The sequence below is a fragment of the Choloepus didactylus genome, chromosome 10 (genome assembly GCF_015220235.1).
Source record: "Choloepus didactylus isolate mChoDid1 chromosome 10, mChoDid1.pri, whole genome shotgun sequence".
NCBI classification, from domain to species: Eukaryota; Metazoa; Chordata; class Mammalia; order Pilosa; family Megalonychidae; genus Choloepus; species Choloepus didactylus.
The window spans coordinates 113,614,263-113,739,075 of NC_051316.1; the positions used below are offsets into that span (position 1 = coordinate 113,614,263).

Sequence of the window (124,813 nt, forward strand, 5' to 3'; positions counted from 1 at the left end):
CATTCTACTGATCCAAACTCCAACCATAGATAGACTGAGACCAGACACCAGAGAATCTGAGAGCAGCCAGCCCAGCAAGGAGACACACATAGAAAAAAACAGCATGAAAAAGTCCAAAATAAAAGCAGAGGATTTTTGGAGTTCTGGTGAAAATAGAAAGGGGAAGGGCAGAGCTCAGGCCCTCAGGCTCATATGCAAATCCCAAAGAAAAGCTGATCTCTCTGCCCTGTGGACCTTTCCTTAATGGCCCTAATTGCTTTGTCTCTTAGCATTTCAATAACCCATTAGATCTGTGAGGAGGGCCCTTTTTTTTTTTTTTTTAAATCCTTTTTTCTTTTTCTAAAACAATTACTCTAAGCCCAATACAGAAAGCTTCAAAGACTTGCAATTTGGGCAGGTCAAGACAAGAGCAGAACTAAGAGAGCTCTGAGACAAAAGGCAATAATCCAGTGGCTGAGAAATTTCACTAAACACCACAACATCCCAAGAAAAGGGGGGCGTCCGCCCACAGCCATCATCCTGGTGGACAGAAAACACTCCTGCCCATCGCCAGCCCCATAGCCGAGAGCTGCCCCACACAACCCAGTGTGACAGAAGTGCTTCAAATAACAGGCACACTCCACAAAACTGGTCGTGGACATTAGCCTTCCCTGCAACCTCAGCTGATTGTCCCAGAGTTGGGAAGGTGGAGCATTGTGAATTAACAAAGCCCCATTCAGCCATCATTTCAGCAGACTGGGAGCCTCCCTACACAGCCCAGCAGCCCAGAACCGCCCTGGGGGGACGGCACTCACCTATGACATAGCACAGTCATCCCTCAACAGAGGACCAGGGGGTGCACAGCCTGCAAGAGGGACCCACTTGCAAGTCTCAGGAGCCATACGCCAATACCAAGGACTTCTGGGTCAGTGGCAGAGACAAACTGTGGCAGGACTGAACTGAAGGATTACGCTAGTGCAGCAGCTTTAAAACTCCAGGATCACCAGGGAGATTTGATTGTTAGAGCCACCCCCACTCCATGACTGCCCAGAAACACGCTCCATATACAGGGCGGGCAACATCAACTACACACGCAAGCTTGGTACACCAATTGGACCCCACAAGACTCACTCCCCCACTCACCACAAAGGCAAAGCAGGGGAGAACTGGCTTGTGGAGAACAGGTGGCTCGTGGACGCCACCTGCCGGTTAGTTAGAGAAAGTATACTCCACGAAGCTATAGATCTGATAAATTAGAGATAAGGACTTCAATTGGTCTACAAATCCTAAAAGAACCCTATCAAGTTCAGCAAATGCCAAGAGGCCAAAGACAACAGAAAATTATAAAGCGTAAGAAAAAAACAGACGATATGGATAACCCAAGCCCAAGCATCCAAATCAAAAGATCAGAAGAGACACAGCACCTAGAGCAGCTACTCAAAGAACTAAAGATGAACAATGAGACCACAGTACGGGATACAAAGGATATCAAGAAGACCCTAGAAGAGCATAAAAAAGACATTGCAAAACTAAATAAAAAAAATAGATGATCTTATGGAAATTAAAGAAACTGTTGACGAAATTAAAAAGATTCTGGACACTCATAGTACAAGACTAGAGGAAGTTGAACAACGGATCAGTGACCTGGAAGATGACAGAATGGAAAATGAAAGCATAAAAGAAAGTATGGGGAAAAAAATTGCAAAAATCAAAACGGACCTCAGGGATATGATAGATAATATATACGTCCGAATATAAGACTCATTGGTGTTCCAGAAGGGGAAGAAAAGGGTAAAGGTCTAGGAAGAGTATTCAAAGAAATTGTTGGGGAAAACTTCCCAAATCTTCTAAACAACATAAATACACAAATCATAAATGCTCAGCAAACCCCAAATAGAATAAATCCAAATAAACCCACTCCAAGACACATTCTGATCACACTGTCAAACACGGAAGAGAAGGAGCAAGTTCTGAAAGCAGCAAGAGAAAAGCAATTCACCACATACAAAGGAAACAGCATAAGACTAAGTAGTGACTACTCAGCAGCCACCATGGAGGCAAGAAGGCAGTGGCACGATATATGTAAAATTCTGAGTGAGAAAAATTTCCAACCAAGAGTACTTTATCCAGCAAAGCTCTCCTTCAAATTTGAGGGAGAGCTTAAAATTTTCACAGACAAACAAATGCTGAGAGAATTTGCTAACAAGAGACCTGCCCTACTGGAGATACTGAAGGGAGCCCTGCAGACAGAGAAACAAAGAAAGGGCAGAGAGACTTCGAGAAAGGTTCAGTACTAAACAGATTCGGTATGGGTACAATAAAGGATATTAATAGAGAGAGGGGAAAAATATATATGACAAACATAAACCAAAGGATAAGATGGCTGATTCAAGAAATGCCTTCACGGTTATAACGTTGAATGTAAATGGATTAAACTCCCCAATTAAAAGATATAGATTCGCAGAATGGATCAAAAAAATTGAACCATCAATATGTTGCATACAAGAGACTCATCTTAGACACAGGGACACAAAGAAATTGAAAGTGAAAGGATGGAAAAAATATTTCATGCAAGCTACAGCCAAAAGAAAGCAGGTGTAGCAATGTTAATCTCAGATAAAATAGACTTTAAATGCAGGGATGTTTTGAGAGACAAAGAAGGCCGCTACATACTAATAAAAGGGGCAATTCAACAAGAAGAAATAACAATCGTAAATGTCTATGCACCCAATCAAGGTGCCACAAAATACATGAGAGAAACACTGGCAAAACTAAAGGAAGCAATTGATGTTTCCACAATAATTGTGGGAGACTTCAACACATCACTCTCTCCTATAGATAGATCAACCAGACAGAAGACCAATAAGGAAATTGAAAACCTAAACAATCTGATAAATGAATTAGATTTAACAGGCATACACAGAACATTACATCCCAAATCACCAGGATACACATACTTCTCTAGTGCTTACGGAACTTTCTCCAGAATAGACCATATGCTGGGACATAAAACAAGCCTCAGTAAATTTAAAAAGACTGAAATTATTCAAAGCACATTCTCTGACCACAATGGAATACAATTAGAAGCCAATAACCATCAGAGACTTAGAAAATTCACAAATACCTGGAGGTTAAACAACACACTCCTAAACAATCAGTCGGTTAAAGAAGAAATAGCAAGAGAAACTGCTAAATATATAGACGAATGAAAATGAGAACACAACATACCAAAAACCTATGGGATGCAGCAGAAGCAGTACTGAGGGGGAAATTTATAGCACTAAACGCATATATTAAAAAGGAAGAAAGAGCCAAAATCAAAGAACTAATGGATCAACTGAAGAAGCTAGAAAATGAACAGCAAACCAATCCTAAACCAAGTACAAGAAAAGAAATAACAAAGATTAAAGCAGAAATAAATGACATAGAGAACAAAAAAACAATAGAGAGGATAAATATCACCAAAAGTTGGTTCTTTGAGAAGATCAACAAGATTGACAAGCCCCTAGCTAGACTGACAAAATCAAAAAGAGAGAAGACCCATATAAACAAAATAATGAATGAAAAAGGTGACATAAGTAAAGATCCTGAAGAAATTAAAAAAATTATAAGAGGATACTATGAACAACTGTATGGCAACAAACTGGATAATGTAGAGGAAATGGACAATTTCCTGGAAACATATGAACAACCTAGACTGACCAGAGAAGAAACAGAAGACCTCAATCAACCCATCAGAAGCAAAGAGATCCAATCAGTCATCAAAAATCTTCCCACAAATAAATGCCCAGGGCCAGACAGCTTCACAGGGGAATTCTACCAAACTTTCCAGAAAGAACCGACACCAGTCTTACTCAAACTCTTTCAAAACATTGAAGAAAATGGAATACTACCTAACTCATTTTATGAAGCTAACATCAATCTAATACCAAAACCAGGCAAAGATGCTACAAAAAAGGAAAACTACCAGCCAATCTCCCTAATGAATATAGATGCAAAAATCCTCAACAAAATACTTGCAACTCCAAAGACACATTAAAAAAATCATACACCATGACCAAGTGGGGTTCATTCCAGGCATGCAAGGATGGTTCAACATAAGAAAATCAATCAATGTATTACAACACATTAACAAGTCAAAAGGGAAAAATCAATTGATCATCTCAATAGATGCTGAAAAAGCATTTGACAAAATCCAACATCCCTTTTTGATGAAAACACTTCAAAAGGTAGGAATTGAGGGAAACTTCCTCAATATGATAAAGAGCATATATGAAAAACCCACAGCCAGCATAGTACTCAATGGTGAGAGACTGAAAGCCTTCCCTCTAAGATCAGGAACAAGACAAGGATGCCCGCTGTCACCACTGTTATTCAACATTGTGCTGGAAGTGCTAGCCAGGGCAATCCGGCAAGACAGAGAAATAAAAGGTATCCAAACTGGAAAAGAAGAAGTAAAACTGTCATTGTTTGCAGATGATATGATCTTATATCTGGAAAACCCTGAGAAATCGACGATACAGCTACTAGAGCTAATGAACAAATTTAGCAAAGTAGCGGGATACAAGATTAATGCACATAAGTCAGTAATGTTTCTATATGCTAGAAATGAACAAACTGAAAAGACACTCAAGAAAAAGATACCATTTTCAATAGCAACTAAAAAAATCAAGTACCTAGGAATAAACTTAACCAAAGATGTAAAAGACCTATACAAAAAAAACTACATAACTCTACTAAAAAAATAGAAGAGGACCTTAAAAGATGGAAAAATATTCCATGTTCATGGATAGGAAGGCTAAATGTCATTAAGATGTCAATTCTACCCAAACTCATCTACAGATTCAATGCAATCCCAATCAAAATTCCAACAACCTACTTTGCAGACTTGGAAAAGCTAGTTATCAAATTTATTTGGAAAGGGAAGCTGCCTCAAATTGCTAAAGACAATCTAAAAAAGAAAAACGAAGTGGGAAGACTTACTCTCCCTGACTTTGAAGCTTATTATAAAGCCACAGTTGTCAAAACAGCATGGTACTGGCACAAAGATAGACATACAGATCAATGGAATCAAACTGAGAATTCAGAGATAGACCCTCAGATCTATGGCCGACTGATCTTTGATAAGGCCCCCAAAGTCACTGAACTGAGTCATAATGGTCTTTTCAACAAATGGGGCTGGGAGAGTTGGATATCCATATCCAAAAGAATGAAAGAGGACCCCTACCTCACACCCTACACAAAAATTGACTCAAAATGGATGAAAGATCTCAATATAAAAGAAAGTACCATAAAACGCCTAGAAGATAATGTAGGAAAACATCTTCAAGACCTTGTATTAGGCGGCCACTTCCTAGACTTTACACCCAAAGCACAAGCAACAAAAGAAAAAACAGATAAATGGGAACTCCTCAAGCTTAGAAGTTTCTGCACCTCAAAGGAATTTCTCAAAAAGGTAAAGAGGCAGCCAACTCAATGGGAAAAAATTTTTGGAAACCATGTATCTGACAAAAGACTGATACCTTGCATATACAAAGAAATCCTACAACTCAATGACAATAGTACAGACAGCCCAATTATAAAATGGGCAAAAGATATGAAAAGACAGTTCTCTGAAGAGGAAATACAAATGGCCAAGAAACACATGAAAAAATGTTCAGCTTCACTAGCTATAAGAGAGATGCAAATTAAGACCACAATGAGATACCATCTAACACCGATTAGAGTGGCTGCCGTTAATCAAACAGGAAACTACAAATGCTGGAGGGGATGTGGGGAAATTGGAACTCTTATTCATTGTTGGTGGGACTGTATAATGGTTCAGCCACTGTGGAAGTCAGTCTGGCAGTTCCTTAGAAAACTAGATATAGAGTTTCCGTTCGATCCAGCGATTGCACTTCTCGGTATATACCCGGAAGATCGGAAAGCAGTGACACGAACAGATATCTGCACGCCAATGTTCATAGCAGCATTATTCACAATTGCCAAGAGATGGAAACAACCCAAATGTCCTTCAACAGATGAGTGGAGAAATAAAATGTGGCATATACACACAGTGGAATACTACACAGCAGTAAGAAGGAACAATCTCGTGAAACATATGACAACATGGATGAACCCTGAAGACATAATGCTGAGCGAAATAAGCCAGGCACAAAAAGAGATATATTATATGCTACCACTAATGTGAACTTTGAAAAATGTAAAACAAATGGTTTATAATGTAGAATGTAGGGGAACTAGGAATAGAGAGCAATTAAGGAAGGGGGAACAATAATCCAAGAAGAACAGATAAGCTATTTAACATTCTGGGGATGCCCAGGAATGACTATGGTCTGTTAATTTCTGATGGATATAGTAGGAACAAGTTCACAGAAATGTTGCTATATTAGGTAACTTTCTTGGGGTAAAGTAGGAACAGGTTGGAAGTAAAGCAGTTATCTTAGGTTAGTTGTCTTTTTCTTACTCCCTTGTTATGGTCTCTTTGAAATGTTCTTTTATTGTATGTTTTTTGTCATTTTTTTTTTTATTTTTTTTCTCATACAGTTTGATTTAAAAAAGAAAAAAAGTTAAAAAAAAAAAAAAAAAAACCAAGGAAAAAATATGTAGTGCCCCCTTGAGGAGCCTGTGGAGAATGCAGGGGTATTGGCCTACCCCACCTTGATGGTTGCTAACATGACCACAGACATAGGGGACTGGTGGTTTGATGAGTTGAGCCCTCTACTATAGGTTTTACCCTTGGGAAGATGGTTGCTGTAAAGGAGAGGCTATGCTTCCTTATAATTGTGCCTAGGAGCCTCCTCCTGAATGCCTCTTTGTTGCTCAGATGTGGCCCTCTCTCTCTAGCTAAGCCAACTTGAAAGGTGAAATCACTGCCCTCCCCCCTACGTGGGATCAGACACCCAGGGGAGTGAATCTCCCTGGAATGTGGAATATGACTCCCGGGGAGGAATGTAGACCCGGCATCGTGGGACGGAGAACATCTTCTTGACCAAAAGGGGGATGTGAAAATAAATGAAATAAGCTTCAGTGGCAGAGAGATTCCAAAAGGATCCGAGAGGTCACTCTGGTGGGCACTCTTACACACAATTTAGACAACCCTTTTTAGGTTCTAAAGAATTGGGGTAGCTGGTGGTGGATACGTGAAACTATCAAACTACAACCCAGAACCCATGAATCTCGAAGACAATTGTATAAAAATGTAGCTTATGAGGGGTGACAATGGGATTGGGAAAGCCATAAGGACCACACTCCACTTTGTCTAGTTTATTGATGGATGAGTAGAAAAATAGGGGAAGGAAACAAACAAACAAACAGACAAAGGTACCCAGTGTTCTTTTTTACTTCAATTGCTCTTTTCCACTTTAATTATTATTCTTGTTATTTTTGTGTGTGTGCTAATGAAGGTGTCAGGGATTGATTTAGGTGATGAATGTACAACTATGTAATGGTACTGTGAACAATCGAAAGTACGATTTGTTTTGTATGACTGCGTGGTATGTGAATATATCTCAATAAAATGAAGATTAAAAAAAATGAATTGAGGATCTATACTGTATGCCAAGCACTGACATGAATAAACACAGTCTCCATCTTTGGAAACCTAAAGTTGTATTTCCAATATAACAGGAGTCCTGTATGACTCCTGTTTGTGTCTAGAACTGATTAAAATAAATTACAGTTTAATAACAAAAGTAATTTAAAACAATTTAAGCTCTTATCTGTCAAAGGTAGAAGACCACATTTTTAGTACCCAGGAAACACCTTAACAGATCTTTGGACACCTCTCTCACTCTCAGTCTCTCTCAGCTCCTGTCAACTCTCCTGGGTACTTCACCATGACAACCGGACCTGTCATGGAAGGACTTCTCTATCTCACTTTAGCTACAAGCATGTAGAAATCCAGGACAGAATGCTCAAGCCCCAAAATAAGGGTGGCTGTTTTTTAACCAGAAACAGCACAAAATCCAGAAAAACCTTTATTTTTCATTAATTAACTGCTTGATATACATCTATAATTCTGTTTCTTGTACATTTTGGTTGCATGTTGTTGACCAGATGATAAGAATTTTGTTATATCATTTCCTAAAGAAAGAGACTGATAACTCAACGGTTCCTCTAATATGGGTAAAGGAGATTTGTTTCCTTTTGGCTTCTCAACTTACTCAAAATTGTAAGTACATTTTCAGGATTGCTGTCACGTACAGGAAAATGCCAGTCAAGTTTCTTTCCTACTGTTTATAGAGCTGTATTGCAACTTTTCTTGAGTATGAATAACTTTAGTCTTTCAACTGATGATACTCATTAGCCAGTTTGCCATTGGTGTCTTTGTTGTAATGGCATATTGTGTGTTTTACTGTATTTCTCTCCATATCAGCATTGTGTGTCAAATTTGAAAGAAATTTAAATATTTTTCCAATCAGTTCATGTGATTCGCTCCTCTTCATTAATTGAATTATCAAAGAATTAAGAGCCTATTCAGTACTTCCAGTCAAAACTTCTTTCCTCTTAAGGATTTATTGCCCATTGTGTTACCTGAAAATTGCTTTTTGTTACAATTTACTTCTTGATGCCAGAATAATTTCTATTTATTTTATCACTCACTTTTTTCCCCAAAATATCCCATTACTTTTCATCTGGATTTTCTCTCAGTTCTTTAATAAATTAACTCACGGATGACATAAGAAGGTGTTCTCCACAGGCATCAAAACAGGAGTCAGTGATATCTCAGTTTCTTTAAATTTAAAATTTCCAAAACACCTTTCTCAATCGCAGTTAAATGAAGTATCTATGCCTTACCAACTTTTTAAATCACCTTTTCCCATCTTGTTTGTGTTTGGTTTCTTTTTCATGATTTTGAAAGTATCTTTTAGATTATTAAATCACCCTGTACCATGTTGTAAGACTTGAACAGCGTTAGAATGGGCAGACCATGTCATCACCCTTATTGGTATAACTACCATTCATTGAAATGCACAGATTGTAGTGTTCAGCTCAATGCATTTTGGAATACCCATGTAGCCACCCCCTATATCAAGATAGAGAACCTTCCACCAGAAGTCTTTCCTTGTCTCTCTCCTATCTGCCACTACTTCCTCATCCATAACCACACCCAGAAGAGGAGGCCAAACTGCAGTAGATTGTGGAATAAATGGGAAGAGAGGGGAAAAAAGCAAACTGGGGGATGTTTAATTCAAAAAGTTTGGTGCTAAGGAGCCAACTAGGGCAAATTAAGGTACTATCCTAAAGAGTAGATGAGGTTGAAAAATGTAATGCTGATTTCACTTTTATTTTTATTAGTTCAAGAAAGACAATTGGGCCAATTTTCAAATCAAAGGCCCAGAGTTATTGGAGAGAAGATATTGTTTTGGAAAATAACATAAAAGACAAGGTTAGTTTGTGTAACGTTTTTGTTGAGGTTTCACCTCATTATGTTGTGATTTGGGTTTTTCCTTTTCTATTCTCAGTGACTAACGACTGCCTGACACCATATTTTCATTTCCAGGCATTGACTAGGATTAGAGAAAATATTTATTTAGGTGGCTCAAAGCAAAAGTCCTTAACTGTAATGAGTAGAACTGAGTGAAGTCTGTATGGGCCAGCAGGAACTTCAAGTGTGGGCTCTCCTTTTTGTATTAGAAATCCAACAGCACTAAGACAAACCAGTTCCCAATGGAGTCTAGACAATGACATTTTGGAGCAGAGAAGCCATCTTGTCCAGCATCTCCCAGACTTTATTTCTTGGTCAGGGCACAGTTTAGACATCACCTCTTCTGGGGACCCTTCTCACCTCTTCCCAAATTGTTTGTGTTTGCTTTCTTTTTCATGATTTTGAAAGTATCTTTTAGATTGTTAAATCACCCTGTAACATGTTGTAAGACTTGAACAGCATAAGAATGGGCAGACCATGTCATCACCCTTATTGGTATAATTACCATTCACTGAAATGCACAGATTGTAGTGTTCACACCCGTGCACCTGTGGGTTAGACAGGGCACGGCTGCTTGAGGCTTCTAGGCTTTGCACCAAGGCAAGGTTCACACAGGTCTGCTCCCAGTGTCTCTGGTCTTCTATGAAGAAAGGCCGATGGCCGCTGGGTTCCTCTGTCACTTGGGAAGGTATGTGGCTGGAGTCTGCTGGTCCTCTCCCGGATTTAGCTTCTGGTTTCCACAGCTTTGTCAAAAATGTCTGTGGGCTTGTGTGTTAGCTTCTCTCTTAGCTTCTCTCTCAGATTCTCCTGGGGGAAAACTCTGGATTACATATCTTAGCCTCTCTCAAAATATGGAGTTTTTAAATAGGGAGATGGATTAGAAAGCAAGAAATAAAATCCACAGATAGCAGTAATAAAGAATGCAAAGCCTGTCTGAGGTGCAAACACTAAAGCCAAATGGCTCGCAGAAGGATAAGAACTAGATCTGGACTTTAGCAGTGGGGAGGCCTACGGACAAATGACAAAGCCTTGGGTTCTTACAAAAAGGGAAAACAGACTGGAACTCAACATGCATGCCATGAGCTGTGAAAGGTTGCCTGGAGCCTCAGATGGTGGCCAGAAAAACTTCATGCACTGACCTGAAGGCAATGAAGTAGAAGTCAGTACCATGATGCCTGCTGTTCTGCTCTCTGGTATATCCCCGTATCTTAGCACAGTGCCTGGGACACAGTAGGTTCTCAATAAATATTTGCCAAATAAATGAATGAATGAGTAATGGGGAGGGAGGCCACACAAAAAAGAAAAAGGAAAGATGACCTAATGTGACACAGTCTTTAATGTATTCATACAAAATATATATGTGAATATATTATAAGAAATTAATCAATTTTTAAAGGTTTAATGGATATACATATATAATATACATATATAATATAAGCATATATGTTTTCGTGTGTGTGTATATATATATAAACACACACATATAAACATATTTGTACATGCAGAGAAAATTGATGGAAAGATATGCAAAATCTTGGAGAAAGGGACTAGGGATCCAAGCTGAAAGGGTTTCCTTTTATTATATATTCTTCTGTATCATTTGATTTTTTTCCATGTGTAGCTATAGCTTTTCACACTAAAAAATACAGTTTAAAAATAGATATCTACCTGGATACACAAAATGAAAAATGTTAGCTCTCACTCCAATTTTGTGACAATTTTGAATAAGGCAAAATATATGAAACGTACGTTCTAAACAGTGAGCTCTATGCATATGTGAATTGTTAGTGTAATAATCCTTTATGTTAAAATAACATGTGTGGTCCCTGTCTCCTGGCTAGACTCTGACTAATCCATATTAGCAATCACATTAAAAGTAACCATGGGCTTCCCCTTGGGTGAGGCCTTCTGGCTGGTTTCATGCAGGCTGCATTTCCCCCTAGACTGAGAAATCTACAGATCTGGACAACCTCCATCTTCTTGGGTAATCTTTCTTTGTAACAAATAATGATTAGCTGAGTCAGAGGTCAGAAATGGTTTTTCACACCAGGATAAAATCTCATCCACAGTAGCTCTCAAGCTCCCCTCAAAAAATATATGAGTTCCTGTTGGGTGGATTCTTTTACTATGATTTTGACTCTGTCAGTCTAAGCTACTGCTTCTCCTGCTGGAGTCACTTAGACACAGGCCTGTCTGCTCATTCTAGAGCCCTCTTCCCAGTGAACCGGAGAAATGCAATGGGTGTTTCTGCTCTGAGAACATAATTAACTAGACATATTTGGCCTTGCAATTTTTTGGATAAATATTTACTAAGAAGCCACAAAGCGACAGGTATCAATAAGTTTGCATGTCAGAAGGGCTCAAGTAACAGTTTTTTCTTTATGCCAGAATAAGCAAATACCCAGTATATTATCTCTCTTAAGATGAGAGGAGCAGACACCCTGATGGAGACAGCTTTACAAAGGAGCCATCACCCTCTGTCACCTCAGTCCATTCTATCCCTACGGTTACAGGACTCCACAGCCAGGGCTCCAGGCCCACCTTGAACATGTCACCAGCCTGTTATCTGTGTACTGGCACTGGTTTGGTGCCTTCAGTCAGCTTGTAGCTGAATCAGCCCAGGCCATACTTTCTTTATAGGTTAAACCTAAACTAAAAATTAGACCAGAGAACCCTCATTCATTGCTGTGAGAATGCAAAAGAGTATAGCCACATTGGAAGACAGTCTGGCAGTTCTTACAAAGCTATACATAGTCTTACCATAATATCCAGCAATCATGTCCCTTGGTATTTACACAAATGAGTTGGAAAATTATATTCACATAAAAACTTGCACACAAATGTTTGTAACAGTTTCATTATAATTGCCAAAACTTGAAAGCAACCAAGATGTCCTTCAATAGGTGAATGGATAAAAATACAGTGACATATAATTCAGCAATCAAAACAAATGAGCTATCAAGACATGGCAAAACATGGAGAGATTTTAAATGCATACCTCTAAGTGAAAGAAGCCAGTCTGAAAAGGCTACAGAGTGTACAATCCAACTATAAGACATTCTGGAAAAGGTAAAACTCTAGAGACAATAAAAAGATCAGTGGTTACCAGGGCTTTGTGGAAAGGAGGGGGGATAAATAGGTGGAGCACTGGGCATCTTTAGGGCAGAGAAACTATTCTGTATTGAGAGCATCATGGTGGATACAAAACATTACACATTTGTCAAAACCCACAGAACTGCACAACACAATAGTGAACTCTAATGTAAACCACAGACTTTAGTTACTAATAATGCATTAATATTGCTTCATCAATTGCAACAAGCATACAACACTACTACAGGATGTCAATAGTAGGGGAAACTGTGCAAGGGGATGGGGAGAGAGGCAGTATATGGAAACTCTCTGTACTTTTTGACCAATTTTTCTGTAAATCTAAAACTGCTCTAAAAAAGAAAGTCTATTAATTTAAAAAAATAATGAATTGGATCAGAGACAAAGTACAGCACATAGTTCCTCCCCACTTCTGCCAAACACTGCCAGGCAAGAGTGATGCTGACACCAGGGGAGCACTGAGAGCTGGCAGCTATGGCAGTCTTAGGAGACTGACCCCTGCCATGACATCAGTCTCCCACCGTAGGGACTCACAGCTGTGGCAGTGGTGAGGCACCACTTTATCAGGTCTCATGGGCACAAGGATCAGAAGACTACCCGGAAGGTAGGAGAGGGATTCACGGGCAGATCAGAGGTGCAGAAAGCACAGACAATTCAATGAAGGACATGCTCTGGAGCACACAAGGAAAGCTCTATTAACCTCCAACCGAATCCAAGGTGTCAGATCTTTTAGAGACAAGACAGAATTGGGCATTTTTCCCCCTAAGGAGAAGGTGTGCTAAGTCCCAAAGATGGAGTAGGAACTCTGGGTTTCAAGAGAGAACTAAGGCAGAGAAATAGACAGGGAGGTTAGGGGATGAGGTAAGATCATCACAGGGATGCTGTCCTCTCTTGCGCCCAGAGCACTGTAACAAGCAAAGAAGAGAGCAAAACAGGACCATGACTCTCTACTCCTGTCCTACTTCTGTTGCCCTCCCCATTATCCAGCTTTGGTCATTTACTTGAACTCCTTCAGGAAAACAACTGATCAGAACTTCAGAAGAGTCAAATGCATAATCATTGTAGGGTATGTAGGTAATGCAGGGTCATCTGATAGGTAGATATCAATATGCATCAATAAGCAGAGAGGACAACTAAACCAGCAGGCCACTCCTCAATCTCAGAAAAAAAGTTGATTGCCCAGGTTCAAGACTGCTCCCAGCTTCACCATCTACCACGCCTACCCACCCTCCTGGTTCACGACCAACACTTCCAGCACCTCAGAGAACAGAGACTCCTCGCAATACAGAGAATGGCCCCGCCACATGGGTCACTCCTCCTTCAAGCCCTGGATGTGTTCTCTTTGATATTCATATTCTTATAGAAAAATTGTGTAAACCAAGGTTTCACTAAAATAATACGTAAAATGAATCAGTGTCATGGATGAATTTTGAAAACATCATGCTACATGAAATAAGCCAGACACACAAAGACAAATATTGCATGATTCCATTTACATGAAATATCTATAAGGAAAGTCAAAGAGACAGAAAGTAGAGTAGAGGTTACCAGGGGCTGGGGGGAGAGCAGGGTTATTGCTTAAAGGGTACAGAGTTTCAGTTTGGGGTGATAAAAAATGTCAGAAATAGGCAGTGGTCATGGTTGCACAACATTGTGAATTTAATTAATATCACTGAATTGAATATTCAAAATGGTTTAAATGGCAAATTTTATCTTTTATATATATATATATATACACACACACACACACACACACACACACACACACACATAGCCACAATAAAAATTATTTTAAAAATAATAACAAATAAATTATAATCTGTGTTTATTCCAGCATGTGCTGAGGGGAAAGCCAAGATCTCATATCAGTCCAACCACCCTTCCCTGTCATGAAGAGCACACAGAGGCCGCAGAGAAGCCAACCCCACTTGGAAACCTCAGTAATTACTATAGGAATCTGTTGGATGCCATGAGTCTGGGAAGACAGTTTAATTAAGTGCAAGCACTGACAGTTCTGATTGGGAAATTGAGGACACCGTAACTGGGTGTCATCAGGCAACGATCTGCTCCTTTTGTTAAACAATGGTGACGGTCTCTTCTTTTGCCTACAACAAACAGGAGAGCTGTGATTACACAATGTCAAACTGCAGCTGGGTATGCTATTTTGGATTTCATATTTTCCTGTAAAATCTTACAACCAAAAATGCAAAGTGCCTCCCCACTTGAACAGTGGCTATATTTAAAGTACTTGATGTACTGTAACACTCTACAGTCCTCATAACTCCATTTCTTATGATTAAGAGAGGGTGACAACTCCTACAACTCAACAACATGAAGACAAAAAAAACAAAAAAAAAAATGGGCAAAGGACTTGAACAGATATTTTTCCAAAGAAGATATATCAATGACCAATAAGCACATGAAAAGATGTTCAACATCATTAGCCTTTATGAAAATTAAAATCAAAACCACAGTGAGATATCACTTCACATCCACTAGGAGGGCTATTTTTTTTTAAGTAAAATAATAAGTGTTGACAAGGTTGTGGAGAAACTACAACTCTCCTATATTCCTGGGGGGAATGTAATATGATGCAGCCACTTTGGGAAATAGTTTGGGAGTTCATCAAAAACTTAAACATAGAATTACATATGACCTGGCAATTCTATTCCTAGGTGTACACCCAAAAGAACTGAAAGCAGGGACTTAAATAAATACCTATACACCAATGTTCATAGCAGCATTATTCACAATAGCCAAAATGTGAAGACATCCCACTGTCCACTGACAGATGAATGGATAAACAAAAGGTGGTATGTACAAAGGAAAATTATTCAGCCACTAAAAGAAAAGAAGTTTTGATACATGCTACAACATATATGTACCTTGAAGACATCATGTAGAGTGAAATAAGTCATACACAAAAGAGCAAATATTGTATGATTCCACTTATATGAAATATATAGAATTAGTAAATTCATAGAGACAGAAAGAAGATGAGCGGGTACCAGGGGTGGGTGTAGTGGGTAATGGAGAGTTACTGCTTAATGAGTACAAAGTTTCTATTTGGGGTAACGAAATAGTTCTGGTAATGGATGATGGTGACTGTAGCACAACTGTAAATGTAATTAATGCCACTGAACTGTACATTTAAAAATGGTTAAATTTTATGTTACCACACACAATAAAAGAAATTTTTTTAAAAAAGAAAAGAGAAAAGGAAAGGATAGCAAGTCAAAACATGGTGGTTTACACTCTTGGTAGCTGAAGAATGCTTGGTTCCAATGAAATCTTATGTAGAAGCCCCACAAGGGGAAAAAGACAAAAGTGGACAAGAGTAGAGCATCTCTGATTTGATGTGGGGGGTGGGGTGGATGTTCTGGTCCCCCACCTACCCATTCTCCACACATTCACTATTGCCATCTTTCCTGCAAAGCACAGTTCAACTTTCCTTGGGGTTAGAGCAACTATACTGAGAAAGGAGACCTGGATTTATTTTTCCTTTTTTTTTTTTCTCTAAAAGGAGGACCATGTGTCAAAGATTTATTTACCTCACCAATTAATGAGAAAAGCAGTAAGTTATTATAACCAGATCATCAAAAGAGAATTCAAAGAACACACATATCAAGGCAATCAGGAATGCTGAAATGAATTTACAAATAATGCAAAACTAGTCAATATCCACAGTAAAACAATGAATTTCATCTCCACTGAACAAAAATTCATTTGCATTTCTATGAACAAGAATCATTTGCATTAATATCAATTTTCTATAAATTACAGAGTTATAAAAAAGCTCAAAAGCAAAGAAAGTTGCAGATAACCAGGGAGCATGCACAACACAGGCCATCCAGTGACCTTTTTCGCCCATTTCAAAGACTTTCACAATTTTTCTTGACAGAATATATGCCTCCCAGGTGCTAAGACCCCCTGTCCAGATGCCATCATTCTCCACAAGTGTTCACTTCCATGGAGTTAGGGGATGTTACGGATTGAATCAGGCCTCCCACAAAGACATGTTCAAGTCCTAATCTGAGTTCCTGTGAATGTGAACCCATTTATAAATAGGACTTTTGAAAATGTTATTAGTTAAGGTGTGGCCAAACTGAATGAGGTGGGCCTTAATCTAGTATGCCCGAAGTCATTATAAGCAAAGAAAATTGGACATAAAAATAAAAACCAGAAGTAGAAGCAAGAAAAGGAGAGACGCCACCATGTGATGTAGACAGATGCATCTACAAGCCAAGGAACCCCAAGGGTTGCCAGCAAGCCACCACCAGAATGCTACAGACTCCAGAACAAAGCATGGCCTGCCAATCCTCTGCCAATCCCCTGCCAATCCCCTGCCTCCAAACTATGGGCCAATAAATTTCTGTTTCTAAGCTACCAGTATGTGGTATTTGTCATAACCACACTGGCAAACTAAGACAGGGGGCTCTCCAGGTTGAGAGAGGTTATCATCCTTCAAGTCTCAGGAACCATTGAAATGGCTCCTTCTCCCCACCCCGGCCACTGCTGATCGCAAGGCCTCCACAGGGAAACAGGAATTCCTCAGTGGTTACAGGGCTTCTTCCACTCCTCCTGGGAGGCCATGTTTTCCAGAATTCAGCACCAAGCTTTCCCCTCCCACACTTCACCCCTCCTGCCAAAACCTTACTCCCCACACCCCCTCCCCACTTTTCTCTCCCCCTTCAGTCCATACTGCAAGAGTCAACCCAGTCCTGCCCAGGCATCCCTCCCAGGCCACTTTCCTAACCTGGAAGTCCACCAGCTTCAAGGGCTACTTTTTCTGTCCTCTCTGATGTGCCTCTCAACCCCTCTTAGCCTTTGAGCTGAAAGGCTGACACCAGAGACCTGGTTTTTTCTCTCAGCCCCTTAGTGGCTCTATGGCCTTGGATGAGTGATATCACTTCCCTCAGCTTCAGTCTCCATCACCCTAGACCTCAGCACCATTATGAGTATTAAACGAGCATAGCAGATGCTGTGAGCTTCTGTCAAGATTCCCTCCAGCACCTAGGACTGGGGTTCTCACTCCCCCAGCTCCAGCACAGCACAGCCCTTGCCTGGAAACTGCTCTCTGCAAAAGGGAATGCATGCCATGACTGGTCCAGGCGGAGGTCCGAAGGCTCAGCCCTCATGCCTCAGTTCAGGACATCTCTGCAGGACCATCCCAGCTTTGTTACTTCCTGTGGAATAAGCTGAGGTCTCTATGGCAAAACATCACAGTTCCACCTTTCTGACTGCCCAGTGCTGCCTCCTTTGCTCCTTTACAGGTGTGTTCCCAAGAGCACTACCCAATCAATTTCTTGCATGCCAGCCTCAGCATCTCAGAGTCTGTTTCCTGGGGAACCTGCTCCTGCAACAGTGAGGAACTGCTGAGCATTTAGCAAGGACTCAAATATGCCACTAAAAAGTTATGTGATCATCGGATCACTTCTCTGTGGCCTCAGTTTTCTGCTCCCTAAAACGAGCATATCAGCCCAGTCACTTCTGACAGATTCTGAATCTATAAACAGTAGAGGGGTTCTTGTGTGCCTCAGTGACACCAAACACACCACTGCTTGGGCTTCACAAACATGAAGATTCCACACTGATGCACTTATGAGAAAAAGGGACTCAACTCTCCTAACCTGGCTAAGAGCTGGAGGGTGGTGTTGGGCAGGGAGTGGGGGAGGGTGGATTGTGTTTTGCCATGCTCCAACGGAGATACCACATGACAAGGTGGGAGGGGGAAGCCGCCCAGAGCAGGGTAAGATGGCCTGAGATTGTTTTCCTCCCACATCCTGCCAGACTCCTGTAACTGATATGCCTGGGAAAGGCCACCATCTTACAGAGTTACATTCTCCACTAAGTCAGCATCATTTTTGGCCAGGCTACCCCACATCTCAGATAAGAGCTGGGATCCTGTCAGTCAGCAACACAAAGCAGCCACTCTAAGGGAATGGGGTCACTGCTTCTGGCTTGGCAATACCCAGAAGTGGAAGAATATGGTGTAGCCTCAAATCCCTTGAATAGGGTACATGCAGTGTAGTCCCTGAAACTCCCCTTTCTCATTCCCTGCTTGAGGGTGGGAGGGACCTCAGAGGCATCAGAGTCCATAAACACTGGTAGACACTGCAACACACACACACACGCACACACACACGCTGCCCACCACTATCTGACTAAAATTCTCGGCACTTCATTCTCAAGGAAACAAGTAGTTCAAGCTTACATAGAGCTACATATTAAATGCAAGACTTTGGGAAAATTCTGAGGGTTAATTTTTTCACCTATAAAATGAGGGTGGGTATTAGTTTGGGTACCACTAGCTGCTTTAACAGGTAAACACCAAAAATCTCAGTAACTTAACACAATAGAAGCTTATTTCTTGCTCTCATGAAATCCAAAATGAGTACAACTGAGGGGGAGGCTCTCCTCAAGACATCACGTGGAAACCAAACTACTTCCAGCTGCCCTCTTCCAACATCACCACGCCTGTCTGACACAAGATGGAGTTGGAGAAAAGAACCTGGAGGGTCAGGTGTAGGAGCACTGTTTAGGCCACACCTGGAAATAACACACGATACTTCCACTTATATGCCTTTGGCTAAAAGTCAATCATATCGCCATTCTTAACTGCAGAGGTGTCTGGGAAATACAGTTTAGCTGTAAGCCCAGAAAAAGGGAAACAGGCTTGTGAGAAGCCAGTCAGTCCTGCAAAAGGATGATAACCTTATAGGATTAAATAATATAATAAGCATTCCATGTGCACAGTGAGTGTTCAATAGATTTTATTTGTTATGAATATCACCCCACGGGCAATTCAACAGGCTCCTAAGAAGTGGATGGAGATGCTGCATCAGATACGGCTCCCAGGCCAGAGAGGCGGGCTCTCTGTCTTGCTTAGGCCTATATAACACCCTTGATGGGCTCAGGGTGATCAACTCAAGCTCACACTTCTACTGACTCCTCTTGGAGGAAGGAAAGAAGATGAGCTTTTGTTCTCAGGAAGGCAGAGGCAGGGAATAGTGGGTGCTTCATTTTCAATTCAAATTCTCACAACCTATCATGCTGTGATCAGTTTGCTTCCTGAAATACCAAAAGGCTAAATGTGCAACCATGAGAATTAATTTTCCTTCCAAGGACTCCTAGTCAGGCTATAAGAAGGATGTACATTCCTCCTACTAATACGATGTCAGCCCCAATCATTGAGAAATAACTGTGGAATTATTTTCCTAGAGACACATTTGTCTATCTTCTGCCAAATGCCCTTATTTTAAAAGTCCTCCATTTTAACCCCAAATGCCTCTGCCTAAGACATTTGGGTAAAAGGCTTCATTCTCGAATTTCTTCTCTCTGACCTCCAAGTTTCTATCTTAGTAGCAGGGCAGCTCTTGCTGTACAGACAGATGGTGCCCGTCAAGGGGTCATGCAGCACCTCTACCTCAAAGCATGGCCACAAGAAGACCACGGACATATGAAAAACTGGAATACAGACTATAGGCTTTATATCAATGATATGAACTTTATAACAATGCTAAATTTCTACCCTTGTTCTTAGAAAATGTATATGGAAGTATCATGTGTACAGAAGCATGATACATACAACCTACTCTCAAATGTTCAGAAAATAGATTGGACAGATAGATAGACAGATTAGAGGGAGGAAGGGAGAGGGAGAAAGAGATGGATTGCTAGGTGGTTGGATAGAATGATACGGCAAAGATAGTGAAAAAAGTTGGTGGATCAGGGTATCTGGGGGGTGGTGTATGTTGGAGTTCTCTGTTTGGGTTTTGTATTGTTTTTGCAGCTATCCTGTAAGTTTGAAATTATTTCAAAATTAAAGTTTTTTTACAAATTAGGTTAGAGGAAAGGGTTTGTATTAATGCCAACACATGGGAAAAAAACAAAAACAACATTTATGTGATACTCCCTGTTCCGGTTTGCTAATGCTGCTGGGATGCAAAATACCAGAAATGGATTGGCTTTTATAAGGGGGTTTATTTTGTAACACAGTTACAGTCTTAAGGCCATAAAGTGTCCAAGGTAATGCATCAAAAATCGGGTACCTTCACTGGAGGATGGCCAATGGCATCAGGAAAACCTCTCTTAGCTGGGAAGGCAAGTGGCTGGCATCTGCTCCAGAGTTCTGGTTTCAAAATGGCTTTCTCCCAGGACATTCCTCTCTAGGCTGCAGCTCCTCTTCAAAATGTCACTCTCAGTTGCTCTTGGGGCATTTGTCCTCTCTTAGCTTCTCAGGAGCAAAAGACTGCTTTCAAAGGCCGTCTTCAAAATGTCTCTGTAAACTGCAGTTCCTTTCTCAGCTTCTGTGCATTCTTCAAAGCATCCCTCTTAGCTATAGCAAGCTCGCCCCTTCTGTCTGAGCTTATACAGTGCTCTAGTAAAGTAATCAAGGCCCATGATGAATGGGTGGGGCCACACCTCCATGGAAATTATCTAATCAGAGTTATCACCTACAGTTGAGTGGGTCACATCTCCATGGAAACACTCAATGGATTACAATCTAATCAACACTAATATGTCTGCCCCCACAACACTGCATCAAAGAATATGGCTTTTTCTGGGGGATATAATACATTCAAACCAGCACACCCCCCAACTCCTATACTCTGTATATGCACACACACATACAAACACCAGCAACAGCAACAACACTGGGCTACCTCTGTCATATTTGCTCAGAAGAATGGAAAAGAGAGAAATGGGGCGGGGGGGGGGAATGGGAGAAAAGGAAAGTGACGGATAAGATAAAATTGAGAGGAAAAGGTAAGAGAAAGTTCTCTGAAGCTATGTATGATGTTTATCATGTTCCATCTCTAAATGACTTTAACTCCAATAATCTAGGTTCCTTACAGGGATAAGCTCCTTGCAGTAAATAATTTTTTAGAGTTGGAAACCACAGAAAAACAGAGAATAAAATGATTTTGTCACAAAATGCATCAGTCATTTGGAAAATACTGATTTCATGGGTTATGCAGAGCTTCCAAATTTTGACTCATTTTATTATACAATATTTTAAAAATTTGTTAATATTACTCCCAGTCTCATCAGGAAAGTCGTTAAGTATTGAGAAGTTCTCAAGCTCATGGTGGCAGAAACAAGCTTTCCAAAACTCTGATTTTTGCTTGAAAACTTGTATTTTATCATTGGTAACAAATACTGTCAGTTGTTTTCCTTGAAGTAACAAGCTTGTTTTGTTCATTTGCAGGAAAGTATCTGCCAAATGCTTTGAGTAACCACAATTTGCCTATCAGTCATTCCTTTAAATAAAAATGGTGTTCCATGAAAAAAAACAGATTAATGGTACTCTCAAACACACATGTGCTCTCCCTCAAGGCCATCATCATACCTTGGGAGTGCTTTAAGTATACTTCATTACCCAGAATATTTTTTTAAATGTGTACACAAGGGTCCCAATTTAATAAAATAATTTTTACTACTTCCTCAAGGTCATTCTTACGTAAGACTGGCAGATTTATTTTTTCACTTCAAGGGCATAGCTGTGGAGAAAATGATGACTACTGGTAAGGTTGGGCCTGTGTCTCGATCCATGCTAAGGCCCCAATAGCTTTACGCACCATAGGTTTTGAGATGTCAGTGCAAATGTCAATACTGTGAAAAGGGCAAACAACATCTTAATGTTCTTATGAAAACAGTTTTGACTTCGAAGGTCCCCTGAAAGGGTTATGGGTGCTCCTGGGGGTACACAAACCACACTTCAAAACTGAAGTCCTCCTCAACCTCTGCTAGTCCCCATTCCTCCAGCACTATCACTAGCTCCCAGCTAGCAAGGTAACCACGTACTTTCACATATTGACTAGAGCCATAGGAAATCAATAGTTAATTCTTTTTAATATTTAGATATATATCAGGCTGTACATGTCATTTTGCACTATGCTGTTTTCACTCAACAAGATATTTTTGAGCTCAAGCCAAATCAATTCAAAGAGATCTAGTCCACTCTTTTAACTGCCTAGTATCTATTAAATGGATTACCTATTTTATTTATCCACTCCTCTATTAAAAGATATTAGAATTGTCCTCTATTTTTTCTTTTGAAAACACTGGTCTTTCTTTTGTTTACATTTGTAAGTAGGGCATTTTTGTATAATGAAACATTCCATATCTATAAGAGACTATATATAACGTACATGTGATAAAAAGAATAATACACACCCAGACCCCCAAAGACAATTGTGCACTCACAACCCTGAAGGAGCCTCATATTTGGCAGTAACTGGTGCAGGCTTTCCAGTGTGATTTGGGTCTGATTTCTTAACTCACACCTTTTGGCCAGGTTCCAGATACCCTATGAAGCTATGAAAAGACATCATTCTTGAGGGTTAAGACAAAACTTGCTCTTTTACCCAAGGTCAAGGCCCCCCCCCTTTTCTGGAACTAAACGATACATAAAGTTTCCATGTTCTCCTTAAAGCAGGGCACAGGTAGGAAAGACAAGTTATCTTCTACTCTTCAATCTCAGCACAAGAAAGCACAATGTTTTCTTAAAAATGCCTTCGAAGTTTCTGAGGATCCCAAGTGTGTATTGTGATAAACAAGTGATTGCCTTCTTTGACACTTACGTGAACTTTCAGCATTTTTATTTTTTTAAGCGATTACTATGTAGTAGATGTTTTTAAATTTCACTTTCCCATACAGTACTTTAAAAAAAGCACAGTGTTTTGAGGTTGGAGTTGAGGTCCGAGGAACAAACATGGACTTTGGATGGGTGAGAGAGCAACACCACTTTGAACTCTATCCTCAATAGCTGTGTGACACTGAGCAGATCACTCAGAGTCTCTGAAAGACAGTTTCAGAAATATTTCCAATGTTTTGGAATTATGGATTTGACTTGAAGCTACACGATCCTAAAGAAATTTATAAATTTTACTTAATTATTTCCCTTTATCTGCCATTCAAACTAAACCCTCTGCAATTGCTTCCTTCCCCATCATGACTCCACAGAACCTTCTTTCCAAAGAAACAATGACTTTCATATTGTCAGGTCCAACAGCACTGACACTGAGCAACTTGCAGCTTCCTGAAACTCTCTCCTCCTTGGCCTCTGAGGTCCTCATTTCTCCTGGATTTCCCCCAACGTCTCAGGTAACAACATCCTCATAGGCTCCTCACCGGCAGTGTTCCTCAGGGTTTGGTCCTTAGCCCACATCTCTTCTCATTTTTCATTTCTCTCCCTGAGGGATCTCATTTGCTCACACCTACAGATAAGACCCATATCTCCATTTCCAGACCTGACCTGCCCCTGAACTTTAGATTCTATTTTCTGGCTCTTTAATGAACCCCTCCACATTGTAGTCCCTCAGACATCTCAAAATCAATGTGTCCAAAACTCACCATCCCACAAGTCTTCCTACAAATCTGTGTTTCCTTCTGTAGGCCCACCTTGGCAAATTTCCCTGTCACCATCCACATAGTACCCTAAGTCAGAAAAATGGCATAATCTTAGAAGCTTATTAGTTACCAGATGTATCAAGGCTGCTTCTTTTTTAAAAAGAGAGAGGAACAGAGAGAGAGGAGAGAGAGAGAGAGAGGGGAGGAGGGAGGGAGGAGGGGGGAGAGGAGAGAGAGAGAGTAGAAGAGAGAGACGAGAGAGAGAGACGAGAGAGAGAGGATGAGAGAGAGAGAGAGGAGGAGAGAGAGGGAGGAGGGAGGGAGAGAGAGAGAAAGAAAAAGAAAGAGAAAAGAATAGAAAAGGCAGACAGACAACAGTTCTGGACTCTGCAATGAATTCCCTCCTTCCTGGTTCAGGCTCTTCCTAACTGACCTCTCTGATCTTTCCCATGCAAACTTTGGATGTATGATCAACCTAACTATAGGTCAGGCACTGTGCTAAGTGCTTTACAAACACAATAAACCTATCAGGAAGCTCTTAGCATTATCCGCTTACAGATGAGAAAGCTGAGGCTTAGAGAGGTTAAAGGGCCTTCCCATTGGGCACACAGCTAATACATGGCAGAGCCAGGATTCTAACCCAATGGCAATTGATTCCAGAGTTCAAACTCAACTACTTCTCTATACGATAAGGGGTGGCGGGGGGGAGCTTTATCTGACATAACCTCTGTGCTGGTCTGGATCTGCTATGTACCCCAGAAAAGGCTATGTTCTTTTAATCCAGTCTTGTGGGGGCAGACCTATTGAGGTTGAGACCTTTAGATTAGGCTGTTTCCATGAAGATGTAACCCCACCCATTCAAGGTGGGTCTTAATCATCTTTACTGGAGTCCTTTATGAGAAGATGAAAGGCAGAGACATTTTAGAGAGAGCTCAGAGATGCTTAGAGAGAAGACACCCAGAGAAATTTTGGAGACAGCCATTGAAATCAGTACCAGGAGAAAAGCTAAGAGTTGAAATCCATAGTTTGCCCTGGAGAAGCTAAGAGAGGACTCCTAAATGCTTAGAAAGAAATGCCCAAGGAGAAACAAGCAAGGACACACAGGAACTGAGAGAGAGAGCCATTGAACAGCGGACATCACCATGTGCCTTCCCATGTGACAGAAGAACCCCAGTACCATCATCTTTTCCTCAGAGAAGGCATCTACCTCTTTATCCCTTAATTTGGACATTTTCATGGCCTTGCAACCTAATAAATCCCAACTGAAAAAGCCAATCCATTTCTGGCATATTGCATCCCGGCAGCCAGCAACAAACCAAAACAATCTCTCCCAGATTAAATGTACCTGCAGGGGCTCCCTCAGAATCCTGTCTATATGTAAGTCAGATCAAGAATCATAATATATTCTTCTGTATCCCCTGGTATGGCTTGCATTATTGTCTTTTCCTACTTTTTGAGCTGAATGTTGAGTTTATTTTCCTTTAAAATCTCCTGATTTCTGATAAATGTATTTTAAACTAGAATTTTCCCTCTAAATACTGCTGTGGTTGTGTTTCATGAATTTTCACATGATGATCTCTTTAACACAAGGATTTGGAGGGGGATTTCTTTTGGTTTTTTTGTTTGTTAGTCTCCATATAATGGAAAATTTTTAGTTCTTTTTTTCTGTTACTGATTTCTGAGTTTACTGCATTATGTTCACAGAGCACAGCCTGCATGATTTTAACTCATTTGAATATATTGGTACCTTTTTTTTGGCCTAGAACATGGCAAATTATTTAAAAACACACGAGTACTCCAAATGTGTGTGTTCTTTTTGCTGGGTATAAAGTATGATAAGCATCTGTTATTTCAGGCTTTTTAGTCACATTATTTAATTCTTCTATATCTTTGCTTATTTTAAATCTTCTGTGTCAGTTGGTATCCAAGAGAGGTATAATAAAATTTCCAACCATCTATTCAATAGTGCATTCCTAGCACCTAGTACAGGTACTAAGGGAAATCCCCTTTGCAGCTGAAGAAATGAAGGCACTGTCATGACTTTCTTGACATCTAGGGCCCACTTTATCAGACACAAGTCAACTAGAAGCCAACACAATTACCTTTAGCTCTGACCCAACATATTCTTGGCTACTCCTTTGCCACTCAACAAGTGGAAAGAGATCAGGGCCTTGGAAAGGGCCCATGTAAGTAAGAAGCACTAATACTTAAGCCTCATTTACTTCATGGCAGGTCCGTCCCTGCCATTATTCATTTGTGAAAGTGATTTTTCATGCCTTAACTAATTTGTTTTAGCCTCATGGCAGGACCACCAGGAAAGCAAGTCATGTTTTATTATTACAAATCTACAGCTGAGGATATGAAGGGCTAGATCATACTATAGCATCACATGGCTAATTAATGATAGAGAAGACCAGTCCAGTGTTCTTTTCACAGCTGCATGCAGAAGCCCACACATTATTTTTAAAAATTAAAGGGAATCTTATTTTGAAAAGGTGGTAGTTTACCAGGCTGCTAGGGCTATATCATACAATGGAATGGCTTAATAACAGGAATTTATTGGCTCACAATTTAGAAAGTTAGAAGTCCAAAATCAAGGCATCAGCAAAGCCATGCTTTTTCCCCAAAGTCTATAACATTTTGGTGCTGCTGGCTTGCCGTAATCTTTGGGGGTCTGTGGCTGGTATCTCTGCCTCCCATCCCATGAGAATCTCTCTCTCCTTGCACCTTCTAGTTTCTACTGACTTCCAGCTTCTGGCTCCTCCCTGTGACTCTCTGACTTCTGGCTTCCAGTTTCTTCTCATTATAAGGTCTCTAGTAATATGGATTCAAAATGGAGTCAATTGGCCACATATTAACTAAAAATAACAGCTTCAAAAGGTCCTATTTACAAATAAGTTCACACTCACAGGAATGCAGATTAAGGTTAAGAATATGTCTTTCATTGGGGTACATAATTCAACTTACCAAAAAAGCTTTTGAGGATTTAATGATTTCCCTTTTATTAATCTGTTATCCCAAGACTATGGCAAATAAACAAGTGTTGGCAAGGATGTGGAAAAATTGAAGCCCTGAAACATTGCTGGCAGGAATATAAAATAATGCAGCCACCGTGGAATACAGTTTAGCAGTTCCTCAAAAAATTGAACATAGAGAAAACACGGAAAGAGGGATGTTGGTTAGGAGGCAGAATGGTATAGCCTTTTTGGAGGACAGTGGAGTGGTTTCACAAGAAGCTAAGTCTCGTTACTGCAAAGGAGAGGTTAAACCTGCTTATAATTGTGCCTAAGAGTCTCCCACTGAGTACCTATTTGTCGCTCAGATGTGGCCCTCTCTCTCTAGCTAAGCCAATTCAGCGGGTGTACTCAATGCCCTCCCCCTACGTGGGATCTGACACCCATGGGTGTAAATATCCCTGGCAACGTGGGATATGACTCGCAGGGATGACTCTGGACCTGACATCGTGAGATTGAGAACATCTTCTTGACCAAAAAGGGGATGCGAAATGAAACGAAATAAAGTTTCAGTGGCTGAAAGATTCCAAATAGAGTCGAAAGGTCACTCTGGTGGGCATTCTTATGCACTATATAGATAACCCTTTTTAGGTTTTAATGCACTGGAATAGCTAGAAGTAAATACCTGAAACTAACACACCGCCACCTAGTAGCCTTGACTCTTCAAGACGATTATATAACAATATAGCTTACAAGGGGTGACAGTGTGACTGTGAAAGTCTTGTGGATCACACTCCCTTTATCCAGTGCACAGATGGATGAATAGAAAAACGGGGACAAAAAACTAAATGAAAAATAGGGTGGAAGGGAGGGGAAGATTTGGGTGTTCTTTTTTACTTTTATTTTTTTATTCTTATTTTCACTTTTTCTGGTACAAGGAAAATGTTCAAAAAATAGATTGGGGTGATGAATGCACAGCTATATCATGGTACTGTGAACATTTGTACACTTCGGATGACTGTATGGTATATGAATAAATCTCAATAAATTGAATTTAAAAAAAAAATTGAACATATATCCAGCAATTCCATTCCTAGATTGATGCCTGGGAGGATTGAAAACATATGTTCACACAAAAATTTGTACATGAATGTTCTTAGCAGCATTATCCATATTAGAGAAAAAGTGAAAACGGTGCAAATGTTCATCAACTGATGAAAAGATAAACAATACGTACTATACACATAAATGTAGTATACAGCCTAAAAAGGAATTAAATACTCCAACAAATTAGATAACCTAGATGAAATGTACACTGGTGTTTATGGCAGCATTACTCACAATTTGCAATGGATGGAGGGAGCCTAACAGTATACCAATGGGAGAACGGAAGGGTGAACTGGTGTATACATACAATAGAATACCGAGCAGCTGCAAGAAGAAACAAAGTTGTGAGGCATGCAACTAGATGAATGAACCTTGAGGATATTCTATGTTGAATGAAATGAGCCAGAAACAAAAGGACAAATATTGTAATGCCTCACTAATATAAACTACGATTAGCAAATACCAAGAATTGAATTCAAAAGCATAGATTATCAGGGGATAGAATGTAGGCAGAGATTGTGCAATCAACAATGAAGGAGTTCAGAGTGTTCAATAAGGCTTACTGTAAAGGTTCTCACATTGTAAGCTCTTACAGCAGTCACATCTATTCTTGAGCTTTAACTGTTATTTAAGAGATGTTTATTTGGTACAAAATTTATATCTTCTGCAGCACACTATCTAATTTAACCTGTACGGTCAGTTTATTTAAACAACATAATTTCACAGAACCTAGAATACGGAATGAGATCTTTGGTATTCTGTACAGGTTAATGTAATACTCCAATATATCCCAGAGTATTTTGGGCAGAAACTAAAAAAGTACTTGCAAAGTCCCCTTGAGGGACTGGGGGAAAATGTGGAAATATTAAACTTCCCCACCTGGGGAATTCCTGATATTCTCGCAGGCATTAGGGACTCCCAATTTAGTAAGTTAATCCCTCGATCTTGGAGCTTGCCTTTATGAAACTTATTCTTGCACAGGAGAAACTAAGCCTACTTATAATTATGCCTAACAGTCACCCCAGAGAACTCTTTTGTGGCTCAAATGTGGCCTCTCTCAGTCAACTCTGCAAATAAACTCACTACCCTCCCCCCATGCTGGACATGACTCCCAGGGTATAAATCTCCCTGGCAACGAGGGACATGAATCCCAGGGATGAGCCTGTTCCTGGCATCATGGGATTGAGAATGCCTTGTTGATCAAAAGAGGGAAAAGAAATGAAATAAAATTAATTTTCAGTGGCTAAGAGATTTCAAATAGACTCAAGAGGTCATTCTGGAAGTTATGCATTATATAGATATTCCTTTTTAGTTTCCAGTGTATTAGAATAGCTAGAAGGAAATAACCTGAAACTGTTAAGCTGAAATCCAGTAGTCTTGATTCCTGATGATGACTGGAAAACTATATAGCTTTTATCAAGTGACCGTATGGTTATGAAAACCTTGTGACTGACACTCCCTTGATCCAGTGTATGGGCAGATGAGTAATAAAATAAAGACAAAATAAATAAATAAACAATAGAGGTGACAGGGGTATGGAATTTTTTGGGTGCTTTTTTTAATTTTAATTTTTATTGTTCTGAAATAATGAAAATGTTCTAAAATTGATTACGGTGATGACTGCACAACTATATGATGATACTGTGAGCCACTGATTGTATACTTTGGATGGACTATATGGTGTGTAAGTATATCTCAATAAAATTTCATTTAAAAAAACTTATTATAAAGCCACAATAATCAAAAGAGTATGGTACTGACACAAGGATAAACCAATGGAATCAAATTGAGAGTTCAGAAATCAATCCTCGTATTTATGGCCAACTGATTTTTTTTTTAATTCAGTTTTATTGAAATACATTCGCACACCATACAATCATCCATGGTATACAATCCACTGTCCACAGTATGATAACATACTTATGCGTTCATCACCACAATCTATCTCTGAACATTTTCCTTACATCAGAAAAAACCAGAACAAGAATAAAAAATAAAAGTGAAAAAAGAACACCCAAATCATCCCCCCATCCCACCCCATTTGTCCTTTAGTTTTTATCCCCATTTTTCTACTCATCCATACACTAGATAAAGGGGGTGTGATCCACAAGGTCTTCACAATCACACTGTCACCCCTTGTAATCTACATTATTATATAATCGTCTTCAGGAGTCCAGACTACTGGGTTGGAGTTTGGTAGTTTCAGGTATTTACTTCCAGCTATTCCAATACATTAAAACCTAAGAGGTGTTATCTATATAGTGCATAAGAATGTCCACCAGAGTGACCTCTCGACTCCATTTGAAATCTCTCAGCCACTGAAACTATTTTGTCTCATTTTGCATCCCCCTTTTGGTCAAGAAGATACTTTCAGTCCTGCGATGCCGGGTCCACATTCATCCCCGGGAGTCATATTCTGCATTGCCAGGGAGATTTACAATCCTGGGAGTAGGGTCCCATGCAGTGGGGAGGGCAGCGAGTTCACCTGTCGAGATGGCTCAGTTAGAGAGAGAGAGAGGCCAACTGATTTTTGACAAGGGTGACAAGTCCACACAACTGGGAAAGAACTATCTCTTCAATATATGGTGCTGGGAAAACTGAGTGTTCATTTGCAAAAGAATGAAGGTGGATCCCTACCTCATACCACATACAAAAAATTCAATCAAAATGGGTCTAAGACCTAAATGTAAGAACCAAAAATATAAAACTCTTAGAGGGAAACATAGGGAAGCATCTTCAGGACCTTGTATCAGGCAAGTCTTCTTAGACTCTGCACTCAAAGTACAAGCAACAAATGAAAAAAATAAATGAATGGGACTTCATCAAAATTAAAGGCTTTTGTGCCTCAAAGAATTTTATCATGAAAGTAAAAAGTCAACCTACAGAATGGGAGAAAATATTTGGAAACTACATATCTGACAAGGATTTAATATCCAGACTATATAAAAAAATCACACAACAAAAAGACAAACAACCTGGTTTAAAAATGGGCAAAATGCATGAATAGACATTTCTCCAAAAGAGATATACAAATGGCCAAAAAGTACATGAAAAGATGCTCATCATTAGCCATTAAGAAAACGCAAATCAAAACAATGAGATATTTCACACCCACTAAAATGATTAAGATTTTAAAAATGGAAATTGCAAGTATTGAGAGGATGTGGAGAAATAGGAACACACATTCATTGCTTGTGGAATTGTAAAATGGTGCAGCCACTTTGGAAAACAATTTGTTCCTCAGAAAATTAAGTATAGAATTACCATATGATCTGCAATCCCACTTCTAGGTTTATACCCAAAAGAATTGAAAACAGGGACTCAAACAGATATTTGTGCACTGATGCTCATACTGGCATTACTCACAATTGCCAAAAGATGGAAGCAACCCAAGTGTTCATCAACCAATGAATGAATAAATAAAATGCGGGGTGTGTGTGTGTGTGTGTGTGTGTGTGCGTGTGTGTGTGTGTGTGTGTGTGTGTATAAAATGGAATATTCTTCAGCTGTTAAAAGAATGAAGTTCTGATACATGTGATAACATGGAATGACCGTGAAGACACCCTGTTGAGTGAAATTAGCCAGACACAAAAGGACAGTTATTGTATGTTCTCACTGATATAAAATAATTAGAAAAAGCAAATTCATAAAGTCAGAAACTGGAATACAGGTTATCAGGGATGAAGGTGGGGGTGCAGAATGGGGAGTTCATGCTTAAATTGTACTGAGTTTCTGTTTGGAGTGATGGAAACGTTTTGGTAATGGATGGTTGTGATGGTATTACAACATTGTGAGTGTAATTAATAGCACTGAATTATATATTTGAATGTGGCTAAAGGGGGAAATTGAAGATTGTATGTATGTTACCAGAATAAAATTTAAGAAAAAAAAATCATAGGACTGTACAACACAATGAACACTAATGTAAACCACAGACTATGGTTAATAGTACAATTAAAATAATACTCTTTCATCAATTACCACAATAATGAAAGATGTTAATAACAGGAAGTGTATATGGGACCTCTACATTTTCCACATGATTTTTCTGTAAACCTACAATTTCTCTAACTTAAAAAAAAAAAGAATGAAATACTAATGCATGCCACAATGTGGATGAACTTTAAAAACATTATACTCAGTGAAATAAGCCAGACACAAAAGGCCATATATTGTATGCTTCTGTTCATATAAAATGCCCCAGAACAGACATATTCATTGAGATGGTAAAGTAGATCAGTGAACGCCAGGGGCTTGGGAGAGGGAGGAATGGGGAGTTACTGCTAATGGGTACAGTTTTTTTTAAAACCCTGATCTTGATTATTCTAAAAACCATTGAGTTGCACACTTTAAATGGGTGAATTTTATGTTATGTCAATTATATCTTTATTAAAATAAAAAGTATGGCAAATCAAGACTCATAGATAACTGCTCTAAATTACAATAGAAAAAAATTGCAGGAGTAGCCCAGCACACAAAAGAGTGTGACTTTGGAAACTGATGGATCATCTTCAAATTCTACCCTTCTTTTTATGTCCTCCAGACCTTGGACATTTTATTTAAACTTTTCTAAGCCTCAGTTTCCATAACTGTAAATTGAGGGAAACAAACTCGATCTCATAGGGTTGTTGAGAGGATTAAATGAGACATAGGGCAGCTAGCACTGTACTACAATAGGTATCAATAAATGGCTGCTATCATTAATTTTATTATTTTATTTTTATTTTTATTATTATTTTCACCTTTCAGATCTTTTGGAACTGTAATACTTTAGTACTATCCTTTCTTTGCAACTCAAATCATAGATTTGAATGTTTCCAGTTTCTTTGAGCATACTCTTGGCAAATTCTTTAGAAGATACAGTTTAAGGGAAAATCCATTTTCAATATTCTGAGATACATACTATGCCTGCTCCACGAAATCAATAATAATTAGCAAAGCACTTTCTGAAAAGTATGCAGCACGTATTCATTCAAAACAGTAATTTAGAGATAGCAACAGAAATGTTTGCCCATTGCTCCCCCTTGTGAGAACTCAGGGTAACTACCTTTATAGAGAAAAGGTGTCTTGAAGTCTTGCAATTTTAAGTGTGATCTTCATATCAGGAGCACTGCATCACTTAAAAGCTTGTTAGAAATTTAGATCTCGGGTTTTACCCCAATAGGAATCAGCATTTTAACACACTTCTCCAGTTATTTGTGTGCACAGTAAGTATGAGAAATACTGGCTTAGAGCACATGGTAAACACTTACTTCTTTATTCAAACATGTATTGAGTATCTAATGCTATTATTTAGTGTTAAATACTATAGTAGGAACTAGAAATTCTAAGATAAATATAATCTTCCTGTAAAGAAAATTTGGGATTAAAAATCCACAAAACAGAACTTTCAGGGAAGATGGCAGAGTAGGGAGCTCCAGGACTCAGTTCTCCCACCAAAACAACTATTAAACAGGCAGAACTATCTGAAACAACTATTTTGAAACTCCAGAGTCCAGAAGGACACTGTACAGCATCCAGGGAACAGTGGGAGGAAGAGGCTGATAAACCACAGTAAAGAACTATAAATTTCTCTCTCCATGGCAGCTACCAGCACCCACCCCCACTCTCACAGCAGGAGGCTGTAGGGTTCAACCCCTGGCTAGCTGCTGCTGACAGAAAGGGAATAAAAATCCTCTTCCCAAAGAACTGGGGTGTGCATGGCCTATCACTGATCACCGTTTTTTTTTTTTCATTATTTTTATTTTTATTTTGAAATAAATTCAAAGTCATAGGAACAGTTGCAAAAACAATACTAACACCATACACAGAATTCCATCATACCCTGACCACCTCCCCCGATAGCTCAATCCACCAACTTTAACCTGCTGTCACATCGCTATTTCTTTCCCTCCCTCCCTCCCTCCCTATCTATCATCCATCATCTATTGCTCTGTCTTCTGAACATATGAGAGCTAGCTGCACACATCCTTGAACATACACTATAATTCACGTATACACTTCCCATGAACAAGAACATTCTTTTATGCAATCCCATTAAGCGCAGCTAACAAGTACAAGAGATTCAACAATAATATGAAGCTTACATTCTATATTTCCTTTTCCTTATGTCTCAACTGTGTCCCTTTGAGCCACCTGTCCTCTATCTTCCAATCCCATCCAAGTTCATCCTTGGCATTCAATTGTCATCTATTTAGACTGTCTTTTTTTTTTTTTTTTTTTTTTTTTCAGTTGTGGAAACATATATACAGCCTAAATCTTCCCATTCCATCCCCTCCCTAGCCTTCCATTAGTGGGATTAATCACATTTAGAATGTTGTAATGCTCTTTCCCACCATCCATTACTAGAAATTTCCCTTCACCTCAAACAGCAACCCTACACTCATTTCTTAAGTCCCCATTGCCCCTTCCCTCACTTCTCTTAACCCAAACTCTACTTTTCATCTCTGTGGTTATATTCTCTGATAAATTCTTTGTGTTTACTGTGGGGCTTAAAATTAACCTCTTAAATCCATATCAATCTTGTTTTTCTTTGATACCACCTTCACTTCAATAGGACACAAAAACTATGTTCCTATACTCCTCCATTCCCCCACCTTTATATAGTTGTCTAAAATTACATATTTTACATTGAGTTCAAAACCACTGATTTGTCATTAGAGTTTGTGTATTTTATACCATTTAGGAAGTAAACAGTGGAGTTACAGTTCAAAAATTATTGACTTCTATTTGTATTCCATTGTGGTTGGAGAATGTGCTTTGAGTATATTCAATTTTTTTTTTTTAATTTCCTGAGGCTTGTTTTATGTCCCAGCTTATGGTCCCTTCTGGAGAAAGATCTGTGATCACTGGAGAAAAATGAGTGTCCTGGTGATTTGGGATGTAAGGTACTATATATGTCTGTTAAAATTCTCTATATCTCTTTCTCCTTTCTTTGTTTCTCTGTTGGTAGGGCTCCCTTTAGTATCTGAAGTAGGGCAGGTCTTTTATTGGCAAAATCTCTCAGCATTTGTTTGTCTGTGAAAAACTTAAGCTCTCCCTCAAATTTGAAGGAGAGTTTTGCTGGATAAAGTATTCTTGGCTGGAAATTTTTCTCTCTCAGAATTTTAAATATGTCATGCCACTGCCTTCTTGCCTCCATGGTGGCCGCTGAGTAGTCACAATTTAGTCTTATGTCATTTCCTTTGTATGTGGTGAATTGCTTTTCTCTTGCTGCTTTCAGAACTTGCTCCTTCTCTTCAGTATTTGAGAGTCTGATCAGAATATGTTTTGGAGTGGGTTTATTTGGATTTATTCTATTTGGAGTTCGCTGGGCATTTATGCCTTGTGTATTTGTATTGTGTAGAAGGTTGGGGAAGTTTTCCCCAACAATTTCTTTGAATACTCATTCTAGACCTTTACCCTTCTCTTCCCCTTCTGGGACACCAATGAGTCTTAAGTTTGGACATTTTATTTTATCTATCGTATCCCTGAGATCCATTTTGATTTTTTTGATTTTTTTCTCCATTCTTTCTTTTGTTCTTTCATTTTCTGTTCTGTGGACTTCTGGGACACTGAGACATTGTTCAGCTTCCTCTAGTCTTGTATTGTGAATATCCAGAGTCTTTTTAATTTGGCCAACAGTTTCTTTTATTTTCATAAGATCTTCTATTTTTTTTATTTACTCTTGCAATGTCTTCTTTATGCTCTTCTAGGGTCTTCTTTATGTAGCTTATATTCTGGGCCATGGTCTTCTTGATGTCCTTTAAATCCTTTGCCATGTTTTTGTTCCTCGATTGAAGTTCTTTGATTAATTGTGCGAGGTACTGTGTTTTTTCTGATATCGTGATTTGTGTGTTTGGAGTTGGAGTCTCCATATCGTCTGGTTTTATCATATGCATTAAGATTTTCTGTGTTTTTGGCCTCTTGGCATTTGCTTTGCTTGATAGGGTTCTTTCAAGTTGTAAAAAAAATATCTATCTAATTTTCCAGAAACACAGTTTGGTGGCATACACTTTCTCTAACTAACCAGCAGATGGCATCTGTGAGTCACCTATACCCCTCAAGTCAGTTCTCCACCTTGTCCCCATGGTGTGTGGGGAAATGATTCTTGTGGGGTTCAGTTGGAGAACTCAGTTTGGGTGTGCTGCTGGAGCCGTCCGCCCTGAATGTGGGGCGTGTGTACAGGTGGCCAGGGAGGAAGGGCAGCTTTAATATTCAAATCCCCCAGGTTCCCGGAGATTCAAGGCCGCCACAAGAGTCTAAGCCTTCATTTCATTTCAGCCCCAGACCCTCTCTCACTGTCCCACAAACCACCGGACTTGGCGTAGTGTCCCTGGGTTCTCCGAGCGGGTCCCCCCACCCAGCTGCAATCCTCCAGGACCTCTGCCAAGGGAATGCCGTGCTACATCACCAGTGTGCGCCGTCCCTCAAGGGAAGCCCCGGGCCACCGGGCCGTGCAGCGGCGCTCTCAGCCTGATGCAAAGATGGCCAAACGGGGCATCTCCACACACCCCTCCTCGCACAGTTTCTCCTTCCCAGCTCCGGGACAACTGGCGGGGCTCTGGGCTGTGGGCACGGGCCCGGGCAGGAGTTTATCCAGCCCTCCCAGGAGCCAGCTGCTAGTGGCGGGGTTTCTTTCTGTTTCCAGCTCCCCCCTCCATTCCCCCAGCCCCAAGGGTATCTGCAGCAGGCTATCTTCCAGGCCAGACACCGAGAGGCCGGCCCAGCCCCCCCCTTGCTGTGTTTTACTGCATGATTCCCACTATCGCAACTGCAGCCACTCCTGGGTTTTTCCCTTTTTTTTTTTTTTCAAAAGAGCCTGTCGGTCTCCAAACACCAAACCCTGGCTTCCCCAGACCGCCACGCGGCTGCAGGTCTTCCAGCCAGGTTACTCACTCATTTCAGAGTGCAGACTCCCAGTTTCACCAAGTATACGGCCCCTGTGGAACTAACAGACCTCGTCCAGCTGGCACATCACTGTAACCGGTATTCTGGGTCACTTTCTGGTTTTTATCTAGTGTTTTTCATGGAGGTGTTTTTTTGCCCTGTCTCACCTAGCTGCCATCTTAGTTTCTCTGATCACTGCTTTTGATTAGCAAATTCAGATTCCTGGGTCCAGGCTCTAAAAGCAGTTATTGTTTAACCCTCCCAGGACAAAGGCAGCAGCAGCCATTGTTTCAACCCTCCCAGGACAAAAGCAGAAATGGTGGAGATTTAAAGATGCAAGGCTTCCTCGGGGCTGCAAGGGAAAGTTAGCTACAGGGCCGCATTTGCTGAACAGGCCAGTAAAGCTCAGCTTTGAGGAGCAGTCAGAGAAGTGTTGGTGCCTTTCCTGACCCCCTCCACAGGACACTTTGGAGCCAGTCTGCACCCCCTTCATGGATCCTTGGCCGTGTTTTGGATGGGAAAGACCCAATTGGGAAAGTCCTCCCTGGAGTGACCCTCCTCCCAAAATTGCTTCCTCCAGGCAAAAGCGTCATGAGACAATAAAAGGAACATAAAAGCTTTAGAGGCAGGCAGTGTGAACAAAGGCCTGCCAGCTTCAGATACCCAGGTGGAGGAGGTTTGCCCTTGGGAAACAGAGGGGTCAACCAAACTCCTGTAAACAGGGGAACTCCAAAACAACTAACAAGCAAAAGCCCAGGACAAGATCAAGGCCCAGTAAGAGAAGGAAAGCCCTACATTCACCTTGGGCAGACCTGACAGGAGGGCTGAAGCTCAAGAAAATCTCTATCTTATTGACAGCTGGTTACAAAATCAGGAAACAGATATGCCAGTGAGTAAATCCCAGAGTTAACATTTTAAAATGTAAAGTGTGCAAAAGAGAACAAAGCAAACAAACAGGAAAAGATGGCCCATCCAAATAAAGAGGATAAAAACACAGAAAACCAATGAAGAAGAAGAGAATGTGGACATACTGAACAAAACTTAAAAAAAAAATCTTAAAAATTAGAAGATGAAGGAAAGTATAGAGAAAGAGCTACAGGTTATCAGGACAACAATGAATGAACAAAATGAGAGTATAGGTAAAGAAATGGAACTTTAAAAAAAAGAAACAAACAGAACTACTGGAATTGAAGACTGCAATAACTGAAATGAAAAACACCCAGGAGAGTTTCAAGAGCAGAATGGAGCTGGCAGAAGAAAGAATCAGTGAACCTGAAGACAAGACACTTGAAATGATTCAGGCTGAGACACAGAAAGAAAAATAATTATTAAAAGTACAAATAGCCTAAGACAGCTATGGGACACCATCAACTGCACAAATATATCTGTTATGGAGTCCCAGAAGGAGAAGAAAGAGAGAACGGGCCAGAAGCAATAGCCAAAGAAATAATGACAGAGAATTTCCCAAAATTAGCAAAAGACATGAATATGCACATCCAGGAAGCTCAGAGAACACTAAACAGGATAAACATGAAGAAAAATACACCCCATCATATATTGAGTTCACTATCAAATGCAAAAGACAAGAAGAGAGTTCTGAAAGCTGCAAGAGAAAAGCAATGTGTTACATATAAGGGAATCCCAATGAGATTGACTGCCAAGTTCTAATCAAAGACCATGGGGGCAAGAAGACAGTGGATTGAAATACTTAAAATGCTGGAGGAAAACAACTGCCAGCCAAGAACTATATATCTGGTGAGACTCTCTTTCAAAAATGAGGGAGAGATTAAGACATTCTCAAAAAAACAAAAGCTGAAGGAGTTCATCACCACTAGATATGCCCTACAAGCAATGCTAAAGGGAGTTCTTCAGATTGAAATGAAAGGACACTAGACAATGGTTCAAAGCAGCATAAAGAATTAAAGACCTACAGTAAAAGTAACCATCTGGGTAATTATAAATGCGATATTATTGTATTGAATTGTAAGGTATATAGCTCTACTTCTCAGTCTTTCAAGTGCTAAAATGCAAATGCACCAAAAATAATGATAAATCTAGGTTTCTGGACATACAATATACAAAGATATAAGTGGTAACAAGTAAAAAATGATGGAGGGACAGAGATGTATAGGAAAAATATATGTGCATGCTATTGAAGTTAAGTTGGTATCAAACCAAATATAACTGTTATATATTTAAGATGCTAAATTTTAACCCTAATGTAACCACAAGGAAAACAGATGACATATATTCATATAGAAATGAGAAGACATAAATATGGTACAACATAAGAAAGCTGATAAGTATAACAGTAGGCTTTAACAGAAGTGAGGGACAAACAAGGTATAAGATTTACAAAGGCTAAATAACAAAATGGCAGTAGAAAGACCTGTATATCAGCAGTGACTTTAAATGTAAATGGATTAAATTCTCCAGTCAAAAGGCAGAGACTGGCAAGAGATTCACTTTAAAGTCATTAGGTCGACAGTGAAAGGATGGAAAAAAATACACCATGTAAGTAGTAATCAAAAGAGACCTGGGTGGCTAAATTAACATTAGATAAAATAAAATAGACTTTAAGTCAAAAACAGTTACAAGGGGCAAAGATGGTCATTTCATATGGACTAAAGGGAATAATTCAATAGGAAAATGTAACAATTATAAATATATATGCCCCTAACAGCAGAGCGCCAAAATATATGAAGCAAATACTGACAGATTTGAAGGGGAAACTGACAGTTCTACATTAATAGTAGGAGACTTTAACACACTACTCTCAATAATGGATAGAACATCTAGTCGGAAGATCAACAAGGAAGTACAAGACTTCACTGATACACTAAATCAACTTGATCTAACAGACATATATAGAACACTGCACCTAACTAAAACAGGATACACATTCTTCTCAAGTGCACATGGATCATTTTCCAGGACAGACCATATGTTGGGTTACAAAACAAGTCTCAGTAAATCTGAAAATACTGAAATCATACAATGTATATTCTCTGACCACAATGGAATGAAGCTAGAACTCAATAACAGAGGAAGAAAGGGAAAATTAACAAATAGGTGGAAATTAAACAACATACTCTTAACCAATGGGTTAAAGAGGAAATCTGAAGTAAAATTAAGAAATATCTTGAGGCAAATGAAAATGAAAATACAACATACCAAAACTTACGGGATACAGCAAAGGCAGTGCTGAGAGGGGAATACTGCTACAAAATATTGCTAAAAGAAATAAAAGACCTAAATAAATAGAAGGATATTTCATGGATTGAAAGATTAAATATCATTAAGATGGCAATACTATCCAAAGCAATTTATAAATTCAATGCAATTCCAATCAAAATATTAACAACCTTCCTTACAGAAATTAAAAAGCCAATCATCAAATTTATATGGAAGGGTAAAGGGCCCGAAATAGCTAAAGCATCTTGAAAAAGAATAATGAAGTTGGAAGATTCACACTTCCCGATCTTAAGTCATATTATAGTATCAAAACAGCATGGTACTGGCACAAAGACAGACATACGGACCAATGGAATAGAACTGAGAGCTCAGAAATCAACCCTCACATTTATGGCCAACTGATTTTCGAAAAGGTGGCAAAGACTATTCAATTGGGAAAGAATAATCTCTTTAACAAATGGTGCTGGAAAAATTGGAACTCGGTTTGCAAAAAAAGAACACCTCTACCTCACACCATACATAAAAATAAAATTAACATGGATCAAAGCGCTAAATGTAAGATCTAGAACTAGCAAACTCCTAGAAGAAAACATAGGGTAGCATCTTCAGGACCTTTTGTTAGACAATAGTTTCTTAGACTTTACTCCCAAAGCACAAGCCACAAAAGAAAAAAACAGATAAATGGGGCCTCATCAAAATCAAAAACTTCTGTTCCTCACAGGACTTTATCATGAAAGTTAAAAAAAAAAAATTGGAAACCACATATCTAATCTATAACCTGTATATATAAAGAAATCTGTCAACTTTATAACAAAAAGACAAAAAAAACAAATTTTTTAAATGGACTAAAGACTTGAACAGATATCTCTCCAAAAAAGTTATTCAAATGACCAGAAAGCATATGAAAAGATGCTCAACATCATTAGGCATCAGGAAAATGCAAATCAAAACCACAATGAGATTCCACTTCCCACCCATTAGAATGGCTGCTATAAAAAAAATTAAAAAGAAATATTAGAGGACACAGAAAATAGGAATACTCAATTATTGCCGGTGGCAATGTAAAATGGTACAGCTGCTATGGAAGACAATTTTGCAATTCCTCAGGAAGCTAAGTAGAGCTACCATATGACCCAGCAATCACTACTACGTATACCTACAAAAGAATTGAAAGCAGAGGCTCGAACAGATATTTGCACACCAATGTTCATAGCAGCATTATTCACAATTGCCAAAAGACAGAAGCAACCCAAGTGTCCATCAACCAATGAATGGATAAATAAAATGTGGCATATACACCCAATGAAAGAACGGATAAATAAAATGTGGCATATACACAAAATGAAATATTATTCAGCCATAAAAAGGAATGAAGCCCTGATACACAGGACAATATAGATGAACCTTGAAGACATTTTGTTGAGTGAAATAAGCCAGACATAGAAGGACAAACATTCTGTGATCTCACTGATTTGAAACAATTAGAATAAGCCAACTCATAGAGTCAGAATCTAGAATATAGGTTACCAGAGGACAGAGTAGGAATAGGGAATGGAAAGTGAAGGCTTACAGTGTACAGGGGTCCTATTTGGAATGATGGAAATGTTTTGGTAATGGGTGGTGGTGATGGTAGCACAACATTGTGAATGCAATTAACAGCACTGAAATATATATATATGAATATGATTAAAAGGAGAAATGTTAGATTGTGTATATATTACCAGAATAAAAGTTTTTAAAAAAAAATCCTTGGAACTACACTACACAGTGAATCCTAAGTTAAACCATGGACTTTAATTAATCGTACAATTATAAAAACATGCTATCATCAATTGTAACAAATGTTCCACACCAATGCAAGGTATTGGTGGTGAGACGGTATATGGGAATTCTGTATTTTATGTATGATTGTTCTGTAAACCCACAACCTCTAATAATGGAAAAAAAAAAAAAAACCATAAAACACTAAGTAGAATTAACTGTGCACTTAAAAGGGGTGGATTTAATGGTATATGGATTACCTAAATTAAAAAAAAAGATGATGGTAGATCAAGAATCATAGATCACTGCTCTAAATCCCAATAGAAAAACTCTCAGGAAACAGCCCAGTACACAAAAGAGTATGGATACAGAAACAGATGAATCATATTCAAATTCTACCTTCCAATGCACAGAACACTATAGTAGTTATGCACAAAGTCCAACATAGAGAAGAGAACAATTAATGCTGATTGGAAGAACTGAAGGGGCAGTCAAGAAGGAGGTGGCATTTGAGCCAGACCATAATAAATAAGTAGGACTTTGCCAGGTGAGGAAGTCTAGGGTATTCCAGTTTGAAGGAATGCCATGAGCAAGGTACATACCTCAAACATTCAAAAGCACAGGATGTGTTCAAAGAACACCAAGTCGTATATTGTGTCTTTGTCAGGTACAGTGCTGGTTAAAAGACAGATACTTGTGGGGAACTTGATTATGGGAAATCCTTACTTTCCAAGATATGCATTTTTATATGTTTGAAAGCTTAAAATGATGTTTTATTTCTGCAAGAAAAAAATTTTAATTAAAAGAAGTTTTTCCTTAAGAATGTCCTGGAAGCTCTGGAAAGTTTGGAAAATCTTCTCTTTGCAAACTAGAAATAAATTTTATTATACAGATAATGTATTGTTTCTTTTACAAAAACCAAGAAAGAAAAGATTAACATTTTGAAAAAAAAATTAAAGATAAGCTAAACCATAAGAATGGTTATCTTTGGTGATTACAGAATGTTGCACTGTTTTAAGTTATACATTCTTATAAAAATTAATGCTTTCTTCCTACAAGGAATTATTTAGGTCATAGTTTTAAAAAAAAAAAAGAAAAAATATAGAACAAATTTTTAAAGAGGGTGAGGTGTTCACAAAATCTCAAACAGCAAGCATTACTTTTAAATTTTTTTAATTATTTAAAGTTAATCTATGTAAATAGAAATAAGATTTTTGTCTGTCCACTACCACATTACACAGAATCATTGAAAGAATTTTCACCATATGTGGGAAATAGGAATGGAATGGAGGTGAGGAGGAGGAGGGGAGAGAGGAAGTGTCCATAGGCAGGCTATAGTCACTGACGTGACAGCTGGGGCATCCACAAGCAGCTCTGGGTAGCCATGAAGCATGGATGTGTTGGGATTTATTAGCAGGTAATGATTTTTGAGAGTCAACTGTCCAACCACAGGAACCAGAGAAATATTCCAATAACCTCATGCCAAAGGCAAAATCCCAGCTCACCAGCCAGTCAAGAATGACTCAGCAGGGTCGTCTTTGCTAGAGGAACATGCTGCCTCATACACCCCACTCCTTCCCCTGAGGAAGGGAATGAAGACAACTCCCGGCTGGGTGTCAGGGAGAGAGCCTTGGTGGTGGTACCCATACCCCTCTCACCTCTCAGAACTTGGACCATGGCTGTAGTTCAACAGTGACCACCTGTGCGGCCTTACCTGTTATTTAAAGCTAATGACCATACTTACAGGTCATTGCACATGCTGTATTTTGATTGTTAAATAGTTTTAATATCACCCTTCCTATTCCAAAACCTAGAGTTGAGACCAGCCTCTCTTGTCAGTGAACAGAAAAAAAACAAGGGTAGCTTTACCCTGTTATAACCACAAGCATGGCAAATCTTGGGCATGTGACTCACGTAAGGAAGGAATGGGGGGAGGAATAAAAAATATTTGAAGAATATTTAAAGAAATAATGGACATTATCAAGAAAGTGAAAAGACAACCTAAAGAATTGGGAAAGATAGTTATAAATCATACATTTGATAAGGGCTTAATATCCAGAATACATTAAAAAAAAAGAAAACTCCTACAACTCAACAACAAAAAGACTAACAGCTCAATTTAAAAATGGGCAAAGAAGTTGAACAGACATTCTTTCCACAGAGAATATACAAATGGCCAATAAGCATATGAAGAGATTGTTCAACATCCTTAGCCATTAGGGAAATTCAAATCAAAGCCATAATGAGATAGTACTTCACACCAACAGGGATGGAAATTGTTTTTTTAAATGGAAAATAACAAGTATGGGAGAGGATACAGAGAAATTGGAACCCTCATGCATCACTGGTGGGAATATAAAATAGCACAACCACTGCTGAATGCATTGTGGTTCCTCAAAAAGTCAAATATAAAATTACTATATCACCTGGCAATCCCACTTCTAGATATATACCCAAAGAAACTGAAAATGGGAATTTAAACAGATTCTTGTACACTACTATTCATAGTAGAATTATTCAAAAAGCCAAAAATGAGAAACAACCCAAGTGTCCATCAACAGATAAATGGATAAACAAAGGGTGGTACAATGTACTACTATACAGCCATAAGAACAAATGAAGTTTTGAGACATGGATTATGGTGAATTGAAATATGTACCCCAGTTAGAACATGTTTTGGGTCTTGGCCCATAACCTGGTACATGCAGACCTGTTATAGACAAGATCTCTTCAACATGTTACTTCAAGTTAAGGTGTGGCCCAACTGAATCAGGTTGGACTTTAATCCAGATTCCTGAGGTCCTATGCAGGCAGAATGAAAGTTAGACAGAGATAAGCAACGGGAAAAATTCCAAAAATGTTGGAATCAATGGAACTCAGAAGAAAAAGGAGAAGACACCACCATGTGTATTGTTATCTGATAGAAAAGCCAAGGACCAATGATCACCAATAGCCAGCCCCAGAACACCACAGTCTTCTGGGGGAAAGCATCACCTTGCTGATGCACTTATTTTAGGCTTCAAAATAAGCCTCAAAACCATGAGCCAATAAATTCCATTATTTGAGCTAACCCACTGGTACCTGTTTGAGTGGCTAGGAAACTAAACCATGGATGAACTTTGAAAAATTATGCTGAGTGAAATAATCAGGGCACATTAGGATAAATACTGCATGCTTTTACTTATACAGAATATCTCGGAATAGCAAATTCATAGACAGAAATTAGATTAGAGGTTACAAGGAGATGGGAAAAGCTTGTTGTACTTTAAAGTGTATACTCAAGGTACAAGACAATTGCATCTAACAGTGTCATAAATAAAAGAAAAGTTACATCGGTCATTAAGGGCTTCTAAATGAACAGCATCCTCATAACTTCCATGTTTATCATCTTTACTTCTGGGTATAATTTAATAAGATAATCCGAAGAACAGTAATTGCAGCTTCTGTTGCAAACTTCAAACTCTTTAACTATGGTAGATTCAAACACCACTGCTTGTTTGTTGTCTCAAGGTTTACCATTGATCAAATCAAGACCAATCCATTTTAAATTTTTACATTCTGGGTTGACTTGATAATCATTATGAAAAGATCTTAACTTTGCAACCAGATCTGAGGAGTCTGGGCAGCATTAACTTCTAGTGTATTAGGAATAACAAAAAGAGATCTTTCAAATCCTGCAGTAGCAAGCTGTTCTCAAAACGCCAAGCTGGTCGCACAGCTTTCAAAGTACATGGAAAGGGACTTCCACAGCAGCCCCACCTGGAACCACAGATTTTGATTCCAAAACTCTCCTCACCACACAAAGAGCATCATGTAAAGAGTGCTTTCTCATTACACATGAAATCATTTGCCCTGCAGAAGATAACTGATGCACATGTAAGAGCCTTAGTGTTTTTTATTAAAATCATTTCATCATCACAAATCCCCTCCTGCACCACCTCTTCTGCTTGCCCCAGCACTGCAGCTTTAAAAGTTTCTTCACCTTCCAGACTGGCCAGCCCTGAAACAACAGCGGCTCCAGAAGGTTTAGTAACGTGTTTAAGGTCCCTTTTTAAAACTCTTCTATTCTCCATAAAACCAGACTCCACAAAATACTTCAGGCACATATCATCAATTCAATCTGTGGTTAAACAACATTGGCACCAGTTACCAGGATCTTCTGAATTTTCTCCTTGGTGACATCTGATTCCCTCTGTCTAATTTGGTCCAGTTTTTCAGGGTCTGCAATAACAAACTATAACACCAAACTGCATTTTTGTTTACTGCAGGCAGAGGTCAAGGCAAGCAATTTTTGCTTTAACTATTCTCTTGGGCATGCCGTGCGCTCACACCACACAGGTGAGGGCATAGCCATTGATCAGCATTATCTCCCATGGGCTTTCAGAACATTAACAGAATTGACTAGAGAGCAAGGTTGGCCTCTTATATCTGCGTACTTAATGGCAAAAACTGCATCTACTGCCAAATTAGCAAAGAAATCAACATAGATTCTAATGATTTTGGAAGACACAGATGTATAAGCAACATTATTCAAGCAATCTCTTCCAAGTTCATCTTTGTTAATAAATAGGTTTTCACTGATATAATGCACTACTTCCTTGCAAGCAAGTCTACAGCCACTAATAAAAGATGTGGGATGAATTTTCAGTTTGACTAGTTCATCTGCATTTTTCAGAAGTTTTGCTGCAATAATAACCACTGAGGTAGTTCCATCTCCAACTTCTTTGTCTTGCACATCAGCCAGTTCACAAAGAACTTTCACTGCAGGATGTTCTATCTCTAGTAACTTCAGGAGGCTGCACCATCATTAGTAATGGTTACATCACCAATATCATCCACCAACATTTTATCTAAGCCAACTGGACCAAGAGAACTTTTTTTACAATATTGGCAATAGAAGCTGCAGCCATAACCTTCTGGGAGCAGATCGCCTCCCTGAACACTGACAAAGGAAAGGCCCTCCATCTTCACAGCAGAGGACACGTCAAATACACCACAGGCAATCAGCTTCTCTTCCCGTAGACCCGGCAGCAACCAGGGCACCAGCGGAGATGGTGTGGAGCACACGCAAGCAGCGCCCTGGGTGCTGCTGGGTAGCACCATCGCAGCTTCTCTCCCCACTCCCCAGGGCCCCGTAGCAAGGGGCAGGCAGGTGGGGGTGGTGGAATTTTTTGAAAGAAAAAAATATTAAATGAAAGAATTTTAAATTGTAATTAGTGCTGCAAAAAAAAACATAGCAGGACAATGAATTAGAGTGGGTGTTAAACTATGGACTACAAGCTAAGAATCATTTTTATATTTCTAAATGGTTAAAAAAAATCAAAAGAAGAATACCATTTTGTGACCCATGAAAATTATATGAAATTCAACTTTCATTAACCATAAAGAAAATTTTATTATAACAACAAAATAAAAATAATGGAAGCCAGAGATAATGGAGTGACATCCTTAAAATGCTGAAAGAAAAAGGAAAAAAAAAAAAAAACCCTGTCAACCTAGAATTTTATATTCAATAAAACATCTTTCAAAAATGAGGTCAAATTAAAACTTTCTCAGAAAATAAAATCTGAGAGAATTCATAACTAGCAAACCTGCTGTATAAGAAATGTTAAAAGAAGATTTCTGGAGAAAGGAAAATAACACCATGCAGAAACTTAGATCTACACAATGGAATAAACAACACAAGTGATAAATATGTGGGTAAAGTTAAAGATTTTTCTCATTTTTAAATTTTTTAAAGATAATTGTTTAAGTAAATATAACATATTGTAGGATTTGTAACATAAGTACAGTGTATTATGCCAGTAGTACAAAGGATGGAAGGGGAAAAGAAAGAATGCTGTTCTAAGATACATGAGGTAGTAAATATTATTTTAAGGTAGAGTGTAATAAGTTTAAAATGCATATTGTAAATCCTAGAGCAAAACGCTAATACACACACACACACACACACACACACACACACACACATATGTGTATATATATATAATAAGCAAATGAAGATACAGGGAATATTTAATTAATAAAAAAGAAGGCAGAAAAACAAAGAAAATAGCACAATCAATGGGACAATTGGAAAACAAATAGAAGCAAGATGATAAATTAAATCCAACCACATTCATAATTACATTAAATGTAAATGGTCTAAATCAATTACAAAACAGAAATTGTCAGATAGGATTAAAATACAAGACCTAACTATATGCTGTCTATCAGAAATCCACTCTGAATATAAAGGCACAGATAGATTAAAATTAAAAGCACAGAAAATGTTATATCATGTTAACATTGAGGATAAAAAATCTAGGTAGCCGTTACGACGAGATAAAGAGCATTTTAATAATGATAAAAACATAACAATCCTGTGTATGCACCTAGTAACAGTGCTTTAAATTACATGAAGGAAAAGGCCACAAAAAAATAAAGGATAAATAGGCAAATCCACAATTATAATTAGAGATTTCAGCATTCCTCACTTGGTAGTTATTAGAAAAAGAGGCATAAAATCAGTTAGGACATAGAAGATTGAAGAATGTTATCAACCAACTTGACTCAAGTGATAGTTTTAGGACATTCAACCCAACAATAGCAGAACATATATGCTTTCAAGTGCATATGGTACATTTACCAAAACATACCCTCTCTGGGGCCATAAGACAAGTCTCAGTAGATGTCAAAAGACTTAAATACTACAGAGCATGTTCTCTGACAACAATGGAACTAAATTAGAAATCAAAAACAAAGAAATATGGAAAATATTCCCAAATAGTTGGAAATTAAACAACACACTTCTAATGAAACCATGGGTCAAAAGATAAACCACAAGGAAAATAATAAAATATTTTGAAATTAAAACACAAGCTATCAAAATTTATCTGAGTATACATAAGCAGTGATTAGAGGGGAATTTAATGCTTTAAATGTTATAGTAGGAAAAGAAAAGGTCTGAAATTAATTATCTAAACTTGGACCATAAGCTAGAAAAAGGAAAACAAATTAAATACAAAATAACTAGAAGGAAGGAAAAAATAAAAATAAGAGCAGAAATCAGTGAGACAGAATATGGTCAAACAAAAGAAAAAAAATCTATTAAATTGATTAAAACTAAGTTCTTGAAAAAAATCAATAAAATTGATAAAACCTTAGCCAGACTCATCAAATTAAAAAGAGAAAAAACACAAATTATCAGCATCAGAAATAACAGAGGGAACACCACTATTTATTTTATAACCATTAAAAGGATAATAAGGGAATATGTTGAATAAATTCATGCCAATAAATTCAACAATTTAGAAGACTACACACATGCCTTGAAAAATAAATTATCAAGAAGAAATGGCCAGTCTGAGAATCCCTATATCTATTACAGAAACTAAATTTGGGATTAAAAATCTGACAAATAAAACTTCAGTCCCAGATATCTTCATTGATAAATTATATCAAACATCTAAGGAAGAAATAATACCAATTCTACACAAACTTCCAGAAAATAGAGAAGGAAGAAACACTTACCAACTCATTTTACAAGACCAGCATTACCCCAATACCAAAACCAAACAAACATAATACAAGAAACAAAAACCAGAAACAAATATACTTCATAATATAAATGCAAAATATGTAAAATTTTAGCAAATCAAAACTTGGAATGCGTAAAAAGGATAATAAATCATGTACCAGGTATTTGAATATTTAACATTTGTAACTTCAATCATGTATTTCACCTTATCAATAGACCAAAACAGAAAACCCATATGATTTTCTCAATAGATACAGAAAAAAGCATTTTGCAAAACTCCCAGAAAACTAAGCATAAAGGAAATTTCCCCAACCTGATAAAAAGCTTCTACGAAAAACCTACAATTAACATAATACTTAATGGTGAAAAACTGAATGCTTTTCTCCTAAACTTGTGAATAAAGCAAGGATGCCCTTCTCACCACTTCTGTTCAACATTGTTCTAAAGATCCTAGCCAATTCATTAAGTCAAGAAAAAGAAATAAAAGGCAAACCGATTAATAGGAATACGTAAAACTGCTTTTATTTGAAGACCTAATCATGCATTTGCAACTATCATGAAGAATCTATTAAAAAGCTACCAGAACTAATAAGTGACTACACCAAGGTCATAGGATACAAGGTAAATATACAAAAATGCATTATATTTCTATATATGAACAAGAAAAATTGAAAATTGAAATTAAACAAATAATACCATTTAAAATAGCATCCCAAAACATGAAATACCTAGCGATACATTTAACAAAATGTGTGATAGGCCTGCACACCGAAAAGTACCAAATATTGCTGAGAGAAATTAAAGAAACCAAAATAAATTAAGATATATACCATTTTCTGGATCAGAAGACTCAACCATGTTACAATAAAAATCTCTCCCCAAAGGGTCCTAGAAATTCAATAAAATACCAGCAGGCTTCTTTGTAGAAATATTCAAGCTGATTCTAAAATTTACATGAAAATGTAAAAAGCTTATAATAGCCAAAAACTATTTTTAAAAAAAACAAAGTTGAAGGACTTACATTACCTGATTATAAGACTTCCTATTAAGCTGCTACTTAATTGTCTACTGTTGCATAACTAATCATCCCCAATCTTGCTGACTCAAAGCAACAATAATCATTTATTATACCTCACGGTTTATGTGGATCAGGAATTTGCAACCAGCTCAACTAGTCAGCCGAACCTCAGTTGCAGTCAGACAGTTCTGGGGCTGAGGCCATCTCCACGTCTCCTTCACTCACACCTGGGCTAAAAAAGCATACACAATTAGAAGTCTGGAAAAGTCGAGGTTCCTCAAGTATCTCTATCTCGACATGGTTTCTCCACTTGGATCCTGCAGCATGATGGCTGCAGTTGTAACCAGATTTCTTACATGGCAGCTCATGGTTCCAAAGATACCTGTTCTGAGAGAGACAGAGAGAAGGAATATCACCTTTTATGACCTAGCCTCCAGAAGTCACATACTGTCACTTCTGCTTTACTCTATTGAGGCAGTCACAAATTTTGGTCTAAGTTCAAGAAGAGAAGACACTGCCTCCACCTCTTAATGGAGGAGTGGCAAGGTTTTGGAAGAGCAGGTGAGACCAGAGATATTAGGATATATTTTGGAAAACACAGTTTACAATAATCAAGACAGTGTGGTATTGCATATAGAGATACAAAATAGATTGAAGAGTCTAGAAATAGGCCCACGGTTGGTTGGTCTTCAACCTAGATGCCAAGAGAAGGAAATTATTGTGTTTTTTTTCCCAACAAATAGTAATGGAACAACTTGGATATTCCTACAGGGGAAAAAATGTACCTTGACCATTACTTCAGCTCATCACAAAAATTCAGAATAAATTATAGACTTAAGTGTAACTAAAACTATACAACTTCTAGAAGAAAATCTTCACAACCATGGCGTATTTCTTAGGCACAAAGAGCATGAACCATAAAAGAAAAACTTGAGAAATTAGACTTCATGAAATTAAAAACCTATGCTCTTAAGAAGAATATTCACAATAAATACTTCAAAGAATATGTATCCACGATATATATATATACACACACACATAAATATGTACGTGTGTGTGTATGTACACACTTTTTTAGGCTCTTACAACTCAATAATAAAAAGACAACCCAATAAGAAATGGGAAAGAGATTTAAGCAAACACTTCACAAACGAAGATATACAAATGGCCACTGCAAATTAAAACCACTACACACCATTCGGACCTGGAGACCAGGCCGGCGCCTCCTGAAGCCCGGGGTCCCAGGAGCAGTCTGGGCGGTGAAGCTCCCGGAAGGACGGCGGCCATTTTACCCTCGCAGCACCTCAGGGCCAAGGAGGCCCGTTCCCGACGCCTGGAGGTGCAGGAAGAGGCCCGGTACGTTGAGGTTCCGGAAGGTCCGTCCCGCGGCGCCGGCGAGCCCCGGGCCGCCGAGGTTTCCAGTCAGTGTAGGTTCCGGGTGCGCGCGGGCCTCAGGCCTCAGGGCCTGGACATGGCCGCCAGAAGCTGCCTGCGCGGGGTGACGTCGGGCAGGGCCTTAGTTTCTTCGTGCTCCTGCGTCCTGCTCCGTAAAAAGGGAGCAAGGGCGGCGCTTCCTTCACAGAACGGTTGCGAAATGGGCAAGTGCGTCCTGAAATGGGCAAGTGTGTGTGAAGTGTTTGGTGAGTGTGTGTAAAGTGGTCGGCGTGGAGTACGCACTCAAAGCCAACGTCTTCTACAGTTTTATTTTTTAATGATACCCAGTCTTGTCGCTGGCGCCCAACAGTTGTGTAAACTTGGGCAAAAGGCTTCAATATCTGGTTTCAGTTTTCTTGTCGTTAAAAAAGAACAATTTGAACACCCACCATGCAAACTGGTGAAGATTGAACAAGCTGATATTTAATCTTATAATTACTGCTGTTTTATCAGTATTTCTTTTCTACAGAAGGGTTGATTTATGCCCCTGAGAGCGGCAGTCTGGGGATCCAAGACACCACCACCACCCCCACCCACCCCACCCCACACCACCACCCCCCCCCACACCACCACCACCACCACCCACCTTGGTTCAAGAAAAGACTGGAGCCCTAAGCAGCAATTCTCAGGGCACTTTTCCATGCTCACATGTTACAGAGCTGCAAGGTAAGCCTGGATTTTCGTGACTACTTTTACCTGCTCTGGCTTTGCCTTCTCAAGACACTGTCCTTCTCTAAGACAGGAGCCTGGGAGGAGGACTGTGTTGGCTATTGGAATTTGCAAAGTCATATCTCAGGTGACGTTTAGTGGTGTGGCCATTGACTTCTCTCATGAAGACTAGATTCTGCTCTGGATGAGATGGTGCAGAATTATGGGAATCTGGTCTCTCTAGATGGAGAATTAAAATGCAAAAACAAGGAAATATCAACAAAGAAAGATATTTGTGATGAAGATTTATCCCGAGAGTAGTAATAGAAAAAAATATAAAGCAAGGTCTTAAATGTTCTAATTTTGACAAGGACTGGGAATATATAAGGCAGTTGTCTGAGAAGCATGGCAATCAGGAAGAATATTTCTGACTAAGAACCCTAACCTTTACAGAAAGCTTCATGGAGGAAAGTGTTTGTGAATTCGATATGTTTGGAAGCAGCTTTCATTTAAAGACTCTTCTTTTTGAGCCACAGAATTTCTGCTGGATAAGAATCACATAAATATATATATATATATTTTTTTTTACAACAATAAGCATTTATTTATTTTTTTTATCTTCATTTTATTGAGATATATTCACATACCACGCAGTCATACAAAACAAATCGTACATTCGATTGTTCACAGTACCATTACATAGTTGTACATTCATCACCTAAATCAATCCCTGACACCTTCATTAGCACACACACAAGAATAACAAGAATAATAATTAGAGTGAAAAAGAGCAATTGAAGTAAAAAACAACACTGGGTACCTTTGTCTGTTTGTTTCCTTCCCCTATTTTTCTACTCATCCATCCATAAACTAGACAAAGTGGAGTGTGGTCCTTATGGCTCTCCCAATCCCATTGTCACCCCTCATAAGCTACATTTTTATACAACTGTCTTCGAGATTCATGGGTTCTGGGTTGTAGTTTGATAGTTTCAGGTATCCACCACCAGCTACCCCAATTCTTTAGAAGCTAAAAAGGGTTGTCTACAGTGTGCGTAAGAGTGCCCACCAGAGTGACCTCTTGGCTCCTTTTGGAATCTCTCTGCTACTGAAGCTTATTTCATTTCCTTTCACATCCCCCTTTTGGTCAAGAAGATGTTCTCCGTCCCATGATGCCAGGTCTGCATTCCTCCCCAGGAGTCATATTCCACGTTGCCAGGGAGATTCACTCCCCTCGGTGTCTGATCCCACGTAGTGGGGAGGGCAGTGATTTCACCTTTCAAGTTGGCTTAGCCAGAGAGAGAGGGCCACATCTGAGCAACAAAGAGGCATTCGGGAGGAGGCTCCTAGGCACAACCATAGGGAGGCCTAGCCTCTCCTTTGCAGCAACCGTCTTCCCAAGGGTAAAACCTATGGTAGAGGGCTCAACCCATCAAACCACCAGTCCCCTATGACTGTGGTCACGTTAGCAACCATCGAGGTGGGGTAGCCCAATACCCCTGCATTCTCCACAGGCTCCTCAAGGGGGCACTACATCTTTTTTTCCTTGTTTTTCTTTTTTTTTTTTTAACTTTCCCTTCTTTTTTGAATCAACTGTATGAAAAAATAGTTAAAAAGAAAACAAACATACAATAAAAGAACATTTCAAAGAGACCATAACAAGGGAGTAAGAAAAAGACAACTAACCTAACATAACTGCTTAACTTCCAACATGTTCCTTCTTTACCCCAAGAAAGTTACCTAATATAGCAACATTTCTGTGAACTTGTTCCTACTATATCCATCAGAAATTAACAGACCATAGTCATTCCTGGGCATCCCCAGAACGTTAAATAGCTTATCTGTTCTCCTTGGATTATTGTTACCCCTTCCTTAATTGCTCTCTATTGCTAGTTCCCCTATATTCTACATTATAAACCATTTGTTTTACATTTTTTCAAAGTTCACATTAGTGGTAGCATATAATATTTCTCTTTTTGTGCCTGGCTTATTTCGCTCAGCATTATGTCTTCAAGGTTCATCCATGTTGTCATATGTTTCACGAGATCCTTCCTTCTTACTGCCGTGTAGTATTCCATCATGTGTATATACCACACTTTATTTATCCACTCATCTGTTGAAGGACATTTGGGTTGTTTCCATCTCTTGGCAATTGTGAATAATGCTGCTATGAACATTGGCGTGCAGATATCTGTTCGTGTCACTGCTTTCCGATCTTCCGGGTATATACCGAGAAGTACAATCGCTGGATCGAATGGTAACTCTATATCTAGTTTTCTAAGGAACTGCCAGACTGATTTCCAGAGTGGCTGAACCATTATACAGTCCCACCAACAATGAATAAGACTTCCAATTTCTCCACATCCCCTCCAGCATTTGTAGTTTCCTGTTTTTTTAATGGCAGCCATTCTAATCGGTGTTAGATGGTATCTCATTGTGGTCTTAATTTGCATCTCTCTAATAGCTAGTGAAGCTGAACATTTTTTCATGTGTTTCTTGGCCATTTGTATTTCCTCTTCAGAGAACTGTCTTTTCGTATCTTTTGCCCATTTTATAATTGGGCTGTCTGTACTATTGTCATTGAGTTGTAGGATTTCTTTATATATGCAAGATATCAGTCTTTTGTCAGATACATGGTTTCCAAAAATTTTTTCCCATTGAGTTGGCTGCCTCTTTACCTTTTTGAGAAATTCCTTTGAGGTGCAGAAACTTCTAAGCTTGAGGAGTTCCCATTTATCTGTTTTTTCTTCTGTTGCTTGTGCTTTGGGTGTAAAGTCTAGGAAGTGGCCGCCTAATACAAGGTCTTGAAGATGTTTTCCTACATTATCTTCTAGGAGTTTTATGGTACTTTCTTTTATATTGAGATCTTTCGTCCATTTTGAGTTAATTTTTGTGTAGGGTGTGAGGTAGGGGTCCTCTTTCATTCTTTTGGATATGGATATCCAACTCTCCCAGCCCCATTTGTTGAAAAGACCATTATGACTCAGTTCAGTGACTTTGGGGGCCTTATCAAAGATCAGTCGGCCATAGATCTGAGGGTCTATCTCTGAATTCTCAATTCGATTCCATTGGTCTATATGTCTATCTTTGTGCCAGTACCATGCTGTTTTGGCAACTGTGGCTTTATAATAAGCTTCAAAGTCAGGGAGTGTAAGTCCTCCCACTTCGTTTTTCTTTTTTAGAGTGTCTTTAGCAATTCGAGGCATCTTCCCTTTCCAAATAAATTTGATAACTAGCTTTTCCAAGTCTGCAAAGTAGGTTGTTGGAAGTTTGATTGGGATTGCATTGAATCTGTAGATGAGTTTGGGTAGAATTGACATCTTAATGACATTTAGTCTTCCTATCCATGAACATGGAATATTTTTCCATCTTTTAAGGTCCCCTTCTATTTCTTTTAGTAGAGTTATGTAGTTTTCTTTGTATAGGTCTTTTACATCTTTGGTTAAGTTTATTCCTAGGTACTTGATTTTTTTAGTTGCTATTGAAAATGGTATCTTTTTCTTGAGTGTCTCTTCAGTTTGTTCATTTCTAGCATATAGAAACATTACTGACTTATGTGCATTAACCTTGTATCCCGCTACTTTGCTAAATTTGTTTATTAGCTCTAGTAGCTGTATCGTCGATTTCTCAGGGTTTTCTAGATATAAGATCATATCATCTGCAAACAATGACAGTTTTACTTCTTCTTTTCCAATTTGGATGCCTTTTATTTCTTTGTCTTGCCGGATTACCCTGGCTAGCACTTCCAGCACAATGTTGAATGACAGTGGTGACAGCGGGCATCCTTGTCTTGTTCCTGATCTTAGAGGGAAGGCTTTCAGTCTCTCACCATTGAGTACTGTGCTGGCTGTGGGTTTTTCATATATGCTCTTTATTATGTTGAGGAAGTTTCCTTCAATTCCTACCTTTTGAAGTGTTTTTATCAAAAACACATGTTGGATTTTGTCAAATGCTTTTTCAGTATCTATTGAGATGATCAATTGATTTTTCCCTTTTGACTTGTTAATGTGTTGTAATACATTGATTGATTTTCTTATGTTGAACCATCCTTGCATGCCTGGAATGAACCCCACTTGGTCATGGTGTATGATTTTTTTAATGTGTCTTTGGATTCAATTTGCAAGTATTTTGTTGAGGATTTTTGCATCTGTATTCATTAGGGAGATTGGCCGGTAGTTTTCCTTTTTTGTAGCATCTTTGCCTGGTTTTGGTATTAGATTGATGTTAGCTTCATAAAATGAGTTAGGTAGTGTTCCAGTTTCTTCAATGTTTTGAAAGAGTTTGAGTAAGATTGGTGTCAGTTCTTTCTGGAAAGTTTGGTAGAATTCCCCTGTGAAGCCATCTGGCCCTGGGCATTTATTTGTGGGAAGATTTTTGATGACTGATTGGATCTCTTTGCTTGTGATGGGTTGGTTGAGGTCTTCTATTTCTTCTCTGGTCAGTCTAGGTTGTTCATATGTTTCCAGGAAATTGTCCATTTCTTCTACATTATCCAGTTTGTTGCCATACAGTTGTTCATAGTATCCTCTTATAATTTTTTTAATTTCTTCAGGATCTGCAGTTATGTCACCTTTTTCATTCATTATTTTGTTTATATGGGTCTTCTCTCTTTTTGATTTTGTCAGTCTAGCTAGGGGCTTATCAATCTTGTTGATCTTCTCAAAGAACCAACTTTTGGTGATATTTATCCTCTCTATTCTTTTTTTGTTCTCCATGTCATTTATTTCTGCTTTAATCCTTGTTATTTCTTTTCTTCTACTTGGTTTAGGATTGGTTTGCTGTTCATTTTATAGCTTCTTCAGTTGATCAATTAGTTCTTTGATTTTGGCTCTTTCTTCCTTTTTAATATATGCATTTAGTGCTATAAATTTCCCCCTTAGCACTGCTTTTGCTGCATCCCATAGGTTTTGGTATGTTGTGTTCTCATTTTCATTTGTCTCTATATATTTAGCAATTTCTCTTGCTATTTCTTCTTTAACCCACTGATTGTTTAGGAGTGTGTTGTTTAACCTCCAGGTATTTGTGAATTTTCTAAGTCTCTGATGGTTATTGATTTCTAATTATATTCCATTGTGGTCAGAGAATGTGCTCTGAATAATTTCAATCTTTTTAAATTTATTGAGGCTTGTTTTATGTCCCAGCATATGATCTATTCTGGAGAAAGTTCCGTGAGCACTAGAAAAGTATGTGTATCCTGGTGATTTGGGATGTAATGTACTGTATATGTCTGTTAAATCTAATTCATTTATCAGATTGTTTAGGTTTTCAGTTTCCTTATTGGTCTTCTGCCTGGTTGATCTATCTATAGGAGAGAGTGATGTGTTGAAGTCTCCCACAATTATTGTGGAAACATCAATTGTTTCCTTTAGTTTTGCCAGTGTTTCTCTCATGTATTTTGTGGCACCTTGATTGGGTGCATAGACATTTACGATTGTTATTTCTTCTTGTTGAATTGCCCCTTTTATTAGTATGTAGTGGCCTTCTTTGTCTCTCAAAACATCCCTGCATTTAAAGCCTATTTTATCTGAGATTAATATTGCTACACCTGCTTTCTTTTCACTGTAGCTTGCATGAAATATTTTTTTCCATCCTTTCACTTTCAGTTTCTTTGTGTCCCTGTGTCTAAGATGAGTCTCTTGTATGCAACATATTGATGGTTCATTTTTTTTGATCCATTCTGCAAATCTATATCTTTTAATTGGGGAGTTTAATCCATTTACATTCAACGTTATAACCGTGAAAGCATTTCTTGAATCAGCCATCTTATCCTTTGATTTATGTTTGTCATATTTTTCCCCTCTCTCTATTAATATCCTTTATTGTACCCATACCGAATCTCTTTAGTACTGAACCTTTCTCCGAGTCTCTCTGTCCTGTCTTTGTTTCTCTGTCTGTAGGGCTCCCTTTAGTATCTCCAGTAGGGCAGGTCTCTTGTTAGCAAATTCTCTCAGCATTTGTTTGTCTGTGAAAAAATTAAGCTCTCCCTCAAATTTGAAGGAGAGCTTTGCTGGATAAAGTATTCTTGGCTGGAAATTTTTCTCACTCAGAATTTTAAATATATCGTGCCACTGCCTTCTCGCCTCCATGGTGGCTGCTGAGTAGTCACTACTTAGTCTTATGCTGTTTCCTTTGTATGTGGTGAATTGCTTTTCTCTTGCTGCTTTCAGAACTTGCTCCTTCTCTTCTGTGTTTGACAGTGTGGTCAGTATATGTCTCGGAGTGGGTTTATTTGGATTTATTCTATTTGGAGTTCGCTGAGCATTTATGATTTGTGTATTTGTGTTGTTTAGAAGATTTGGAAAGTTTTCCCCAACAATTTCTTTGAATACTCTTCCTAGACCTTTACCCTTTTCTTCCCCTTCTGGAACACCAATGAGTCTTATATTCGGACGTTTCATATTATCTATCATATCCCTGAGGTCCATTTTGATTTTTTCAATTTTTTTCCCCATTCTTTCTTTTATGCTTTCATTTTCCATTCTGTCATCTTCCAGGTCACTGATCCGTTGTTCAACTTCCTCTAGTCTTGTACTATGAGTGTCCAGAATCTTTTTAATTTGGTCAACAGTTTCTTTAATTTCCATAAGATCATCCATTTTTTTATTTAGTCTTGCAATGTCTTCTTTATGCTCTTCTAGGGTCTTCTTGATTTCCTTTGTATCCCGTACTATGGTCTCATTGTTCATCTTTAGTTCTTTGAGTAGCTGCTCTAGGTGCTGTGTCTCTTCTGATATTTTGATTTGGGTGCTTGGGCTTGGGTTATCCATATCGTCTGGTTTTTTCATATGCTTTATAATTTTCTGTTGTTTTTGGCCTTGTGGCATTTGTTGAACTTGATAGGGTTCTTTTAGGATTTGTAGACCAATTGAAGTCCTTGTCTCTAATTTATCAGATCTACAGCTTCGTGGAGTACACTTTCTCTAAGTAACCAGCAGGTGGCGTCCACGAGCCACCTGTTCTCCACAAGCCAGTTCTCCCCTGCTTAGCCTTTTTGGTGAGTGGGGGAGTGAGTCTTGTGGGGTCCAATTGGTGTACCAAGCTTGCGTGTGTAGTTGGTGTTGCCTGCCCTGTATATGGGGCGTGTTTCTGGGCAGTCAGGGAGGGGGGGGGTGGCTCTAACAATCAAATCTCCCTGGTGATCATAGAGTTTTAAAGCTGCTGCAATAGTGTAATCCTTCAGTTCAGTCCTGCCACAGTTTGTCTCTGCCACTGACCCACAAGTCCTTGGTATTGGCGTATGGCTCCTGAGACTTGCAAGTGGGCCCCTCTTCCAGGCTGTGCACCCCGGGTCCTCTGTTGAGGGATGACTGTCACAGGTGATTGCCGTCCCCCCAGGGAAGTTCTGGACTGCTGGGCTGTAGGGAGGCTCCCAGTCTGCTGAAATGATGGCTGAATGGGGCTTTGTTAATTCACACTGCTCCACCTTCCCAACTCTGGGACAATCAGCTGAGGTTGCAGGGAAGGCTAATGTCCACGCCCAGTTTTGTGGTGTGTGCCTGTTATTTGAAGCGCTTCCGTCACACTGGGTTGTCTGGGGCAGCTCTGGGCTATGGGGCTGGCGATGGGCAGGAGTGTTTCCTGTCCACCAGGATGGTGGCTGTGAGCAGACACCCCCCGTTTCTTGGGAAGTTGTGGTGTTTAGTGAATTTTCTCAGCCACTGGATTATTGCCTTTTGTCTCAGAGCTCTCTTAGTTCTGCTCTTGTCTTGACCTGCCCAAATTGCAAGTCTTTGAAGCTTTCTGTATTGGACTTCTTAGAGTAATTGTTTTAGAAAAAGAAAAAAGGATTAAAAAAAAAAAAAAAAAGGGCCCTCCTCAGAGATCTAATGGGTTATTGAAATGCTAAGAGACAAAGCAATTAGGGCCATTAAGGAAAGGTCCACAGGGCAGAGAGATCAGCTTTTCTTCGGGATTTGCATATGAGCCTCAGGGCCTGAGCTCTGCCCTTCCCCTTTCTATGTTGACCAGAACTCCAAAAATCCTCTGCTTTTATTTTGGAGTTTTTCGTGTTGTTTTTTTCTATGCCTGTCTCCTCTCTGCTGGGCTGGCTGCTCTCAGATTCTCTGGTGTCTGGTCTCAGTCTATCTATGGTTGGAGTTTGGATCAGTAGAATGAGTTTCCGATAAGGGCTGCCACTGCAGTTCTCCCTTCTCCTTCCCGGAGCTGACAGCCCCTCCTCCCACGGGACTGAGCCTGGCAGGGACGGGTGTGGGTCCCCTGGCCACAAAAACTTACAGATTTCGCTGATCTCAGCAGTTCAACGTTTTCATGAGTGTTGTATGAAGTATGCCCAAAGTCAGATTGCTCTGTGGTGTCCAGTCCACGCAGTTCCTGGCTTTCTACCTACTTTCCTGGAGGAGTAACTAAAACATACAGCTCACCAGTCCGCCATCTTGCCCCGCCTCACCAGAATCACATAAATATATATTTAAGAAAATTTACCAAAATGTCAATTATAAAAATGAAAAAATCTGTGGTAGAAAGCAATAATAATAACACTAATAAGTGTGGAATCCTTTATCCAGAGCAAATTTCTTTCCCTTCATCAGTCTTGTGATAACAAAGAGAAAATCTATGCATGTTCTAAATGTGGAAATGCCTTTGGCAAATAATCAGTATCTAATCGCCATCAGAGAAATCATACAGGAGAGAAACCCTATAATTTTTGTGTATGTGGAAATACTTTTAGCCATGGCTCATCCCTTACACAAAATCAGAAAAGTCACAGTGGTGAGAAATCTCATAAATGAATTGGATGTGAGAAGACATTTAGCCATGTCTCAACACTTACTAATTATCAAAGTACTTACATCAGGAGCAACCATATGAATGTGTGGAATGTGGAAAGGCTTAATTGCATTTCACATGTCGTTGAATGTCTAAAAATTCATCCACAAGATAAATGAGGTTCATGTGTGGTCATCTCTGATTCACCACTGGAAAAATTCATTCTACAGAGAATCGTTGTAAATGTAGTCAATGTGGGAAAGCCTTTAGGAGTAGCCTTAGGTGTACTCAACATCAAATAATTCACACTATAGAAAAATTATGCATGCAATGAATGTCTGAAAGTTTTTAATAGCATGCCAGTTCTTATTCAGTGTCACAGTATTCATTCTGAAAAAAAAAAAACTCTGAAATTCAAAAATGCAAGAAATCCTTCAGCCAGCCTGAAACATTCAGTCTGCATATTGGAGGTCACACTACCTGCTTGACTGAGATGTCAGAGTGAGATGCTCCAGGGCTCTGTCCCACAAAAGGAGTTTTGAACAATGAACAAGCAGAATGGACAAAAAACAGCTTTCTTAAAGCTCCGGAAAACAAGGGATTGCAGTAACAAGGTGAGTGCTAAATCAAGAAAAAGTCCAGTTAAAAAATGGTAGGAAAACCTCCTTGTGGTACCCTTGATGGCCTCTTTCCCATCCCCTCACCAGCTCAGCACAGAACGGGCATCTGGTCCCTGTGCAAGTCCCTGGTCCTGGTTCTGGAGGGAGCAGAGTAACTTTCATGTATATATTAGGGTGTGTATATGTCTGTGCCCTGTGAACCAGGACACATGCAGCAAGTTCACTGTCCTACAACTTGCCCTGCACCTAGATGTGGCTCACTGAGTTCTTATAGAATGCTGCGGAACAGTCAAATCACAGCTGCCTTGGGCAAAGGAGTGCCATCTGTGGGACATACAGTATAGCACATGGGACCATGAGGAAACATTGTTTACTAGAGGAATGAGGACACTTGTATTTGAGTAAATGGGGATTCTTAAGGCCAGAAGTCCATGCCCAGGACAAGATACATGTGCAAAAAAGACCAGAGAGTTCCTACACTTTTGCCTCAGGCTGTTCTCTAAACTTATTGTATGGCTGAACTCTGAAGGGTCAGTCTGCAAAGACTGGGAAAGATGTTTTCTCTTTTTCCCTTTATGTGAGCTTCTGCCACTTGAGCAAATCTCCATCATACCACTAGCTGGATATAAGCTTAAGAAACAGATGCCTCAGTGACTAAATTCCAATGATAACACATTACAATATCAAAATGTCCAGGTTGCAACAAAAGATAACAAAGCATACAAAGAAAGAAGAAGTGATGGCTCATGAAAAGGAAAAGTTAAAAGCATTAGAAACAATCAACAAGAAAGACCGAACCTGGGACATAACCGTAAAAGAATTTTTTTTAAAAAAGGGTCCTAAATATGCCCAAAGAGCTAAAGAAATCCATGGGCAAAGAACTAAAGAACATTAGGAAAAAAATAGATGAACACCCAGAGAACGCCAATGAAGAGAAATTATGAAATGGAACCAAACAGAGCTGAAGTCCTCAGTAACAGAAATTTAAAATCCCCCAGAATGCTTCAACAGCAGATTAGAGCTGGCAGAAAAAAAGAATCAGTGAATGTGAAGATAGGACAATTGAAATCATTCACTCTGAGGAACAGAAGGGTAAAAGAATGAAAAAAGTGGACAGAGCCTGAAAGACCTGTGGGACACCATCAAGCATATCAATATACATATTATGAGAGGCCCAGAAAGAGAAGAAAGAGAGAAAGAGATAGAGAAAATAGTCAAAGAAATAGTGGCTGAAAACTTCCCAAATTTAATGAAAGACATGAATATGCACATCCAAGATGCTCAGTGAGTTCCAAACAGAATAAACCCAAATAGACCCATACCATGCCACTTTGGAGTCAAACTGGTGAATGCCAAAGATAAAGAGAGAATTCTGGAAGCCACAAGAGGGAAGCAACGGGTCACTTACAAAGGAACCTCAGTAAGATTAAATGCTGATTTCTCATCAGAAACCATGGAGACAAGAAGGCAGTGGGATGATATATTTAAAGTGCTGGGGGGGGAAATGTTAACCAGGAATTCTATACATGGCAAAACTTTTTAAAGTAAGGGAGAGATTAAGACATTCACAGATCAACAAAAGCTGGGGTCTTTGTCACCACTAGAGTGGATCTATAAGAAATGCAAAGGGAGTTCTTCAGGTCAAAAGGAAAGGACACCAGACAACGGATGGAAGCTGCATGAAGAAATTAAGATCTCTGGTAAAGGTAACAACCCTTATAAATGTCAATACCAAATGAAATAAGCTTCAGTGGCAGAGAGATTCCAAAAGGAGCCGAGAGGTCACTCTGGTGGGCACTCTAACGCACACTATAGACAACCCTTTTTAAGTTCTAATGAATTGGGGTAGCTGGCAGTAGATACCTGAAACTATCAAACTACAACCCAGAACCCATGAATCTCAAAGACAATTGTATAAAAATGTAGCTTATGAGGGGTGACAATGGGATTGGGAAAGCCATAAGGACCACACTCCCCTTTGTCTAGTTTATGGATGGATAAGTAGAAAAATGGGGGAAGGAAACAAACAAACAAACAAAGGCACCCAGTGTTCTTTACTTTAATTGCTTTTTTTCACTTTAATTATTATTCTTGTTATTTTTGTATGTGTGGTAATGAAGGTGTCAGGGATTGATTTTGGTGATGAATGCACAACTATGTAATGGTACTGTGAGCAATCGAATGTAAGTTTGTTTTGTATAACTGCATGGTATGTGAATATATCTCAATAAAATGAATATAAAAAAGAAAACTCCCTTTTAACTTAGTACTGTTAAGGTATGGTTAAACAGAATTTCATCAGGAGTTTAAGATATAGGCTAGTGGTTCTTAACTTTTTTAGGTTATACTGACTACTTTTTTAACTGCAGCATAGAAACCATCTGAAATAGACAATCACTGGTTCACAGTATCATCACATAGTTGTGCATACAGCCCCATGATCAAATTTACAACATTTTCATTACTCCAGAAAAGAAATAAAATTTTTTAAAACCCTAAAAAAAAAAAAGTCAGTACCATTATACCTCCAATTTTTACTTCCTTCATGATCTAAAAGGCAAATGTAATGATAAATCAGTGGATTTGAACTCATATAAATATGTAATTTGTAATAAGAACAGCATAAAAGTGAGGAGATGGAGGAGTATAGGAGCATTGTGAGTGCTACTGAAGTTAAGTTTATCAAAGCAAACAAAATTGTTATCGATTTAGGATGTTAAGTTTAAGCCCCATGGTAACCACAAAGAAAATATCAGAGAATATGCAAACTCATAGAAACCAAAAGGAGAGTATAGATTACGAGGTGTGTGGTCGGGGGATGGGGGGGAGGCAAATCGGGAGTTCACGTATAATGAGTGCAGGGTTTCTGTTCAGGGTGATGAAATTTTTAGAAATGGATGGTGCTAAAGGCTTCACAACATTGGGCATGCGATTAATCCCACTGAATGGTGTGCTTGGGAGTGGTCGAGATGAGAAAGTTTATGTTGTAATATGTTCCCAAAATTTAAAAAAAGAATGAAAGAGAAACTAAGGAGATAATGACAGATACAATACATCATACTGGATGGGATCTAATAATAGAGGAGAGAAGGTTCAAAGAGACATATTATTGGGACACATAAAAATATTGGAGGGAGAGAGGAAAAATGGCAAATTTGGCAAAATGCTAATATTGCTCAATCTGGGTATCTGGGGAGATAGGGGTATGTTGGAGTTGCCTGTATATAGTTTATATTATTTTTGCATTTGTCCTGTAAATTTGAAATATTTCAAAATAAAAAGTTTTAAAAAAAAGAAAAGAAAAACTCATCACACACCCAATAGAATGGCTAGAATGAAAAAGACTGACACTACCTAGTGTTGGCAAGGATGTAAATGAAACTTATACATTGCTGGTGGGAACACAAAATCATACAACCCCTTTGGAAAACAGTTTGATAATTTCTTATAGAGTAAACATTCACATACCACATGATTCATCAATTCCACTCCTAGGCATTACTCAAAAGATATGAAAATGTATAGATTTACGAAGACTTGTGTGTGCATGTTTATAGCATAGTTTATACTAACCAAAATCTGTAAACAACCCAAGGGTCCATTAAAAGAGGAATGTTATTAAACAAATTGTGGAATATCCATACAGCTGAATACTACTCAGCAGTAATAAAAAATATCTATGATACATGCAACATGAGATTCATATATGTTGAATGAATCTCAACATCCTTATGCTGAGTGAAAGGAGCCAGTCATAAAAAAGTACATACTGTATGATTTCATGTATATGAAACTATAAAAAAAAGACTGTACTGTAGAAAGCAGATCAGTGGATGCCTGAGACAAAGGAGTGGTGGAAAATTGAGAAAGGGCATAAAGGAAATTGTAGGATGATGAAATGTTCTATATACTGATTGTGATAGCAATTTTACCACTTATAAATTGTTAAAAGTCATTAAACGTACATGAAAAATGGGTGCATTTTAATATGTAAATTATATATCAATGAAGTTGACTTCTTTTTTTTTCAAAAGTGCATCCATGGGGGTTTTCATTGAAAAAAAAAAAAAATGAAGGGGGAGTTGTCCTTGGAGAGCCTTCCTGGGTGGGTAGAGTTTGAGCTGGACCGTGGAATGTTCCAGCATCACCATTGAGGTCAGAAAAGCCCACCGGGCTCTGGTGACAGTGTGAATCCTAACCATCTCACTGGTGCAGTGGGCACAGAGCAGGGCTGCTGATGTGGCCAGTTCAGTGAGAATGGGAAGCTCTCAAGGCATGTGAGGTTTTGCTTTATGCTTTTGTCCTTGGGTCTTTCCCAGAGCATCAAGACGCTCCTAGTTACATGGACAAAGAGATCAAGTCCCCAGACACTTTTCCAGAAATCCCCTGGTGCTGGTGCTGGTCCAGTGGTGAAAATGGGTAAAAGGAGAAGCATCTGGAGGTGAGAAGAACATAGTGGCTCCTCTTTAAGAGCTGAGAGCACAAAGCTAGCTGGGCAGGATTGAGTCTCTTCTAGAAAGGAAGTAGGAGCAAGAACCCAGGGTTCATTGCTAGGAGAAAGAAGAGCAAGGCACTGGGGAGGCCAGTGACATTAATGTCCTTCCTTGGGGACCCAATCCCCACTTTCTGAGAGCTTCCTTCCTAGAGCTGCCTAGGCCAAGTCCCAAACCTCACACGTATCTTTAGCCTTGATTACACTGCCAGGATTTCTCTATTCAGACATAGAAGTGCTGCCTCATCAAGGTGGGATCTTGCCTCTACTTTCCCATTTTACAACAGTTGATTGCCACCTCTTGTTATTGGGGCACAGAAGGATGGCCTCAGAATCTGTTTCACTTCCCCATTTTTACTCAGAAGGAAAGGGGAGCCCTGGAAGATAAAATGCAAAGTATGAATTAGACCAGTGAGAGTTTGAGATCCAAACATACCTGAGTTCAAATTACATTCTCTCGTTTACTAGCTGAATGGAAGTGGACAATTTCCTGAAGCTCTTTGAGCTTCTTTCTCCTTATCTTAACATAGGTAAGTGACCCCCTAGGATTATTATATAAGATAATGTGCAAAATGCACCTGCAGGGTATCTCCTGCACAGTAAGCCATCAGGAGGTTCTTAGGTTGGAGAGGCGGTGTTGTATGCCACCCAACAGATTGCTGCCCAGAATATTTCTCATTGCCTCCTCTGGCCTTTGCTCCTGAATTAAAGGACTGCAATGTTCATTCTGGTCTCTTCTTGCTCCTTACTTTCTTTCTTTCTTTCTCCCTCTTTTCTCTTCTCTTCTCTTCTCTTCTCTTCTCTTCTCTTCTCTTCTCTTCTCTTCTTTGATCTCATTAGAGGAATCTGAGTAATCAGTGGTAGTTTTCCCACCCAACCAATACCCTTTTCCAGCTTTATAACTAATGGGGTGGTGGTGGCAGTAATAACAACAGCCACAATAATAGTACTGCTGACTTCCTATCACACCCTAGGCAGGGAAGCTTCACTGTCTTTAGAAGTGGCAAAGGGCAGGGAATGCAATGAGGCGGCAGCCAGCCACCGTCTGGTAACCTTAGCCCACTCACAGAAGCCAGTAGAGCAGGGCCTGCTGCCACCTCCCAATCCACAGTGTTCCTCTCTGGCATGGACAAGTAGGACAGATAGGGAGTGAGGTTTATTTTCACAGGTCTCAGCCATGCCTGGAGGTGAAATTACAAGAAGGTACATGCCCAAAGAGTCTTTGTTCAAGCTCCAGACCCAAGGCCACCCTTTATCTAGAGCTCACACTGTTTCCCATGACATCTCAGTAACTGATCCTTCCCACCCCCTGCCACCCAACCTCTCCTCCAGGTTTGGTTCAGGAGCCACATGGTGCTGAAGCCCTGATTACTATTTATTGCATCTGTGTATGGCTTTGCTCATCATGATGTCATTATCATAAGGAGGCAACTCAAAACATGGGCAGCCAGAACTTGGGGCATCTGTGCTTAGGCAAGGCCTTGGTTTTCTGGGTCAGATTCCACCTCTGCCCTTAGTTCAGTTCACTTCTGTGGTCATAAGAAAGTCCAAACTTTACAACCTCAACCCCATTTTGACTGCACCTGTCACAAAACTTCTAACCAGGTACACTTCATGTACTTACTACTAAAACCCAGTAATGTTTGTATTCTGATACTATAAATTTATCTTCCAGTTGATAGTACTCTTCAAATAATATCAACAATATGGCTAACTCTTACTGAGCACTTATCACATCCCAGGAAATGTGCTACGTGTTTGAAAATCATGCTTTCACTTAATCCTCACATTCTGTGAGGTAGTTCCCATTATTATCCCTGTTTTACAGATGAGGACACTGAGGCTTAGAGGCAGTGAGTCACTTGCTCACCTAGTTAATAATAGAGGAGGGGTTGAACACAGGTCTGTTATCATAATTATTATTCTCACCACCACCCCATCATCATCAGTCATAAAGCATAAAGGACATTTTTCTTTTATTTCCAGTGCCATCCTACCTCTTATGTGGGTACAGTTTTTGGTGAATGAGACACATGCTCTCCAATTAGTGCGAACAGACAAATGTCCTCTGTGTTGATAACATAGCCCTAACCTTCAGGTCCAGGAATGGTCTCCAGAAACAGCTGAACCTGATATAAGTTACTGCCAGAGAAAAGAGAAAACTAGTCCTTAGGTTAAAACTGAAATTGCCATTTTCGATCCATGTCTTGGGTATCCTGATGTATGATAGGAATGACTCGGTTTGCCAAGTGCTGCAGTTGGCTGGCTTTTATCCTGATGGCACCACCTGGGTCCAGTGCCCTGGAGAGCCACACTGAAGATCTAGTGGAACAGAAGGGGAGCTTTCAGAGTCTCCTGCCCCAAAATTATTCAGTGTTCAGGTGCCCATGCTTCTTGCTATAAACTTTGGGAGCTTCACTGTGGTGCTGTGTGAGCGTGTAGGAGAAAATGTTTCAACTCTTCCCCGAGAAGAGCCTGCACCCAATCTGCAGGCTCCCTAGGCCCCTCCATGAGGTTGAATTTGAGGGGTTAGGGGCCAAGGTGGGCAGTGGAGCAGCAGCATTTTATTACCACAACACTTCATGAGGGCTTCCTTATTCAGGACCAAATGTCCTACTGAACGGTGATGGGTCAAATGTAAGAGTTGATGTCAGAGGAAGAAAGGTAAACTGGGCAGGCCAGTGGGAAAGGCTTCAGGGAAGCGGAGAGACTTAAGGAAAGGGGCAGGGTTCAGACCAGAAGGACATCCCCGGTGGAGAAGGCAGCAGAGGAAAGATTAGGCTGAATGAGGGTGGAGGCGTGATGGAACCCAGATGGGAAGGGGAGTGTCAGAGGAGAGTGGGTCTGGAATGAGGGTGAAAGGGGGTGGTGGTGAGTGTGGCAGCTTGAGGGCAGGGGGGCGCTATGAGGGGAGTGGCCTCTGAGGAAGGCCAAACTTGGAGGGCATGCTGGAAATAGAGGAAATGGAGAGACCGGAAGCAGGAGACGAGTAGGAGACAAGGGACATCATCTGTTACCCAGTCACCAATGCCTAACACAGGATCCAACACAGCTCCCAGCCCCTTTGGGACACACTAAAGGCCTTGCCCTGCAGGCAATGGGTCTGACTTTCCTCTGCAGAATTGAAGAAAACACAAAGCTGTGAAATCCAGTCCTCGCAGTGTGCCTTTTCTTGATAAGCCTGGTTGGGAAGTTGCTTTTGGATCCACAGAGAGAGGCAGATTTTTCCCTTCTCTGTCCCCAATCCCTTTCTACCAGCTCCTGCCCTCCAAGCTCACTTTGCAGGATGGGACTCTGATACCACCATTGGCCATAGGGGGCCTTTGGATCAGAGGCTGTTTGCCTTTGGCTGATCTTTCCTTCCTGCCTGTAGACAACACTGTCCCCAGCTTGTGGTATCACATCCCCTTTCCCTCAAGCAAGACTCATGGGGCATGGGTTCCAATTCTGCCCAGTCCATTTGCCCCCAAGGTCTCATAAGAGTTTGTCAAAGACTCCTGTGCAGCCCACCTCTCTGCCCTGGAGACAACCCTCAGAAAACAAGTCTGCCCAGAACTGAGCATCCTGTTGTTGCCTCCTGGCAAAGCCCCTTGGGATGCTCGTCTCCATCCAGGAACCTTCAAGCATCAGAGACACAGAAATCCATCAACTTATGTCTTCCCAAGCAGAAGCCTGTTTCTTAGAAACAATCGCCTGCCTTCCCACCTCCAACCCCAAGGGCCTCTTTCGTAACCTGGAAAGGGACAAAGTTCCACCTGGCAACTCCACCTTGAAGTCAGTTGCAGGTTCTCAGGGTTGTGACAGAATTAATTAAACAATGTTTGTTTGATTTATATGAATTTGAATAGGCCTCCTCTACAAATAGGAGCCCATCTTTATCGGGCACTTCCACCTACAGGCACGATTCTCTCTACTCACTTTCCATGGGTCATGTCCTTCAATGCTCCCAACAAGACTAAGAGGTGGGTACAATTAGACCCAATTTAGATAAGAGGAAACAGAAGCACAAAGAGGGCAAGTTACCAATCTGAGGTCACAAGGCCAGAAAGTGAGAAAGCCAAGTTTCTGCTTCTTACTCTGGAGCCCAAACTCCTGACCCAGGCAGGAGGCCACTAGCCACATGTAACTATTTATATTTAAGAATAATTAAAATTAAATAAAATTTAAAATCCACTTCCTCAGTCATAGCAGTCACATTTCAGATACTCAGTAGCCACATGGCCATGGTATCAGAGAACACAAAAAATAGAGAACACTGCCACCCAGGCAGTTCTGTTGGAAGGCATTGTCGTCTGCTGTCTCCACTTATACACCTGGGCAAGGAGCAGAGTCACCACCATGCCTCACTTTTCCTTACTCAGACCCAATCCATTCACTGGAATGGCCCCAAATGCTTCTTTCCAGCAGTGTGTCCCTGACTTTTCTTTCTTTTCTTTCTGCCAGCTCTCTTCAGTCTATGGGAGTATGCCTGGGACCCTCGCCACTAAGACACAAGGAAAGAATGAAATTTGAGTACAGTATTAAGAATGAACTGACAGAAAGCCTGGGCCTCCCCACACAACCACTGGCTGCCCAGAAGGAACGCAGTGAGTGTGGTCTCCCACCATGGCCCCTGCTGAGGGGCAGATTCTCTCAGTCTCAGCCCCAGACACAGCGGACATTTCTCAGGAAACCAGAGTGGTCTTCTGGCTCCCAAACTGTGAAATGGCCAATTGTCCTGGAGACAAGGCCTCTACTAGTTTCCTGAGGCTTGGAGACTAAGGGCAGGTCAAGTCTTCATAAGCTCCTCGACTCCTCTCAGCTTCTCTACACTCAGAGCTTACATCTGGAAAAGCAACTTCATTCTCTCTTCAGCTACCATGTGGCTTCTTTCTATAAATAAACTTTGCTGAAGGAATTTGCCCAGCACAGGGCATTTTGGCTTCTCTGTGACATTTATGCTGGAGCCTCCTAGTTCTGAGCCCCCTCTACCTACAGAGCCTGGAGCCACACAACCCAAGGTGTGTCCTGTTCTTTTCTCCTCGTGAATCTCATCTTCCCAGTGGCTGGCAGGGAGGCTGAGCTCTGCAGCCCTTGCCTCCACCTCAGCAGCCTCTGCCCATTTCATGGCCAAGTTTGTTTGTGGTCCAAATGCCTCCACCAAACACCCTGCTGGCTAGGTGGTCCTGCTTGGCTTGTTCTTCCATGACCCCCACACCAGGAGTACAGGGAAAGGGGACCGTCTTTGCCTCCTGGCTGTGGGTCAGCTGACCCATGATAAAGTCGAAGTCAAGGTGGTAAAGTTCTCCCTAACCCTGTGTTGAACATGCATCCCAAACCCCAGGTTACAGGGACCAGCCGGGTGGGGGATCCTGATGATGAAGCCCTCCTCTCCTTGGGTGGTCTCTCTGGCAGAGTATCTGACTGTGTCCTTTCCTCTAGGTTTGCCTCTCCCATATCAGACCCAGTGTCAGGCAGAAGGTTTCCAATGGACACATCCTCCTACAGTAAGTTCCTCAAGAAGGGCCTCTTCCCGTGTGATTCCAGTCCCTCTCTCATCAAATAAGAGGTTGGTGCATGCTTTACCATTTGGACCAGCAAATAGCAGGTTTGATAAGACATAGAAAGCAAAGAACTTGTAGGAAAAATACTATGATGAAGAAAATATTGTGAAAGAAAGATAGATTGGGGGAAAAGTATTTGCAAAACATTTGCTAAGGGGCCACTGTCAGTCTGTATTGATAAGTATTTTATTACCACAAAAAGAGCTCAGACCCAGTTGTTAAACTGTCATTGAAACTTTTTTGAAAAACAGGCAGAACCTATAAAAAAGGCAATTCTCACACACATACACATGCACATGCACACACACAAGAAAATTGAAATGTCTAAAATGAAAATGTGTTTCAGTTCACTGGTGGCCAGAGAAATAAAATTCAAATAACTATGAGAAGCCAATTCTCCCCCATTATACTGGCAAAAATTAAAAATAGTAATCATACCCAATGCTGGAAAAGTGTTTTGTCAAGACCTGTGGCAGGTCTGGGATGTTACCCCACTTGCACAATGATATACTTCATATATATGGATACTGCAAAAATATGAGTCACCTGGGTCACGAAAAGGATTTTACAGATCATGACAACCAAGTAATAGCAAGAGGGGCAGATATCTCACTCCTAGACCCACAGGCAATGCTGTGAGAGCCAATTGAAATTCTCTTGTGAGAACCAGGCTTCACGTAGTGGACCAGGGACAGAGAACAATGGATTTCCTCCATTTGTATACAGGAAAGGGGTAGCATCCTCCTCCCCTCTGGAAAGAAGGGAGCAAAACCTTTGTTCCTTGGAGAAAGGATGACGAGGGTCCTAGGTTCTCACTCTAGCTTTTGGAATTAGAGACATCTCTCCAAGGACCACATAAGCCCCATGTCTCCGGCTTTAATGACCAAGAGATGTCTCCAAGGTCTAGGTTTCCTCCCTTTTGAAGTGTAAATACCTAGGGAGATAGCTCTCCAGTCTTCCTGGCATTTTGGGAGCTTAACCTAGGGGGCTACTCCAGGCTATAAACATGTGATTCTCTCTGTGAGAGAGGTTTGATTATGGCTAAGGATCTAATTCTCATGGTGTGTGAAAAGCAAAATGTACCCAGGGGAAGTGAAGGTAAACATTCTCTGTCTTCATATAATATACCTTTCTGTGTCTCCGGAGGCTAGGGCTTTTTACAGAAGCACAGAGAAATGCAGGGAAGATTTATTTCCCCACACAGGGTTGCAGAGGGAAAAGGGCATTCTTGAGTGTTTGCTGATAGAAATGTGAATTGCTCTAGCTCTTTGGGGAATGTCATCTGGCAAATATATTCTGAATATACACCCTTAGAAATCCCACTTCATGAAATGTAGCAAATAGAAATGAAGCACCAGATAAAAAGAATATATGTATGAGAATGCAAATTGCAGGTTTGACAGAAATGGCCACAAACAGAAAGCAATTCAAAATGCCCATTAGTAAAAAGGTAGTACAAATGGCTGAAATAGTCATACTATGAAGTATTATACTGCTATTTTTCAAAGTAATTATTCTATGTCTTGATATGGATGAATCAATTATATATACATGAGAAAGGAAGACTGCAGGATATATGTATGTATATAGATACACAATACACATCTATACATATACGCACATATGTATACATATGTATACCCACATATACATGTATACATGCATACATATATATATACACACATACATGTGTATATTCCATTTTGGAAAACAATGAAGAAGTTACGTGTACATGTATCTGTACATGATTTTATGAACATGGAGAAAGATGTGGGAGGATCAATGTTTAATATTGTCTTTGGGAGAGTGGAGACAGGAAAGAAAAGAGGAGGACAAGGTTTAAATGAGGCAAAAATTATAACTATGCATAGCTCAATATCAGCAGGAAATATAGACAGTAAAGTTCTATTACTTTAAGTATATACAAATTGAAAATGCTGATGGATGAGGACTAAAATATAATAACAACAAATGACCATATTAATTTTATTTGGGCACAGAGATTTTTATTCACGCAACAAATGTGTAGAGTGTCTACTCTTTGCCAAGAATTGTTCTTGTCTCTGGATTAGAGCAGTCAACAACATCTTTGACTGATCACATTTACTCTCTAGTGGGGGCAATATTGTCTCACTTATAGTTAAAAATAAATGTATATTTTGGAGTAATGAAAATGTTCTAAAATTGATTGAGGTGATGAATACACAACTCTGATTATACTGTGAACCACTGATTGTATACTTTGGATGGATTGCATGGTGTGTGAATATATCGCAATAAAACTGCTTTAAAAAAAGAGAGGTGGTGAGATGCCAAAATAAAAATAAAAATAAATGTATAAGAAACTGTCAGGTGGCAGTAAGTGCCATGATGAAACATTAAGCAGGGAAAGGACCAGAGAGATGAGGTTGTTGTTTTAAACAGGATGACTAGGGAAGGCCTCTCTGGAGAAGCAATACTTGAGCAGAGAGCTGAAATAAAGTAGGGGAGCAACCACATGCCTTCTCTTCCCAGGCTCTTCTCTTCTTCATACTCTCAGCCCCTCAATTCATGGTTTATTTCCAGACCCTTCCCTTGAGGACTCTGGTCTATGGAGCACAGAACCAAACAGCCCTTTTCTGTGTGGTCTAACGTGCCCAGAGCAGAGGTGGTATATGTCACACCCACCTTGTGGAAACATGCACCATTTTATAGGTAGGAAAAAAACGTTCCAGAGGCAGTTGGTGTCATAGTGAAAAGTATTTGATCTGTAGTCAAGCCTTCTAAGTCCAACTCCTGGCTTTCCTACTAATATTAGCTGCATGACCTTGAGCAAGTTTTTTAACCTCTCTGACCTTGCCTATAAAATGATATATCATCTACTCCCAAAGATATAATATATTTTAAAGACTTAGCACATGGCACATAAAAGCTAAACAATAATAATAATTATTATTATTACTCCTACTACTATAAACATAAGGGTGAGCCCTCTCAGCATTGACTCATAATGAACTTGGAGCATTGAAAGCCTGGTAAAAGTCTCTAACTTTTATCTCCTGTTTTCCTAGAGCTTATGTCCTAGGGCAGAGGGAAGGGAAAACAGTAATGGGGCTCTACTGTTTTGAATTGTGCAATCAGAGCAGGCCTCACTGAGGAGGTGATATTTGAGCTCAACAAAACAGGCAGACAAAATATTTTCATCATTAAGGAAATGAGCTTATATGAAGTATCATGTGCCCATAATGAAGATGCTGTTCAATTTACTCTGAACAACTTCACCAACATCAATGTGAAATGAAAGAAATTTTTCTACATGTGGAATATTTTGCCACATAACAAAGATCAAGACTATCTGATAGGGCAATGAATGCTATGTGTGTTTCAAATTTTTATTTTAAGAATAACTTCTAAATAATCAGTATTTGTGGTATTATCCTTTAATTTTTCTGTCATTTTTACTGGCATTTATTTTGGGTTAATGTTCCCCTCTTAATCTTTTCTATTATCAAATATCTATATCAGGTAGAAATCATTTTTAGATGTTATTGAATATATAATCTTAACACAATACATTGGCTCATAATAATAATAAGCCTTGCATTTATTGTCAGCTTTTTTTAAACAGAAAACTCTGAAACTTTTAGCATAATCCTATGACAGAAGAATGATTCCGTTTATTATTGTGGTCACTTATTATTTAAAAACAAGTAAATACTGTCACAAAAATCCAAATTTTAAAAATTTTTTAAAAAGGATAATTTGTAATTTGGAGAGCTCCCAGGAATTCCAGGGAAATCCAAATATTTATTCCCAATCCCAAAGATGAATATCTACCAGGAATTTGGAAACATTTTCTAGGGGGAAGACAAACAGTAACATATGGAAAAAATGAACGCTTAAGAAAATGTCAGGTAATGCTAAGTGCTATGAAGAATAAAAGCAGGGGAAGGGGTTAAAAGGGCTAGAGAGAGATGGGAGTGGCTGTTTTAAATGGGATGGTAAGGTGAAAATATGCTGTTAGATAAAGACCATAAAATATGATAAACCAGAGGAAGGCTTTGAGCAAACACAAAGGAAGGAATGATGAACCACAAACCACGAAGCAGATGGTGATAAGCTTCGACTTGAAAAGTTCGGTATTTGGGAGGTTTTCAGACAAGGAAGGGAGGAAAGTACATTCCAGGCATCATTTCCTGTACATACAGAGGGATGATAACTGAAACAGCCTGAGTGTGTTTAGGAATGACAAGGAGTTGGGTGTGGCTGTAGTGTCAGAGAGTGGCAAGTTGCTAAAGCTAGGGAGGTGGAACTGGGACAGGTGCAGATTGTCTTGCATACCATGCCAGGGAGTTTAGCTTACAGGAAACCTAGAGCATGCCCTGGATCTGATTAGGTTGCCTTCGTGGAGGACGCCTCTGGGGGAAGCATGACTGAAGGACTGAAGTCTTCTCTCACAAAATCCCCTACCAGGATTATAGCACAGATCACAACAGGGCACATCCAAATTTTCCTGCCCCTTTTTCTTCCTGGTGATATCAGCAGAGATCCTGGTGCCTATCCTGATATCCATTTCCTGTCTGTTGCATAGTAATAGAATTCCCAGCTATTAGGAGGGCACAAAACTACTTGGAATAAAGACTAGCCTCCTTCATAGCTTGAACCAAGTTCCACCCATGAGATATAAACGGAAGTTGGTTGAAGCTTTCCGAAATCTTAAAAGATAGCTGGAGCATACCTTCACCCTCTTTCTTCTTTTATCCCTTCCTCCCTCCTGTTGGAAAAACATGCTGATGTCATGTTTGGAACTTGAGTCATCATCTTGGACCAACAAGATGGTAGAGAAAAAAGAAAGAGCAAGCCTGGGACTCCAATGATTGTGGAGCTGCAATAGCAGCCTTGACTTCTTACTTCTGAACTTCATTTAAATGATAAAGAAATGATCTGTCATATTCAGGTTGCTATCATTTTGAGTTTTCTGTCACTTGTAGCCAAAGTCCTAGACAAGGAAAGGATGTGAGCTTTTTTTCTTTTGGGGGCTGTTATGTTTTCTGTTTTTGCTTTTATTTTGCAAGTATCTTCATCTCTCAATGCTTCTGCCTTTTGGGAGTAACAGTTCATTCTATGAACTGAAAGGTTAGAGGACAGAGCCCTCCCCAGAAGCAGTTAATTCAGGTGCACCTGGGGAGGTTTACCAGCTGTCTCCTCCCACAGCATTCTCACATTCTCAGTCCAACTGGTTTTAAGTGTCTCCTATGTGGTATATTATTGGTTTCATAAGGGCTGCCTTATTTGCCTTTGAAAGCAAAGCTCAGGCAGAATTGGCTTGGGAATTACATTTATACCTTCATTCATTCACTATTTATTCAGCACTTTCTATGTCCCAGTCACTGCAATAACCATATTCCCAACAAGGAAAGTAATGGCTCTGTTGGGTTCTGTGCAGGCCAGACCACTTGAGGAGCAACAGATTCCATTGGAAAGAGAAGGTCAAATTTGAGTGAGATCTTGACAGACTTGATCATAGCCACAGGGAAACTGTGATGGTAAAAGTCTGGGCCCCTCCCTAATCCCATTTAAAAAAAATAATTAAGGCATAAAGGTAAGGGGAATTCAATCTATGTCAGATGCCCTATTTTGGTCTAACCAGAATCCTGTACTTCCTTATTCTGGTAACCCACTTTCTTGCTTAGAGGAGGATCTGCTCCTTCCCATTCCTTGTGATTCAGGTGGAGATTCAATTGCAATATTCTCACCTCCAGGCATAGGGACAGACACATGACCCAAGCTAGGCCAAGCAAAGCTCTCCCCAGGGATTTCTGTCTTTTTCTCCTTGGATTGTGGGTTAAAGGATGTGATTGCAGAGATGGTGATACTTGTATTCCCAGTTATGTGGAAGAGCTTGACTAATGAAGCCAACACACAAACAGAGGCAAGCTAAGGGATGAGGAGATGGAGTGCTTGGATTAGTCAACCATGGGAATAGCTCTGTAATTGTCTTACAGGAAGCAATGTGTCCTCTTTTATTTACCTGGTTTGAAATGGGTTTTCTGCCACTTGCAGGATAGTCTTGAAAAATGCATGCCTTGATCCCATTAGTTAAAAATAGACCCTGTAGGTGACAGTGTGATTGGGAAAGCCATATGGACCACACTCCCCTTTGTCTAGTTTATGGATGGATGAGTAGAAAAATGGGGGAAGAAAACAAACAAACAAACAAACAAAGGCACCCAGTGTTCTTTTTTACTTTAATTGCTCTTTTTCACTTTAATTATTATTCTTGTTATTTTTGTGTGTGTGGTAATGAAGGTGTCAGGGATTGATTTTGGTGATGAATGCACAACTATGTAATGGTACTGTGAACAATCAAATGTATGCTTTGTTTTGTATGACTGCATAGTATGTGAATATATCTCAATAAAATGAATTTAAAAAAAATAGGCTCTGTAAAGGAGAAATTAGTCATCTATATAGGTCCAGAAAGCCAAAACTGGACCCAAGAGCAAAAGTTTCAGGGAAGCAGACTTGGGCTCAGTAGAACAAGTTCTAACAATTGAAATGCTGTTAATACAATATAAGAAAAAGATGATTAGCCCATTGATAGGTCACTGGAACAGGTCACTTTTTCATTCCTCTAAGCTCAATGAGCTTACTATTCTAAGGGGGAGAGAAGCTAACCCTATTTCTCATAGGCTATTGAATAAATTTAATTACTTTGTCACTAAGAAAATAGAGGAAGAAGAGGAAATATACTCAAATACATGGATTTAAAATGACAATTTGAAGTTCACTGTTGCGCCTATCCATCCACCCATCCATCCACTCAACAAACATCTATTGAATTTTTACTCTGGGCTGGGCTTTGTGCTAAGTACTGTGTATAAGCATGAATTGAACCCCATTTTTAACCTCTGGGAATATAGAGGTCTTCAGAGGGAGGCAGATAGATAGTCAAGACAGTAACCCAGAGGGTGAGAGTTGCTGGGACAAAAGTCTGTGACTCACTCAGTGACACCATGAAGGAAGTAGTGAGGACGGTGGGGTTGGAGTGTTGTAGAAAAGGCTCCATAGAAGAGGTGATACCTGAGCTGGGTAATGAGGAAGTGCTGGCCAGGCAAAAAGGCAGATGGGGTGGAGGTGGAAGGTGAGGGCAGAGGGCACCAAGGCATGACCCAACATTGGCAAAGTAAGTGGTAGGCAGTGTTAAAATGAGGAAGAGAGAGGTCAGGGATTCAGCAGAACCCCATGGAGCTAGACGAGGGACTGGGGTCCTCTGAACAATTGTAATCAGGGGAGGAACCTGATCTCAGTCAAGTTTTTGAAAAATTATACTAACAGTAGTATTCCAGGTTGGATTCGGAGAGGGAATGTTTTTAAGCTTCACAATCAGATCTCTGTTTTTCAAGTCATGATGAACACCAAAGAGTTCAAAGAATTGGAGTCAAAAGATCTCAAGTCCATGCTCTTGTCACCCCAGCTGTGAGGTCTGGCTAAGAGGCCTTGAGCGAGTCACTTAACTACTTTGAGCCTCAGTTTCCTCATCTGTAAAATGGACATACTAACCCAACACAAGAGGTTGTTACGAGGGTAGAATGAAATAAACAATGTGAAAGCACCTTGTAAACTTCACACAGACATGCAAATGCACAGATATGTTGTTTTGTTATGAAAGGCACTTTTTGTCCTGATATTATTAAAACCAAATAAAATTTACAATAGTTTAATATCTATGAATTATAACTAGGGTAGAGTATTTGGAGGTAACAGGTTTTTTTGACTTGACAAGGTGGACTGGGGACTGGGTGGAGAGGGCTGGGCCTGGGAGTTCAAACAGTCCCAGGTGACAGAGGATCACTGATTTATAGGGAGAATTTAGACATATGAATCCAAACCAGAAAATCAGCCCACAAGAGAAGGGAGAGGCAGGAAGTGAGCACCATAAGCCAAAGTCCAAACCAAGTACAAGCTCCAGGTGCCCATCCAGGCAGGAGAAAAATGTGATCAGCAGAGGTCAAAGCGGAAACCCCAAGGGAGAGATCTTAGCCACCGAGGTAGGTGGCATGAAAAGAGATTGACAGCTAGTAAGAAGGACCCCCTTCTGCAAAGACTTGTGTTTGCTCATTCAATAAACACATATTGAGTACCAAATACATTTTAGGTTATAGGAACACAAAGTTGAATAAGACAAGGAACTTGCAATGCAATGAGAAGACAGACCCACAAGAAATAATTCTAATACAACCTGATAAGAGGAATAACATCAGGAAAACTGCAGTGTCCTCAGAGCACCGAGGAAGGGGCACTCATCCGGCAAATTTGTGTCAGGGACACTTCTGGAGGCGGTGATGAGTAGTTAGCCAGGTGAACCAGATAGTTGGGGGTGAAGGCATTGCAGTTTACAAGGACACATGAACAATGACAGGGAAACAAGAAGCAGGAAATACAAGCAGCCCTATATTGCTGTGGCATAAATCAGGAACAGAGGTTCAGAGGGGTGGCTACAGGTGATGGGAGAAGAAGCTAGAGAGGTTGGCAAGACAGCTACCTGTGCCAGTCCCGGGAAGCTGGGACTTCATCCTGAAGGCAAGAAGGAGCCATGGAAACACTTAAGCAGGGGAGTGATAGGACAGGAAGTGCGTTTCTAAGAGTTGAGTTGCTGTGACAGAGGGAACAAAGCAAGGGACTTGGGCACCAAGGACATGGGAGACCAGGAAGATACAGAGGAACAAGGCAGTAAGCCCTACAGAACTGGGGTTCTGCCATCAGAGCAACTCCAGCTGCCTGATGGACTTGGATGCTGAACCCGAGAGCTGATGGTCAGTGGTTCTAACTTGGGGGACTCGAGTGAACTGGAGCAGGCAGCCCTCCCCTAAGACTAGAGTCAAAGGAGGGAATGTCTTCAGCTCTCACTGGGCAAACATTCTTTCACTGGATAAATATAGTTTCTACTTGCCCTAATTTAATTTGTTTTATTACCTCAATTAACATTTATTTTTACCTACTTTTAGTAGACATTGGCTAGGCATTATATATATGTAAATATGTTTCATTGATATATATATATATATCTGTCTATATATAGATAGATAGATATATAACCATTTCATTTTTGCAACCACACTGAGCTCTATTTTACAAAGAAGGAAAGGTTAAGTCTCTCAAACCAGTGAGCTTTGGGGCCAGGAGTAGAACCATGTTCTGTCTAGTTACAAGGTCCACCACAAAACAGCTGTTCTCAGAGGAACTTTTATTCTGGAAAAGAAAAAATGGGAGAGTGAGCAGACTGGGAAAACAGAAGAATGGCAGGCAGCAAGCATAGCAGTCACCATCGATGTTGAAATCATAAATTTCTGGTGTAGTTACTCAGCAAGGTTGGTATGCCGGTTTGGTTATATTATATTATGTCCTCCAGAAAAGCCATATTCTTTAATACAATCTTGTGGGGGCAGACTGATTAGTCTGTTGATTAGGGTGGCACCTCTGATTAAATTATTTCCATGGAGGTGTGGACCCCACCCACTCAGGGTGGGACTTGACTGGTTCACTGGAGTACTTAAGAGAGCTCAAGAGTGGACACGTGCACTTGCTGACAGTAAGAGATGCTTGGAGATATAGATAGAAGGATGTTTGGAGATGCTAAGCTTAGTGATGAAGCCCAGAGTTTGCCCCAGAAAAGCTAAGAGAGGACCCCCAGATGCTTAGAGAGAAACACTCCAGGAGAACCAAGTAGAGAGCTGAGAGAAGCTAAGAGAGACAGAAGTTCAGAGATGTTTTAGAGAAAGCCATTTCATTTTGAAATGCAACCCAGGAGCAAAGGACCAGCAGACACCAGCCACGTGCCTTCCCAGCTGACAGAGGCGTTCCAGACACCATCAGCCAATCTTCAGTGAAGGTACCTCTTGTTGATGCCTTAGCTTGGACACTTTATGGCCTTAGGACTGTAAATTTGTAACCAAATAAACCCCCTTTATAAAGGCCAAACTACTTCAGGTATTTTGCGTAACAGCAGCATTAGCAAACCAGACTAGTTGGGTACAGGATTCAGCAGCCCAGATTCAGGCACAAAGAAGGCCAAGAATTGGATTGAACCCATGCCGGGTTTTGCTAGGGCCCTACAGAGGAGTCACACAAGTTGAAAACAATGGTGAGAGAGTAATTGAGGTGACAAATCTCAGAGTTTAGCTAGATAGAAAAAGAAGTCACAACAGGGGAGAGAATCATTGTGTGATGTGCTGAAGGTATGTGATGTTTTTGTGGAAATGGAAAGTGTAACATGTCAGAAGGGCTGGGTGGTGGAGCCTGTGACCGTGAGGTGTGTATTTTGTGACCGGGTGTGTGTTGTCACACCTGTCACACCTGACAGTGTGTGTGTGTCAGTGCACTGGGTGTGTACAGACTGTGTGGTATATGGTGGAAAGGTGTGGTTTATAGTGTGTGAATGCTGCATGGTGTGAAGTTGTGTGTGGGGTGTGAGGTGTGTGTGGAAAGTCTGTTCTTGTGTGATGTTTGTGTGTGGGATATCTCTGCAGGGAATGGGACATGCCCCCCTCTACCAATCTGTGGTATCTGCCTGGACTGGGTGTGGATATGGCTCACCCATGTGGTGTGCATTTGGAGTGTGTGTAGGGAATATGGTAAAACATGTGTCTTTCTACATGAGAGTGTGTGATGTTGGTGCAGGAATGAGATGTGTGTAGCAGAGTAACTAAGAATGGACCTCATATTGCTGATACATGATGCCTTGAATTGGGAACAAAACTACTTGGGTTTTTTTGTTTTTTGTTTTTTTTTCACTTTTGTTTTGTTGTGTTGTGCTTTGTTTAACCATAAGTCATTTCTCTCCAGTGGAATCTGGAATCTACCTCTTCTCCCCAGTCCCTTTGTTCTGGGACAGACCACAAGGATGAGCCCTGTTAGTTGTGTAGGTGAGGGTCAGATACCCATGCACTCTTCTCCTTGGGGGAGGGGAAGCAGTGATCCCAACGAAAATGCAGGGACTGAAATGGTAAACATTGTCTTATCTGGATGTTCCTCCAAAAGTTAAACATAGAATTACCATATGACCCAGCAATTCCCCTCCTAGGTATTTATCCCAAAGAACTAAAAACTGGCACTCAAACAAATACATGTGCACACATGTTCACAGCAGCACTATTCATAACAGCCAAAAGGTGGAAACAGCCCAAATGTCCATCAACAGATGGATGGGTAAACAAAATGTGTTATATCCATACAATGGCTATTATTCCATCATCAAAGGAATGATGTGCAGATACATGCTACAGAGTGGATGAATTTTGAAAACATTATGCTAAGCGAAAGAAGCCAGACAGAAAAGATCACCTATTGCATGACTCCATTTATATGAAATATGCAGCAAAGGTAATTACCTGTTCAGAATAGGTAATCGCCATAGAGACAGAATGTAGTGTGGAGGTTGCCAGGGGATGGGAGGAGGCGGGGTGGAGAGAAACTGCTTATTGGTCACGGGGTTTTATTTTGGAGTGATGGAAATGTTTCGGAACTAGATCGAGCCGGTGGTTGCACAACATTGTAAATGTATGAAATGCCACTGAATGGTTCACTTTAAAATGGTTGATTTTATGTTCTGTGAATTTCACCTCAATACATTTTTTTTAAAGAATTTTTTGAAAAGATTTTTTTAAGTCCTTCACCTCAGGGGCAGGGGGCCCCTCTGAGAGACTGTGATATTAAATCATCAAAGCGTTTCCTCTGGTGATGCCAGAGAGAAGGTTATTGGGGGTCCTACCACTCAAAGGCAAGAAGATGAAAGAGGAGAGGGCCCACAGGAGACCTGGGAAAGGGCAGGACCAGTGGGATTTAGGGGCTCTGATGAAGGGTCACTAATCGCATTTCTGATTACAAAGAAATTGTCATTTTAGTTTCTTTGGGTTGATTCTCAGCTTTATAAAGTTTATGAAGCGCTAAGTCCAGAATCAAGGAGGTTCTGGGGAATGAACAGCAGGCCCGTGCCCATCCGTGGAGTGAGATCAGATGGGAAGAGGACCACAGCCTGGAGACGGAACCAGGAGGAGGCCAGAAGTGAGCAGCCGACTATTAGAAATTATGATTAAGGTCTAAATTCATATTTATTGACAGAGAAAAATAAGAGCCTGTCACAACAAGTGTGAAATGATTTCATTTAAAAATATATCATGTGTATGTGAATGTGGGTGGATGTATACCCACCCAGAGACATTCTGGAAGTGTAAACATCAAGATGTTCATGGCAGTTTTTCTCTTGAGTATTGGAATTCCAGGTGACTTGTACTCTCTTCTTGACATCTTTCGGTATTATCTTGTTTATTTTCACAATTGGCATGCATTACCTTTATAATACAGAAAAATCAACCAAGTTATTTCCATTTTGAAAAAATAGCATTAAGAAATCCAAATGACACCCTTACCCTGTTACCCTTTGCTTCCTCTCTTCATCAGGTGGCCACTGATCAAGCTCCTTGACGCAGCTCATGGAGTCTTCTGTGATGTGGCTGCTTCTGTGGGAAAACTGACAACTAACCACTATCCTAACCGGTCTCCCCTCCCTGCACTACCCACTCCAGCAACACTGAGCATCACTGCACTACCCACTCCAGCAATTCCTGAACACACCCTGCTCATTCTCCCTCTGAGCCTTTAGCTCCAACTCTCCCCCGTCTCTGCTAATTCTTTTCCCTTCTTGCTAATGACTGATTACCCTCCACGAGACTCAGCCCAGGCACCTCTCCTCCCAGAAGCCATTTCTTGATCCTCCCACTCGGAGTTTGGTGTCCCACCTTCAGCCTTCCATGTATACCTGATGCATAGCTCTATGGCAGCATTTTCATATTGCATCTCGGCCTCTGTGGGAGGTGAGAATGTGTCGTTCTTCACCACTGGATATGTCTCTTCCCTCTGCCTCTCTCCAGTATTCTGGTCCATGGCCAGACCCAAAAACTTTGGGTTGACAGCATGGATTTTTTTTTTTTATTATTAAATTCAGTTTTATTGAAATACATTCACACACCATACAATCATTCATGATATACAATCCACTGTCCACAGTATGATAACATAGTTATGCATTCATCACCACAATCTCTCTCTGAACATTTTCCTTACATCAGAAAGAACCAGAACAAGAATAAAAAATAAAAGTGAAAAAAGAACACCCAAATCATCCCCCCATCCCACCCCATTTGTCCTTTAGTTTTTATCCCCATTCCTCCACTCATCCATACACTAGATAAAGGGGGTGTGATCCACAAGGTCTTCACAATCACACTGTCACCCCTTGTAATTTACATTATTATATAATTGTCTTCAGGAGTCCAGACTGCTGGGTTGGAGTTTGGTAGCTTCAGGTATTTACTTCTAGCTATTCCAATACATTAAAGCCTAGGAGGTGTTATCTATATAGTGCATAAGAATGTCCACCAGAGTGACCTCTCGACTCCATTTGGAATCTCTCAGCCACTGAAACTATTTCGTCTCATTTTGCATCCCCCTTTTGGTCAAGAAGATACTCTCAGTCCCACGATGCCGGGTCCACATTCATCCCTGGGAGTCATACTCTGCGTTGCCAGGGAGATTTACACCCCTGGGAGTCGGGTCCCACGTAGGGGGGAGGGCAGCGAGTTCACCTGTCGAGATGGCTCAGTTAGAGAGAGAGAGGGCCACATCTGAGCAACAAAGAGGTACTCAGGGGGAGACTCTTAGGCACCGTTACATACCACTTTAGACTCTCCTTTGTGGTAATGAGCCTTATAAGGGCAAGTCCCATGCTCGAGGGCTCAGCACATCAAACCGCCAGTCCCAATGTTTGTGACAACATCAACACCAGTCCAGGTGAGGATGTCCAACACATCCACACCTTCCCCCAGATCCTCGGGGCTGGGGAGGGGGAGGCTGTAAGTATATTTTTATTGTCTGCCCAAATTACTCTAGGATGTGACAGCATGGATTTTTAAAATGATCTACAAGTCAGGAGAATTGGGGTCCAGGTTGTATTTAATCATGGTGAACAATAGAGGACCAGTGAAGATTTTGAAAGAGATGATGCTAATCATTCTCCAATTCCACAACAGAAGCCCAGCTTTCCTCTTTTTCTTCTCCTGTTTTGTCCCCTGCTTTCCTTTCCTCTTCACCCTCCACCCCACCTTCCTCTTTTTCTCCTTAGGGAATGGTTTTTAAAATTTTGGTCTAGAAGACAATTACCTGGGGATCCTGTTAAATGCAGATTCCCAGGTCCCACCACCAGTTGTGATTTCTTAGGCCAGGAGAGGGACCCAAGAATCTATACCTTAACACGTGCACCTGGTGATTCCGACCCTACTTTGTAAAAGATTGTCTTAGACAATGCTGGATTCTTCATTTCCCTCATCTGTTTAACTGAGGGAAGTACAATGGTGTTCCCTAGGACAGTCTCCATTTCCCAGTCACATTTCCTGATCCTACAAACCCAAACCCATCTCATTGATTCAGGCCTCACACACATGCTGGAATACAGAACAGCTTTCAGTGCAGTTTGAAATATGTGGCTAAGTAACCCCTTGCCAAGCCTTCACTGCACTGACTCCCAAGTGCGATGACTTTGTCACATTACATACCATAACAACAATAATTACCATCAACATTTGGCCACAATAACCCCCATTTTTTAGGCCCTACTAAGTGCCAGTCACTGTGAAAAAGAAAGAAAACCATGCTCAGATGCATCATAAAGAAACTGCTAAATACCAAATAGGAAAAAAAAAAACATAAAAGCAGTTGGAGATAACACATTGCTTCTAAGGAAACATGTGTTCAAATGATGGCTGATTTCACATCAGAAACCACAAAGGCCAGAAGACGGTTGAACAAGGTCTTTAAAGTGCTGAAAGAAAATAACTTTTAACCCAGAATTTTATATCTGTGAAAATATCTTCCAAGGATAAAAGTGAAATAAAGACACTCTCAAATGAAGGCAAACTAGGAGAAGTTGTCATCAACAGATAGGTTCTAAAACACATGCTAAAGAAAATTCTGAAGGGAAATTATACCAGAGGAAAACTTGAAACTTCAGTAATGGAAGGAAAGCAAAAGAAATGGCAAATATCTGGGTAAATATTAGACTATTTTTCTCCTCTTAAGATCTTTAAAACAGGTATGACTGTTGAAAGCAAAAAAATGTACCATTGTCTGGTGGGGTTTTCAATATACGTAGTGTAATACATATAATAATTCCCCTTATAACATAAAGGGGGAGGGTAAAGCAACCTATATGATTATAAGGTTTCTACATTTTATGTAAAGTAGTAAAATGTTAACTATGTAGACTGTAAAAGTTTAGAATACATGTTGCAATCCCAAGAGCAAACACCAATAATAATAATAATGATAATAATAATAATAATAATACAATGACATGACCGAACGCCAATAGATACATTAAAATGGAATACTAAATATATTTAAATATTCCAAAAGGATGCAGAAAAGGGAGAACAGAGGAACAAAAAAAATAGAGAAGACAAACAGAAAATGAATAATAAAATGGTAGAACTAAATGCAAATGTATCAGTAATTACCTCAAATGCAAATGGTCTAAACACACCAATTAAAATACAGAGACTGTTAGATTAAACATTTAAGAAAACTAGACCCAACAACATATTGTCTACAAGAAACTCACTTTAACTATAGAGAGATAGGTAGGTTAAAAGTAAAAGAATGGAAAAAGACATTCCATGAAAACACTGATCAAAAGAAAGCCAAAGTGGCTATATTAGCATCAGCCAAAGTAGACTTCAGAACAAAGAATACTACCAGGTATAATGAGGTATCTACCAGGTATAAAAGGGTAACTTGGTCACTTCACCAAGAAGACATCACAATCCTAAATGCCCATGCACCTAAAATAGATCTTTAAAATAATGAACCAAAAACAGAGAGAACTAGAATGAGAAATTGATAAATCCACAACGTACTTTGAGACTTCAACACTCCCCTCTTGGGAATGGATAAAACAAATACACAGACCATCTGTAAGGATGCAGAGAACCTAAACACCACTCTGGACCAGCTTAATCCAATTGCCATTTATAGAACACATCACCCAACAATAGCAAAGAATATAGTCTTTTCAGTTCATATGATCCATTTCACCAAAATAGACCATATCCTGAGCCATAGAACAAAACAATAATTTTTAAAGAATTGAAGTCATAGAAATTTTGAATGTTCCCACCATGTTATCATTTTTATTGAAAAAAGATGGAAGGATTTCTTATGGCTTTCATGGGTGTTGGGGTTGGGATGTTATAGGGGAGGCCCACTTTTTGACACACACTTCCATATTTTAATCTTTTACAAGGTCCCTGCACTACTTTGAATTCAGGAAAATAGTATTGGAAGTTTCCTGTTCTCACTGCATAGACAGGTTTTTCCTTAGCAGTAATCCAGTCTTCTCAGGTGTACCTGTGGCTTGCATGTGGCAGATTAGACTTTGGGACCCACGTGATTCCAGAACCGTTAAAACGCAACACCTTGGGTCCCTCCATCCCACTGCCTCTCGTGGTTTTGGCCTCACTCCTGGCAGCAGGCGCCTTAACCATCTCTACATCAAGGAACCATCAAGGAACCAACCATTCTGATTTCTTGTTAGTAGACTTTTGTGTTTTTACCACCAAATGACTCCTCCTCACTACTGCTTTTAGAGGGGGGATGTCACAGTAATTTGAATTTTCCTCTCATTTGAATTATGAAGAAAGCAGGGATTTACTCCACTTGAGTGGAAAGAACACAGGACTTAATGCCAGAGATCCAGATTTAAGTCATAGCTCTATTACATCACTTACCAGCCATGTGACCTTGGGTAGTTTATTTTACTCACTAGGCCTCAGTTTCCTCATCTGTAAAATGGCTTGACAGGGACCAAAAAACATATTTGCCAATAGTAATATTTCTTTACCTCCTCCATGCACTAAGGAAAATTCTAGCTTTGCTTCCTTGGGCTCTCCCTCTTCCTTACCCATCACCATATCACACCCAGCCCCAGCATGCTTAAGGGTGATTCTGTCATCACCAGACAGCTTCCCAGATCTCTATAGTGCAGACCTGGGTAATATTTAGATTTATATTGAAAAAGACAGAGAGCTACTGGGTTGGAAGAGGAAAAAGATGAGACAGAGAAAGAGAAAAACTGAAACAGGAAGGGTAGAGAATATCAATAAGAAGCCTGTGCTCACTTAGTTTGAGAGATTTGGGGTGGGAATTTGGATGGGGGAAAGCAAAATTGTGACTCAGCTTCTGGGTTTGAGATAGAAGAATGGAGGGAGGGTTAGATAGATGGTAGCTAGAGGATGATGATGATGATGACAATAGATAGATGGATAGATAGATGGAAAGAGGGCACAAATAGAAAAATAAGAAGAGGGATGGGGAGGAGAGAGAAAATGAGAAAAGAGAAGATGGTTTGCTTTATGTAATGAAAATATTCTCTTTCAGGGGTTTTTTGAGAGACAGAAGCAGAAGTTCAAATTCTTTTCCAATGCCAGATTGACATATCTCAGCATGCATTGATGCCTAGAAGTGACCACTGAGGTATCCTGGCTATAAATGGGCCACATGGTGATAACCCTCTTACCCTCTCACTGAGGTTGAGAAGGTCCAATGAGATCATAGATACAAAATTGTAATTGCATTATTATTAAGTTTCCTTTGACTTGCCACTTGGATCTTGGTTGAGATAAGTTACCCAAAGTAGTGAACACCAAATAGCTTAGATAATAGGGAAATAAAAAATTGTGAAGTCTTTGCTTAGGTCTTCCAGAAAGGTACAAGGGCCACCCTGTACAGTCTTCCATCAGCCAGCACCTCTTCACTCATTTGTACAGTACACACCTCTCTTAGCCTGCATCTTACTTCAGGGCCAACCTCAGTTTGCTTCTCTGCCTCACTCACTAGATTATAAACTCCTGGAACAAGGGACTCTGCCTACTTTTTTCTATATTCCTGGTCTAGCAGGGATTTGAAACATGTTAGGCAAGTAAATTGTGATAACATTGCGATACGTTAATAGATTCTCCCTCCCTTCCTCTCTCAATCTTTCCCTTCCTCACACCCCCCCACCCCCACCCAAACTCACTCACTAGTACTCATACCCAGTGGCTCTTCCCCCAGCCTAGACAGCTAAGCTAAGACATTCCAACTTTGCTGCTTCAAGGAAGGGAGGTGTCTTAGTTTGCCAGGGATGCCATGACAAATACCACACACTGGTTGACTTAAACAACAAGAATTTATTCTCACAGTTTTGGAGGCTAAAAATTCAAAACCAAGGTATCATCAAGCCATGCTTTCTCCCAGTGTCTGTAGTGTGCTAGTGCTGGCTTGCTGCTGGCTTGCTGCAATCCTCGGCCTTTTGATCTCTGTCACATGGCTATCTCTCACCTTCTCTGGCTTCCCCTAACTGCCAGCTGAGTTGAATTTCTTCTGCTTATAAGGTACTTCAGACGTATTGGATTAAGGCCCACCCTGCTTCAATTTGGCCTCATCCAAATAGGATCTTCAAAGTTCCTATTACAAATAAGTTCACACCCAGGGGTTAGGATTTGAATATGTCTTCATGGGGGACATGATTCAATCTATCCCAAGAGGCCATAGTAATACTGAGAGAATAAAATCAATTAACTCTTAGCTTTTGACCTTCAAAAGCTCAGATCCTGACATAAACAAAAGACTTACTTGCTGAACTGATTCTTTTGCCCTCCTTCCCCAACCCTGACTAAGTGAAAAATATCAGCATACAGGGGAGAGGAGAAGTTAGAGAAGTTGAAGACAGTTAGATGCTGGTGAGTATCCCTGAGAAGGTCCCTTGCCCCCTGTCTTCCCTCCCTTGGCTAAGGCCAGGAGTTAGGGGATATGGTTGTGGTTAAGGATGTCAGAAATCCCAGGCTCGTGTGGTAGATCCTAGAATAGAACAGACGTGGGCTTCACTCTGGGTGATACCTGAAGAGATGGGGAAATGGTCTCCTTCTCCCACTCCCATACACAGTAGAGAAGGAGAAAGTAACTTCAGAATAAAAATGCTGTATGACAAGGCTAGGTCAAGAGGGCCTGAGATAGCTCTATGGAATTTCCCCAGATCCCTAGAGTACTTTGGGAGATCAGCCAAATGTCTCCCACACCCACAAGGAGGAAAAAAGAAGCTATTAGAAAGAAAGAGAGCTGGCAGTTCTGCAAATGCTAGAGATAATGAATTAAAAGAAAACAACTATAGCAATGGATGCCAGAATTTACCAAATGTTGGAAGACCAGATGGGCATGCAGAGCTCTCAAGGAGTTGCCCTTAGCATGAAGCAAAGCTGACAACTAATATCCTGACTGGGCCATGTTCAGAAGCCACAAGTTTCAACAACAATCAGTGTGGAAAGAAGATCCCAAAAGGCCAGATGCCTGTCCCATCTGCATCCCATCACACACCCACACCCATGCACACCCACACATACATACACACATAGACACATATATCCACACATATACACACATCAATAACTTGAACATGTACACAACATTGGAGAGAAGGGGAGAAGGGGAATTCCCTACATTGGCTGAGAAAACCTAGAATTGTTTTTCTATGTTTCTGCTACCAGAAGGAGTGAAGGGCCAAGAGAGAATTTAATTGAAGTTATAGAAAAATAACTACCTTTGTTTTTGCAGATCTGAATTTTGAGCCTGAAAATTCATACTCACTACAAATATTTGTTGATTGAGTGAATGAATGAATGAATGAATGAATGTGAGGGGGGGTTCTTGGTGAAGCAGTCTTGACTTCTCTCCAAGGAAGACAGTAATTACTGAAAAGAGTATTTGATTTCTTGTCCTTGCTTGGCCACTTATTGTCTGGGGTTCCTTGGGTAGGTTGCAAGTCTCTTTGGATCTCAGTCTCATCACCTGTAAAATGGGATAATGATACCTGTCCTGGCCTCCTTAAACATACATTTCAAGAAATGAAAATATTGCAGTGTTTATATTCCTGCCCATTTTGACTGTGATGGTCAAATGAGATGATATGTGCAAAGGTGCTTTATATGGGATTATAACGAGGGCATTGGAATCACCCCTGAGTTGTGGTCCAAGGAGCAAGAGAAAAGTAGATGGACTCAAAGATCAAAGAGTTCTTTAGTACCGCTCTTCTCAACCAAAATGTATTTCTAGAACTGGCAAGGAACAGTGACTAAGTTTTCCCTGGAACCACATCAGTGCTAACTGGAGGATATTATTACACTCTCAATATCAGCAGAACACACTTCATTGGATTGAAATTCTCAGGGTATAAAGCAGATTTCTTTTCATCGTGAAATGGTCTGTCTGCCATGCAACAACAAATTAAGCTCTAGATGACTATTCCTGTAAAACATGTCCTGTGCTTAACACTGCTATTATGGGGTGGATAGACATGGTAAAGAATCAGTTAAAACTGTGACACATTAAATGGAGTTCAAAGACCTGTTTCACAGGTTTCCCCAGAGGAAAATAATCATGTCACATTATACTTTGGCAGCTGATCGAGGTGAGATTCCTGAGACAAGTTCTGAGGTTTACAAGGCAGACTTTAGCTTTTCTACACCATTTTCGAAGTGCTATTTAAAGGATTACAGCAGTTCTCCATTCGTTCAACAGCAACATGGTGGAGCAAGAGAGATTGTCATCACATGGACATCCTCCAGAAAACTGTAAGTCCCCTTAAACATGCATTTAAAGAAATGAAAATATTGCACTGTTTATATTTTTGCCCATTTTGAAATGAAAGCTAATGTTAGGCAAGTAAAAAGTCACAAGGATATTGAAACCGCATTTCTTTTCCAGTTTTATAATAGGGCTCACCCCCAGAAGGGTCAGTGTTTGGGAACTCTCTCTTTATAAAAGAAGCTCTAGAATTTCAAGAAGGGCGTCACAAAACGTGAATGAGTTACTATTGGAATGTGAATAATGTTTGTCATTATTACTGTTTAAATCGTGTTTCTATGGCAGCAGATAGGAATGGTGATGATAAGAAAAATGAGTTTCTTGGCTAATTCAGACATCTGTAAACCATCTTCAGTCTTGTTGCTCCATTAACTTCTGTCTCTCAACCTGAATAAATATAAGAGATGTTGAGGTTAAGGCAGTTTATTTCCAGAAGTGTTGCCTGCAAACGAGCTTTGGCGGAAATAAAGAACCGAACAGGAGAGAAGCAAGCCGAGCATCAGCAATGGTCATTGTTGAGGAATGAACAAGGCTTGCCAACGCCATTGGCATGTCAGGATATGGTTTGGGGGACTCAGCGAACCCCTGATTTTGCACATTAATTCAGGAAAAAACCTGCCTCAAACTGACAGTGGAGTGTAAAAGTCATGATTTCAAGACATTTCACCGGGAGAGAAACAGAAAGAATGAAAAGGAAACCCAGAGCCTAAGAACAAGACTGGGCCTGCCGATTCACATGTTGAGCTTTAATAGGGAGCAAGATATTTTCAGAGGAAATGTACTCATGGTGCAGGAATCTGTTCATTTAGGAAGGTAAAAATGTTTGACACTTCTTTTCATGAAGTCTGTCTACAACATCCTTTCTTTTTAAATATGAGGAGGTGAGCAGGGGACGGTTAGGGACACCATTTTTAGCCAAGTGTAGTACTCCCATAATTTTCCAAAAGGACCTTTTGTTTCTTTCCCTATTTAAATTGGCATCTAAATCCTTAATGTCCCCTCTATTACTTGGAAAAAATACCCTTTCTTGTAAAAGAATGTGTACTTGAGTTTGCTAATGTTTTCTTAATCTTTGTAGAACACAGGCCTCTCAAAGCTACACAGCAGGAGGCTCAGAATGTCCCAGAACCTTGGAGTCTTGTGATTCTGCCAAGGTCACTGGGGCTATAAGGAGAGAGGGTGTCAGGCCAGGTCTATGCCCTGCCCCACAGTCTGCCCTCCTGCCCCCACCAACTCTCTCCGCTCAAACACACATGCCAACCATACCTGGCTTACACCTGTGATTTCTTATGAAAACAAAAAAAAAATGTTTTCACTGCTTAAAGCAAACAAAAAATTTACTACCACTAAAATATTCAACCTCCTCCTTTGACAGTGAGGGGAATTTAACTTCCCAGAAAATTATAACCAATGAGTTAAAGGCAAACCAGCAATAGAACCCAGGTCTATGGATAACTAATTTTATCATATCAGTCCTCCTTTCCTGTTTTCCAAAGGCATCAGTAGGGTCTCCTTTACGTTGCCCACCTCCTATCTTAGCCCATCATTCATACTCCAAAACTTTACCACATATACCACAGAGACCTTAAGGACAAAAGTGTATGCAACTCCACTATAGTTAATCATATTCCACAAATATTTATAGGGCATTTTTTCTATGCAGCCCGGGTACTGGAGATCCCCAGGTGAATAAGACACAAACCCTGCCCTTGGATATGCATGCAACCTCTTATAATTAAAGGCATCTTATAATTGTACTAGGTCAGAAATTTTTTAATGTACTATATTAAGGAACAAAATAGAAAGAGCAAATGGAGGGCTCTGAAGATACTGTAAGGAGCCAGGAAATAACTTTGTAGGATCCATTGAGGATCTGCTCGTGCAAGCCTGGAACGTCTTTGGACCTTATCCTAGGAGAAGTGGGGGAGCCTGTGAGGGTCTTTAGGCAAGAAGATGACTTGCTTTAGACTGGACATCTTGAGTGGAGGGCCAATGGCAGTAGGGAGAGTCTGAACCCATGGAAACCAGACAGGTGGAGTCTACTGGCCGGGTGAGAGATCATGAAGGATGAACCAGGATACAAAATCCCTGCCTGATCATGTTTCAGTAAAGTAGCTGTAATCTTCTTATCCTAACTTTGAACTCAGAAATATTAACTGGGATGAAAAACATTAGCCATAACTCGTTCAAAAACTATTTTTTTAAAAAAGCTTAAACCTGTATTTTTGCATCCCCTACCAGCTTTGGCATCCAGCAGAGTGTTTAAAGTAAAATTAACCTGCTGCCTCTTGCTCTGAAGATTAATCATAAAAACTTGTCTCTGAATAAATACTTCCCCAAGGAAGAAAGCCTGTTTTTGAAGAGAGCAATTTACAATCCAAAAATAGGTTTAGAAAAGAAGCAATTTTTCGAAATTAATACCTTTATTTTCTTAATTTTGACCCTTGTAGCATTTCGGGAAATATTGAACACCTAAACTTTTTTAAAGTAGCCAGTGGGCTTACTTTGTACAGAGAATAGAAATTTGAATGAAACCAGAATGAAAATCTGATTTGCTTTATACTCATCTAAATTCAAAGTAATCTATCAGAACTATACAGAACCTAACAAAACAAACTTTAGAGGTAATTCAAAAGATCTCTATCGTATCAGCATATCCGCCAGTCATCTTCCCCTTGTCTTTCTAGGGTGCTCAACCATTCCAGTTTACCCAGGACTGAGAGGTTGCCCAGGACATGGGACATTTAAGTGCTGAAACCAGAACAATCGGGCACCCAGCTTTCACGTCCACCAAAATCCCTATCAAAAGTCCCTTGTAAGTGCAGGATTAGTTCCACTTGGTGTCTTAGTTTTACAGAGCTGCTATCACAAATCCCACACAATGAGTTGGCTTAAACAACAGAGCTTATTGTCTCATGGAGGCTAAAAGGCTTGTTTCCTCCCAGGGTTCGCAGCATTCCTGTGCTGGTTTGCTGCAATCCTCGGGGTTCCTTGGTGTGCCAGTTTGAATGTATTGTGTCCCCCAAATGCCATTATCGTTGTGGTCTTGTGGGACAGACGTTTTGGTGCTGGTTAGATTTGCTTGGAATGTGCCCCACCCAGCTGTGGGAGATAATTTTGATGAGATGTTCCCATGGAGGCGTGGCCCCACCCATTCGGGGCGGGCCTTGATCAGTGGAGTGCAGCTGTGAGTGACATTTTGAAGAAGAGCAAGCTTGCTAGAGAGGAATGTCCTGGGAGAAAGCCATTTTGAAACCAGAACTTTGGAGCAGACGCCAGCCACGTGCCTTCCCAGCTAACAGAGGTTTTCCGGACGCCATTTGCCATCCTCCAGTGAAGGTACCTGATTACTGATGTGTTACCTTGGACACTTTATGGCCTTAAGACTGTAACTGTGGAGCCAAATAAACCCCCTTTTTATAAAAGCCAATCCATCTCTGGTGTTTTGCATTCTGCAGCATTAGCAAACTAGAACAGATTTTGGTACCGGAGAAGTGGGGTGCTTTTGCTGCTGAGTTTGCAAATACCAAACATGTTGGAACGGCTTTTTAAATGGATAATGGGGAGTTTCTGGAAGACTTGTGAGGAGCTTGATAGAAAAGGCCAAAACTGCTTTAGAGAGACTGTTTGTGGAAATATGGACTCTAAAGATACTTCTGACGAGGCCTTGAACAGAGATGATGAATGTGTTGTTGTGAATTGGAAGAAAGGCAATCCTTGTTATAAAGTGGCAGAGAATTTGGCAAAATTGAGTCCTGGTGTCAGATGGAAGGAAGAATCTGGAAGCAACAACCTGGAATACTTAGCTGAGGAGATCTCCAGACTACATGTGGAGGAGGTATCCTGGCTTCTCCTTGCAGCTTATAGTAAAATGCGAGCAGAGAGAGATGAACTTAGAACTGAACTCTTAGGTTCAAAGAAACCAGAAGCTGGTGGCTTGGAAAATTCCAGGCTTCCAAGGGGTGGAATCCCAGAAGCTACAGCCCAACATGAGGACATAACCAAACATGGAACCCAGCCGCCATTTCAGTACAAGCCAAGATTGGAGATGGAATTATCCAGAAAGGATTTGTGGAAAGTCCTATTGTCTGATGGCTTTGACCCCTGCATGCTTCATGCAAAGCCAACAGAATTTTTGCGAGATCTTTATAGACAGAGCCATTGCCGGTCTGGACTGGAGGAGACAGACAAGGAAAAAATTAAAGGAAAAATCTCTTCAAAGACAGAGCCATGGAGGTTGAGGTCTGGAGTCAAGAGGTCTCGGGCTGGGAGAGCGGAGCAGCCCACATGCATGGGAAGGGTGAGTTTGCCCTGGAGGTTGAGGGCGGGCCTTCCACCTCGATGCTCTGGAAGAGTTTTGCCACCTCAGGTCCCAAAGAGGGTGGAGCACATTCCCAGGGAATTGGGGAGAGCCTGGCTGCCACCACACTGTTCTCAAGGGGTTGAACGTGTGCCCCGGAGATGGAAGGGAATCCGGGAGCAGCCCCAATGTTTGAGGAGGGTGGGGCCGAGAAGGTGGTCTCCCCAATGTGTGGGTATGTTGGAGCACTCACCTAAGCGTTTGGAGAGGAAAGGGCTGCCGAAAAGGCCCTTAGGAAGGGTTAGGCTCCCACTCTCTCAAGCCCCAAGGATGCAATGTTGTTCTGTAAATGACTCTCAGACTTTGATATCTAATGGAGATTGTCCTGTGGATTTTAGGAACTGTTTTGGTCCTGTTAACCCTGTTTTCCTTACTCTTTCTCCTTATGGCAATGAGAATGTTTATCCCATGAATGTCCCTCCTTTGTATATTGGAAGCATATAACTTGTTCTAAGTCCACAGATCCAAGCTAAAGGAAAAGTATGCCTTAGGACTGACCACGCCTATATTTGATTTTGATGGGATTTTGTACTTAACTTTTGTTACTGAAATGGTTTAAGTTTTTGTGATATTGTGATGAAATGAATGTATTTTGTATTTGGAAAGATAATGTCATTTCGGGGTCCAGGGGGTGGAATGTGCCAGTTTGAATGTATTGTGTCCCCCAAATGCCATTATCGTTGTGGTCTTGTGGGACAGACGTTTTGGTGCTGGTTAGATTTGCTTGGAATGTGCCCCACCCAGCTGTGGGTGGTGACTTTGGTGGGATACTCCCATGGAGGTGTGACCCCACCCATTCAGGGTGGGCTTTGATCAGTGGAGTGCAGCTGTGAGTGACGTTTTGAAGAAGAGCAAGCTTGCTAGAGAGGAATGTCCTGGGAGAAAGCCATTTTGAAACCAGAACTTTGGAGCAGACGCCAGCCACGTGCCTTCCCGGCTAACAGAGGTTTTCCGGACGCCATTTGCCATCCTCCAGTGAAGGTACCTGATTACTGATGTGTTACCTTGGACACTTTATGGCCTTAAGACTGTAACTGTGGAGCCAAATAAACCCCCTTTTTATAAAAGCCAATCCATCTCTGGTGTTTTGCATTCTGCAGCATTAGCAAACTAGAACACTTGGCTTGCATCTCTGTCTCCCGTCACATGGCCATGTCCTCTCCTTTCTTGCTTCTCTGGCTTCCATGTACGCTTTGTAATGCTTCCTGTAATCTGGATTAAGACCCATCATCTTTGAGTTGGGCCAAACCTTAACTAAAAGTAACACGATAAGTGCACACCCACAGGAAAGTGGATTAAGATTAAGAACATGTCTAAATTGAGGAACATACTTCAGTCTATTGCACTTGGAAAATAAAAGATAATAGCAGCTGTGAAGAGGAGGGAGGAAAACTTGTGCATCATTTGGTGTCCATAAGGTGGAAAGAAGTACATTCTGTGGACAAGAATGCATTCCAAATGGGTTGTCAGACTCACAGCTTCAAACCTTTGTGCTATGACGATGGGACTATGCAGCAGGCTACAAGGGAATGTTTTTTACCTTCCCAATCGTTCACTCAACAAATGCCTACCATGTGCTAGGCTCAGAGTCAAGTGTAGAGGATCCAGAGATGATGGGCCATCCTGGGCTTGGAGATGCTCACAGATTAGAAGCCCAGCCAAGGAGATGTATCGGGGGACAACCAAGCATAACACAATGTAATTAATAATTAGAGCTCCAGCATCAGCTGACATTTACATGCATTATCTCTCATACTCATAAAGATACCTCAAGGTAGGTATTATTAATCCCAATTTTACAGATTAAAAAATAAAATAAAAATTGAAGCCCAGAGAAGTTATGGAACTATCAAGTAAACCAAGATTTTGAGCAAACTCCACTTGATTCCAGAAGCTCTGCCTATTCTGCTGTTCCCAGATCCGTTTCAATGTGTTCAGAGCTAAAGTCAAAGTCATTCCTATTTCTCACCTCACTCCAGCTTGCCTTAGCCTTTCATCAGAGAGGAGCTGGGTCTACACTCTGAATTACCAACAAAATTGTCAGGTTTTGAACATTTATGCTAGGGATAAGGTGAGAGTGGAGTAAAGCTGGATAATTATGCTTAACTAACAGACAATTGGAAACTGCTGTTAAAGATTAGATCAAGATGGCACACAGAGCACTTGCATCTACTGACATCAATTTTCCACCCAAAATTCCATTAAATGACAGAAATAGATTTTTAAAAAGAAAAAAAAATCCGTTAGAACACCAGAAAGCAAGAATGACTGCTACCGACCCACCAGAAGCTAAGGGATTTCTGAATGATAGAAAGCAGATGGGATTGGGCTGAAAGAGAAACAGGAATGAAGAAACCTCAGCTGGAAATAATTGCAAGAATCCCTGCTTTGAAAAAGGATCCTGGAGAAAGGAAGAGAAAGAGTGATTGCCTGAGACATTAATTGGGATGCTCTAAAGGACATTGTTTCTCAAACTTTAGTGTGCATCAGTATCAACTGCAGGACTTTTATTAAAACACAGATTACTGTGTTTCACTGTGTTACCCCAGAGTTTCTGATTCAATTGGTCTGGGGTGGAGCTGAGAATCTGCAGTTCTAATAAATTCCCAGGTGATGCTGATTCTGCTGGTTGCAGGGACCATGCTTTGAGAGTCATCTGGAGAAGGAACTAAACCAGTCAGCTCTTCCCCTGTCTTTCACCTGTGGTGAGAGGAAGCCAGCAGCTTCTTTTCCAGGTGGAAACACTGAGTGCAGATACTGAGGCCAGAAACAGGGTAAAGCCCCAGGTTCCTAGAAAACTCGAGGGAGAGGACAAGAAATCTCCACGGCAGAAGACAGCCATCAGCACACTGTCTGTTCCTCCCCCACAACAATGGGAAGCAGGCACTTGCACTGTTATCTACAATTATCCATACACTTAACAGAGTTTTCTGAGGCCAAAGATGAGTAGAAAGCCAAGAATCACCAAATATTTGAGGAAAGACAACAGCAGAAAAGATCACCAGCGTCGAGAAAGAGAATGAGCATGCAAGGAATTAGAATTAATAAAACAAAAAGATGTTAAAATATGTATAACTAATACCCTCAGGCAGATTGTAGAGATTATTGGAAACACACACAAGAAGAAGGAGGAGGAGGAGGAAGAGATGGAGGAGAAAAAGAATGAAGAAGAAAAGATTTGGCTTTTATAAGGCGTAATATTTATACACCAATATTAAGTGCACAGCTCAGCAAATTTTTACATATGTATATACCCTTGAAATCACCACTTAGGTCAAAGTAAAGGACATATCCTCTGCTCCATAAGTCTCCTTTCCCAGTCAACCACCCCCAAAGGTGACAACTATTCTGCCCTTTATCTCCATAGATTTATTTTGCCTCTTTGTGAACCTCATACAAATGGAATCTCACCTTATGTACTGTTCTGTGCCTGGCCTCTTTGGCTCAACTTCATGTCTGTGAGATTCATCCTCCAAGTAGCAGAAGTTTATCCTTTTTCATTGATGTGTAGTATTCCATTGTATGACTGTATCACAATTGATTGATTCACATTATCATTACAAGACATTCAGGTTGTTTCCATTTTGACTATTTTAAATGATGTTACTATGTATGTTCTTATAATTGTGTTTTAGTGAACACAGTAGTCATTTGTCTTGAGTATTATTGGCTATAAAACCAAGTAGCATTGTTTGGACATAAGATTTGCTTATGTTTAGTTTTAGTAATACTGTCAGACAGTCTTCCAAATAGCTCTACCAATTTACACTCCCATCATCAATGTATGAGAACTCTAGTTGCTTTATACCCTTACCTACACTAAATATTATTAGTCCTCTTAACTACAGCAAGTGAGGGGAAGGGCATCTCCAGTATGTTATTAATTTGCATTAATAATGATATCGAGTGCATTTTCATATGTTTATTAACCATTTGGATATCCTCCTTCCTGAAGTAATCTTTAGTCTTTAGCCTAATTTTTAAAAATTAGATTGCATGTCTTTTACTTGTTGATTTGTGAGCATTCTTTATATATGTTTGTCAGATATATGTGCATTGCAAAATTCTCTACCAGTCTGTGGCTTGCTTTTACACTCTCTTAATGGTATCTTTTGATGAACACAAGTTATTTTTTTAAACAAAGTTCAACTTATCAATCTTTTCTTTTATGGTTAGTACTTTTTTTGTGGGTCCTGTTTAAGAAATCTTTGCCTGTCCCGAGATAATGAAGATATTCTGCTACAATTCCTTTTAAGAATTTATGTTATTTTACCTCTCACATTTATATCTATGATCATCATTAATTAATTTTGTGTAAAGTGTGAAAGATCCAGTTCCTTTCCTTCCCTTTCCTTTCCCTCCCCTCCCCTTCCCTCCCCTTCCTTTCCTTTCCTTATATATATCCAATTGCCCAGCACCATTTATTGAAAAGTTCATGCTTTCTCCACTGACTTGCAGTAGAAAATTTATCATAAATCGAATGATTATATAGAGGTGGGACTGTTGCTGTACTCTCTATTGTATTTCATAGGTCTGTTTGTTCATCCAGTGCCACACTGTCTTAATTACTATAGCTTTATTATAAGTTTCTATCTGGCAATGGAAGCCCTCAGGTTTGTTCATCTTCTTCAAGATTGCTTTGGCTATTCTAGGACACTTGCTTCCATATAAATTTTAGATAAACCTGCCAATTTCCACTGGGAAAAAAACTTTCCAACATTTTTATTGTTTGCATCAAATCTGTAGATCAACCTAAGGGAAACTGATATCTTATCAATATTGTCTTTCTATCCATGAATATGGTTTAGCTCTCAATTGACTTTGGTTGTTTTCTCTCTCTCTCTCTCTCTCTCTCTCTCTCTCTCCCTCCCTCCCTCCCTCAGCAGTGCTGCATAGTTTTCAGTGTACTGGTCTTACAAATCTTCCATTAGATTTGTTCTTAGATATTTTGTGATTTTATTGTTACTGTAAACAGTATTTTTTAATTTTTATTTTCTAATTGTTGCTAGTATGTAGAAGCAACAATAAGTTTTGTATATTGACCTTGTATTCAGCTTCCTCACTAAATGTATTTCTTAATTTAATACTTTGTAGATTATATTAGATTTTCTTCATAGTCAATCATATGATCCATGAATAATAATGCTTTATTTCTTCCTTTCCAATATTCATAAAACCATCTTAAGGAAGTATAGTTTATATAAAATAAAATTCACCAACTATAAGTATACAGTTTAGTGAGTTTTGGCAAAGATATACAGTCAAGAAACCACCACCACAAACAAGATGTAAAATATTTCCATCATCCCGTAATGTTCACTTGCTTCCCCTTTGCAAAAAGGATTGGAAAAAAGGTCATAATACTAGCCCCTTCCTGAGCCCAGAGGGAAAAGCTTGAGTTAATTAATATGCAATTGCAGACTATAAGTCATCTAGGTTCTCCAAAAATAGGAGAGCGGGAGATGAGGTTTCTTTATGGAGAGGATGTTATGAAGTTGCTCCTTGATCTTGGCTGCACATTAAAATCACTGGGAGGACTCTTCTAAAATGCCAGTGCCTGGAATCAACCCCCAGACATTTTGATTTGCTTCATCTGTGATGGAGCCCAGGCACTTTCAAAAACTCCTGAAGGTAATTCTAATATACAACCTGGGTTAAGAACAATTGAGCCAAAGGAAATCATGTTTGCAGGGGAAGGGGTTGCTTCTTTAAATTGTAAAAACAATATAACAAGTGTCACAAAAGGAAATTACTCAAAAAGATAAATCACACATAATACTATCTCTCTTACACAGAAACTCTTTTCAAGGCTTTTTGTACAACTGTATTTATTGCAGTGAAGCAACTTTGCTTTTACTGTTTTAGTTTCCATTTGTTAAAAAGTTCTTGATTATATCCTTACACAGATTATATCCTTACACAGAGGGTACTGTTTCTGAGTGTGGACTTTGGAGTTAGAGACACCTGGGTTAAAAATCTTGGATTTTTCATTTACAAGCTGTGGATCTTGAACAAATTGCTTAACATATCTGAACTTCAGAAACTCTAGCTGTAACACAGAAAAAATGGTATTTATCTCAAATTCTACCTCAAGCCTCCTGCAAAAAATTAACTCAAAATGGATTAACAACTTAAACATAAGAGCTGAAACCATAAAAGAGTTAGATCTTCATGACCTTAGATTTGGCAATGGATTCTTAGATATGACACCAAAAGCATGAGCAACAAAAGAAAATAAATTGGATTCATCAAAATTAAAAACTTTCGCACACCAGAGGACATTATCAAGAAAGTAAAAAGGCAACCTAAAGAATGGGAGAAAATAGTTGCAAATCATATACCTGATAAGGATCTCCTATCAGGTATATATAAAGAACTCTTACAACTCAATAACAAAAAGACAACCCTGTTTAGAAATGGGCAAAGGAATTGAACAGACATTTCTCCAAAGAAGATATACAAATGGCCAACAAACACATGAATAGATGCTCATCATCATTAATCACTAGGGAAACACAAATCAGAACCACAGTGAGATACCACTTCACATCCACTAGGTAGTCATAAACAAACAAACAAAAAATGGAATAACAAATGTTGGTGAGGAAGTGGAAAAATTGAAACCCTCATACATTGCTGGTGGTAATGCAAAATGATTTAATCACTGTAGAAAACAGTTTGGTGCTTCCTCAGAAAGTTAAACATAAAGTTACCATATGACTCTGCATTTCTACTCCTAAATGTATACCCCAAAGAATTTAAAACAAGGACTCAAACAAAAAAAAATGTACGTGCAATGCCTTCCTAGCAGCACTGTTTGCAATTGCCAAAAGGTGGAGACAGCCCAAATGTCCATCAGTGGCAGAATGGATAAACAAACTGTGGTACATCCATACAATGGAATATTATTCAGCCATAAAAAGGAATGAAGTACTAATACATGCTATAATGTGGATGAACCTCCAAAACATTATGCTAAATGAATGAAGCCAAATGCAAAATGTCACATATTGCATGATTCCATTAACATGAAATGTCCAGAAGAGATAAATACATAGAGGCCAGTTCACAGATTGGTGATTGCCAGGGGCTGGAGAGAAAGGGAAATGGGGAGCAACTGCTTAATGGGAAGGGGATTTACTTTAGAATGATGGAAATATTTTGGAGCTAAATAGAGGTGGTGGTTGCACAGCATTGTGAATGTACTAAATGTCACTGAATTGTTCACTTTTAAATGGTTAATTTTATGTTGAGGTGAATTTCAACTCAATAAATTTTTTTAATTAAAAAAAATAGTACCTACCTCATAGGCTCATTCTGAGGATTGATGTTTATAAAGCTACGACAGCAAAATGCCTGGCATGCTTTAGGCTTGCAATTAATGATGGCTGTTACTATCACTGAAACAAGGTGGGGCTATCCAAGGAAAGGAATGACAGCCTAAGGCAGTAAATGCAAACTGACCAAGGAGTTGGGAGAGAAAAGAAGGAACTCCAGTCATGCTCAGCAACAAGGACACAGCACCCTGGGGAGAGTGGCTGTGTGTGTGCAAGTGTGTGTGTATTTACGCAGGGGCTAAAGAGCTGGGAATTCAGACCCGTATGGGGTAGAGCTGCCACAGTTGAGCATAATTCTGGGGGAGGAAGAATTCAAGAGGGCCCTTGGATAACGGTTTTCAAGGGCAGCTCATTGACAGCAACCAGAGCCATCCTGAATGGAAGAATGTACAATTGAGCAAATTCTCCCTTCTTCTCTCCTTGAGACTGAAAAACCAGGCTGACTCATTGGACAGAGGAACACCTCTGGGCGTGTTGGACTTATCACAGAGGGCTAGGCCTTGTGGAGAGAAGAAAAGCATTTTCGTGTCAGATGGAGTGAGGGTATCAGGCCATTTAATTTGACTGCTAAAACTAATAATAATATAAATTTATAAAGAGAGTTTATTTTATACCAGGCACTATACTCCAGGTGCTTTAATTAACTTGATTTTATTACATCAACTCATTTAATCCTCATTTCAACTTGATGAAGTAGGTATTGTTATTTTCCCCATTTTACAGATGAGAAAACTGAGGCCTAGAGAGGTTAAGTAAATTTGCCCAGTGTCACACAGTAAATGGTAAAAGTCGGAACTCAAACCCAGCCAGTCCATCCCAGAGACTGTGCTCTTAACTACCAATGTACACAAGCAGATGAAGTGGGTCATATTCGTTATAATGAAATTTGCATGCTCATCATGAAGGCACCATATCATAATTTGTTAAACCATTCCCTTTTAACTTTAGTATCTTCCATTTTTATCTGCGATCAACATCTTCATGCATATAGTTTTTCACTTCTGTTGAATTATCCCCTTAGGGTTATTTCCCATGGGTGGCACTACTTGCTCCAAGGGGATAAACAACTTTAGAGTTGTTGCCACATGTTGCTGTAGTGTTTTCCAAACAGGCTGCAGCAGTTAGCAATGCCACTAGCAGGGTATGAGTACACCACTTTCACCACCACCTCAAGCAGTATGGGTGGAATCATTCATATAAATAAATACAAATTTGTATATATTTTTTTCAGCTTAATAGCTACAAAGTTGGAAATTCATAGCGTCAGGCTTGCTGGTCAGCTGTGATTCTGGAAGTTTCCCTTTATTCAAGTCCTCTTTATTCACCAAATCATCTCCCCGGAAGATGAGCCATTGTCCTCTATCAGGTCTGGACTTACAAACTATCTGGGAGATGAGGGCCCACACATTTGGCCCTTCATCTACAGCATGCACTGAAGGTCACAAGATTTTGGCTAAGTTTGCTCTTCTACTTGTCAGCTGGCTTTCTTGCATGAATTGGAATAGAATTTTAAGCCAGCTAGCTGTCCCCATTGGTCACAGAAACCAATAATAATATATTAATAATACATTCTCAGACTTAAATGTGGCTACAAAGCACATGGGGATTGTGTTAGAATGCAGATACTGATTTAGTAGGTCTGATGCAAGGACAGGGAATCTAACAAACTCCGAGGTGATACTGATGCTTGCGGTCTGTACTTTGAGTAACAAGAACCTAAAACACCTTTATTCCTTAGACAAATCAGACAGTAAACAAAGTCCTGAGAATCCCTATGAGAAACTGTCTAATTCTGGCTCTGCCAATGACAGGCTCCAGGCCCTTGGTCTAGTCAAGCCCTCTCTGAGCCTCAGTTTCCCCATCTCTAGAAGGATAGGACTAGATGCTCTCTGAATCCTTTCTATGGTTTTAATTTCCATCTTGGACTTCTTTAGTCAGTGCATATTATTTCCACATAACATTCATTCAACAACTGTCTTTTGAGCTCAAAGTGCAAGCACTGTAGATATGAGGATGAACAAGATAGACCTAGTTCCTGCTTTTGTGGCACCTCGAATCAAGTGTGAAAGACTCTAATCAAGTGTGACAGCGGTAAGATGTTTGATAAGAATTTTTGATTGGAACATCTCAGGATGCTATGGGAGCAAACAGAAAATCCATCTCACCCAGACTAGAGGGAATCAGAGGCAACTTCCCAAAGGAAATCATTCCTAAACTGACACCCGAAAGATGCAAAGGAGTTCTCCAGGCAAGGTTGGACAAGGGAAGTGGGACTGTGTTCCAAGTAGAAGGGAAGGCATGAAAAAGGCCCAGACCAAAAAAGAGCATTGGGGCTTTCACAAACTGAAAGAAGTCATGTACACAGAACATGGAGGAGAAGTGGCGAGAGAGGGATGGGAGATGCTTCAGGGATCAGAAGGTTGAAGGCCTGGAGAGTCACAGATGTGGACTTCTTTTCCCAAAGGCAATGAGGAGCCATTGAATTACCCAAAGAAGGGGCAGAATAGACTTGGGTTTTAGAAAGACCACTTTTGCTCCAGTGCTGAGATTAGATTAGAGAGGATAAGACTGAATGCACTGAAACCAATAGAAGGCTTGTGGGAGTCTAAGCAAGAGATGATAAAATCCTGGGCTAGGGTATCAGCAGTGGGAAATGAGAGAATTGGATGCAGTGAGACAGATACAGAAGGTAGACTTGACAGGTCTTGGTTGAATGTGGGGAGTGAAGGAGTTGGAACAGTACTTAAGTCTTAGTGGCCTGCAAAAACAAGCTTGAACTCCTACTTATGGGTCTGTGGGTCAGCTGGGCTCGGTACTAGGCTGTAGGTCAAGTTCAGGTCTGCCTTACATGCCAGTCATTCAGAGTCCCAGGTTTGAAGGAGCAGCAGCCACTGCAGCATGCTCCTCTTATGGCAGAGAGCAGGAGCACCAGGGGCAAGCAGAAACGTGGATGACTCCTGGCACGATGCCCACAGAGCCTCTGTTAGGAATGGCCACATGGTCATTCCTTTGTTCAAAGCATATCCCATGGCTAGTCCAAAGGCAATGGGTACAAAAGTATACTCTACTCCAAGACAGAAACAGAAGGGAGGGTAACTATTTGCTGAACAATAATATAGTCTATCACAGGAAATGAAGCCTGACTCTCAGGTGGATGGGGAGGCATTCACTGAAATTCAGAACCAGAAGGAGGAATGTGTTTTGGAGTGGGGGGAGAAAGTGGATTCCATCCTGGGACATGTTGCATGAGGTTACTGCTGAAGTGTTCAAGGAGAGATGTCAAAAGGGCAGTGTATAAATGGTCCTCAGCTCAGGTGAGAGGTAGGGGCTGGAGATATTGACTTGTGAGTCATCAGGTCAGAGTTCTTCAATGAAGTCATGGGGAGGGATGAGATCATCCAGGAAGAATTGAGAGAGTTAGAAACCAGGGCAAGCCCAACACTGAACACTCAGGAACTTCAAGGAACGGTTCTTCAAGGAAGGGACACCTGCAAAGGAAACTGATCTGTGGCTAGAAACAGAGCAAGAAACCAAGAAAGCATAGTTCCTAGAAATCAAGGGGCAGGAACATTTCAAGAACGAGGGAGAAGCAAGGATTGAAAAGATTCATTGGGTCTCACCTCAGAAGACCAATTTCAGTTGAGTGGAGCAGTCTGAAACTAACTATAAGACAGCAAACGGGGACAACTCTTTCAAAGAAACTTAACCTGCCTTCTGGGACAAGGCACAAGGAGACTGAAAATATCTACTACCCCTCTCAAATAAGATTTAAGTGAATATTTTACTGAAGTATAACATACGTACAGAAATATGCACAAATCATCGGTGCACACAAACGTGCAGCTTAATTTTCACGAGATGAGCACACTATATAACCAGCACCTTAAGTGGCATCCCCAAAGCCCTCCTTGTGTCCGCTTCCAGTCATAATCCACCTCCCCACCCTGAATGTGAACAGATGCCAGTGCGCTGTGAGATCAGCCCGGAACCTTGCTGAACTTGAGGTTCACTGGTTCCAGACGCAGAATGTTCCCCACTCACTGCTCTCCTCCACCCCCTGCCTTATTATCTCTTCTTTTCTTCATTCATTCATTCTTCTATCCATTAATCCTCCATTCAATAAACTTGAGTTGAGGGTATACGTGTCATACACTCAGCAAGGGGTAGGGGACAGAATAAAGGTGAATTAACACCAGGTTCTGCGCTAAAAAAGATGTGTCAACAGGCTATCACCATACAATGTGATAACTATAATAATAGAGGTGGTGCTGTGTGGTGGTGTACAGAGTGTACGTGCAAGAGCACGTGGGAGCAAGCACTTAGGAAAATAATTGAGATTGTGTGGGCAGGATTAACAGGACGTCTAAGTCTTTGATGAGATGAAACAGGACCGGCTTTTGCTTTACGTCACTGCGGACTTCCCATGTGGTTGCATTTCATTGCTCAATGCTCCTTTCAGAGGCCATCCCATTTTTCTGTAAAGCGCTTCCAATCTTGGAAGACCAGACCACTGACAGTGCCACAACTGAGCAATAGAGGGCGCTAAAGGACCGTGTGCTTGATACATACTGCCCTGTACTTTGCAACACAAAAGACAACACCTTCCTAAGAGTTCTGGAAGAAAGGAGATGAGGAAATAGATGAAGCTCAGAGAGGAGAAGGGACATGCCCAGATCACACAGCTGCTCAGGAGCAGGGCGAGCACATTGCACCAGGCCCATGCTATTTATTCTGTAATGCTCTAAATTTTCCAAATCTTGCAATTTGTATAATGTAGGAAGCATACTCCAGAAGGATTTTTTGTTGTTGTTTGTGCTGTGATTTAGAGGCATGTTTGTGTTTGTAAGCTTCTTACAAACACAGTATCATATTGGGCTGTCATTCTCCTTCCTCCTAAATCTGAAGTTGGTGTCATGGTCCCTGAGAAAAGCACAACAGTTTAGCGTGGACTCTGGATTAAATCTGGGTTTGAATCCGAGCTCTGTATCTTCTTGGTATGAACCTTGGATACATTTCTCAACCACTGGAGTCTCTGGCTCCTAATCTGTAAACTCTGTGATGATCACATACCTGAGCGAATTGATGCTAATGCAGTGTTTGAGCAGCATCTGGCTAGGAGGGAGCGCTGGTCAACACAGGCCCTTACTCTCCACCTCCTTGCTAAGCAGTGCTGGTCAGTGCCCCATGAAGTGCCAAGGTGAATGAGGAGCCAAGCTGCGTGTTCTCCAGCTCGTGGAATCAGCAGGTGTCTGGTTTCGAGTCCCGTCTCTGCCTTGTCATTTAGGAGCTGTACACTCTTGAGTCCCTTCACTGTCCTGGGCCATAGTTCCCTCATTCCTCAAATAGTGCAGACAGTATCATTCTTGTTACTACTATTAATTCTACTGAAGCTAGAATTCCTTTTAAGACAGTTCAACAAATATTTTCTGATGCCCTAAACTGCCTTGGGCCCAGTGCTGGCTCTGGGGAGTCAGAGCACATCCTGGAGGTTCTAGTGAAGGGGGCTAGAAAGTCTGGTGATCATATAAATTTCCAGAGACTATGATGAATAGAAGAGTGGGAACACTGTTAGTGGGCTCCAGGAAGACTTCCTGGAAGGGGTGAAATCTCTGTTGGCTTTTGAAGGATGAATAGGAGTTTGCCAGACTCATCCTCCTTTAAATTCAATGGAGACAGCTTGTAGAATCAGAAGTCCCAAATGGGAGGTCAGTTGCACATACCAGCCAGAGCTTTTCTCTTGTCTTAACTTTATGATCCCCAGGTTCATTACTTCAACTGGTCTCCCTGTTTTCTTTTCTCTGGAGGAAAGAAGGGGGGCCTCAGTAGGCTGGTGAACTCAACCTTTCCTACAGGAAGAGGAGCCCAAATCATGGTAGTTGGGAAAGGGTGGGCGGCACTCAGCCCACACAGATCCTAGGGGAGCCTTCCCTGGTTCAAGACACTGCTGCATGCCCGGCAGAATGGGCACGAAGATTCCAGCCTCGATTCCACATCTAATGCAGACGTTGTTTTTCACATCTTCCTGACTCTGCCTATGTCTGAATGGCTCTTTCACATTCTTTCTCCACCCTCCCAAATTCTACTTATCACTCCTCTGGAAGTCTCTGTTGCCTATCGCCCCCCGCAGAGTTGGTGTTTCTCCGACGTTACCCTGACTGTACCCTCTACATCGCTCTGCCTTCTGCGGTTCTGGCTCCCATTGAGCTGTGAACACTCTGCAGCCCAGTACTGCGTCCGAGTCATCTTGCACATCCCTGGCTCCTGGCACAGAGCCTGGCACAGAGGACCTCGCTCAGTAAATGTTTGCTCAATTGAATTGAACTGAACTGAACTCATCTGAGCCCAGAATTCCTGACTTTTTCCAGTCAATGTTTTTTGTTTGTTTCATTTTTTTCTGTCCCAGCAGGAAGCAGAGGGCACAGTCAAAGGAGTCATTGGAGAGAGTATAATGAATTATTTAGAGAGGTCTGGGCAGGGTTAAAGGGGGTAATTTGGGGAGGAACCCAGAGACTAGCCTCTGGGGGAAGCTGTTACCACCCCTAGGCTGAAGGGGTGAGGGAAGGAGGTGGTGCAAAACCTGGTGAGAGCTGAAGCCATGAGAGTGGGGTGGCCCAAGAGAAGCTGTGGAGGCCGCCACTGCCAGACCACAGCCTGGAAGAAGAGGGTCAGGGCCTCAGTGCCCACCCGCTCTCCCCTCCTGCTCATCTCCTGCCGTTGCCTCTCCTTGGTTGAACCCAGGTGGAGCCAGAGGCTCAAGCATCCCGGGGACTGCAGGCCACAAAAGGCAGCCTCCCTGGGCACAGAGCAGAGTCCATCAAAGTGGAGAGAGGATCTGGATCTGGAAATGGAAAATACCAGCTCAAGTTGCTTTTCCCAAAATATGGTCCATGTTCCATCAGCATCAGAACCACTTCAGGAGGATCTTTCAAAAGCAGATTTCCTGCGCTCCACCCAGGCTTACTAAATCAAAATCTCTATATATAGGGTCAGGAATCTGTATTTTCAGGAAGGTCCCCCAGGTGATTCTAATTCACATAAAGTTTTGAGAACCTCCATCTTGAATGGCTGAGGATCTCTGGAAAGTACAGAATTATAGTGATCCTAAACTCATGTAACTCAATTTTTATCTACAGAATCATCCAAGTTAATGGGACTTGACAATGTTGGTTCCCATCAATGACTTCCAAAGGATCAGGAAACTTATTCATTCATTCATTCATTCATTCACCCAACATTACTGAGCCCTGTGAAGGCTTCTTGGGGTCACAGAAGTGAATAAGGATGATCCCTACCTGAGATTTCCTAGACTAACCTCTTTAGATGCCATCTAGGGATCCTTCTGGGGTTCCAAAAGTCATCCTCCAGCATGTAGGGATGATTCTGCATTGCTCTGGCAAGCTCTGGGGAGGTTTCAACCACCGCCTGCTCATGACACCCAAGTACACATCTCTCCTGAGTTCTGGGGAGACATACACTGGAGGCCTCACAGTCCCTCCTGATCCACAGGAGCCTAAGGAACTCACCTTCTCTCCCTGATCACCAGTCAAGACTCCCAACCTCAATGAATGGTATCAGCACCCATCCTATTGCCAAAGCAGACACCTGGAGTTGTTCTTGACACCTCCCTCTCCCACCCTGGGTCACCAGGCCTATCGCTTAGGCTCCTAATGCTCCAATCCCTTCCCTTCTCTAGTTCTTCACCAGCAATCCTGGTCCTCTTAATTTTCCCCATTGTTACTGCAATGACCTTATTCTTTTCCAAGTCAGTGCTGTCAGAGGGTTTTTTAAACAGGCTCACTCCCCTGCCTAAGTTCTTCAATGCTCTCCATTGCCCTTGGGACAAAGTCTAGACTCTTACTTGTAGCACACAAGGCCCTTCATGCCTGGCCATGCTGGAGTTTCTACCTCAGTTCCCACCACTCCCCACCACTCCCCACCCCACACACCCTCATAATGGGTCTTAAATGTATACACTTGCTTCACCTTCTTCCCAGAATATCCTCCCCCTTCTATTCCTGGTCAACTCATCTCAAGAGTCATTTTATCTTGAGATGAGTTGACCAGGAATAGAAGGAATTAGTCTGTGTTCCCTCAGTATCTTGCTCTTACTTCTCGATAGATTTTATCTCACTATCTTCTAAAAGTCCTTTAATAGTCCCTTCTGTGATGGTCTGTGATATCTATAAGGACATGGATCAGTCCTATCTTATTTGACTTTGTATCCCAATGCCTCAAGAGTTCCTTCCAGTCACCATGAGTGGATGGGTGGGTGGGTAGAAAGACAGATAAACTGAATTCATTATAGTCTCTTGCATGGAAAGGGATCCTCCAGGAGAGGACCTAGGGCCGACTGATTGATTAAATTTGCTAATTTTGACAGGAATTTCAATTAGTTTCACTAAACTAAATTAAACTAAACTAAACTAAAGTAAACTAAACTAAACTGAACTAAACTAATGGAGTATACTAGGCTGTGTGCCAGTATGGCAATCAAGAACAATCTCTGTCCTCAAGGACTTCACCATAGGTAGGGGAACATTAACTTAGTCAGACTCTTTCAGACTGCAAGGAAAAGACATGCTTGGGTTTCTTAGGTGCTGGGGTTTACTGTACAGAATTACTGCAATGACCTTATTCTTTTCCAAGTCAGTGCTGTCAGAGAATTTTTTAAACAGGCTCACTCCCCTGCCTAAATTCTTCAATGCTCTCCATTGCCCTTGGAACAAAGTCCAGAATCTGGAAGTATGAGTCCCCTCTCAAGCAGTAGCCCAAACCTTCTGGAATATCACCACCAATGCAAGAGCTTCAGGTAGGTCTCATGGAGGGTGGAATTAAAGCTCCTTGTATCAGTCAGCTGTTGCCTCAATAATGCTGTCTTAAAACAACCATTTATTCTCAGTTCAGTTCTGCTTCACATTTTTCTTTTTTGGGGGACCAGAAGTCTACCTGAGGCATGCTCTTTCCATGGCAGAAGCAAAAGCAAGAGGGTCAAGCTTAGCCACACAAGCATATTTCAAGCCTCTGATGGCATCACGTCCACATATATCCCGTTAGCCAAAGCATGTGACTACATGACCGGCCCCAAAGTCAAGCAAGGGGAAGGATGTTTACTTCTAGTAGGAGAAACTGCAAAGTTCCATGGCAAAGAGCATGGATATGAAGAGGAGGGAAGATTCGGGGCCAATAACACAATCTCCCACATTCCTCATCATTCAGGAGAGAGTTCTAGTTACCTGGCCACCTTATAAGTAGATGTCAGTGGCTCTTTTCTCCTTCTCATATGTGAGCTCCATCAAGTCAGGGATTTCACTGTATTCCCAGCACCTAGAAGAGTGCATGACATATGGTTAGGCTAATCATTATTTACTGAATCACTGAATGCCCCCTTGATGTCTCCTCCTCACATTCTCACTTTCCAAATGTTAGCATCTGATCAGATAGGTTTGTTACCATCAAAATATAGTGCACAGTAAGGAGACCTGGCTCTATCTAGAACGTAGGCCATGGGGGACCATTATGCATTTTTGAGCAGAGGAGTAACTTGTTCAAACCTGTGCCTTAGCAAAATTGACCTGTTACCAGCATTCCAAGGAAAAAATGAGAGGACGCTGGAAGGTCAATTACAGATAGGCAAGAGTCTTGGTGAGAGAGAAGGAGGTCCAGAAGTTGAGGGTGGAGCTTGGGAAGAATTTGAGAAATGCTGTAGGGATAGAATGGAGAGAACTTGTCATTTGTTAGATGTCAAGAGAGAGGGAGGCCTTGGGACTTGGAGCCTGGGCCACTGGGAAGATGGTCAGTGGATGAGGAGCAGGTTTGTGGAGTAGGAACAGGCTTGTTAGCTTGGGACTTGCTGAGTTTGAAATGATTCTGGGACATCCAGCTGGAGGTGTCTGGTAGGCACCAGAAATTGAGAACTGGCCCCTTTAAGCCAGCCATTTATTTCAAATATTACACTTACATATTATGCCCACTTAGGCAAACTCTTCTAAACCTGCTGTCTACACCTACTAATTAAAGATCAAGCAAGCAGTTGTTGTGAGTTGTCTGGTTTTTGTTAAGTCTCTACACCAAAGAGAAAAAGGCAGAGGGCAAGAGCAGGAAGCTAGAATCAGAGACACGTGACCACCACCAGGTGTGAGCACCTTTCTCCAGAAGTTTAAAACCCACCCAAGTTATCCCCTGACTTTCATACATTCTATTAACAAATGCTTTTTTAGTTCCTTCTCTCTGCCAGGCACTGAATCCAGGGCTAGAGACACAGGATGAATAAGGCCAAGCCTCTGTCCTCAAAGAGCATGGAATCTGTGGGAAAAGGGGTGGAGACTTTCGATACCTTGATGCAGGCGCTGGGATAACACCCAGTGGAGGTTCCAGAGAAGGGCTGGTCAATTTCACAGAGATAAGAAGGAGACACTAAGCACCCAGGAAATGTCCTGGTAGATGGGGGTTATGGAGAATAAAGAGCATTCTAGATCCAGTGCATGGCTCAAGCCAGGGCTGGTAAAAGAAGGAAGCCAGCAAACTGCATTAGTGTTTGGGACCAGCTGAAGCCTGGAGGCAGGAGGAGGGGGAGGGAGAAGAGAAGAGACACCGGTGATGCCGGGCCCCAATCACGCAGGACTTGGCACCATAGGAAGGAGCTGGAAATGTATCCAGGGTCCTCCATCCCTGAAATATTTTATCAGAGGGTCCCAGAAGCCTGGTCTCCCTTCCTTGGAAGAACAAGGTAACTCATAATGAATCCTGATGGAGTTAAAAACAGGTAAAACACTTTAAACCCCTGCATGACATATTTATGATTAAAGGCTTAAGAATCATTTGCATGGTGTTTTTAGTTTCAAGAGGACATCACTCACCATACTCCATTTGGTCCTCACAGCATTTGGGAGGCAGGTGTTACCTGGCTCTGTTGGACAGATGAGAAGTTTAGACTTGAAAGAAATCCCTAACAAATGCTTCTTGCAGGAATAATGAAAACCTTTTTTTTCAAAAGGCCTTACAGAATAGGGTGATAAGGTTTAACTAAAGGAGGTGTGTGTTCTGTGTTCTGGGGAGTGAGAAAAAGTGTATTTGGTTATCAGATGACTTCCAGAGAATTGTGTGGGGCCAGTGGTTCCCAAAACACCCTCCAGTCTGTGGATAGATTGCATCAGATTTGCCAGGAACTTCTTAATAACACAGATTATGAGGCTCCACTTCCAGAGAAGTTCAGATCCAGCAGGTCAAGTAACTAGTATTGTTAACAAGCTCAGGTGATGCTGATGGACAGCTAGCAGGGAAATTGGTCTAATGGGCTCTTTTGATTACAAGGATAACCAAAGGCCCTGTTGGTGAAAACGTGGCCCATAGGCCGCCTGCTTCAGCATCACTGAGGTGGCTCAGCGATGATGTGGTTTCCTAGACCCCACCAGACCAACCAAATCAGAATCTCCAGAGGTGGGGTCTTGGAGTCTATATTTTAAAGAATCTCCCAAGATGTTTTTGTTCAATTATTCAGTAAATATTTCTTAAGGTCTTCTTGCCATCTGCTGGACCCCATTCCTGGGAGGTAGTGGTGAATAAAACCTACATCATCCCTCCCCTATAGACACTTGCATTTTTGTGCAGCTCTTTGAAAGCTGGGATTTGAGAACCGCTGCCTTAAAATAATCTGAAGTTACTATAAGACTATATGGGGCAATACGGATGATGGAAATTTTAAGGAATCCCAGAGCACACAGGCATCCAGGACTCAGCAGGACTGTGAGCAGGCAGTTTTCCAGAGAAGGAGATTATGAATATCTTGGGCCCATGGCTAAACCTCCCATGGATGAGTCACGAAGTTCCTGTGATTGGTGCTACAATCGCCCAGACATAAAAGTGTTCTCTTATACAGTTACCTGGGAGCAAAGTTAAAATTTTGTGTGCTATTGGTTACATAGATTTTGTTGTTGTTGTTTCTTTTTGACTTTTGAAGTACTACTGCATGTTGTAAGAGATTTGAAAAATACCAAGAAGAAAATTAAAATCATTGGCCATATCATTATCGAGAAATAGCCACTCTCAGCCCTTTAGTACATTTTCTTTCAGACTTCTTAAGGTGCATAAATGTGTTTTTCTTGACAAAATTATGCTATAAGATCAGCTTTATGTCTTACACTTTTCTTTTAAATTACATCTTTAGCATTTCCCATGTCATTCAAACTTCCTGTAAAATAATTTTGAGTCATAAAATAAACAATGAGATGCTATTATGTATTCACTCAATCCCTCATTTCATATTTTCAGCAATTATCAACAGTGCTATAATGACCCATTTCTGTTCTTGAGCCTTTACCCACATTTTGGATTGTTCCTTTGAATAGAGTGAGTCCATATTATCTTCCTTATACAGCACAGTTCTCACGATTACTTGAATATTTCCTAATACATAGCTAGAGAGACAGTTTCCCTCTTGAATGGGATGGATGCTGTCCTCTGCTCCATATGCCGAGGCTGGCTTGGGGCTTGCAGAATGTCCACCTACTCTTGCTCCATTTCCCCTTGCCTGACAGTGCTTGTCTATCCCCATTTCTGTGCGGGTGCACAGGAAAGCCAGGCTGGGGTGGCTCTTCAATCAGTGAGTTCAGCAGTACTGGAGACAGAGCTGTGCATGTTCCCACGGTCACCTCTTTATCCAAACTATGGAAGACTGACTTTTTTTTCATAACTGGCACAAGCTGTGTTTGGTCAGGAACCCAACATTAACTACAAAAGGTGACCTCATGGTTTATAGCAGCCCAGAAAACCTGAGAAGAATCTAGATAGTAACGTTGGGAAATTTTTCCCTTATGTGAGTTGACATTTGAAATATTTAGCAGTATTGTGTACATTTTGAACTCCACTGAAACAAGTGTAATGGAAAATGCACTAACATTAGAAAGTCAGGGGATTTGGCCTGGCTTGGGCATATCAATAAGACAATCCAATTTCATATGCTCAATAAGTACCAGTTTCTTTCTAGACTCCTTGGCTAAGAAGAAAATATGTGAGAGAGTTCAGAGTTGGAGGGGTAGCAGGGTGAGGGGGGGTGTAGCAGACTTAGTTGCGTATAGTGTGTTAAGTGTGAATCTAGTGGAGGCCAAATGCAGAAGGAAGGGCCTGGGAGTCCATCTATACAGTCAGAGAAAGCTGGGTACTGCCAATTGCACAAGCTTGAGAGAGAGACGGAAGCTGCCCTCAATGCATTTACCCTCTAGGGTGAGGAGAAAGTAGTGTCATGGGGGCTGACAAGATTGGGGCAGCTACTCCTGGTTCTAACTGTATATGATTCTAGATTGCTGTGAAATCGAAACCACGTGACGTGAGAGGCTGCTTAAGGTTTGAGTCTTCTTTTATTCCCTAGTAATTTCTATGATGGGTTTTACTCACCCTATTGTTCCCGGTCCTTCTACCTAAGGATGGGGGTCATGGGCTCCAGAGCTGGTTTGGAATTAGCTCACTCAGCAACAAACACAGGTAAATGCAAATGGGTGTGTCCTTACCTGCAACAGAACTTCTGCTGGCACAAGGAGGTGACTCTCAGGTGTGGAGGGGGCGGGGAATAGTCTAACTCCTCTAATTGTCCCACATAGGTAAGAAATTGAGAGTGCAGGGTGATGTCCAATCACTGACAAATTATGCCTTATTTGGGACACTGTTGGATGTTTTTCCCGTATCTATCTACACCTATCTGTACATTTTTTCTATCACCTATCAATCGATTATCAAGCCAGCAAGCATAATTCCAGAAGGAATTTTGACAAAGAACCTTTAGCTATAATTTGTTTCTTCTTGCTCACCACAGAAAGCCTAGCAATTTTTCGGAAGAGGCTCATAGGCTTTGCATATGTTGCTCAGAAATCATAGTCACAGCTCACGCAGCATCAAGAGGATCTCCAGCCCCCTTCAAGGGGTTTTCTAAGAGCCTCCCAAAAGGGCCATGTACATAAATAACTAAAATGCAAGTCAAAATGTGACAAGAGGATACTTACCTGGCAGGGGAGATACCATCATCACGAGGGTGGTTCTCCCAGGGCGAGGCTCACCCATTGCACCCCAGATGTGCTGACCCCTGTGACTTCCCCAAATGTGGGAAACTTGACTGCATAACTTGTGATAGTGGGGAACTGCCTTCCTGGTTTCCCCTGCACAGAGCAAGAATTAAATAGGAAAAGGGAAGGAAGGGAGGGAGGGAAGGAGGGAAGAGGAAAGAAGAAAGAAAGGAATAAGAGGCATAAAAGAGGAACAGACCAAATGCCCCAAGGTACAGGGATGGGAGAGCTCATCACCATTGGGATAATCAGGGAGGAGGTAGCTTCTGAAATGGATCTTAAAGGGTGACTAGGATTTCAACAGGCAGAGATGGCCAAGGTAGTTGTTTCAGGAGGTTGAGATGGGTGGCCTTCACTCTTCAAGGGGGACCAAGAAAGAGGTTTGTACCTATGCTTAGGGTGGGGAGATCAAGGCTGGATGAGGTGGTGGCACCAGGGACCAAACTGAGAGAAGCCCAAGGAGGTGAAGAAAGGGGGAAAGGATGGCATTTGCTGATATGACAGCTGAGAGCATCACCCTGGTAGAGGAAGTTTGCGATGAAGGAAAGCAATATCTCTGGAGGCCTCGGTGACTGTTGCACAAAGTCAATCCCCAAGCATTGTTCTGTCTTCTTGGCAGGAAATCATGGCTCTCTTCACCCCACATGTGAAGTATGTGAAGATGGTACACCTTAGGAACTCTGCTGTCCCTGGCCGAACGCCAGTGCCTTTAACTTGTGACTCATGATTACAGAGGCATCGCTGGACAGTCTGTTTGGACTGTGATGCAGCGATCGTGTGTACCATGGAAAAAATGAGAAAGGCATCCTCACAGGACGCCAGGGCGCAGTTGAGGAAATCCTGTGGTGTGTCATCCACGCAACGCTAGAAGGTCACCAGAGCACTGGGCAGGCTGAAGAGTATCTCTGGCAACCCAGAGGGCTGGAAGCGTATTTTCTCCTGGGCCCAGCTCAGGTTTCCAGCCTCTCGGGGATGAAATGGTCAGCAAAGCAAGAAGAGGCTTTGAGATGATCATCTTTTCATCGAGACAGCTTCAAGTAGAGCTCTGGGTAGTTGAAGTTCTCCATCACCACTCCACCTTCTTCTCTGGCTGTTTTGTTATCAGCTGTGCCAGGAAAGCATTACTCCTGATCTCGAGGTCACTGGAACCATTTTTTCCTTTCTCTTTTATCCTCGGCCAAAAGCTTTTTTTTTTTTTTTCCTGATCCCTCCCACAACCATGTGAATTTCCAATAGGAGTAAGAGTTCTTGACATTTGGCTGTTTCATTCAAGCAAGGTGTAAATTGCTGTGTCCCGATCATAAAGATTTTTTTTTTTTATTTTTTTTTATTTTTTTTATTTTTTTAATCTTCATTTTATTGAGATATATTCACATACCACGCAGTCATACAAAACAAATTGTACTTTCGATTGTTTACAGTACCATTACATAGTTGTACATTCATCACCTAAATCAATCCCTGACACCTTCATTAGCACACACACAAAAATAACAAGAATAATAATTAGAGTGAAAAAGAGCAATTGAAGTAAAAAAGAACACTGGGTACCTTTGTCTGTTTGTTTCCTTCCCCTACTTTTCTACACATCCATCCCTAAACTAGACAAAGTGGAGTGTGGTCCTTATGGCTTTCCCAATTCCATTGTCACCCCTCATAAGCTACATTTTTATACAACTGTCTTTGAGATTCATGGGTTCTGGGTTGTAGTTTGATAGTTTCAGGTATCCACCACCAGCTACCCCAATTCTTTAGAACCTAAAAAGGGTTGTCTAAAGTGTGCGTAGGAGTGCCCACCAGAGTGCCGATCATAAAGATTTGACCCCGGTCAAGTAGCCTGTGCTTTCCCAAACAAGATTTAGAGGGAACCAAAATGTATATCAAATCAGTGGTTTTTGTTTTTTTTTTTTTAATATTACGCATACTTCGTTATTTTTTTCCAAGGAGAATTGATTTATTTTTTAAATAGGTTATATATCACGTGTTAGAAAATTCAATAGGTTTTTGGCAAAAAGCAAACTTTCACCTCTCTCCCATCCTTACTCATCCAGTTCCTGTTTAGGAGGTAATGACCTTTCCAGTTTCAGTTTCGTGAGTCTCCTACACACTTTGGTGTTCTTATTTTTAAAGTCCACTTCCCTGAGCAAACATCACCACCCCTACTTCCACCACCATTACCACCTCCTCTCTAGCCATATGGTTATCTTGCTCCTGGCCTTGAGACAGCATGGTGAGATGGATGGGGCCAGAGACCCAGGGTCAAGGGGAGAGAGCCTGACAGCTGGGAGTCACTATTTGCACATAGGAGATGCCCTCTCCCTCATCGTCTCCTCTTTCCCTCCCTCCTTTAAGAAGTTGATGCTCTAGTCTTAGTCCCATCCATCCAAACATCAGTAATGCCTTCAAGACCTCATCTCTTGTCCAGTCTACTACTTATATTATTCAGACTAAGTTCTTGGTGTAGATATATTAGAGGCATTGGACAGGAGTTATAAAGCCTCAGTGCGCATAAGATTCTCAATAGTAAATTATGGAATGCGGACTCCTGAGCCCCACTCGGAGATTCAGAAGGTCTGGGCTGAGTCCAGGAATCTGCTTTTTGACAAGGACTCCTTCCCTCTAGATGACCTGGCACACGTGGTTCTTGAATCTCACTTTGAGAAATGCTGTCTTCGATGGTGTTCCTGACTCTTCTCCATTGAATATTCTAGTAAGGGTTCCTGAGTGCTCCCTTCATCACTGCTGGCTTTTCAGAGTCGTGACCACTGTTTCATTACTCCCTCTTTCCCTCCTTCTGTTTTCAGCATATGAGCCTTGAAGATGTGGCTGGGGGCTCCTGGCAAACCCATTCCCCCTGGGTTTTGTAAGATGACGCCATCCCTTTCCAGGAAGGCCATTGATTAAGTCGAGGAGGCCAACTTCCAGTCTCTGCATTTTTTCATCCTCTTTTCTCTTCTAAAGCCACAGCCTTCAGTTGATGGAGCGTCCACAATGCTTTGAGTTTCTGGAGCAGGACCTCAAAGTCCCCTAGACTTAACATTTCCATTTTCTCATGTAGCGGCAAATATATGTTTTTATATTTGAGTATTTTACCGTCTGTTTGGTCCTCGGTCAGTTTCCAACCTGAGGGTTCACACAAGTGTTCTTGAAGTTCAGTGAGTTCTCTAAGATAATTTTTAATTTTATCTTTCCATTTCTATAAGATTTTGAAATATATGCATAATCTGGATCATCTGGCTGACCCCCTTACATGATTTCGATTCTCTTATTTGAATCTGTGTTTGCTTTCAAGGTGACATTGAGTGACTATCCAAAGGGACAGCATTTGACTTTTGATGTGTTGACAAGCACATTTGGCAGCCATTAAGTTGGCACAGCTTCCGCCTCGCTCAGAGCAAAAGGCTGAGCCCCAGGAGGACCCTCAGTTTCTGGCCCCTGTCCTTTCTGACTTCATCTCCTGAGGCTTTCCCCTTTGTCCCACCAGCCTCCTTACCCTAGACACGCTTCCCTGAGGGCCTCTGTATCAGCCCCAGGATACCCTCTGCCCCAAAACTTCTTCCTCCACAGAATCTCCATGAGTAACTCCCTCATCTCCTTCAGGTCTTTGCTCAAGTATCACCTTCTCAATCCTACTTAAAACTGCAACCCTACCCCTACCCCCCCATCACCCTTACCCTTCTCTCTTAACATACAATATAATTCACTTATCTCTAATGTTCATGGTACAATGTATATTTCCCCATTAGAAAGCATACCCTGTGTGGCAGGAATTTTCCTTTGTTTCAATGATGTCTCCCAAGCACCTAGAGCAGTGTCTGGCACATAGTAGGTGCTTAATAAAAATTTGATGAATGCATGAATTCTCTGTCTAATTGACAACAATTGCTTGTATTCACGTGGAATTCTTTTCTCAGCTTTAAAGACAAAATTCCTCTTTGGCATTGATAATTTGCAATTGAAAGCCATTTTTCAATAGATAAAACTCAAACCTTGAAAGTTTTGTGTTTCTCAAAGTGAGATCCATGGATTCCAAGAGTTCCAAAGGACAGAGGCTCTGGGGATGAAAGGTCCCGAATCTGACACACACTTTGGTAGCATGCCCCTGACTGATCTGCTGACCATCTCTTCATTTCTCACTCCCTCCTGGGCCAGGGACAGACCTCCTGCCACCACCTGCCTGAGCTAGCGACTCATTGTCCACAGGCAGAGCAGACTTTACCTTGTGTGAGAGGAGCCTCTCGTGTCTGTACAATTCTAGAGTAGCCATTTTTCCTCTCTTAACATCATTTTCTTTGGCTTGCCAACTTTTAAATTTGTTTCATTATTCCTGATTATAAAAGAAACAAACACTTGCAAAATAAAATTCAGAGACCTATAAAGACATAAAGAGAAATGGATGCCCAAGACTTGAAATTGTCTTGATTTGTAAAAGATACCATCTGTATCTTGCTTCTCTGACCATAATTGCACTACTCAGATACAGCCACCATTATTAGCATTTTGGTGTTCTTTCTAGTCTTTTTTCTGTGCACAGATATTAAGTTGAAATAAAGGAAGTTGCTGATATTCAACCACTTTGACCCACAAAATGCTAATTTTATACAGTTCTGCCTGGTAATTCACACAGCTAAAGCCATACTATGCATATACTTTTATGTCCTGTGCTTTTCGTTTATCATGACAGCACCACTTGGCCTTGTAATTCTGGGGTCTTGCACCGCCCCCTCAAGCTTGCATTAACAGCACAAATAATTGATGAGCATTAGCATCTCAGCTGGGAGCTTGGCCCTGTAAATCACTGAAACAGTACACATGGTGCCCAGACTTCCTGAGTCTTGATGTGAATGACAGTCCTCTGTGATTCTTCCAGGAAACTCTTCCTATAAATGTCCCCAGCCAATTGCCTGCGCACAGTGCCTGGCACCAGATTTTCTGCCTGAATGGCAGCTTCTGGGAATACTGCTAATAATTGCGTTCAGCTGCTCATCTCCCATTCCCCTTCACTTGCATGAATCTGGTCTTTTACCAGTGATCTATATTCCATTTCTCTCCAGTGAAATGACCCTCTTTACTTTTTATGGTTTCTGGATTTCTAGGTCAGCTACAGTCTACCAGCACTATTAAAAGTTTTTTGAGCTTATCAGCATGAAGATATAGCTGGTAGAGCCCCAGCTTTCTCTTTGCAAACATCCCTAACAACCAGTTCTACATCTTTTTGTCACAGTGAATTCCTGAAGAGTCCATGGGTTGTGTGGTTCCATTATGTTGTGACTAGACCTTCAAAATTGTGGTTCTTTCTGGAATGGCCTTGTTTTCCGGGACTGGGTAGAGCCCTACTCTTGCCTGGGCCCTTACCTGCTCTAGATTTGGCTGAGTTCAACCATAGACTAAGAAGATTATGTGTCCATCCAAAAACTTCATTTGAATAGGATTTGAGGGCTTATAAGAGCCACTGTCATGGAGTAAAACATCAGTCATGTCACTCCAGGTGCAGCAGCTTCAAAGGATGGACTTTAATATCTTGACCTCAAGAATAAAACAGTAACAGTCCAGAATATTTAGAGGTAATCTGTAGCCTACAACCACATCAAAGGGTAGAGAAAATAAAGCAAAAAAAAACTAAAATGAAATGACATGTGGCTTCTGTTATCATCATGGTAAGGTATCACAGAGAAAGGCAATATATCATAAAAGCCAGCACTCAGGCTTGGAGGTCAGACCAACTTGCATTCAAATCCTGACCCTATTTCTGACTCACTATGTGAATTTTCTCAACCTTAAAACTGAGCTAAAAACACCCACTCTGTAGAGTGATTGTAAGGATTAAAGAGACAATCCATGTAAAACACTGATCACAATGGTAATCAGTTATTGTTATTGTTAGACTTACACAAAACTTCAAGGATTTTTTGATTTGATCTTTTAAAATGTTTATTATTGCAAACACAACACTGGGACATTAATAAATAAACTTTTAAAGAAACCTCAACCCTACTACCAAAAAAAATCAAACTACATTTTCCCGTATTTCCTGCTAATGGTCATTACATAATGATAGCATAGATATACACAGTCTTCATAATTTATAGCAGAGATATATTTGTGTTTACAAACTTAAAATTTAACATTGTACCATAGTGTTCCCCTGTTGCAACATGGTCTTTCCAGTTGTAGGGTAGAATAGTTATTATTTCAACAAATACACCATAATCTAATTAACTATTTCTCTACTGTTGGGCATTTAGTTTGTTTGCAATTCAAGGAGTATTCTTTCATTTTATTCCCGTTTCTGTTATGGTCATTTGAAAGGAAGGATTTTTAAAATACTCAGGTCTTTTTTTTCCTTAGGTTTATGGGTATGTCTAGCTCGAACTTGAAACACAGGTTAACCTAGTGACTGTTGACTGTGGAGAAAGAAAACGTGGTTTCAGCCTAGTGTCTGGTGTACAGCAAATCGAGACAATTCCAACAATTCAGATCGGTTAACCTCAGTTTCCTCAAGTCGGCAACTGGCAAACTGGTGTGAGAATGACGGATAATTGATGCAGGTACTAAAGAAATGGGACTTTAGAGTGGACACGTTCACTTTCTTGGTTTTATT

General features: G+C 40.6%; 1 non-coding gene and 1 pseudogene across 1 annotated transcript; one reads left to right on the forward strand and one right to left on the reverse strand.

The window, feature by feature from the left end:
• Nucleotides 1-37,173: 37,173 nt before the first annotated feature.
• LOC119545338 lies at nt 37,174-110,404 on the reverse strand (annotated as a pseudogene).
• A 7,740-nt stretch (nt 110,405-118,144) lies between these two features.
• On the forward strand, nt 118,145-118,309 carry LOC119505812. The gene has a single exon (XR_005210850.1). It is a non-coding gene; the product is annotated as a U1 spliceosomal RNA (small nuclear RNA).
• The last annotated feature ends 6,504 nt before the right edge of the window (nt 118,310-124,813 follow it).